Source organism: Pinus tabuliformis, chromosome 7 (assembly GCF_031772625.1).
Source record: "Pinus tabuliformis cultivar Carrire ecotype Pingquan chromosome 7, CPIR1, whole genome shotgun sequence".
In the NCBI taxonomy this organism is placed as follows: domain Eukaryota; kingdom Viridiplantae; phylum Streptophyta; class Pinopsida; order Pinales; family Pinaceae; genus Pinus; species Pinus tabuliformis.
In genome coordinates, this window is record NC_142293.1 from 366,754,580 (window position 1) to 366,898,758 (window position 144,179).

Sequence of the window (144,179 nt, forward strand, 5' to 3'; positions counted from 1 at the left end):
TGAATTCGCTTTATGACTCCTATCGAGTCCACCTTTGTAGCGATATCACATCTCCACCATTGATCTGGGAGATCCAAATCCAATGGTTGAGATCCATTTCGGGCGGCTCTTTCATTCGGGAGTTAACCACTCGATGAGGGTGGTTTTCTCTCTCCACAGCTTGGACATGTGGTGGCTGTTGTATGGGATCGGGCAGAGCCCGGCCCAAACCACTTATCGCCCTTGGCCCACCCGAAATCCCGCACATATCGTGATTTTTCTTCGTATTGAGAATACATTAAAAAACATTGAAATTCCCACTTATCAGACTTGAAATCATATGTAATAGCATTAATAAAACCTTTTGGGTCCATAATATCACATCGATGCATTTTCTTTGGTTTCTTGTTTATTCAACGAAAATGTGATTTACAAAGGAAAACTCTGTTTCCTGGATCTCAAATCATATCAAACATCATTTATAATTTTTATCAGGTCTGGAAATCGCATCGCATACATGTGTATGCATATAGCCCTGCTCCATTGTATTTTCCAATAGTGATATTGTGATGCATTGTTGGTCGTCGATCTACGCACTTGATCGACGGTCCTCATTGACCCTGCTCATCGTAGTCGCATATGTCATGGGGTCTCCACTGATAGCCTCCCTTTTCCACCGTTGATTGCGATTCGCCGACCAGATCTGGACCGTTGATCGGCCAGATCTGACGGCCCCTGTGCATTCACTGTTGCCACTGTCGATAGCTCTATTTTTGATGTTTTCTATGTATTTTTGCCTCCTGGTAATGTTTTTCCGCCATTCTAAGGGTTCTTCCCATGCATTTGTTTTAAACTTTTAAGCAATTTGAAGACTTAGAGAGTATTCTAGGATCCATTTGGATCAGTCTCAGATTAGACAATGGAGGTGAATATTGCAACAAAGAGTTTCATAGGTATTTCTCAGAGAATGGAATTCATAGAGAGAAGATAGTTCCATGAACACCACAAGGAAATGGTGTGTCACAAAGGATGAACATGACAATCATGGAGCATGCAAGGTGCCTGAGATTTCATGCAAGATTTCCTTTACAATTTTGGGTAGATGATGTAGATACTACTGTTTATCTAATAAAGAGAGGGCCTTTAAGTTCCTTTGATGGTGGTATTCCAGAGGAGGCATGGACAGGTAAAAATGTAAACTAATCATTTTTAAAGACTTTTGGTTGTGAAGCCTTTATCCACATTAATAAATAAAATAAAACAAAGCTTGAGGCAAAATCAAAGAAATGTACCTTTATTAGATATGGTGTTAATGATTTTGGTTATTGCTTTTATGATTATGAAAAACACAAAATCATTAGAAGAAGAGATATCATATTCAATGAAAAGGTTTTGTATAAGGATCATATGTAGGAAAAGAAATAGGAAATTAAAACAGAGAATACAAAGTGCTTGATGAGATTACAAAAAAAGTGAAGGTGCCTGAAAATCATAATGATCAACAGCCAAAACAACAACAACAACCACAACAACAACAAGCACATCAAACACCTCAAAGTGGTGTTAGAAGATCTACCAGGATAAGTAGACCCCCTGAATGATACTCTCCTTCATTATATTATGTATTGTTTACTGATTCTGGTGAACCAAAGTGTTTTGAAGAAGCAGTGCAGGTAGAAACTAGGAAGAAGTGGGAGCAAGCCATGAAAGAAGAGATGGACTCCTTAGTACATAACCAGACTTGGGACTTAGTCAAGTTGCCTGCAAGTAAATCAACATTGTAGAATAAATGGGTTTATAGGTTGAAGGAAGAAGATGGAGATAGAAAAAGGTATAAAGCTAGACTTGTGGTGAAGGGGTTTGCACAAAAAAAGGGTATAGACTTTGATGAGATATTTTCTCCTGTTGTTAAAATGACTTCAATTAGAACTATTTTAAGTCTAGTAGCAGCTGAATATTTTCATCTTGAGCAATTAGATGTAAAGATAGCCTTTCTCCATGGGGATTTGGAGGAATATATATATATGAAGCAACCAAAAGGATATGAGGTCAAAGGGAAGGAGAAAATAGTGTGCCGGTTGAAGAAGAGCTTGTATGGCTTAAAACAGGGTTCAAGGCAGTGGTATCTAGACAGGTTTATGTCTGAACAAGGTTATACGAGATGTCACTCTAATCATTGTGTTTATCTCAAAAGGAAAAATGATGGAATCTATATTATATTGTTATTGTATGTAGATGACATGCTTGTTACAGGTTATAACATGCAGGAAATAAATGTTCTCAAAAGAAAATTGGCAAACTCATTTGCAATGAAGGATTTGGGTGTTGCAAAACAAAACCTTGGTATGAGAATAATTAGAGACAAGAAGAATCACAAATTGACATTGTCTCATAGTGAGTACATACAAAGGGTGTTGAAAAGATTTAACATGCAAAATGCAAAACTAGTTAGTATACCTTTGGCTAGCCATTTCAAACTAAGTAAGGAGGTGTGTCCCAAGACTTAGGAAGAAATGGCTTATATGTCTAAAATTCCATATGCATCAGTAGTTGGAAGCTTACTGTATGCAATGGTCTGCACAAGGCATGATATTGCACATGTAGTGGGAGTTGTAATCAAGTACATGAACAATCCAGGAAAAGAACATTGGATGGCGGTGAAGTGGATTCTCAGGTATTTGAGAGGTACCACAAATCAAGAATTATGATTTGGTGTTTCAAACATTTCTCTACAGGGATATGTTGGCGTAGATATGGCGGGTGATAGAGATAACAGGAGGAGCACCATAGGGTATGTGTTTACTGTAGGTGGAACAACTGTCAGTTGGGTTTCAAAATTGCAAAGTGTTGTTTCACTCTCAATGTTGGAAGATGAGTATGTTACCGCTACTGAGGTTAGTAAAGAAATGATTTGATTGCAAAGGTTTTTGGATGAATTGGGTAAGAAGAAGGAGTTGGGCAGGTTATACAGTGACAGTCAGAGTGCCATACATCTTGCATGTTCTTACCTACCAAGTTTTCCACTTCAGCTTTGAATTCTTGAAACTTGGTGAAGACTTCATCCTTGGTATTCATTAGATATATCCACGTCTTACACGAGAAATCATCAATGGACGTCACATAGTATAATGAACCCCCAAGTGATATTAAAGGCATAGTACCACATACATTAGAATGAATCAAATCCAAAACTTCTTTAGATCTATTTTCATTTCTTAGAAATGGCTTCCTAATATTCTTTGCAAGTGCACAACCTTTACATACACTTTTATGATCTATCTATAATTCAGGAACACCTAAAACTATTTGATTCAACTTAGCTAATGATCTATAATGAAGGTGACCATATATCCTATGCCATAGTTAACTTGGATTAATTTCATCATGTACTAAAGCTTGATTTGGTTGACCCATGAGCCTATACAATCTCCCTTCATGAATTCCACTAACTCTAACATCATCTATACTAGAGCCTTTGGACCAAACAAGTGATTTTTCATCCACAAATGCTATCATATCTCCATTATCTTCCCAACATGAAATAGAGACTTTATTTTATAAACTTGGTGCATATAGAAAATTGTTGAGATGGACATTGTTATAAGATTCCATCTCAATGGATGCCTTTCAAACTCCTTTGACTGCATAACTATGGTTGTCTCCAAGCTCTACCTTTTGAGATAGTCTTATTTCCAACATGCTAGTAATATTTCCACAATCTCCTATCATATTTATTGAAGCACCACTATCTACCAGCGACATATCATCATTATCTATAATAAAACCTATTATAATGGAAAAGTAAAAGAAATCTCTGTCAACCTTAGACTTATTTGGATGCTCATCATTAATATCTGCTACAGAATCATGTTTTTTCCTTTCTTCCTTTTGTTGTTATCCATTTCAGGATGATCCATTTTATAATTTCCAAATTTGTGACAACAATAATGTTGATTTTTTTTTACATATCCTTCTTCCTTTGGGGAGGAGGTGATATTCTTCCCGACTTCTTGTTTCAAAATCAAGCTTCTTCTTTCCTCTAGCCTTCTTGAAGAAAGATGAAAATGCTTGAGAAGCTTGTTCCTTTCTATCTCTTGATACAGGCCTTAATTCTTCTTGATATTAATAGGTCCATAGTTTTTCAAAAGAGTAGACATCCTTCCCACTAATTATACCTACTGCAAATGCATCCCATGATCTAGGTAGTCCATTGAGTGCTACAGTCACAAGTTATTTCTCATAGATGACTTCATAAATTTCTTGAAGTTGGTCCTATTGTCACTACTATAACACCCTCCAAATTTTTCCTACCTTCAAATTTTGGAGCCTCTTTATGATCATGCCATCTAGCCATTAACATCACGCTCGTCATGTGGTGTACGTGTTCAAGTATTCCTTTAGGGGTCCTAAGTCTCTATCTACTTATTTTCACATGCCCAACTCTTGATGCCTTCATAAGATAACACATGCCTTGGTGATTACGTAGTCTCTAGCAATAATGATTGCATAGTCCCTAAAGATAGTGACTACACAACCCTTGCCAACAATAATTGCGTAGTTGCTAGTGATATCCATTGCAACCCTTTCTTACAATCACTGCATAAACCTTGTTCACATTCACTGCATAATCCTTGCTCATAGTCACTACACAATCCTTGCTCATAGTGATTGCACAATGATTACCATCAGTGATTCTGTAGTCCCCACCCATAGTGATTTCACATTTCTCACTCCCAGTGATTGCATAATTCCCAGTTACAGTGTAAGGGTATCCTCTCCAGATAGTGATTACACACTCTTTGTTGAAATTAAGAATTTACTTCTTCAAGTCAATACTATCACACATCTTAGTGAAAATCAATTCACTCTTGACTCCTAGTTTCATGGCATACACTAAGTTCCCTAAAAAATCCTAACCCAAATTGCATGTATTCTCTCCCCATATAAAGAGTCTAGTCTAGAGCTAATTTTCACATTCATCTTTTGGTTTTTAGCTTTGTGGACTTTTGGAGTACAAAGAGAATTCTCTCACTCATGGTTGTAAATGCCCCATCTTTCAGATAATTTTCTCAATTGCTGCTTTTGCTTTTGCAAATGTCACTTTTTCTTGTTTTCATTCTTACATGTGTCACTTCTGTCTTTTTTGTTTTTGCGTTTCTCTTTCACTCTTGCATGTGTCTCTTTTGCATATCCTAAGAGAACCTCAACAAACTTTTTAGAGGAAGCTCCAACACACTATCTTTCACTATTTGATGCTATCTCTCATTATAACATATGTTGGACACTCTCCCATAGCATAACATAACTTTTGGTTACAACTAACACTTGTGTCATAAATATATACATCTTAAGTGTCAAAATTAGAGATAAGTGTCATTTTACTATTGTTTAATTGTGTGTATCTATTGTAGTAGCTACAACCACCCTCCAAAATTTTACCTTAGCTTCGTTTTGGAGCCTCCCTACCAACATTTCACAACAACATGTATTTCCTTGCCAAGTACACGAGCTCCAGTGTTTTTCTCGCAAAATGACAGCCTATCCATGAGAGCTTGATGCATCCTCCTCACAGACTGTTTCAACAGACTTGGTCCAGCTACAAGCTGAGCAACTCCCTCAAGAAATTGTGTAATTCTGGAGGGAAATCAAAATTCCCTCCAGAAATTGCACAATTTTGTCTCGCAGCCTGTTGGGCTCCAGAAGTGCGCAAATCTGCCTGTCATTGTTCACTGAGAAAATTGCGCAATTACTCCCAGCAGGTCTGCTCAACCCAGAAATTGCACAATTCTGGGTAGCAAACAACTACTCTACCCAGAAATTGCACAATCCCTTTGGGTAGCCAGCCTAGGTCCCTCTCAGAAATATACATTTTTTCCTCCTAGCTGAGCAGACTGTTGCATCTGTAGTTGAGTTGACCAGTGCCCTCTGGGACTGAGAAAAACTGATTTTCATTCATGAGCTGCTCCTCCCAAGGCAACATGCAAGGGCATCCCTTGATTCAGGGATCTATTTTTAGCAGCTGGAGGTTACGTGCAAGGATCATCTCAGAAACCTCCAGCCAAGTGTCGATTTTCCTAGATTTGTGTCATGCATGTCACAACCTGAAACTTACCAAAACTCATCAATTGGATCCTACAGACCTCATTCCTCACATCAACCTTGTAGCTCTAGCATCCCACATTACCTCTAGGAGTCGTCATCAGATTCAAGTCAGCTATCTTGGGGTAAGCCTGCTGCTCATGACTTGCATCGCATTTCTATCGCTTTTTGTGTTTCACTTTGTGTGAGCATTGTTTGCTTGATTTCAGTGAGTTCTTGCTATTGTTTTCATGCATACTAGCTTGTACTAGCACAAATTTAGTTTTCGTTTGCATCTCACTGCTGTCACATGCATGACACTGTTTTGCATGGACGATCGTCGTTGTGGTGACTCACTTCACACACATGCATGATTTCCTGTTTTATGAATCCTGCACTTTATGTTTTCATGAACGATCATTCACTCTTGTTTGCACTCATCTCACCATGCATTTAGACTTCTCATGTTTTCACTCGCTTGTCAACCAGACTAGGCTACCTTGGCCTAGACCGTGCCTTGCCCAGCTAGCACTGCAAATTTATGGAAATGAAGGCTCTGCCTTCCCTCCAGAAATTGTGTAATTCTAGTTAGGCATTGACCTTCAGGTTTGCATTGCGCAATTCTTGGAGGCAATGCCCCATTGGCCCCAGAAATTGCGCAATGCAGTTTTCTAGTTGCATGTCACTATTGACTGAAATTGCACATTCTGCAGTTTCAGTCCTCAGCAGGCCACGCTAGAGTGTGAATTATGTAGTTCCAGTAGTCATTCAACCTCCTGACATCCCGGACTATGCCTTGCGTAGCTTTGGCAGTCAGTCTCCTGACCTCCCGATAGAAATTGCGTAACCTTCATGATGAGTCACACAGGTATGTTGCAAGTCAGTTCTCAAGTTCATTTTGGTTTTCGACTAATAGATTGCTTGCCATGAGTGTTGCCATGTCTCTAGGTATCGCAGGTGTTCATCTGCCTCTCAGCAGCACAAGTACAATGGCCTTCAAGAGAGCAGAGTCAAAGGACACCGTTGAGAGCACAACGTGGGTTGCAGCCAAGCAAGTGTCTATGAGCTTGCCTACCTATGAAGACATCAAGTTGTTCGTAGACAAGGACATCAAGATAAGATGGCAGAAACATCATAGCGATCAACATCACAATGAGCAACACCATTAGCAATAGCAGAAGGTATCACACCTACATGCAAGGAACATAAGAGGAAGGTTGTTGACAACACAGAGGCGAAACAAAGTTTCAAGCTCAAGTAGATCCACTTGTGATGAAAGAAACTTTGGAGATTGAGGCTATGAGGTGACATCGTGACAAGATGATTGTGTGAGAGCAGAGAAAAGAATAGAGAAGGAGTTGTAGGTGATGAAGTAGAAACTCAAGGAAGAACAAGAGCTGCATAGACAAGAGAATCAGTTGCAATAGGAATAGGTACAGTAGAGGGTGCAACATACACTCACAGATGAAATTTCTCCCATACAAGTTATAGATCCATCCCAGTAGTTGGCACGGAGCAGACAAGGTGAGCAGTGTTGTTGATCGCATGCAAGGGAATACAACATCATTCATGTCATTGTGCACATGCATGTGATCCCACCCATTTGACACACTCACCGAGGCGAAAACAAGAAGAAAGTTTGACTAGAGCTGAACATGTACTCCGACAAGTTGATGTGCACAACCACTAGCACATGCTTGGAGAGCAGTGTAGACACTATGCATCAACATGTTGACGGTCCAGCCACACCAGGATGACCATGCGCATGCTATCAGACGAGTTGGACAAAGGAGCCATATCAGTGCACCTAGATGCAACAAAGGCAAGAGTTCGCTTCAGCAAGATGTCACCATGGAGCGCATGCACACCATCAAGGATGACCAAGCTTGGAATCAACTCACCACCTTCACCATCGCCACGGTCCGAGTGTCAATGATGTCTTTGTTAGGCCAGGAGGTAACTCCTCAAATGACATTGTCTTATTCACTTAGGTTGTTCATTATTATATACAAGAGGGAGTGACTATTCAGTTTCATCTCCCGATGAATCTCCATTTCCTCTGTTATTTATTTACACTAATTATAGTTGTTCACCCAATCCCTATGATTATGTGTCAACATTCCCCCCCTTAATCTGAAGGGATGTTGGTGAGTCCAAGCATCGTTCTGAATCTTTCAAGCTTTTCTCTTCCAAGCGCTTTGGTGAAGATGTCTGCAATCTTCTCATTAGTGGAACAATGGCGAAGATGGAATTTTTTGGCCTCAACATGATGTCGAAACAGATGATATTTTGTATTGATGTGCTTCATTCCATGGAACTTTTGGTTCTTGACCAACTTTATTGCAAGTTATTGTCAATCATGAGTGGAGTTGATTGTACTTGTTTTACCTGCAAATATTCTAGAACTTTCCTGAGCCACACAATTTCTTTTGTTGCCTCATCTGTTGCCACATATTCTGCCTCTGTTGTGGAATATGCTGGAACTGATTGTTTGCGTGATCTCCAGGAGACAACTCCTGATCCAATACTCATAGCATAACCCGAAGTAGATACCCCAGTTTCTTTGTCTCCATCAAAGTCTGAATCAGAGTATCCAGTCAAGCTGAAGTCGCCCACCTGTGTATACTTGAGTCCAAATTCTTGAGTTCCCTTCAAGTAATTTAGAACTCTTTTTGCAGTAGATCAATGCCCCTCACAAGGCTTTTGCATAAGCCTGGAGAGGATTCCAACAGAAAACGAAATGTCTGGTCTGGTAGTAGTAAGGTAGTTGAGACTTCCTATAAGTTGTCTATACTTTGTTGCATCCTCAAATTATTTTCCTTCAATGGATGTGAGATTTAAGTTTTGTTCCATTGGAATAGTCATAGGATTGCATTTAGTCATGCCAGATCTATTCAACAGATCTCCAATGTACTTCTTTTGAAAAAGGAATATGGACTTTGGATGTTGAGTTACTTCAATACTAAGATAGTAATGAACATAGCCCAAATCAGTCATTTCAAAACCTTTCATCAATTCCTTCTTTATGGATGCAATGTAGTTCTCATTGTTCCTTGTCATCAAAAGATCATCTACATATACCACAAGATATACAACTTTTTTTCCAACCTTCTTGACAAACAAAGTTGGATCATCAAGATCATAATGGTTGAAATTGAGTTTCAGAAGATGCTCAGTTATTTTTTCATACCAGGCTCGCGGTGCTTGTTTGAGGCCATACAAGGATTTCACAAGTTTGCATACTTAATGTTCATGTCCTTTCATAGCAAATCCTTCAGGCTAGGACATAAAAACATTCTCTTTTAGATCTCCATTCAAGAAAGTAGTTTTTACATCCATTTGATGGACTTTCCAACCGTTTTGAGCTGCTAGGGAAAAGAGTGTCTGGATGGTAGCCCATTTTAATATGGGGGCAAAAGTCTCCTCATAATCAACCCCTTCCTTCTATGCAAAACCTTTTTCCACAAGCCTGGATTTGTGCTTGTCAAGTGAGCCATCAGCTTTATACTTATTCTTGTAGACCCACTTGTAGCCAATTGGTTTGGCTCCCAATGGAGGATCAACTAGCTTCCAAGTTCCATTCTTTATCAAGGCATCATACTCCTTTTGCATTACTTATTTCCATTCATCATGAGAAGCAACTTATTTGAAGGAAGTTGGTTCAAAATCTGTATACAAATTCAATTCACAATCATAAGAAACATCCATATCAACAGGTGAATTAGAGTCATCTACATCACCTCCATTTTGTTGGGTTGAATTTCTAGTTCCTATTTTTCCAACCTCATTAGGATGAACAATTTCAAGTGTCTTTGTCAGCCACTTTGGGGGACCTTTCTGAGATAGTCCAGGCTGCTCTGTTGATTGAGTTGGGATTGAATCAAGATTGAGTCTCCCAATTCTATCAATCACATCACTCAAAGTATCATCCGTCGTTGGAGTTTCATGCGGGGGAGAGAGTGCTTCAGAAGAAGACTCCATAGGTTGATATAGTATAGGAATCCCCCCTTTGAGATGTGGAATCTAATTATTAAATTCTTGAAATGATTTTGCATTTGTGAATCTATCCAAGCGATCAAGTTTCTGCTTAACAACATTTTCAGTTTTGGATGATTCAAGAAAGATTACATCTCTAGATACAACAAACTTTTTATTGACTTCATCATAGAGACAATATGATTTGGAGGTGTTTGAATACCCCAGGAAGATACACTTACGACTTCTTGCACCAAGTTTGTTTCTATGTACCTTTGGTATCAAGGCATAACATGTGGAACCAAAGACCTTGAGATGCTTTACCAAAGGAATGTGTCCATACCACATTTCATAAGGAATCTTGTTTCTAATATCATTAGATGGACATCTATTCTTTACATATATAGCACATAGAACTGCATCAGCCCAAAACATCAATTTTACATTTTTGAAAAACATCATGGAGCGCACCATATTTAAGATTGTCCTATTCATTCTTTCAACTACTCCGTTATGTTGGGGATTATAAGGTACAATTGTTTGATGTTTGATCCATTATCAATGCGAATAGAGCCAATATGATATTGTGCATCATTTTAAATCCATGTATGAAAGTTCTTGAATGTTTGAAAAGCATCAGATTTGTTCTTTAATAAATAAATCCAACGCATTCTAGTGTAGTCATCAATAAATGCCATCATATATTATTTCCATTTGTAGAAGGAACAGGAATTGGACCACATAAATCTGAATGAATGAGTTCAAGTTTTCTATGTTCTCTGGAATGTGAATCATGAAAAGACTATTTGCTATGCTTTCCTAGAATGCAAGCATCACATTGCTTAAGTTTCCTAGGAATTGTAGGCAAACCAGTAACACCATTTTTCTTCAACAAGTGGAGGTTGCCATGGTTCAAGTGTCCAAATATAGCATGCCATAATAAACTTGATGGAAATGTACCTTCTTCATAATGAGAATTGTATAAGAAATTTTGTGCACAAGAAGAGGTGCCTTGCAGCTTGAGAAGCCTTTCTTATTCTATCCCCGTCATGACAAGTGAGTGGTCTGATGCTTTTCTCACCTCAAGCTTGCCATCAAAGATATGAATGGAGTGTCCTTGATAGTGGATGTGGACCAAGGAAAACAAGTTTCTCCTCAGTTGTGGGAGATATAAAACATGATATAAAAGAAAGTCTGGAAGACCAGGAAATTTAAGCCTGATTGTACCAAGCCCTGATGGCTTGAGTTTTGATTTGTCTACAAAGTATACTACTCCATCAACATTGTCAATAAATTCTTCAAGAAAATCTCTTCTAAAAGTCTTGTGGCAAGTTTCTCCTAAATCGAGCAACCAATAATTTTTCCAAGAAGCAAGTGAAGCATTAAATAAGTCTTCATTTACTCTAATATTACAGTGTGCCACAACATAATGAGTGGATTCAGGTGCTTTACCTTTCTCTCTGTCATTAGTTTTACCTTTGGGTTGGTTTCTTTGCTGCTCAATTCTATCCCAAGGAAACTTGCATGTGGATGCATCATGTGATCCATCTCTTTTGCAGCATATGCAGTGCAAATATGACTTTTCTCCTTGAGAGTGTCTTCCCCCCCTTCCTCTAAAATTTCTTCCTCTTCCTCTTCGACCACCTCTTCCTCTGGAAGAATCTTGAGCAAGATTAGTCTCTCTATGTGCAAGACACACAACCTCTTCAGAAGATTGAGGAGCTGTCTTCTTCCCAAAATCTCTCTCTTTCAACAAATTTTTTCACAACGGAGTCAAAGGTAATATCTTTGAGGTTTCCATTTGCTTGCAACGACTCAAGATAATTTGAGTAAGTGGGATGAAGTGCCTTTAGAAAAGCTATTAGAAGAATGTCCAGTTCAATATTAGTGACTTTGATATCATGCATAATAGATTTTACTTCTGATGCAAGATCAAGAGGATCATCATTTTGTAATTCAAGGGTGAACAATTCAATCATGAGTTGAACAACTTCAAGTGCAGAGTGTGAGTCATAGAGTTCATTCAGTTTTTATAAGACTTCGAAAGCATTTGAAAATAGCGAAATATGGTGACTCACCTCTTCATTTACTGATGCTGAAATCAATGCATAAGCCTTGCTGTTCTTATTTTCCCAAATGGCGAATTCTTTGTCTGAGGTAGGCTGTTCTGGCTCTTTGTCTCCATTTCCAACACACACTCCTTTCCACAACTCATTAAAAATGAGAGTGTGTTTGATTTTCTGCGACCATTTTGGATACTTCTCCTTCCCGATGAGAACCACTCCCACAATATATATCAATGAATGTATTTAAAAAAAAAAGTACCCTGCTTCCAATATGTAAAAAATGAACTTCTGGTGGTTAAGAAATTGCACTATGATATATTAAAAATAGAGCTATTATTTTAGGGAGGTAATATATGGGGAGGGAATATTTAGGGAAGGTGGTATATGGGGAAGGGAGAATTTGGGGGATGTGGTATATGGGTGACAGCGTGGGAGCCAAACGCAACAATGAAACAATGTTATATATGAAACAATTGGGAGCCAAATGCAGGAGCGTTAATATATGAAAACAAAAGAATATATGAAAACAATGTTATATATGAGCTTTCATGACATAACAAATTATTTGCAACATCTCGAATTTACAATATTTAAAACTACTCTATGACCAATCAATGAGTATAGAGACATCAACATTGTATCAACTACCAATCAATGCACTCATCGAGGTATGGAACAACCAGATATATGTGCAGAGAAGAGGCCGAGCCGAGCAACTTCTAGTGTGGGAGGAGCAATGCATATGTGAGGGAGCAACAATATGTATGAAGGAGCAGTGTATGTAATGGAGAGCCAAATACTGGCTACGTATATGGAGCAGTGTAATATGTAGCGTGGAGAGGTATGGTCAACCAGTGGTTTGGAAAGGGAGGGAGGGAGCGCTTAATGGAGTAGCGCATGTAACTACTGGCTTCGTATATGGAGCAACACTTTGATACCATACACTAGAGAGCAGTGCTTTAATACCTATAGGAAATTCCAAGCAGCAGGGTGGAGGAGCTCAAGCGCTTATATACCACACCAATGCATTATTCAAATTACATTTACTGGGATTTGGATGTGGGCGGTGAGAACATTGAAGTAGAACCGACTGTTGCCACCATGGAAAAAACGCGGCAGAGCATGAAAATGGAGGAGCGTGGGAGACGAGTCGTTCATTTAGGAATAGAAACACATATGACAGTGCAGTATTTAGGCCTCTGGAGCATGACAAAGGTGTCAATTCTACAAAATAGGCAGAACATAGGCAAAGAGGGAGTTACAAGGGCAAACTATGATGCAAAAGATAGCGCTGGCTCTAATACCATGTCAGGCCAGGAGGTAACTCCTCAAATGACATTGTATTATTCACTTAGGTTGTTCATTATTATATACAAGAGGGAGTGACTGTTCATTTTCATCTCCCGATGACTCTCTATTTCCTCTATTATTTATTTACACTAATTACAGTTGTTCACCCAATCCCTATGATTAGGTGTCAATAGTCTTGCATGGCTTGCTCAAGCCATTTTGTCTCACATGGGCACATGTGCATTGTAATGTAATGTCTTGTCAAGTGGAAGTTCAAATGTTGATAGTTGGATGTAACAATCATAGAGTAGATGAAGAGTCATGAGGGTAGATGAACTGTCTGAAAGGGGAATGTCAAGGGTCACCCCACCCTTTGCTATAAATAGTCCCTCATAACTCATTGTATAGGCTTTTGGTCAGCCAAGCTTTCAATAAGTCTATCTTGGAGAGAGCTTGGACAATATTGTAATGAGCCTTGGCTTCTCCATTATTGTTGTAGGGAAAAGTATCCAATACGGAATGACCCTATCCCACTCTAAGGGTGATAGTACCTCAGCAACAACTGAATACAAAGCTATTCAAGATTACTTCTTTATGAGATGTAAGAGAGAGGAGAAAGGGATCCACTAACCGTTGTCTTCCGCTAATGGTTGATCCAATCTTCCCTCTTTGCTGCTTGCTCCCAGCTCCTTGCTCTTTCACTGGCCCAGCTACACAAAGATCCTGCAAAAGCACAAGAAAGGGAAACTACAAGAAGCATACATCCATAATTGATTCAAGGATTAGAATAAATCAAATATACAAGCATCAATACACCATTAAGACACATGCATATAGAAGAACCTCAAATGCTTTATTAATGGAAGAAGTAAAGTTCTGAGAGTGTTACAACCATAAGAGGCCCAATCCAACAACACCTCCCAGCAGAAAGAAATCTCCTCTTCACCTCCTTCAAAGCAATCACCCAATAGTTCTATGCACAAACCAACAACACTTCCTTACATTCACAAAATTCCAGCCTCCTCAGACCTCATGAGAGAGCTCTATATATAGGAGATTTGGAGAAAGGATGAGTCAGCTTGAGGCTGGCATGAAGCTGACTAGTGTCCTCTCCCACTTCAGTTATACTTCAGTTCTTGAGTCCACTTGGAGATTCTTGCTTCCACTTGGAGATCAAGACCCTCTTACTCATCACAAGGCGAATTCCTTGACCCAAGTGTCATTTTGGAAGCTTCCTGGGCATTTGACACCTTGCAGAATGACTGTGCCACTTGGCCAATCTCGCCTAGCGCAGGTAGCCTTCATTAGATTTGACATTCAACGCAGGTACAGAGTGGAGCAGTTGACATTCAGCGCAGATGCTCAGTGGAGCAGTTGACATGATCCAGAAATAGCTTGTTTTTGAGTGTTTTCAGGTGGAGAACTGATTTTCAGTGTTGTGGTTTGCTGACCTTGTTCCTCTAGGGGTAGGAACAACATGTTTAGGGACTTTGGATCCCTTAGATTATTGACATTTCATGCTTCATGCTGTAAGGCACAAAAATGTCTATAACAGTTGCCCCCTAAAGTATGAGGTCGTTTATCGGGTGAAATGCTTTATCAGGAGGATCCGAAGTTCATTCAATTGCTAAGAGGTGCCCTGTAACAAAGTACAATACAATACATTATTTTTCATTCTGCTTTCATGATCTAGTTGAGGCGGGCATTCCCATGCTCAGCTTTATAAATTCATTTTGGTACATAGAACAGACGATCGTCTGATGGTAGACTGATAATTCTCTGCTGAAATTATCATCCTTTGAGTAGGATGATCATCTGCTGCAATGATGTACATAACAAATGTCTTTACATTTCCTGAATATATATCGCAGCCTGGATGGATGAAACTAGATCCGGGGTCTTCAAACTCGTTCGATCTTCACTCTAAGTAAAGTCGATCCATGTGAGAATTGCGCTGAAGTCGAACATGGAAAGACATCGCTTGATTACCGGTCAATAATGTAAACCGTTAACAAGCGCGAGAGGAATCACCAATAATGACAATGACCCTCAAGGTACTGCAGTACAATTCACGTGGTGTGAATAAAGGACTTGGCGTCGAACACCACGCAAAATCTTCTGGTCGAAGGTCATTGATGTATACCTGTCGCCGGAAGTGAGAAACTTGCCATTGAGGCATGCAAGCTTCAAAGTACTGAGGGGTTGTTCCTAGATCAACTTCTTGGATAATGAGCTGAAGTCGACAAGAAGCGATCCGTCAAAGGAGGGCCTTAATGAATCCCACATCAATGACACGGAACGGAGCTAATGATTTTAGTGGAGGTGAAAACAATCTGTGAAATATGATTCAGGGTGGCGATCATGGGTGGATGAAGGATAATGTATGGCAGTGGATGGGACACGGTTGACTCTTTCTGAACAACATCTCTTGAACATATAACGACACTGATGTGATGGATCGGTAGCATTACCCCAGATGTGGATGGTTTGGCGAGGACCATGGTGATGAGACCGGTGAATGAGACAACCCAACCCGATGTGATACGGAGGACAAAGTGTCATGTTCAAGAGCGACTTGCTACCATTAAAGCTTTGAGATTCTCCCAATTTTTCCCCAGTCATTTCTGACCAGTACCTCTTTATTTTTGTCAAGCTTGAGGAGGATAACATATGCTTGTTCTATAACCTGCCCTTCGGGCAAGCCCATCGCTATGTTTTAACGAGCTTAGCGATAGGGAAACTCGTTCTCGTCTAAAGACAAGTTTGTCGCTATTTAATCATTTTAACGAGTCTAACGACAAGGAAAACTCGGTCCTTTTCATTTTTAGAGAGTCTGAAAAGGTACAGAAAGTTAACTCCAAAATTCCTTTTTCGTCATCTAATCCCTTAAGTCCGAAAAAGTATAAAACAATACAGAAGGGATGAGTTTTCGATTACTTTAACGAGCCAAATAAAACAAGCGCTCGACCTTTTTGTGCAATAATCCCTCAGGTCCAAAAAGATTAAAATCTAGAGGAGGGATAGCTCTTCCGGTCACTTTAACGAGCTGGAAGGCCAAAACTCGGCAAACTTTTCATATTTTACGAGTCAGGAGAAAAGAGCTCAAAGAAGACTCGTCTTTTGAGGAACGAGTGATAAACAGGGATAGCAACAGATTCCAGGTACAGGTTGGAATTTTCCAATCACGGCAGTGTCACAAGGATGGCTAAGTGAAATCACTCTTCGCAGCTGTTCCTCAAAATGGGTAAACAATCATATGGAGGTGAACGATTGGCCAAATGAAATGGAGGTGGCGGGTGCAAACACGACCAAGGCTTTTATGGCTAATAAATTTACGATCACAATGGTTATTTACCGGTACTGGGTTCATTTTTTAAAGAGCTTGAATGCGCCAAAACACTGCTCAAAAGCTTATGTTTATTTTTTAACGAGCATGAACTATGACGCTAAAACTGCTCGGATCTCGCTTTTCTATTTTTTAACGAGCATAAATTCCGCGGTAAAACTGCTCGATTGTATGGTCAAATTTTGATTTTTTACCATTACTAGCTTTTCTCTTTTCAAATATAGTACTGCTTTTCAATTGCTGCAACAAACTTTGTTAGAAATGAATAATATTTGCATGAAAATGAGATTATAACCCTAATATTTCACTTTAAACGGTGTAAAAAGCCATAAAAAGGTGTTTTTACCTCTCATTTACCATTTCATTTGCATTTGGTTTGTTGGAGCTCTGGAGGTGCCTCTTCCCCCTTGATTTTCACCAGCTGATTCCGGGAGATTCTGCAGACGATTTTCGGTGCCGTCTGGACCAGGTAGGAGCTAAACCCTAGCTCTTTCTTTTCATGGTTTCCTTTTCCTGTTTTTTGCCTGTTTTCTGGTCTTTCTGAGCCCCTGGGGTTTTGCCAGGGCGCCCTAGGATCAGCGCAGGTTTCCCTTTAGAAACCTGCTCTGAAGGTCAAGCTGCCTTAAGGCAGCCTGACCCTCAGCGCAAGTGGGAGACTTCCTGCCTGCGCTGGGCTCAAAAGAACTGAGTTTTAAGGTTATTTTTGATGATTTTTTCGCCAGTTTTTCATCAAATCAGGAATTCACTCCTTCTCTTGTATTAACGAGCCCGAAGTGACAAATGCTCGGTTGGACTTTTTTAGTTATAGAGTTTGAAAAAGGCCAAAAGAAACTGCTCTGGAGATCTAGGCAGAGGGTGTGCCAAACCTTTCGCAAAACCACAGAATACGTTTTACGGTACGGGTGGTCGATCTTCGTGAATGCTGTGTTCACTGCATTGCAATCAGTAGGGCGGCCGACACGGTTTCCTATTGGATAAAGGCTTTATTCCTATAGGGGTCTCCCAATATATACGCGACGGTACGTGGGAGCACAAGTCCGTATTAGTGCCACCGACTCTCAGGAGGAATCACCCACCTTCATCGAGATCGACAGTCACTAAGTTTAACGACGCCGGAACACGTCTCTAGCTTAGACCTCTAGATGTTTGCGTTATGTTTCAAAGCGTTGTTAGGTTCATTCAGTATATTTTAAGTTGATCTTTTTAAAGTTTGCCTTTCAAGGTTCACCACGAGATGTTTTGATACAAATTCCTAAATGCAGTCTAAGATGAGAAGCAAGCTTTTTCAATCTTTTCGACTTATGAAAATCTTAACTACTGAGGGAAAAGAGAGACAAAAATCTTTCCACACAGATCAAAGAGCACTCGCTAATGCACTTTCTCCCTAAATCAACATACAAACTTATATGCAAAATGCAAAAATGCAAGTATTTCTTTTCTCTTTCTTAATGTTGGCATAATGCAAAAAGAAAGCTGTTGTATAATTTTGAATTCAACTTCAAGTGAAAGCAAACAAGCTTGTCCAAAATCAAAAGACACCTTAAGATTTACTTGTTTCGACACTAGAAATATATAAACTCAAACCAAATGACGAAAGCAAAAGCTCAATCAGCTATGAACAGCAAACAAACTAACTCTTAAGATCAATACGACACTTTATCACAGGTCTAGAACTAAGAGGCCACAGCAAGACTGGTTCACTTTCATTATGGGAAACTGTAAATGATACAAGAAATACACAAAGAACAAACACAGTTTCTGTATACAACCGAGGTGGAATAGTGACAAGGAAAGTTGGTTTCAGATAGGCCTACTGACTGGTAACAAACAGCAAAAAACAAGAGTGAAAACAAGGCAAGACACAACAGGAAACCCCAGCAGCACTAGGCAGGACTGGTCCAGCGCAGGTGGAACACTGCCTGTTTGACCTTCAGCGCAGGTAGCCCCTTCGGGAATTGCGCTGAAATGCAAACAGCCTTTGTACAGCCTGCACTGAAGAACGAAACTTTCGTTTCTAGTGGTTTCCGGGTCACAGATTGCTCAAAAATTCATAGTTTTTGCTCAAATCAGAAGCTATCAGTCAAGGACACACTAAGGAATGATAAGGAGGATGAAAAGATATCACTAAGAGCTTATTAGAGTCCTTGTGGATCAGCTCTTCAAATTATAAACTTGCCCAGAAACTGAGCTAGAGTGGCTGCCCTCTACTTTGTATTTGAAAGATTCAAATACAGTTCGATTCAGTACTCCCTTTGTTTATAAAATGAATAGAAAAAAACACAAGTAACCAACAAGATACGATCCCCAGCGGAGTCACCAATTTGTTGTAGGGAAAAGTATCCAATACGGAATGACCCTATCCCACTCTAAGGGTGATAGTACCTCAGCAACAACTGAATACAAAGCTATTCAAGATTACTTCTTTATGAGATGTAAGAGAGAGGAGAAAGGGATCCACTAACCGTTGTCTTCCGCTAATGGTTGATCCAAGCTTCCCTCTTTGCTGCTTACTCCTAGCTCCTTGCTCTTTCACTGGCCCAGCTACACAAAGATCCTGCAAAAGCACAAGAAAGGGAAACTACAAGAAGCATACATCCATAATTGATTCAAGGATTAGAATAAATCAAATATACAAGCATCAATACACCATTAAGACACATGCATATAGAAGAACCTCAAATGCTTTATTAATGGAAGAAGTAAAGTTCTGAGAGTGTTACAACCATAAGAGGCCCAATCCAGCAACACCTCCCAGCAGAAAGAAATCTCCTCTTCACCTCCTTCAAAGCAATCACCCAATAGTTCTATGCACAAACCAATAGCACTTCCTTACATTCACAAAATTCCAGCCTCCTCAGACCTCATGAGAGAGCTCTATATATAGGAGATTTGGAGAAAGGATGAGTCAGCTTGAGGCTGGCATGAAGCTGACTAGTGTCCTCTCCCACTTCAGTTATACTTCAGTTCTTGAGTCCACTTGGAGATTCTTGCTTCCACTTGGAGATCAAGACCCTCTTACTCATCACAAGGCGAATTCCTTGACCCAAGTGTCATTTTGGAAGCTTCCCGGGCATTTGACACCTTGCAGAATGACTGTGCCACTTGGCCAATCTTGCCCAGCGCAGGTAGCCTTCATTAGATTTGACATTCAGCGCAGGTACAGAGTGGAGCAGTTGACATTCAGCGCAGATGCTCAGTGGAGCAGTTGACATGATCCAGAAATAGCTTGTTTTTGAGTGTTTTCAGGTGGAGAACTGATTTTCAGTGCTGTGGTTTGCTGACCTTGTTCCTCTAGGGGTAGGAACAACATGTTTAGGGACTTTGGATCCCTTAGATTATTGACATTTCATGCTTCATGCTGTAAGGCACAAAAATGTCTATAACAATTATGTAGAGCTAGTATATCTCTTTGGAGGAGCAGGTGGTTGTGGCTATAATGTTCCGCTGTTGGAACTAGTGGTTAGACATGGATGTATTGTATGACTGGAACTTACACTTCTTAATATAACAGAGCCAACACGTTTCATGCATATGTTTTATTTTATTCTATGCTATCTGGTTTACTCTAAATGATATATGTATTTGTTTGCTCACACATGCATGTATGGACTATTCTGTATAAGTATGTATGAATCTTTCTAAAATGTGCTATTGGTTTAACCATCACTTTGGATTTCTCTCTAACTTGATTTCTAGCTTGTGATGCATCTTCACTCATGTGTTCCCTTCCAAGCCACGTACTATTATAGGCTTCCAAGGGGCGCATTCACCTCACCCTCAATGTGTTAGAACTTATCATGCACCTTCCTTGACTTACTACAACTTTCGCACCCTTGCTACCAACAGGGACATCTTACATTCCTCTGTGCGAAATCGCGGTCAAGGCATTACCGTACGACCCACTACTGGGACTCCTACACCAAATGGTCTGAGGTCTAATTGGGGCTTCTTACTAGGGAGATCCCCTTACATGTTGGCGAGTACAGCACCATCAACATTTTTGTGCTAGAAGGACGGCCAAATGACAAGATGAGTCCTCACATCTATTTTGAATCTCTAGATATCTATCATAACTAACTATAGAGTTGCTCTTCCGAAGTGTATGTCTTATGGAAACGACTCCATTATCTCGGAAAAGATCTCAGATAACTTGTCACATTAAACATATGATGGTGGAGGCCACACATCCTTGGTTAGGCATGCGGTTGCGTTGTAGGCTCATGCGAAAGACATGGAATCTTTGAAGAATACATGAGCTATGCATTGTTCATCTACACGCTTCGAGGGAACCCAATGCACTGGTGTGTCACACTGCTTGAAAAATCTATTCATTCTCTTGCTCATTTGGTCATAGAGATAGACCGTGCTTTCAATCACTTTAACAATAAAGCACTCGATCAAGAAATTCTGAAATTACGAAAAGCACCCGATGAATCGGTTGATTAGTTTTACACACACTTTTGTAATCTTGCATACCGATTTCCTGAAGATGAAATTGATTTGGAATTTATTTATGGAAGATTTGAGCATCTTATTCGCATATCCAAACCCCACTCAGCACACTTCGGTGATGGAGTTGCACAATCACAGGTAGGCATAATTGTTGTCACAAGTGACTATCTACCTTCACCTCATCAAACAACTCCACCACCGTAGAGTGATGTCGGATATCATGCACACACATCTCTTGAACTATCACATCCTCCCACCCCACCTGCTCTTGATATATGCAAAGATTTGGCTTGCTAGCCTGTTGGTTGTCACGTGGATTCATTCCCTCAACCTCTGTCCCCATGTTATGTTGATCCTCCGGATTGTCCTGTATTGTTCTTCCATTCCAGACTCCTCACCTACTGTGAACAAGGATAAAGCTGTTGATGAAGTTGGTGTTATGTAGCCAACATACGCCATCATTCATGATGAGTGTGTGTGGGAATCTAAAGAATAACCTGTGATGAAGGATAAATCCCTTCCAGCCGCACCTCATCCGCTTTATCCTGACATCCCTTGTGATTCTGCCACTGCTGATTTCCCCTGTGAAAACCCAATTCCGGATGTTTCTACTTATGATCGTTCATAGGACGTGTCGGGTGTCATTTTGTCATCATAGTGAGGAGAGGACACATCTTCCTCCAAAAATCCGTCTGATATGTCATCTGTCATTTTTGAAAACACAGAGGGTGAACATCTTTGCTTCTCATCTACCCCTCTGCCTGATTCATCAAATCATGAGGATGCCGACAAACATCCTGAATTTTCTAATCTTGTTTGTCGTGATCTCTATACTTCTTCATCTTATCACGATGTTGATTCAATCATTATTAATTTATCTAAGACACTAGTCTATGATGATCTATTTGTCAACAAAGTAGAAACCTCGCACACTGTAGAGGAACTTCAACCCGAGTTAATGGTTATGTCAGGCCCTCGCTATCCTGAGGTTGGTTTCACTTCTGGTCAGGAAATTGTTGAAACACTCAGGGCTCCTCATCACTCTTTGCTTTGCTTTCAAGATCAACAAAACTCCCAAATTTCACTTCCTCCACTCAAACTACATGATCCCATTGGTCATGCACTAGAGGAATCTTACACAGCAAGCACACTTTCACAACGTAAGTGGTCTACCTTTCTCATGTATGCTTGCATACCACAGACAAGAGAATGCATATACTCAACATCTACACATAGTGTAGCAAAACACCATGGCAAGTCCACAGAATGCATGTCATGCGCTTTCACTCATTTTTGTTCTATGGACGCTTGTAAACTAGGAGTGTGCTTTTCTTCACTGTTATATCTTTCTTGTTTGTTGGTTCACATAGTTGTCTTGGTTGACCCATGCCTTCACCAACATGGGTCAACCAATGCACCGATGGCTGCATTGGAAATATCACTTCACGTCATTAGGCCCATTCACCATTAGCTTAGGAGTAGGAGTAGTGTTTGCTTTCAGTTTGCTTGCTTGCATGCTTGTTTGTTTTTTTTGCTTTACTTGTTTGTTTGCTTACTCACTTTTATTTCACATTTACTTCTACTTCTGCTTCTGCTTTGTTGTTTGTTTGCCTGTTTTCATTCGTAGGCTAGTTTCGCATGAAACCATGCATGAGTCTTGGAACAAGATGGGTAAAGTACAAGAGACCTTGTGAAGCTATCACTACTTGGTTAGCTTTCATCCTGCATCTGTATGAAGAACTTATTACTTTTAGTCCATGATACATCCATGGAAAATACGTATTGTTCAAAGTGAACCTTGGTGAAAACACCACGCTTGCACGCTAACTAGTGTCACCTACTCTAGTCAGTTGTTTTTGGGTTAACCCTTGTCATCTCAGTAAAGTAGAGTAAGGTGAGGGGTAAAAGCTTAACATGCACGTCAGAGGTATACAATAAACTGCTTCTTTGAAGGAACAACCTCTTCTACTCTCAATAAGTCAGGATTCCTCTTCTGCCTTTGAAATGAATAAATGCTATGCACAGTTATGAAAAAAAGAAAAAGAAATGAAAAGTGGAAAACGAAAAAAAAAAAAATGAATAAGGTGAGAGCAGAGAAAGGCTTCTTGCATAGAGAGGTGATGTAAGTAACTCTGCTGGGGTGCTGACCAGGCTCGCTGATAGTGGAGCAATTCTTGTGTTCCTGCGTGACTCCACTTGGGTACTGTCTAGGCCTGCTGGCAACAGAGCAACACTAGAGATGAAACTAAGACTCTGACAACTATACTACTTGTGCATCATATACTCCTCAGCCCCAAACTAAACAACTATGTTGGCTTGGCCTGGAATGTGTGTCAACTGACCAAGCGATTGGCAGATGCTACATCTTATAATCAAGCTAGTGTGGAAACCAAGATGAATTGAGAACTGAAAAATACCTCCAGAGGTGTTAGGCTTGTTTTTCATGAACAAGCTCCATTCAGAGAGCTGGAGTTCTACCAATGTGTCACCAAGTGTTGTAGCGGCTACAACCACCCTCCAAAATTTTACCTTAGCTTCATTTTGGAGCCTCCCTACCAACCTTTCGCAGAAACATGTATTGCCTTGCCAAGTACACAAGCCCCAATGTTTTTATCGCAGAATGACAGCCTGTCCATGAGAGCTTGATGCATCCCCATCGCAGGATGTTTCGTCGGACTTGGTCTCGCTACATCAACCTTCCCTCCAGAAATTGCGCAATTCTGTCTCGCATCCTGCTCAGCTCCAGAATTGTGCAAATATGCTTGTCATTGTTCACTGAGAAAATTGCACAATTCCTCCCAGCATGGCTGCTCGGCCTAGAAATTGCACAATTCTGGGCAATAGTCAATTGCTCTGCCCAGAAATTTCGCAATTCCCCTGGGCAGCCAACCCAACTCCCTCTTAGAAATGCAAATTTTTTCCTTCTAGCTGAGCAAATTGTTGCATGTGCAATTGAGTTGACCGGTTCACTCCGGGACCAAGAAAAACTAATTTTCATGCATGGGCTTCTTTTCCTAATGTATCATGTAAAGGCATCCCTTGATTTAGGGATCTATTTTTAGCAACTGGAGGTTACATGCAAGGACCATCTCAAAAATCTCCCACCAAGTGTCACTTTTCCTATATTTGTGGCATGCGTGTCACAACCTTGATCTTATTAAAACTTATCAGTTGGACACTGCAGAGCTCATTCCTCACATCGGCCTTGCAACTTTGGCATCCTACATTGCATCTAGGAGTTGTCAACACATTCAGCTCAGTTGTCTTGGGGTAAGCTTGCTACTGATGAGTTGCATGGCATTTTTGTCACTTTTTGTGTTTCTCTTTGTGTGAGTGTTGTCTTCCTGATTTCAGTGAGTTCTTTTTGTCATTTGCATGCGTAATATCTTGTACTAGAACCATTTCAGTTGTCATTTGCATATCACTATTGTCGCACACATGGCACTATCTTTCATGGATAGTCGTCGTTGTAGTGACTCGCTTCACAGACATGCATGCTTTCCCATTTTCCGAATCCTGCACTTGTTGTTTGCATGAATGATCATTCACTCTCATTTGCACTCATCTCACCATGCATTCAAACTTCTCATGTTTTCACTTGTCCTTTGCCTGGACTAGGCTTCCTTGGATCAGATCATGCCTTGCCCGGCTAGCACTATGCATTTCTGGAAGCGAAGGCTCTGCCTTCCCTCCAAAAATTATGCAAGTATATCCAGGCATTGACCTCCAGTATTGCATTGCACAACTCTTGGAGGTAGTGTCCCGCTGGCCCTAGAAACTGCATAATCCAGTTTGTTGGTTGCATGTCACTCCTGATTGAAATTGCGCATTGCAAAGTTTTAGTCCTTAGCAGGCTAGGATGGATTGTGCATTACATAGTTCCAGTAGTCAATCAGCTTCCTGACAGTCCAAACTGTGCCTTGCGCAGTTTTGGCAGTCAGTGTCTCAACCTCCCGGCAGAAATTGCACAATCTTCATGATCAGTCACACACATATGTTGCAAGTCAGTTCTCAAGTTATTTTTGGTTTTCGACTGACATATTTCTTTCCAAGAATGTTTCCATGTCTCTAGGTATCACAGGTGTTCATTTGCCTCTCAGCAACACAAGTACAATGGCGTTTAGGAGAGCAGAGTGAAATGACATCGTTGAGAGCACAACGTGGGTTGCAGCCATGCAAGTGTCTATGAACTTGCCTACCTATAAAGACATCAAGTTGTTCATAGACAAGGACATCAATATAAGATGGTAGTAGCATAACAACGATCAGCATCACAATGAGCAATAGTAGAAGGTAGCACACCTGCATGTGGTGAACGCAAGAGGAAGGTTGTTGATAACACAGAGGTGGAACAAAGTTGCAAGCTCGAGCATATCCACTTGTGATGAAAGCAACTTTGGAGATTAAGGCAATGAGGTGACGGCACGATAAGACGATTGTGCAAGAGAAAAGAAAAGAATAGAGAAGGAGTTGTAGGTAATGAAGAAGCAACTCAAGGAAGAACAGGTGTTGCATATACAAGAGAATGAGTTGCAGAAGGAACAGGTACAAGTTATAGATCCATACCAATAGCTGACACATAGCAGACAAGGTGAGCAATGTTGGTGATCTCATGCAAGGGAATGCAACATCATGCATGTCATTATGCGCATGCATGCGATCCCACCCATTCGACACACTCACTGAGGTGAAGACAAGAAGCAATTCTAACTGGAGCTGAACATGTACTCCGATAAGTCAATGCTCATGGTCATGAGCACATGCTTGGAGAGCAGCGTAGACACTATGAATCAAATTTTTTTTGGTCCGGTTGCAGCAGGATGACCATGTGCATGCTATCAGACAAGTTGGAGAAAGGAGCCATATCAGTGCACCCGAATGCAGTAGAGGCAAGAGTTCGCTTCAGAAAGATGTCACCATGGAGTGCATGCACACCATCACAGATGACCAAGCTTAGCATCAACTCATCACCTTCACCATCACAAGCATGTTAAAGAGTTGGTCTCACCACAATGGTCTGAGTATTAGTGATGCCTTTCATGGCTTTCTCAAGCCATTTTGTCTCACATGGACACATGCACATTGTAACATTACATCTTGTCTAGTGGAAGTTCAAGTGTCAATAGTTGGATGTAATAGTCATAAAGTAGATGAAGAGTCATGAGGGTAGATGAATTGTCTCAAAGGGGAATGTCAAGGGTCACCAGACCCTTTGCTATAAATAGTCCCTCATAACTCATTGTATAGGCTTTTGGTCAGCCAATCTTTCGATAAGTCTATCTTGGAGAAAGCTTGGACAATATTGTAACAAGCCTTGGCTTCTCCATTGTGCAGAGCTAGTATATCTCTTTGGAGGAGCAAGCGGTTGTGGCTATAATGTTCTACTGTCAGAACTAGTGGTTAGACATGGATGTAGTGTATGACTAGAACTTACACTTCTTACTATAACAGAGCCAACACGTTTCATGCATATGTTGTATTGTATTCTATGTTATCTCGTTAATTTTTTTTTTCGATTAGCTTAGGAATAGTTTAAATTTCTTTTTGTTTTATAGCTTGAATAAAAGATGGTTTGTAAAAGATACATGGAAGAAAACAAACATCTATGAGGTAAATCATTTCTTGAATTCTTTCAGTTATGTATCATTATTATCATCTGCTTGTTTTTATTCCAGTTTATTCCCATTTTGTTTTTCTTTCTTATATTTGGTGTCCTTTTCGCAGGTTTGTATTTGCTCAACTTTGTGAATGAGACGACTGTGATGAAAAAAAAATGCTTAAAGGAGAAATATTTAAAGACTTGTTCAGGGAGTTTTTCTTAATCTGATATTTCCTTTATTGATATGTTTTTAAAGTAAGTCATTATTAAGGAAAATTATCCTTCTTAAAACTCATAAAAGAAATTGTTAATCACAATTCGTCATTAGTTCATTTTTAATAAACGTAGGAACACGATAACTCTTTAAACAAGACAATAATTCAACTTGATGAATATTTATAAATGCAATCTTTAATGCTTTTATGTCAAGTCATCATCATCTTGTTTGAGTCATTTTGATTCCATGCTTTTGTTTTTATCAACTTGTTTGTTTTGATTCTCATTTGGTTTGTTGTTGTTGTTGTTGTTTTTTTTTTTGCCCCTTTTCATGGAGTTGATTTCACGATGTATCTTTTTCGATACCTTTGAAAATCCTTGTGCATATTATTTTATTAATATTATTAACTTTTAGTTAGAGAAATTTTCAATCCAACTCTGCTTTCATACATGGGAAATCTCTTAACTCTATCTATTCCAGTGAATTTCATTTATCATTAAAGGCATATCCTTATGGAATCATAAGACTATCTTGCTTCAAATATTTTTCACGAGGAAACACACATCCTTACTAAGTGATTGAGTTTAATTTTACAAGGAAAGAATTGATTTGAGTTTAACACAATGAATCCCGCCCACCCCTCCACATAAAAACCTCTAATTGATAGTTCTAGGGAAAGAATTTGGAGTAAACATTATGAAAGTATTATGTCCATTAAACATAAATCTCTATTACCATCCCACCTCTTTCACTCCAATAGATCATAAACTAAAATCTTGTAAATGCACTTATCAAAAGAGTGATTAAAGAGGAAGCATGGGAAATACAAGTGAACCTGTCGGGGCTATGGACACTCGCTAGTAGTGGGTATAAAAGACAACTTTGCCGGGGTGCTGTTCAGGCTCGCTGGCAGCGAAGCGTTGTTAGAGACAATCATAAAATGGATATATGCTTTATAAAAAACTCCTATCTCTACCTTCTTCTATTTTTATATGAGGTAATTTTAAAATAGATTTTCCCAAATTTGGATTCATGACTTTTACTCAAATCTGTTTTGAGTACTTATCTTTACAAACTCATATTACTTAATCTATTTATGTGTGACCTATGGAGATGTTTTACTGTTAGAAGGTTTCATGAACTCCATTATTTTTAACCTTTGGGTAAATTAATGTTCATTGCCTTCAATCAAAGATTACTGGTTCTTCTCCAGTGTGTCGCCATTGTTGTGGTAAAACACAACCCCCCCATTTTTCACTTTCAAATCTCACATGGGGACCCTTTTAACTGATTGTTTGGTAATATTATTATTGGATTTGTAGAATGTGGATGACCTAAGTGAGTTCAATGTGTCTTTATCTGTCTAGCTAAATATGTTTGAGCTCATTTGAATTAGATGATTGTGAATATTGCTTGTTTGAAGATTGGATGTGTTCTAATTGCTTGAATGCTTGACTTTGTGGCTTTTGCATGGGTTGTTGCAATAGGCTCCTTGTATGATTGATGATTAACTTTTACGATCATTCCAACATTCTCTTACCGGTCACAAGAAAGCAATGTGGCACCTTTGTTTGCCACATTCCCTTACATTTCATATTGAGAATCATGGGTTGTTTATCTTTTATACTTGATTTAACCCCTGCATAGGTAAAAAGATGGATCATTAATTAATTTTTCTTTAACCATATTGTAAATAAATTTTGATATACATTGTAAATACATGGTAAATAATAAACAAATTCAGCCAAAATTTTTAAAAACTAAATTAAAACACTCATATTACAACACATCATAAAATACATATGTATTATATTGTAAATATATTTAATAATACAAAACCACTCTTCTATATGTAACACATATTGTATAATTAAAATATTTTGTAAATATTTAAAATGAATATAATAAAACAAAAGAAAAAACATGTAAATATGTGTAAAGAGTTATTAACATAACTATATATCATATCCATCTAAATTACCATGGCCCTTTTTATTAAAACGTGGAGAATATCTAAAATACAAACATTATACCTTTTTTAGTTTTGTTGAAAAGAGTAAATGAATTTTTGTTACGTTTGAACTCCAAAAACGCATGCATATATACATATGAGGGCACAACATAACAAAATTTAAACCACTAAAGAATTATGCCCTGAACCTGGTAAAAGAAGCATATTTCTTTTGTACAGAAAAAAAAAAGGAAAATCAAAATATGATATTCTTGCCACGAATATATGGATAAGCTTTGATGGACCAACGTGACACATTATGCACAGCGATTCAAGCTCGATGGTAGCTAAATTCATATGAATCCCAGATATGACTCCATATAACGTAAATCAAGCAATTACCAACACATTTCTCATCATGCCAAGATTTAACTACGAAAAGCGATATCTTGTTGAGATTTCTTTTGGCCGAATAATAATGATTTAATTATTTTTGTTGTAGGAATGAGGCACGACAACTTCACAACAGAAAAATCGAACTTGTATTGTTTCCATTATTCGCTCGCTTCTGTTGGCATTTTATCCATTGTATGGCGTGATCATTGGTGGGAATCCTGAAAGATCTAACAAGAACTGAATATTTGTGCCACTTAGTGCCTCTAATTGGGGACAATTTCGATTTTGGTTGATTTTTCTATGCACAAAATATTTGCAGCATTACTGTGATCAGGCAAGGATCCTCTCCACTCTTTTCTCAGAATGAATAGCTCGCAACCACTTGCAATTGGCTATTGGTTATTGAAGGTAACAGTTTCAGTGTTCGCAAGGCAAGGAGTAACAAATATTAGACAATCTATTTCAAGCAACTCCCTTAGCAATCTCTTTCTATACGATACCCTTGTTATTTCAACCGAAGAGAATTACTACTAAGATGTTAGCCAATGAGCTACACATTAGATTTTCCAAGTCAGCAACTCAAGTTAAATATTTCTTTTTTTTGTTGAAGCAAGAGTCGGTCCTTCTTTTTCATTACGTAAGAAAATAATTTACATAAAATACAAACGTCCACAAAGATCTGTGGACCCCTGAAAAAGTAATATCTAACTGCCAAAGGCATGAACGCTCAACTTAACACCTAGAAAACTAAACCCTTGGAATACCCAAAAATTCGGGCCAAAGACAAAGTTATATGCCAAAATCCCCAGAATGTTCCGCGCATCTGCTCACCCAACTAGCCTCTGTTAATCTTGACCGTCCAATCTCCTCTCTGCATCCAATGGTTGAGGACAAAATAGCACCGCACAATCATTCGGTGGTTAACGACCCGGCCCCACCAAACTGCACGATCGTTCCCTACTGTTGATCTACCCCACGAGATCCGACGGTTGGGATTGATATCGCACGGTGCTAAAGCACCGAACAATAGCGTGTGATAATGGTTGTATTTGATTCGGTCCTCTTGCCACGTGTAATTAGCTGAGTGGAATCGCACCAAAATAGCGAAAACCACATCCTGCTTGAGAGCTGTGCGATCACCCGAAAACTGCTAGGGGAGCGGTTTTGCGTCCCGAAAAGGTGAATCTAGGGATTTCCGGCTACCGGAAACACTGGAATCTCTCGCAATGATACCCTTCCGCCTTAACCTGAAACAATGAACTGTGCTAGTCCTTCCCCCTGTTTGACCTACCGAAAAACTGAGCTCACCTAGCCAACTACTCCAGGAGATTCTCCGGTAGTTTCTGAAACTCCCAAGCAACTGGACATTGCGAAGGCCGAAAAATGTCTGCAACCCACACAGAACCCGATAATGAAGACAATATCTACCCATAAAGAAACTAAATCAACAGAAATTTGCCTCCCTAGCCTGTCCTCTTCCGCTTGCTCATAGTAGAGAGTTTTTAATTTGCCCTGAGGTAGCTCCTGCCATTCCATCGTGACCCTACCTTTAGTACAACTTACACCTTGGTTGGGCAGAAGATCCTCCAGTTTATTGGCCTTTCTATGAACATGGATGAAGCTTACTATACGAAGACCTTGAAGGTGACCCTGAATTCTTTGGAAAACCCAAATTAACCTCCAATGTTTAGAGACTTTCTCCGGCCCTGATCCATGGCAAATTCTTTTCACCACGTTGATGATTAACTCGGAATCTGCTTCTATAATCACATTCAAGTGGTTGTCCTGCTTCAGAAACTCTAAGCATTGCTCCAAAGCCATTAGTTCAGCCATGTTGTTGGTGGCTTTTCCTAAGTGGCAGTGGAAGATGGAGATAATACCTCCTTTTTCATCCCTTAAAACCCCTCCATAACCAGCAGTTCCCGGGTTGCCCTTTGAAGCCCTGTCAATGTTGTATTTCAAATAACCTTCCAGGGGAGGATGCCAGTAATCCTTCTCTGTATCCATTGAGATTCATTTCCTATCCAGGCTTTGAGGAATGAGCCCCTTCATATCAAGCTGCCTGAGAATTCTCAATTCAGACTTTGAGGGAGGATTTTTAGGGAAATTATGAACAATGAATCCCACTATCTCCTTAAGCTGTTTCAGGATCAGCTCAAATAGGAGATGAGGGGGATTCTTTTCATCTTTGAAAATTCTCTTATTCCTCTCTTTCCAAACATTCCATATAATGAAGCTTGGAGTTAGGGCCCAGGCCGAACTAAGAAATTCATAATCCGAAAAGTTGCTTCTCCAATTATTGAGGGTGTTAATGATACTCCCTTTGTCCCTGTCAGTTTGTTGAAAAATGGTAGCAAATGTATCCCATAGCCAGGAGGTGAAAATGCAGCTATTGAGTAAATGCTCCATTGTCTCCTCTTGAGCCTCATAGAGCTGGCATCTAGAAGGCCCCAGAACACCCCTCTTCCTAATATTATCCCAGGTCAAGATTTTCTTGTGATGTACCAACCACATGAAGAGTTTGATCTTCATCCACCCTTGGTGCCTCCATAGGTTCTGCCAGATCTTATTCGGAATATTAGAATCCAGCTCAAGTAAAATTCCTTTTTCTTCCTTAAGATTAAAGGTGCCCTCTTTATTATTGCCCCATCTTAATTGGTCTTGCCCCTCTGTTACCAAGATCTTCCTTTGATCCAACATTCTCATGAGTGTCTCTGCTTTTGTTTTCAAGGGGCTATCCTCTCTGCAATCAATGTTTCTCCAGATTCTCCACTTTCCAGTATGCTGAGTATGATCCCAAAAGTCCTTTACCTGAATTAATCCTTGGGAGTTTGTCCTGTGCTTAAGGCCTAAAAAGTCCTCTTTTAACAATATTGGTTCTTGTTGCCATTTATCCTCCCAGAATAGAGCTAAGTCTCCATCTCTGATTTCCCAGAAACTATTTTCTTGTACCAAGCTTCTGTTCTCCTAGGCTTTGTTCCAGATGTATGAGCCCTTTATATTTCCAGACATTCTTATGAGTTCATTGGTTTGCCAGGAGCTAGCATATTTTTCCTTCCAGATTTTTTCCCATTGGGCCTTTGGATCTTGAACCCAATGCCACCAAAGTTTAGCCCCTAAAATGTTGCTAAGAATTTCCGGATCATCCAAGCCTAGGCCTCCGTGATTCTTGGGTCTACAGATTTTGTCCCAAGAAACTAAGGCCCATTTTTTCCTTGTCTCCTCTTTCCCCCAAAGAAAGTTTCTTTGGATGTTTCTGAATTGCTGTAAGACCCCTTTTGGAGCTAGGAGAGCTGATAACATAAAAACCAGAATTGATTGCAGTACTGCCTTTGTAAGTACCAATCTACCTGCTAGGTTTAAAGATCTGAATGTCCATTTTCTGACTTTATCCTGTAACTTATTGATCGTCGGTTCCCAGATGCTCTTATGCATCGGTTTAGCAGTTAGAGGAATACCCAAATATTTAGAGGGGAGGGAATCTCTTTGAAAGCCTAGAATTCTGGAGATATTTCTCTGAATAGCAATATTGGTATTAAAGAAAAAGATTTTTGATTTGGAGAGATTAACTTCCATACCTGTAGCCATGGCAAAGTCATTTAGGATTTGTTTGTAGGCTGTAGCTTCTTTGACTGTGGGGATTCCCTGTAACATGGTGTCATCTACAAATTGTTGATGAGTCAGAGCCTGACCATTCTCAGTTAGTTGAAGGCCCTTAATCTTACCTGTTACTTTAGCATGCTTGATAGACCTACCCAGTCCTTCCATCATGAGGATGAAAAGAAAGGGAGAGAGCGGGTCTCCCTGTCTGAGGCCTCTAGAAGGACTAAAGATCTCAGAGGGTGAGCCATTCACCAAAATTGAAAAGCTGGAGGAGGTCACCAGGGCCATAACCCATCTAACCCAGTTATGGTCAAATCCAAAAGCCATAAGAACTTTCTTGATATAAGTCCAGTTTACCTTATCATAAGCTTTGGCTATGTCTAATTGCATGATCATTCCAGCCTGCCTTTTGCTACTTAACGAGTGAACCACCTCTTGAGCTTGAATGATGTTGTTGAGAATTTGCCTACCTTCCACATAACCGGATTGTTCCCCTGAAACTAGAGTAGGAAGCAGAGGTTTGAGTCTGTTAGCCACTACCTTGGATATTATCTTGTAAACCACATTGCATAAAGCTATAGGTCTATACTTATCCGGAGTTTGAGCGATGTCCTGTTTAGGGATTAGAGAGATGAAGGAGGTATTGAGCACTTTCAGAATAGTTCTGTTCAACCTGGAATCCTCCACAACATTCACAATATCCTGTTTGACTATGTTCCAGCAAGCTTTAAAAAAATCCACATTGAAACCATCCGGGCCTGGTGCTTTACCATTCTGCATTTCTTTGAGGACTTCACTTACCTCTTCTTCAGATACTGGCCTGTTAAGGTTGAAATTGTCCTCTCTAGACACCAGCTTAGGTATGTTACTAGTAACATCTCTTATGAACTGATCTCTGTCTGAATTGTTTTCCTGAGTTATGCCTCGGAAGTACTTTACTAACACAACTTCAATGTCCTCATGGGAGGTGTTAAGCTCCCCGACCTCATTCTTAATTGAAGTGATTCTGTTGTGAGCTCTATTAGCCATGGTGGATCTGTGAAAAAATTTGGTGTTACGCTCTCCTTCTTTTAGCCATTGCACTCGAGACTTTTGTCTCCAAAAAATTTCCTCTTGTTTACACAGATTATCCCATTCTTGCTGATGTTTAGCAACTTGAATACTTTTAACTTTATCAAATCCTTCCGTGATCAGAGCTTGGTTGAGAACCTTCATTTTGTTTTCAATAGATTTTTTTTCCACAAAAATATTGCCAAAATAATTCCTGTTCCAATCTTTGAGCCTGAGTTTGATGTGTTTTAGTCTTTTATGTAGAAGAAACATTCTTGTTCCCTGAATCTGCAAATCTTTTGACCACCATTTTTAATATTATTGAAGAATTCTGGGTGGGAAAGCCAGATATTTTCAAATCTGAAAGGTTTGTTTCTGGGAGTACCTATGCCTTTGATTTCCAATTGAACTGGCCAGTGATTTGAGCCTCCAAAAGGGAGAACTCTCGCTATTACTTCCTTATCTATTAGCATAAGATCCTCTGAGATAATGAATCTGTCTAATTTTGAGGCTACCTGAGACTCTCCTCCTCTTCTATTATTCCAAGTAAAGTGGCCATTGTTTGTATCAGTATCAACAAGATTCATATTATCTGTAAAGGTTTGAAACACTAAAGAATCTTTACTTAGAGCTTTGGTTCCTCCTTTTTTCTTCAAAAGGGATTTAATCATGTTGAATTCCCCTCCCATGATCCAAGGTATTCCTGTATGTCTGTCCCTGAGATCTACCAGTGAATCTAGAAACCTAATTTTGTCATCTATTCTTTGAGGGCCATAAAAATTCGTGACCAGATAGGTATCCCTGTCTCCTACAGGTTAAATAACTACTGATAAATAATTCCTAGAAGCTTCAGCATCTATTATACCAATTTTTTTAGGGTTCCAAAGAGTAAGGATGCCCACCACTGTGTTATCTGCTTTGACTTCTAGAAACTCAAATCTATTGCGTCATTTTCTATGAATTTGTCTTAGTTTTTGAATGGAACATTTCGTTTCTTGGATGAATATTATATCCAACGTTTCTTGTTTCATTCTATTACTAAACATTCTCTACTTTCTCTTACTACCTAGACCTCTGATGTTCCAAGATGTAAACTTCATAATTAAAGATTTGTAAAGGAGTAGCTGGCTAGATCTTTCATCTTACCTGAGTCTATCATCAACTTTCCACACTCCATCAAGAGTTCATTCTGCTTTTTTCTTCCTCTTTTCTTTCCAGGGTTTCGAGTAGCTAATCCCAGAGTTGTTTTCATCATTTTCACACCTTTGTTATCCTGCTTGTCAATATTTTTTCCTTTCTCCAACCCCTTAGCCTGAGTTTTCCATAGAAACAACTGTTGTATTCTGTTGAGCTCTTCTTGTGGTAACGAATCTACCCCTCCCATGGTTCCCTGAATCAAGAACCCTTCCAGATCTAGGTGTTCATTGTCAAGAATCTCCTGAAGCTCATGATCCTCCAGGTCCATTTCGCTCTGGGTCATTTCCTGATCCATCTCCAGTTCAACATCACTCATCATAGTCTCTTTCTGATAATCAATATCCTGTGTTTGTTCCCATTTTTCTTCTTTCTCCTTTTCTCTAGGACTTCCTTCCATTGCTTGATTCTCTTTTGTGATCTCTTCCTCTTCCTCAAGAACCTTGAACTTGTTCTGACTGACCTGTTGTCCTTCATCTTGATGTTGCTTTGGCCCTCTTTTGCTGCTTTTTCCTCTGTTTACCACTTTCTGAAAGCTCTCAGTGTCCTTCATTGTGTTAGCTTTGTTCTTGTTTACTACTTTACTGAGCGGACAATCTCTAAATAGGTGCCCATGTTCATGACATCTACGGCATCTGAACGGAATATGCTCATAGTCTACTATTTGCACCCATTCTTCATCAAAAACTTCCAAGATCACCTCATCCGAAAGAGCTCCTGATAGATCCATTTCCACACATATCCTTGCAAAGGAAGTATATTTTCCCCTTCTTGTGGCTTCAGAAGCTTTGACAAAACGACCTAATTTGTTGCCTATGGCAGCTAACGATTCAGTTTGCCAGTAATCAAGAGGTAGAGAATAGAGTCTTACCTAGACCGGTACCGAAGTAAAAGTCTCACATTCTGGGACAAAATTCATCATCCAAAGCCTCGTGTAGAGTCCAGCTGCTACAAAGAAGTAGGGCTCTTCTTCAAACACTCTGTCTTTGTCTTCAATATTTGTGAACACTACAGTGAAGAATCCTTTTGATCCAAGATGTAGGTCAATGCTCCCTTTAGGTTTCCAGTGGTATTTGATCCATGTCTGTAAAGCTTTTTTAGTGGGCCATAAACCCATGAATTTATAGATGATAGCATAAGTACTCATGTGTTCCCTGTGCGCTTGCAGAGCAAGATCATTTAAAATTACTCTGGGAGTGATCTCAGCTTTGGGTTTACAGGGTCCCTTTTGCTTTTTGTCTTTAGTTCCCTGTTTTTTGTCTTCTTCCTCGTTGTCTTTTGTGCCATTGTTTTCCTTGGTTTTGGCCCCTACTATCTCCTCTTCCATATTTTCCCCTCCTTCACAATGTCGCAAGCATTTTCCAGAGGTTTCTTGCCTCTACTGACTGCGGCCTCCTTATAGGAGGGAGTGGAGCTCCCTCCTCTGTGACCCTCCATATGGATCAACCTCTGCAATTATCTTGAAACCCTCATTGTTCGCCCTCTGCAATTATCTTCCCAAATATCATTTGCTATCAAAACGTAAATATAATCAACTCAAGTTAAATATTTCACAGTCCACAACAGGCGGGGTTTTGAGCAGCTTAGCAGATGATGAAGTTGGTGAATTGTTGTGCGCATTGGAAAATGAAAAGAAACGATGGAGCAGAACATTCCACTCTCAAATAACCATCTCAATGTTTTTATTTCCATTTTCATTTTTAAATGATAGAAACCAATTACTTTTTAGCTCAAATTGTTTTTCACTTTATTTTTAATTATTTAATTTAGTTTTATGTATCAGATTTGGATTCAATTTTATTAAATTATTTTCATTAAAAATAAAAAAATAAAAGATTTTTTGGTTTGAATTATAGGTGGAATGGAGGATTTTAAGCCTCAGCTCAAGGAGAAGGAAACAAACTTATATGGTTATATAAGCAGCATGGGTACAACAGCATAGGGGATCCAGAGACACAGGAATTTTTACACTACACGAAGGATCGCGATTCAGGAGAGGGGAATTTCTACTATGATTCAATTTGTGCTCATGCACTTCTGTTTTGCACAGAGAGAGTGATTGTAGAGATTGAAAGAGGGTTTTTGGCCCTGTTTTATTGCTTAGCACTATTGCAGGTAGTAAGAGCATAGGTCTCAAATTCTCAAGGACTGCATATTTTGTAAAAAGCTTTGGCATTGTTTAAATGAATTTCCATTCATGTGTACTATTACCGGAATGCTGAATTTTTATTTTTATTTTTGTCCAAGTTTTGTAATTGATTTCGATCTTTATTCTAAATAGTATTTCTTGTTGATATATAACACTATTTTTGGTTCAATTTTGATATGTTATTGAAGCTTTACAGGAGCTATCTCCAAGAGGCAGAACGAGATCGAATCTATAATGAATTCATTGAAGTATATATGAGATAAATGATAACTATTTATCATTTAATCGCAAATGTATTTTGATTTTTATTCCATTAATTAATATGAACTATTTCTTTTGGTTAATGGAAATCACATGGTGAATTTGCTCATAAACCAGTCCTTCCCCCTATTTTATTTCATTTGCTCTCGGATTAGGAGAGGGCTATCCCATTCTAGTTCGAGATAGGATTTTCGTTTTAAATTAGTTTTGCATTTGTAAATTAATTCTACATAAAGTCCTCTTTCTTTAGAGGCAAACATCCTAGTCCTTAGTGACATGATTGAGCCCTTATAGCAATCAAACTTCTTGACTAATTTTAATCTTTATTCAAAACATTAAAAAAATCAATCATAAGGATTAATGTAATATATTGTATATTAATTAATTTATTTTTAATCAATAACACTTAAAATTTGAAATTACTTTTCTTTTCTTTTTTAGAGTTAACTTTAGCATACTAATTATTAATTAGTTTTCTAATATTAACTTTGAATAAATAATATTAACCTAAAAGAATTAGAATGATCTTAATTTTATTTCGGTAGTGTATTTAATTAGATCTTATCAAATATTTCCTTATAATAATAATAACATTATTTAGTTTAATTAACATTTATTTTATATTTTATCATAGATATATTATAATCTTGTAATAAACTAGATTAAATATCTAGTTTTATTGTTAGAACTATATTAGTAATATTTAGGATATATTATAGTATAATGATTTTATTTTAAAGTAGTATTATTATAGTATAAGATATATTTATTTATATAGTATAGTTAGTTAATTAGTATAATATCATATGATATCTTAGTTTAGATTTGGCATATGAGATAAATAGGAGTACTTTAGTACTTAACAAGACGTTAATGATAGTGTAGTATTAATATAGAGTTACTCTAGGATTAATAAATAGTATTAAACTAACAAGTTTCATAGGGATAAAATTATCGTAGTATCATATAGGATTAGCAATTAATACTAACTTAATACCATAAAGTTAGTTAGGTCAGAATAAGTTAGGCTAATTTTAAGTCATAACTTAGTCGTGGCTTGGATGAGCCCCAGATCAGCTTAAAGATCACTTTCTTACCTAATTAGCAAGAGGGCTGATCTGATGTCTCTTCTCCATTGATGAATGAAAGTCATATTTTAAGTCATCGGAGATTGAGAGAAGGTAGCTGAACCTAGTTAAACTAGTCAAAATCACTAATCCAAACGGATAAGGGACAATATTCAAGTCCCTGACTAGGTGGTTATCCCCCAATGTTGAGGCAGACATTTTTGGCCCTCAACATTTTTGGCACTAGAAGGAGGGCCTCCACAAATTGTATTTGTTGTGTCTTGAATAATAAAGTATGATTTTTCTAGATGACTCATACTAAACATTTTGTTTGGAGTTGTATCCCTCAACCCTTGAATTCTAACATTCCAATCGAAATCACAAAATGCTTGATGAAGGTAAAATTCGACGGTGAAGGTAATACCTTTGCATTTGAACATATTCTTCAATTTTCTTTAGATTTTTCTCATTCAAATATTGATCTTGATGAACTTGTCTTATGTAGGATTTTTACCGTGACTCTTACAGGAGTTGCTAAACATTGGTGTGAATCACTTCCGGTTGCCTCGATCCACAGTTGGGATGAGTACGCATCAATATTCCTTCATACATTTGCAAATTGTAATCATGATCAGGTATGCGAAGAAATTGAAAATTTGAGAAAGTTAGAAAACAAAGACTTAGTTGATTTCATTCTCAGATTCAAATTGGTATGTTTAAAATTTGATTATGAAGATCAACCTGCGAATGACGAATTTATAGAATGGTTAGAAGAAGCCCTTTCTCTTCCTTCTCCTTGTGAGGAAAAGGTATTGGTAATTGAAGATCCATCCATTTTAAATAGCATGTCCAAATTAAATCAAATTAACAATGCACAATCTATAAATGATAAATCTCAGCAATGCATAGATCTACATCCTACTGTTGATCTTAATCTTCCTCTTGATAATATTGTTGACGATTTAAATGAATCCACTATTACTATTAATCAAGCAAATCAACAAGTGGAAATTATTAATGAAAATGATGTGCATTGTACAAATGATACTTTTGATTTATCTCATGCTATTGACCAGACTCAATTACAAATTCATTCTCAGAAAAATGAAAATGTTTTACAAAAGCATGAATCTCGAAGTTGTTTAGATGAGTATGAAACATGTTCAAATAAAGAATATTTTAAGTTCATCTCCTCAAACAATTATTTCTACCTTTACTCAGATTTGTTTTGCAAAGACGTTTCTTTTGCTAAATCATTATTGATTCCTTTTGACACATATGATTTTAAAGAAGACACAGGAATTAATTTACAAATCATTAGTAATGAACTGTCACACAAATTTAATCAGGGTATTGAATTATCAAGAGACTACAATTTTCATGATTTTAAGAATTCTCTTAAATTTGAATTTAATCATTTTGATGGATCAAAATGTTTTCCAAAGGAGAATTTCAGTCAATTTATTTGTCATAGTTATGCAAAAGATGAAATAATTAAATCAATTTTTCATCTCTCTCCAAACTCTTGTATGTTTCAAAATGAATATTTTCCTTTTACCAATGTTACCAATGGAGAATTTCATTTTGAAACTGCATCAAATCGTAATGACCTTTCCCATCCCATTTTCGATTCTAAACTTCCTATCTTTGATCTTGATTTTCAACCTTTATAATTTCCACAAGTTGATGTTTACATTGTTAATGATTATATCATTCAAATCGAAAATCGTGGGAAGGAAATTTTTGTGAATCAGTCTCAATTGTCGTTTCACCATAGGGAAAATACTAATGGTTGGCAGTCCGAAGAACCGAACATCAAATACTTATCGAGTGTATCATTAAAAGTGCATAGACTTCAAAATCCAATTAATCAACACTTATTTTTTCAAACACTTGATAATATAAATTCATCATTCTTCCAATCACCTCACTCATCCAATGATCCCCTTAAGAATTCATTTCAAGTTCATTTGGATGACTCAGTTCATAATTTCACTTATGTACATAACATTAACATTTGTTCATCCATTCTTCCATTTAATCTCCTTCACTCTCTAATGAATATTCACCCATACTTTTACGATCCTTTAGGAATTTGGTCGAAGGACATTTTTCAAGAAAGAGTGATTGCAAATAAAATTCTTTTTGTAAATATATTAACAATATTTGCACATAACTCTTCTTTTAATATTTTGATATTTGTTGAATTGTTGTTACTAATGTACATAATGTATATTTTTGCAGATAATAAGGAATTCGCTTGGTTACATTGGAAGTTTGATCTTACGTAACCATAATTTTTTTTCAATTAGCTTAGGAATAGTTTAAATTTCTTTTTGTTTTATAGCTTGAATAAAAGATGATTTGTAAAAGATACATGGAAGAAAACGAACATCTATGAGGTAAATCATTTCTCGAATTCTTTCAGGTATGTATCATTATTATCATCTGCTTGTTTTTATTTCAGTTTATTCCCATTTTGTTTTTCTTTCTTATATTTGGTGTCCTTTTCGTAGGTTTGTATTAGCTCAACTTTGTAAATGAGATCACTGTGATGAAAACAAAATGCTTAAAGGAGAAATATTTAAAGACTTGTTCAGGGAGTTTTTCTTAATCTGATATTTCCTTTATCATTGTTATGATATGTTTTTAAAGTAAGTCATGATTAAGGAAAATTATCCTTGTTAAAACTCATAAAAGAAATTGTTAATCACAATTCGTCATTAGTTCATTTTTAATAAATGTAGGAACATGATGACTCTTTAAAGAAGAAAATAATTCAACTTGATGAATATTTGTAAATGCAATCTTTAATGCTTTTATGTCAAGTCATCATCATCTTGTTTGAGTCATTTTGATTCCATGCTTTTGATTTTATCAACTTGTTTGTTTTGATTCTCATTTGGTTTGATGTTGTTGTTGTTGGTTTTTTTTGCCCCTTTTCATGGAGTTGATTTCACGTTATATCTTTTTTGATACCTTTGAAAATCCTTGTCCATATTCTTTTAGTAATATTATTAACTTTCAGTTAGAGGAATTTTCAATCCAACTCTGGTTTCATACATGGGAAATCTCTTAACTCTATCTATTCCAGTGAATTTCATTTATCATTAAAGGCATATCCTTATGGAATCATAATACTATTTTGCTTCAAATATTTTTCATGAGGAAATACACATCCTTACTAAGTGATTGAGTTTACTTTTACAAGGAAAGAATTGATTTGAGTTTAACACAATGAATCCCTCCTACCCCTCCACATAAACACCTCTAATTGATAGTTCTAGGGAAAGAATTTGGAGTAAACATTATGAAAGTATTATGTCCATTAAACATAAATCTCTATTACCATCCCACCTCTTTCACTCAAATACATCATAAACTAAAAGCTTGCAAATGCGCTTATCAAATGAGTGATTAAAGAGGAAGCATGGGAAATACAAGTAAACCCATCGGGGCTATGCTGGTAGCGATACTAGGCTTGTATGGCATAAAAGACAACTTTGTCAGGGTACTGTTCAGTCTCGTTGGTAGCGAAGCGATGTCAGAGACAATCATAAAATGGATATATGCTTAATAAAAAACTCCTATCTCTACCTTCTTCTATTTTTATATGAGGTAATTTTAAAACAGATTTTCCCAAATTTGGATTCATGACTTATACTCAAATTTGTTTTGAGTACTTACCTTTACAAACTCATATTACTTAATCTATTTATGTGTGACCTATGGAGATGTTTTACTGTTAGACAGTTTCATGAACTCCATTATTTTTAACCTTTGGGTAAATTAAAGTTCATTGCCTTCAATCATAGATAATTGGTTCTTCTCCCACGTGTCGCCATTGTTGTGGTAAAACACAACCCCCCAATTTTTCACTTTCAAATCTCACATGGGGACCCTTTTAACTAATCGTTTGGTAATATTATTATTGGATTTGTAGAATGTGGATGACCTAAGTGAGTTCAACATGTCTTTATGTGTCCAGCTAAATATGTTTGAGCTCATTTGAATTAGATGATTGTGAATATTGCTTGTTTGAAGATTAGATGTGTTCTAACTGCTTGACTTTGTGGCTTTTGCATGGGTTGTTGCAATAGGCTCCTTGTATGATTGATGATTAACTTTTACGATCATGACAACATTCTCTTACTGGTCACAAGAAAGCAATGTGGCACCTTTGTTTGCCACATTCCCTTACATTTCATATTGAGAATCATGGGTTGTTTATCTTTTATACTTGATTTGACACCTGCATAGGTAAAAAGATGGATCATTAATTAATTTTTCTTTAACCATATTGTAAATAAATTTTGATATACATTGTAAATACATGGTAAATAATAAACAAATTCAGCCAAAATTTTTAAAACTAAATTAAAACACCCATATTACAACACATCATAAAATACATATGTATTATATTGTAAATATATTTAATAATACAAAACCACTCTTTTGTATGTAACACATATTGTATAATTAAAATATTTTGTAAATATTTAAAATGTATATAATAAAACAAAATAAGAAACATGTACATATGTGTAAAGAGTTATTAACATAACTATATATCATATCCATCTAAATTACCATGGCCCTTTTTATTAAAACGTGGAGAATATCTAAAATACAAACATTATACCCTTTTTAGTTTTGTTGAAAAGAGTAAATGAATTTTTGTTACGTTTGAACTCCAAAAACGCATGCATATATACATATGAGGGCACAACATAACAAAATTTAAACCATTAATGAATTATGCCTTGAACCTGGTAATATTTCTTTTGTACCAAAAAAAAGGAAAATCAAAATATGATATTCTTGCCATGGATATATGGATAAGCTTTGATTGACCAAACGTGACACATTATGCACAGCGATTCAAGTTCGAGGGTAGCTAAATTCATATGAATCCCAGATATAACTCCATATCACGTAAATCAAGCAATTACCAACACATTTCTCATCATGTCGAGATTTAACTACGAAAAGCAATATCTTGTTGAGATTTCTTTTGGCCGAATAATAATAATTTTATTATTTTTGTTGCAGGAATGAGGCACCACAACTTCACAACAGAAAAATCGAACTTGTATTGTTTCCATTATCCGCTTGCTTCTGTTGGCATTTTCTCCATTGTATGGCGTGATCATTGGTGGGAATCCTGAAAGATCTAAAGAATATTTGTGCCACTTAGTGGCTCTAATTGGGGACAATTTCGATTTTGCTTGATTTTTCTATGCACAAAATATTTGCAGCATTACTGTATAATGTGATTAGGCAGGGATCCTCTCCACTCTTTTCTCAGAATGAATAGCTCGCAACCACTTGCAATTGGCTATTGGTTATTGAAGGTAACAGTTTCAGTGTTCGCAAGGCAAGGAGTAACAAATATTCGACAATCTATTTCAAGCAACTCCCTTAGCAATCTTCTTCTATACGATACCCTTGTTATTCCAACCGAAGAGAATTACTACTAAGATGTTAGCCAATGAGCTACGCATTAGATTTTCCAAGTCAGCAACTCAAGTTAAATATTTCACAGTCCACAACAGGCGGGGTTTTGAGCAGCTTAGCAGATGATGAAGTTGGTGAATTGTTGTGCGCATTGGAAAATGAAAAGAAACGATGGAGCAGAACATTCCACTCTCGAATAACCATTTCAATGGTTTTTTTTTCATTTTCATTTTTAATCGATAGAAACCAATTACTTTTTAGCTTAAATTGTTTTTAACTTTATTTTTAATTATTTAATTCAGTTTTATGTATCAGATTTGGATTCTATTTTATTGAATTATTTTCATTAAAAATAAAAAATAAAAGATTTTTTTAGTTTCAATTAGAGGTGGAATGGAGGATTTTAAGCCTTAGCTCAAGGAAAAGGAAACAAACTTATATGGTTATATAAGTAGCATGGGTACAACAACACAGGGGATCCAGAGACACAGAAATTCTTACACTACAAGAAGGATCACATTCAGGAGAGGGGAATTTCTACTATGATTCAATTTGTGCTCATGCACTTATGTTTTGCACAGAAAGAGTGATTGTAGATATTGAAAGAGGGTTTTTGGCCCTGTTTTATTGCTTAGCACTATTGCAGGCAATAAGAGCATAGGTCTCAAATTCTCAAGGACTGCGTATTTTGTAAAAAGCTTTGGCATTGTTTAAATGAATTTCCATTCATGTGTACTATTACCGGAATGCTGAATTTTTATTTTTATTTTTGTCCAAGTTTTGTAATTGATTTCGATCTTTATTTTAAATAGTATTTCTTGTTGATATCTAACACTATTGTTGGTTCAATTTTGATATGTTATTGAAGCTTTACAGGAGCTATCTCCAAGAGGCAGAACGAGATCGAATCTATAATGAATTCATTGAAGTATATATGAGATAAATGATAACTATTTATCATTTAATCGCAAATGTATTTTGCTTTTTATTCCATTAATTAATATGAACTATTTCTTTTGGTTAATGGAAATCACATGGTGAATTCGCTCATAAACCAGTGTTTCCCCTTGTTTTATTTCATTTGCTCTCGGATTAGGAGAGGGCTATCCCGTTCTAGTTCGAGATAGGATTTTCGTTTTAAATTAGTTTTGCATTTGTAAATTAATTCTACATAAAGTCCTCTTTCTTTAGAGGCAAACATCCTAGTCCTTAGTGGCATGATTGAGCCCTTATATCAATCAAACTTCTTGACTGATTTTAATCTTTATTCAAAACATTAAAAAAATCAATCATGAGGATTAATGTAATATATTGTATATTAATTTATTTATTTTTAATCAATAACACTTAAAATTTGAAATTACTTTTCTTTTCTTTTTTAGAGTTAACTTTAGCATACTAATTATTAATTAGTTTTCTAATATTAACTTTGAATAAATAATATTAACCTAAAAGAATTAGAATGATCTTAATTTTACTTAGGTAGTGTATTTAATTAGATCTTATTAAATGTTTCCTTACAATAATAATAACATTATTTAGTTTAATTAACATTTATTTTATATTTTATCATAGATATATTATAATCTTGTAATAAACTAGATTAAATATTTAGTTTTATTGTTAGAGCTATATTAGTAATATTTAGGATATATTATAGTATAATGATGTTATTTTAAAGTAGTATTATTATAGTATAAGATATATTTATTTATATAGTATAGTTAGTTAATTAGTATAATATCATATGATATCTTAGTTTAGATTTGGCATATGAGATAAATAGGAGTACTTTAGTACCTAACAAGACGTCAATGATAGTGTAGTATTAATATAGCATTATTCTAGGATTAATAAATAGTATTAAACTAACAAGTTTCATAGTGATAACATTATCATAGTATCATATAGGATTAACAATTAATACTAACGTAATACCATAAAGTTAGTTAGGTCAGAATAAGTTAGGCTAATTTTAAGTCATAACTTAGTCGTGGCTTGGCTGAGCCCCAGATCAGCTTAAAGATCACTTTCTTGCCTAATTATGTTATGAAACTAGCTCACAAAAAGATAGAAAAGGTAGATCAACACCTTAGAATTCAACTTCATTGCGGGGGCAACCTCCTTTACATTACACAAATGAATGATTATTTGATGATTCAAATGACAAAACCTCCTTTTTATATATAGGAGTCTAAGGAGTCACAATATAACCCAGCCAACCTAACAATAATAATATAAAGGCACAAAAATAACAATAGAGGGATTCTATGGGGCACATTAATAACAATATGGGGACAATAGGGGCACAACAATATTAATAAGGGATACAACTACAATAGTAATGGGGTAATCAATAGTATTATAGGGACCTAACATACCCCTCTCCTTCAAAAAAGTGTTGTCCTCAACGCTTGAGTAGTTCTAGATGCTTATGTATAAAATTCTCATCCTCCTATGTGGAATCTTCAGTGGATAAGTTCTTCCACTTGATGAGATACTCCGAAATTGATCGATTTCGTAGCTTTCGAGTTCTTGTTTCTGTGATTGCTTCCGGTTCCAATATAATTTTTCCTTCCTCGTCAAGTTATGGCAATATTGTTTGAACTGGGAGCTTGTCGCCTATAACCTTCTTTAAACATGAAACATGGAAAACTGAGTGCACTCGAGAATCTGCATGAAGCTCCAATTTGTATGCCATAGTACCAATCTTTTGCAACACCTTGTACGGACCATAATACTTTGGTGATAATTTATTATCCTTCTTAGCTTGCTTCAGGGACATTTGTTTATATGGTTGTAGCTGTAGGAATACCCAATCACCTACATCAAAAATTCTTTTGCTGCGATGTTGATCTGCCTATTGTTTCATTCTATTCTGCGCCAACACGAGGTTATCCTTTAAGAGTTGGAGGACTTGTTGTTGATGCTCGATGTGATGTTCCACTGCTTGAACCTTAGAATTTTCTCTTAAATATGATGTGATGGATGGTGGTTGATATCCATAAAGTGCCATAAATGGAGTCATTTTTGTTGCTGTATGGAAGGAGTGTTATACCACCATTCAGCCAGAGGCAACCATTTGACCCATTGTGTCTGTTTATCAGATACAAAGCACGAAGATATCCTTCCAAACATTTGTTTACTATCTCAGTTTGCCCATCAGATTGAGGATGATAAGATGAGTTATGAGCTAACTGAGTACTGAGACAAGAAAATAATTCTGTCCAAAAATTTCCAGTGAAAATGGGATCTCTGTCAGTTACAATAATCTTTGGGTTTCCATGTAGCTTTTGAATTGTTTCCATAAATGCAGTAGAAACTGTACTGGCTTTAAATGGATGTGATAATGCACAAAAGTGTGCATACTTGGTAAGTCTTTCAACTACCACCATGATGACACTCTCTCCCTCAGACTTGGGTAAACCTGTGATAAAATCCATTGAAACCTCCTCCCAACGTTGGCTTGGAATGGATAAAGGTTGTAATAGACCCGGGGTCTTAATTGTTTCAAATTTATTTTGTTGGCAAACCAAACATTCCGCCACAAACTTTTGAATATTCGATTTAAAGCCATCCCAAAAAAATTCATTTTTAACCCCATGGTAAGTTTTTAAAAATCCTGAGTGCCCTCCTAAGGGAGAAGTGTGCAATTCCATAAGAATCTTTTGTTTGAGTTGGGAATTCTTACAGAGGTATATAAACAATCTTTATACCATAATGAATCATTTTGCCAGCTAAATGTATCAAATGTACTGGAATCTTGTTGTAACTATCGAATAAGTGCCCACACTTCTTCATCATTCTTCCATTCCTCCCTTGCTTCGTTTATCCAATCTAGTTGGATAATAGAAATGGCGCACAACAATGCTTCCACATCCTCATCCTTTCTTAAGAGTGCATCTGCCTTCACATTTTGCTTCCCTTTTTTGTATATGATTTCAAAGTCATAACCCAACATCTTTGTGACCCACTTTGGTTGCTATTCAGAGGATAATCTTTGTTCTAAAAAGTATTTAAGGATATCATGATCCGTTTTTACCTTGAAGTGTCTTCCCATTAGGTAGGGTCACCATTTCTTAAGTGCATGTAGTATTGCCAACATTTCCTTCTCATAAATAGCTTTGTGTAAAAATTTTCCCTTGATTGGACGACTTTCAAAAGCAATGGGTCATTCATATTCTATTAAAATAGCACCAATTCCATTTCCTGAAGCATCACATTCCACAATAAAGGTTTTTGTGAAGTCCGGTGTAGCTAATACCGGTGCTTGGCACATTGCCTCTTTAAGATGTTTGAAGGCCTTTGTTGCTTCTGGAGTCCATGAAAATGCATCTTTCTTCAATAATGTTGTTAGGGGTGCTACTATTCTCCCATAATTCTTAACAAACTTGCGATAATACCCTGTCAACCAGAGAAATCCTCGCAGATGCTTTATGGATGTGGGGATTTTCCATTCCTTAATAGCTTTAATTTTGCTAGGGTCTATCTTAACTCCTTCATGAGATACAATATGACCTAGATATTCCACCTCTTGTACTCCAAAGAAACATTTGGATCTTTTTGCATATAATTGTTTCTCCTCCAATAGTTGTAGCACCCTGTCAACATGTTCAACATGTTCCTTCCAAGATTTGCTGTAGATTAGTATATCATCAAAAAATACTAACACAAATTTTCTAAGGAAGGGTTCGAAAATGGAATTCATTAAACCTTGAAATGTAGAAGGTGCATTGGTAAGGCCAAAAGGCATGACCAAAAATTCATAATGACCCTCATGAGTTCTAAATGCTGTTTTCGGTATGTCTTCAGTCTTCATTCTGATTTGATGATATCCTGAACGAAGATCCAACTTGGTGAAGTAAATTGATCCATGCAATTCATCCAGTAATTCATCAATGACAGGAATGGGAAACTTATCTTTAATAGTGAACTTGTTGAGTTCCCTATAATCCAGACACATGCGCCATGATCCATCCTTCTTGTGCACCAATACTACTAGAGCAGAGAAAGAACTTTGACTAGGTTGAATTATACCAGCCTCTAGCATTTCTGCAACCACACGTTCAATTTCACTCTTTTGGGCATAGGGATATCTATACGGCCTGATGTTTGGAGGAACACTTCCTGGAATCATATGAATAGCATGATCATGATCACGAATAGGTGGGAGATCTTTGGGAGTCTCAAATACCTTGGAATGATTGTCCAAGAATTTTTGGAGATATGGAGAAATAGATGATTTCAATGTGGAAACATCTAGGGAACATAATTGTGCAATTAAACCTCTTTGTTCCTTTTTTAGAAGCTTTGTCATACCATTAGAGCTGATTATCTTTCCCGGTTTCCCTGCAATACCCTTAATTCAACTTCCTTTCCTTCCGCAAAAAAGTTAATGAAAAGTTCTTGAAAATTAAAATCTATTGTACCCAAGGATTGTAGCCATTGGACTCCTAGTACAACATCAGCACCTCCCATTGGAATGGAAAGCATTGGGCTAGTAAATACATATTCTCCCATGGATAGCTTGATATTATGGCACTTTCTAGAGCAATTTATTGTTCCTCCATTTGCAACCATCACTTGACACTCTGGTGCTAGATATAGGAAGCAATTCAATTCTTTTGCTACCTTACAATGAATAAAATTGTGTGTACTCCCTGAATCAATCAACACTATTACCTTTTTTTCTTGATTTGTCCTTCTATCTTGATAGTTTGAGGAGTGGTAATTCCAGCCAATGCATTACAAGATATGGTCGGATTCATTTCTTCTTTATCTAGGCTTTGTTCCTGGAGTATATCCTCTTCTTTTGACCTTTCTTGCTCCTTTTCTTCTTACTCTTCACAATCTATGTAGAATAATTTCTTCTCAGTACACTTATGACCTTTAGTGTATTTGCTATCACAACTGTAACAAAGCCCTTTTGCTCTTTTTTCTTCCAATTGTTGTGGTATCAACCTTATATGTTGTAGAAGACTAGGGGCAACAACACTTCCATCCTTATAATTGTGAGTGGTATGCTTCCTGGTTGCCATAATTTTGCTTTCCATTTTTCTTGCTAACCTAAATGCCCTCTCTAATGAATTAGGTTCCTAAAGGCGAACATGATGTTGGATATTATCCTTTAAATTCCCTATGAACACATCAATCATATGCTCCTCTAGAATATTTTTTACCCTTATGTTCAATTTTTGGAACTCCTCAATGTGATCCATTATTGAACCCTTTTGTTTGATACTTATCAATTGGCTAGAAAAAGTGTTGCTTTCTGTATCCTCATAATGTGCTGTCAATTCTTCTGTAAAAATTGTCCAAGTGATAATTTGTTTACAAGAGCAAAGCCATTGATACCATGCAAAATGATTTGGTTCCAAATATAAAGTTGCAATATGTACCTTTTGTGTGTTTTGCACATTATTGAGATCAAAAAATTGCTCCATCTATAATATCTATGTTGCGGGATTCTTGCCATCAAACTTCCTCATATCGATTTTTGGAATATGGTGGGTCTTCGATCCAACATTAGAGTCTATGAAATCATGATTAACATTTTTTTTGCTCGCATCATGAGTTTCCTTTACTACCCTTTTACCATTAGTAAGTATTTCTTGTAGAAAATTTGTCAAATCTGTCTTCAAATCTATCTTCAAATCTATCTTCAAATCGTCAATCTTAGCTTCTATGCCCTTTATCTAGATTCCATGCCATTTATCTTAGCTTCTATTAGCTTTTGTGAGAGTGAAATTTGTTGCACTTGGTCTTGTAACTTTGATATATCATGTAGCATTTCTTCCTCTTCTTCATGAGTGATGCTAGAGCTTTCAGGTTGCTTACTAGGTGTTTGCATTTTCTTTCCTTGGGGCATCAGTTACCAATAATAATGCTCTACTATGCTCTTTGAATTCCTTCAAAATAATTTTTCAAACCAAGCTTAAGAAAAAATTTAAAAAAATCTACACACCTTTTTTCACTTTGTAGGAGCTCGATATTGCCTCTGATGTATCTCTGTAATTTCGGATCATCTAGTTCTGAAATTGCGACTTGCAGTATCCCTCTATGTCCTCTTTCCAATGCCACTAGTCTGATCCCAATTGGATTCTCCAAGCAAGAGTTATGTCAAATCTCCCACAGTGACCTGATTATAGACTAGTTCAGTAGAGCAAACTTGTGCGACGTGCCACATGTCCCTGTTTCGACCTTTGGCTCTGAAAAATATCTACAAGAAACTACAATTTGTCCTATTTGTATACCTTCTTATGAAATTTCAATCCGATGCTCAGAGAGAAAGTTATGACGATTTTCCTCAGGTCATCTGTTTGGAATGTAATTTAGGAGTTTGCAAAAAGACCAACTTCCTCATATCATATCTCCGCAAATATAGCTCAAAAAGCTCTGAAATTCGGACTTGAGGTTCTGTGCGATTTCATCTCAAATGGGTTATTTTTTTCTTATGAAATGTCGCAGAAAAAAAGTTATAGAGAAAATGCCATGATGACCTATTTGGAGCAGCGAAACCCTAGAATCTAAAGCTCTGATACCAAATGTTATGAAACCAGCTCACAAAAAGATAGAAAAGATAGATCAACGCCTTAGAATTTAGCCTATTTGAGGGGGAAACCTCATTTACATTAAAAAAATGAATGATTCTTTGATGATTCAAATGACAAAACCTCCTTTCTATATATAGGAGTCTAAGGAGTCACAATATAACCCAGTTGACCTAACAATAATAATATAAAGGCACAAAAATAACAATAGAGGGATTCTTTGGGGCACATTAATAACAATATGGGGACAATAGGGGCACAACAATATTAATAAGGGATACAACTACAATAGTAATGGGGTAATCACTAGTATTATAGGGACCTAACAAATTAGCAAGAGGGCTGATCTGATGTCTCTTCTCCATTGATGAATGAAAGTCATATTTTAAGTCATTGGAGATTGAGAGAAGGTAACTGGACCTAGTTAAACCAGTTGGAGCCACTAATCCAAATGGATAAGGTACGGTATTCAAGTCCCTGACCTAGTGGTTATCCCCCAATGTTGAGGCATTGGCCCTCAACAGGGCTGTCACTGGTCTGTCCATACCTTATTAGGTGTGTACCTTAGCTCTTTATTGCTCATCAAGCTTGATGTAGAAATGTTTTTCTTGCATTTTATATGAGACTTTCAGTGCTATATTTTCATTGATTGAATGGGGCGCAGTCATGGATCATGCCATATTTTTAAACCGCTTAAGTAAGGTTGGGCTTGTTGTGTCAACCGGTACTCTGAGCCCAGCAATAGTCCTTACTCTAACCGGCTTCCCAAACAACCTGTCCTTCTAGATTGGCACAAGGACTTGACATTTCATGTCTTTTTAGATAATTCCTTCCAATTTCAGGCAAAAGGACTAGAGCACAATTAGATTTTCCACAAGGCATGAGACAGTGAGCTTAGCCCATGAAAGGAGGTTTACTTGTGAGTAATAGGTATTAGACCATTTAGTGTGTTGGATGGGACCAATGGAGAATGACTGTAAATCTTACAAGCAAGTATAGGCTAGGTCTGAGTGGGATTTATTTAAATGAAGCGTTCCTCCATGCCAGTCCAATTGTAGTTACACATTTTTGTTTTATAAATATGCCCTTACATGCTCCAGATATCCAAGTTATCAAAAGATCTCACATAGTTCCCAACAGATTCCCATGAGGGGTTTTGGTTTGCATTCCACTGTTAATTCTCAAGTGCTTGTGGGCTGATAGAAAGTTTTTTTGATTTGTAGGGAAATGATGGATTTAGGAACATCAGAATCATCAGTAAGTTAATGAGGAAGGGAAAGGCCGAGAGTGGTGAATGAGGGCAATTCTAAAAGGTATAACGAGATTGGAGGACCACCATTAGCTGGCTGAAAAGGAATATGATTAAAAAGAACAGGAAAATGGACTTTGCAGAAAACAAAGGAAAAGACAAGAATACAACTACATTAACAGAAAAATGAAATGAACTCTAACCTACTCAGGGGGTAACCACCATGTGGTGGCTACTATAAGTATCTCTTGAGATGCTGGCCATTAATAGGGATTTTTTTAGTTTCTTCCTGTAAGGTTTTCAATCTGTAAATTCCACGACCAATTTTTTCCACAAATTGGCATGGGCTCAGCCGTGAGTGTTGTAATTTTGTGTGCTTACCTGTTGGCTCACTCATGAGAGATGAAAAGTAAATAAATTTCTCGATGAAAGATATCACCTCGTCTTCACTTCCATTTATAAGTTTTTCATGCTTCCTTTTGTTAATGGCTGTGTTTCTGAGTGTTCTCTCGCAATGCAAGAACTCACGGATTTGATTATCACCTTCGATCACATGCCAATTTGAGATGTTATTAGTTACGGATGATCTGAAAATCAATTCAACATGAAATTTATTCTTGTTTAATCTAATATTAGGCAAAAGTTTCACAGCCATAGCAGCCATCAGATCAACATCGTGGTTATACTTTCGAGGTATGTATGTGACATTGAAAGAATTGAAATTGCCAATTAAACTTCGTACCTCATGTTGGTACCTCACCAGGTGTGGCGGATTGTAGTGTATCTTTTTATTTACTTGGTTCACCATTATCTATGGGTCATCAAAAACTCTGAGATTTTTTATATTCCTTTCAAGGGCTCTTCTCAGGCCTTTCAACAAGCCTTCATGTTCTGCTATGTTATTGGTCCACGTGCATTCCAACTGGCTGGCCATCAGGCGTTGGTTCCCCAGTGGACCAATGAAAATGCTCCTAGTGCCTGTACTTTTAAGACAATTAGAGTCATCAAAGTGGAAGGTCCCGAAAATAAACTCTAAAGTTGTGCTAAAAGAACTATTTCCTATGAAATTAGTCCTATCATCTACTATAATACAAGGTAATTCATCAGTTGGATTGTGGGGGTGTTTAATTCTTTCTTCCAACTGTGTGTTTGTCAAAGTCTCCTTGACTGTTTCTGCATGGCACTCCCCAAAACAGGTTTCCGTGGCATAAACATCGGAACTATAATTCCCAAGGATAGAGTTATAGAACATTACAAGTTCATTGGGGTTGTTTGGTTCTGTTACCACGTACTTCATGTACCTCTCTTGATCCACTCTCAACATATCACTTTTTCCCCTCTGAGGCAAAAAAATATGGGACCAATCAGTTGAGAAATATCCATTTAGATTTGATGACTAGTCCCTATTGAGCAGTGTCCCATAAGCCTCAGGTATATCCACTACCACTATATCAATGACTTGAGTGTATTGAGGCTTGGAAGCCATCCGAATCAACACATCTTTTAGCTCCCCAATAACTCTCACATTCGTTCTGTCCAACTGCATAATTCGAGTTTCAGTTTTATCAGGCATTTCTTGAAGTCTCTTAGCAACATCATGAGGCATAACATTGGATGAGGTGCCAGAGTCTACTAAGAAATTATGCACATTCATGTTGAATATTTCAAATGTGATAAGGAAGGGTGGAGTCATAGATTTTGATTTCTTCCCTATCATGGCTGCACTGACGTCTTGGGGCTTTCGATTCATTTTAGACAATGTGTTCTCCATAGCTGATGCTATTTGGGTTGCGTTAGTCGTACTAACAAGTTTGGACATTGGCTTCTTGGTTTGGGTGCTTGAGGTGATGGGGGTTTTGTAGTTCCACTCATTCATAGATTTCAACAGAAAATCTCTTTGCTGTGTTAATTTCAACAAGTCAAAATATGTGATATTAGCCCTAGACTTCTTGAGATCATCCACAATATTGTAATCAATGTTATAAAAAGGATATGGCAGAGTAAACATACATGTTTTTCCATTCTTAGATGGGAGTTTACCATCTTGGGTAGCCTTTGTTGCAGCGGGAGATGCATTTTCTTTCTTTGGGTGGCTTGAAATAGGGGCATTCTTGGATTGACTGCCAGGTCTACTATTATCGACAGGAACTCTAGGAGCAGATGCCTTTACAGGGCAAACATCTTGCTTTGTTCGGTCTAAGGGCTTTGTCACATTTGGGAGTGGCCCTTTACTTCGCGTGTGGATTTCGTTAGCGTTGATTTCTGTAATGTTATCTCATTTGTCATCATTCTCATCACTATGGAAATCCCACAACACATTAATCTGGGTTTCCTCATCCGAGGGTTTTTCTACTTGGTATTCCTCCTCTTCTCCTTGTTCTGGTTTGAGCTCCAGTATAGGTTCTTCTTTGTTAAGGAGCGATCCAATAAGAGCCAACTCTTCTATGTTTAAAGCCCCTTCATTAGGTGGAGTAGGAAATGCAAGCTGGCCATGACCACCTTCTATTTTCTTACGATAGAAAGCCTTGAAGGGCTTTCTATTGTTACAGTCTCCTCTATTACCACTAGTACTCTCTCGACGATTCCTTTTCATATCAATAATGCGTTCGTAAGTTTCTTAATGATTCGATGCAGCCCTTCCAAATCCATGGTGTCCTCTTCTTTAGTTTCAGCCCATTTGTTATCATTTCCATTATTCTTCTTAGATGTCTGAGAGGCTTTATTTTCTCCAGTTGTAGGGTGGCATGCTGTGAGGCTAATCATTTCATTTTCAACTTTCACCGCTTCATTGATAACACCTTGTAAGGTTTGCACATTACTTCTTTTAATCCACGTCGTTGTAGGGATAGGGAGAGTAGAGATATAGAATTCCATTAGCACCTCTTTAGTAGGTCTAGCGGTGGCTGGGATCCTGTTGAACAAGGTGTTGAACCAGATGTTAAAATCCTTAACCTTCTCCTTGGTTTCCATTTTCAGATAGGATAGTTCTAAAACTAAGGCCGCAGGTGTTTTGTCATCACCAAACTTGTCTAAAAAGGCCTGCTGAAAAGCATCCCAAGAGGTGATTGACCCTACTCTCAAACTGAAATACCACATGGAGGCTGCACTAGCCAAATTAAAAGAGAATAGGTAGCACACCACATCTTCATCAGCGACCCCCAACCTATGCAATACTAGGAAGAAAGAGCGAATATGGTTATCAGAGGTATCTCCCTGTTCAGGGTCAAAATTGGGTAACACTCTTTCTGTATTTATGGGTAAGGGATGTTGTTGCCCAGGTACTGCTACAACATCTTATGCAAGCCAGGGAGGGAGTGCTCCTAGAGGAGGTGGGGGTTGATTCCCACCTGGAGGAGGAGGTGGACGCTGATTCCCACATGGAGGGGGAATGTTAGCCATACTATGGTCAGGGAAGTTTTGGTTGGAGGAATCCTCGGGAATTTCTTCCCAAGGGGTGTTGATACTTTGCAAGGATTCTAGCACAATATCTTTGAGGGAAGTGACTGCAGATGTATCATCGCTTAGGGTAAAGATCCTTGGCCTTATATTAGTTGTCGGAGGTAAGGAGTGAAAGATGGGAAGCTGAGAGAGGGAACAAGCGTAAGCTCGAGTAAGTGCTCTGACAGCTTGCTCCTGAGTGATAGGATATTCCCACAGTCTCTCTTCCTTGGGTGACTCGGAAACGGGACTTAGAGGGGTCTCTGTTTGTTCAAAATGAGGCTCTTTCAAATGCGTGGCAAGATCTCTCCGACATTTACAATCCATACATTAATCCTTTTGAATCCATGGGTGGCACTTATAGATGAAATCTTGAAAAGCTAGAGAGGGCGGTTCAGGCCCTCCTTCTAGCGCCAATTTGTTGACATGGCGAATGTGCACAATACCAACAAGGGGAAATAACCTGATCACAAGTCCCAATTAGACTGGCTTTCGTTTAGAATGACTAACTTCAACGAGTTTAAAGGGACCCTGTAAACTATTTGAACATGTCGAAAGATTGCTTCTGGGAGGAAGACTTCAATTAAATTAATAAAATGAAACAGGTAACCTCTATGTATTAAATCCTATCTATACTACTTCTAACTACTCTAATCTAGTCCTAGCTACTCTAATCTATCCTGCAAGAGCATGATACAAAGGTTTAAACATCATATATATGTTCAGCAAGAGCGTGATAAAGAAGGTTAAACATCATGCATAGATTCAAGTCCAAATGAATCAATCACTGAATTCATAGCTGGACAAGACTGTATTAAAGCTAAATTGCAATCCAATCACTCATATAGGAATCCACATTCTTCTATGGAATTAAAACTGCAACTGATTTTTAATTTAGTTTCAAATCAGAGACCATTCAAAAGTTAACCATGAAACTGAATCACATTCAATTTAAAAAGACTAATAGTGAACTGTAAGTCATCAATATGCATAAATATAAATCATATTTACATTCATGCTAGTAACAACACTCTGATCCAAAACAATACAATGAGTCTGAAACTAATGGCTCCTTCTTCCCTAAAAAATAATCCTCCTCATTCACAATAAAGAAACACTGTTCTTCTCGAAAATCAAAAGCCCCTTCTCCTCTTCAGAGGTAATATTTATGCTAAAAGCCTCTCACTCTCGGTCTTCCCTGCCTCTTCGCCTTCCCTCTCCTTCCTTCATTATGTCAATCAGAAGAAACAAGTGAAAACAGTCGGTGTCACTGCTGACATGTAAAGGGAATTTCTTATCATTAGGGCGCTTCATTTCCTGGGAACTGAATGGTTATTGATTAGAGAGTATGATTGTGTGTTCTATTCATGATGTGATCTAGAGTGGGTTCGTTTTTGTAACACTCAAGCAACGCCTGGAAACCAACTGAAAATGTCAAAGGTCGGCTCTTTCGACAGAACACCTCTGCATATAAAGGTTTTTTGGATCCTCTTGTGCATTCGTTACTCCTGGCCTGCAGAAATAAGTGACCTCAGTCACGCTTATAAAAATACAACAAAAATGCTTTAAAACATGAATATTGCCTCTATTGAATGTTTATCGCATCGAACGCGAAAGAATCAACCCCTGGTTTTTAGCTTTATGCATAGATTAAGCCTAGAAAGCCAAACTTGGTTTATACTAAAAACTATCGCAAAACACACAACAAAATCCAAATTGTGGACTTGAAAATTTATATGCTAGGCTTTGTAATCATTGGTGGGTTCGGGAGGTTATGGTGCGCTATATATGAAACTTTGGGCCAGGCCGATTGCGATATGCAAAATGCTCCGAACCCGATATATGTATATTGTGGTTGATAAAACCATCAGGTCCGGTAGATGGTAGCACACCATATATATAAGCCATGTGCCTCTCGATAGCGATAAGCGATTAACCCTGGACCAGATATATTATATGATATGCTTAATAGGATCAGTGGGTCCACCACATCGTTGCGCACCTTATGTTCAAGCCTTGGGACCCTGCCGATTGTGATATGTGAAATGCTCTGGACCCGGAAATATATGTATTCCAGTTGATAAGGCCATCGGGTCTGAAGGGTAGTGATTCGCCATGTATGCATAGGACTTAGGCCGATTGCGATATGCAACAAGGTTTTCAGACCTGAAAATATATATATTGTGGTTTATAACACCATCGGGTCCAGAGCCTTATGGCATGCATTATGTTAATTGAAATAAGCCTCAAAAAAGGGATTTATGCATGATTTGTGAGGGATTTTCATTATAAAGAGTTAGAATGAAAATAAGGTGCAATAGAAGTGAGGGTGGAGGTGATTATGTGAGTGAGCATAGAAGTACCATGAATGCATATGAATATTGAAAAGTTTGATGAAGGGAATGAATGAAGGGCTGAGTTGGGTCAAGAATGAACTATGCAATGGAGATTTATCAAAAGGTGGGTCTTGACCATTACGAATTAAAGATTTGACTTGGCAACGAGTTAAAGTCTTTGGGATAAAATGGATCATTCAGAGAGGTGGAAGATCAAACTTCTAGGGGGACCCATGAAAAATTGCTATCAGGGAAAGTTTTCATTAGGGTGGCGGTTGTGGCCACAACAAACTGATGGTAGTTGTCCACTTAGAATTCACGATCTGACTCAACCCTCAAAATATAATTATCCAACATTTAAAAGTTTTGAGACTTGTTAGGGAGTTAAGGCACTTCAAATATCGTTGATGGTTATGTCAGGTTCTCACGATCCTGATGAGACCCCTGAACTAGGGAAGATATGGATTTTCTCGCATAATTATTTTCTCCACATTGTTTCACGAGATGAAAACTCATTTTTGAAATATTTTCAGCATTTATAAGTTAGTTTTCCTAATTTTTAAGATTGGGCTTTTGATCAGATAGAAGACTCTGTTTCGGTTAATTCATCTTCATGCAAACCTCTTGTATCAAAGCCATGATTGGAATGTATATCTTTCATAGATGCATGAGCCATAAATCCTATCACTTTGATTATTGAAATAAATATTATCACTTACCCAAAGGATTCATATCTATTAATTTATTTTGTGAACAATCAACTCCTAATCTCTCTTGTGAATGTTATGAAGCTAATCATTTGTTTTGGCATAATTTTCCCTCTTCAAAATTAGTGAATGATTGATTTATTTGGTGAATTGAAATCCTCATCTTGACAAATTAATTTCCCAAGCTGATATAAATATTAAATATGATTCAACACATGTTAATCCATTGTCAACCTTTTCTCATTATTCTTTGTATCCTGACTAGTTTCTTGGATTTGTTATACCAACATTCATTTTTAATCCTTTTGATTTTCATGTCGTTGGTTTAGTTTGTAATCAGATACAAGGTAATGATTTTTTGTACTTAGAATGCAAGGAGAATGATTATGTTATTCAAATATTTGTAAATTTTCTCAAATTGACATATCTCTATTTTTGAATAAGGGAGAATATTATGCCTTAATTGATCCATCTAATCATAATACTGGCCTTAAAAAATATCTTTCAATTAATCATTTTCCCACTGCTGTATCTGATGATAGTTGTTTTACATTTTTTGATCCCATCAAGGCCATAAATTCTTAGAGTTCATCATTTCATTGGTCATATGCTTGTCAAGAAGTTGAGGTGATTCAACTTTTGCTAATGGTTATGTTAGGACCTCACAATATTGACAAGGATTCTGAATAGGATAAAATCAAATTTCCCTCACAAGAATATCTTTACAATATGATTTAGTTGATTAAAAGTTCATTTTGTCGAGGGTTTCAAGCTTCTCAAATGGGTTGTTTCAAATTCAATGATTGAATTGCAGATTCGATGGAAAAATATCACTTAGTAAGCTCTGTTGTTAATAATAAGTTTCAATATTACCTGATGTTTGCTAAGAATGAAAACAACAATGAATGTACAATTGAAAGCTGGTTAAAAGAAGCATGTATGACACACTTTTCTACCAGTAGGCAAGACCTTCAAAATTTTGTGCAGACTATTCAGGTAAATCTTTTTTTTTTTGCACATTATTTCATCATGGTGATAATTTCTCATATATTTTTGCTTGCAGGTTGGGATAAACTCTCATGGCTACATTGAAAATTTGATTTCACATGATTCTTAACTTCTAGTTAGATAGATAAGGGGTTAATTTTAGTTGCATTCTAGTTATTTTCACATCACATTACAATACTTTTGGGCACCCTCTTTCTCTTTTGAGTTTTGTTCCTCGCATGTCTTTACAAGTATTTACGTTTGAAAATGCTCACTTGTTCTCTTTCATTTGATGTCATGTTACTTTTATTTTGCCTCTTTTTACACGTTATTTTTTAATATGATCATGTATGAAATCCACTTTGTTTTTCTCTTACGTAATGTGGTGAAAGCCTAAAAGGGCATTGTGACATCTAACAACACTTGGTTAACTTTAGTACTCTTCTTTGTTTGGGCTTAAATATCTTTTAAGGTCAATTATGCATGCAAAAAAAATATGTTCCATCTTAAACAAAAGTCTTAATAGATATATAATGCTGGTATCTATAATCAGATTTTCGTTCCTTGAATCAACCATTTATATTGATTGGTTTTAAACATGTCAACTCAGTCGAGTAGAAAAGAGAAAGGAGAAACTTAAACAAGTAAATTTATTTCAAAGGTACATATAGGAGTCTATGTAAAACAACGAACAACCTCTCTTTCTCATTAAATAAGTTGGTATCCCTATTCCACCCTTGGTGAAATAAACATTTATTAAATTCCAATGACCGTAAAGTAATTAAACAAATAAGGGTGAAAGAAGAGAAAGGCTTCCTGCACAGAGAGGTGAAGCAAGCAACTTCGCTGAAGTATTGAACATGCACAATGACAACAAATAAATGGTTGTGATTCCTTAAAGTGACTCCACCAGAGTAATAAAAAGCCTTCTGGAAGTGGAGAAACACTAGAGATGATACTAAAACTTTGAACATCATAAAATCACGAAACTCACATACTCCTAATCCCTAATTTAAACCACTGAAGTTTGAGTAGTCTTATGAAATGTGCTAATAAAAAAAGACGAATAGAAGTGACTATATATGTAACAAGGCTAAGTAAGGAAGCTAGGGTGGTCAATAAGGTGAGACAATTCTTCTAGAAGGCTAGACATTGTGCTTAATGTTAGACCTAAACAGAGAAGTTGGGTTTTTTTCCAGTATGTCACTAAGTGTTGTCACTGCTACAACACCCTCCAAATTTTTCCTAGCTTCAAATTTTGGAGCCTCCTTATGATCATGCCATCATGCCATTAAGGTCATGCCCGATCAGGTGGTCTAAGTGTTTAATTCTTCCTTTAGGGGCCCTAAGTCTCGATCTAATTTCTTTCACATGCCCATCTCTTGATGTCTTCACATGTTATCACATGCCTTGGTGATTGTGTAGCCTCTAGTAATAATGATTGTGTAGTCCCTAGAGATAGTGATTGCACAATCCTTGCCAACAGTTATTGCTCAATTGCTAGTGACAGTCATTGCGAAACCCTTGCACATAGTCATTGCACAAGCTTGCTCATGGTCACTGTGAATTCCTTTCTCACAATCATTGCACAATCCTTGCTCACATTGATTGTACAATCCTTACCATTAATGATTGTCGAATCCCTGCTGATAATGATTATCCGTTTCTCACTCCTAGTGATTTTGCAGTTCCTAGTGATAGTGTAAGGGAATCCTCTACAAATAGTTATTGCACACTCTTTGTTGACAGTAAGAGTGTACTTCTTCAAATAAGCATTGTCACACCTCTTAGTGGTAGCCAATTCACTTGTGACTCCTTGTTTCCTAGCATGCACTAAGCACCCTCACAAATCCTAATCCTAACTACATGGATGTTATCCCCATATAAAGATTCCATTCTAGAGATCATTTTCACATTCATATTTCACATTTGAGATCTATGAAATTTTGGAGTACAGTGATCATTCTTTCACTCATGGTTACAAATGCCTCTCTTGCTAGGTGAGTTTCTCAATTATTTCTTTTGCTTTTGTAAGTGTCACTTTTTCTTTATTTTCCCCTTGCAGGAATCACTTTTTCTTGTTTTCTTTCTTGCATGTGTCTCTTGTGTTTTATTTTGTTTTCACATGTGTCTATTTCACTCTTTCATGTGTCGCTTTTGCATATCTTAAGAGCACCTTGACACACCTTTCAAAGGCAGATCCAATGCACTCTCCTACAATAGTTGATGTTATCTATCATAAGAGCATGTGCTAAACACTCTCCCATAGCATAGTGCACCTTTTGGTTATAGTCGACACGTGTCATAAATATATACATCTTAAGTTTTTCACTTGGAGATAAGTTTTGTTTCACTATATACATGTTGGTTTTAGGTATTGTGTATCTTATTTTCATGTGTTTGGGTGTATATGTGTGTATGATCATGCTCAAGACCTGGTATACACTCTTAATCTCTTGTCTCATTGATATCACACTCAATTGATGTTGGATTTATTCCCTATTTTCACATCTTTCACAATCCATGAGCACATTCAACGTCCATCCAAATGATGAGCACATTGTGCATTCCTAAGCCTCAATGATGGGACCCTTACCTATAGGACTTGTGCAGTATGCCCATATTGAGGATAACATCCTTCAGTTGTGCATTGTGCAACCTTAGAGAATAGACCCTCAATCTTGCTACTTAGACTTTCCCACTGCGTAGTCCTTGATCAATATTTCCTTGTATTGTGCATTATGTAGTCTCAGTGGAAAATGGGTTCATATCTTGACCCCGATAGTAGAAACCTACGCAATCCTTAAAGCCTCTTCCTCAGCCACTATGCACTGTGTAGTCATAGTGCCCAAGATTTCCACCCCTTTCTCTGTAACTTGCCCTTTATGTAATGCCTTGAAAAGAATTTCCTTCATTGTGCATTGTGCACTCTCAATGAGAAGTAGGGTCATATTTCATCCATTGAAATGTTCAACTCTGCAACACCTAGACTCTTCTCCTCAAGCACTACGCATTGCACATTCTCAGTGGGAAGGATTTCCTTCTTTACCTATATGACCTACAAAATGCACACAAGCATGTCTCTTCCTCCATTATGACTATGCACCATGCACTCATAATTCCTATTCCTCCACTCCTTGCCTCCTGACCCTGCACACTACACCCAAGAAGGACTCTCCCTTAGCCCTTGCACATTCTCCCATCATAGTCAACATCTCACATGAGAAAACAAAGATAGAGTAATTGATTTGATACTGATATCATCTTATCATGAGTGAATTTAATTTGCGATTAATATCATCCTATTATGGAAAGATGATGCTCTAGGAGGACATAAAGGAGTAGCTGCAAAAAGACACTTGTGGAGGTGAGATACAAAGGGACCATTGTTTGGTCAATTTAGTGTGTCATAAATTGCTACATTAATTATCAATCCGGGAGTCATAAACTGATGAAGTGTGGTGCACTATATGTGCAAGATAGCCTCTTTCTTACCTTTTTGTCATTTTCAATTTTTATTTTGTTTTGGGGGTTTTTATCTTTGTTTATCTCCAATATGAATGGAAAGCCTATTCCTGAGTTTTAAGAATACTCTAGAAGGCAAGTATGGATATATATTTTAAGGCAATTATGTCCTCTATAATGATTTCCGGAACTTAACACTTGAAAGGGTCTTAGAACATACTAATGATGAAATTAATACTTGAACAAAAATGTACTGCTATTCAAATCAAGCAAGTAATGAACTACTGATCATGAAACCATTATCTCTGCTGCTGTTTAAATACAGAAAATGAATTAAGCTACTACACTCAAATAAATCAAAAATTACATTCTAGTAAAATCAATTTACATCATTCATAGTCTGATTCTTCCCCAGTTAGTCTAAGCTATGGCTTTCGGAGATAATCATCAATGATATGAGCAAGTTGATGTCTAATTGAAAAAAAATAAAACTAGAATCAAATCACAACATTCATAATCCGATTCCTCGCCAGTTAGTCTAGCTATGGCTTTCGGAGATAATCGTCAATGACATGAGCAATCTGATATCTAATTGCAGAAAAGTAAAACTAAAATCAAATCACAACATTCATAATCCGATTCCTCGCCATTTAGTCTAGCTATGGCTTTTGGAGATAATCGTCAATGACATGAGCAATATGATATCTAAACTAACTACTAAAGCAAGTGAACAAGGCTGGAATCAAAGCATAACTGGAATTAAAAAAAAACTAAGAAAAGCAAAGTCAACGGAGAGGTTAATCCCATGTCACTAGTTATTACAAAAATTGCATGAAAAATGCCCAAGCCTACTATGTCCTGAAACATACACACACTGATCAGTGTTAACAACAATATACAAAGCTTGTAAAATCATAAACAGGAAGGAAATGTTAGAAATATATACACAGGTGAATAACTATAAAACATGTGCAGTGAAAATAAGGAAACGATACATAAAGACTGTACAACAACAATGAAAACGAAACCTCAGCGTACAGGGCCCCTCTGCACAGCCTCGGTCAATAGGCTATCAATCCAAAATTATGTTCACGCAATCATGTAGAAACAGAGTCTTCTCGTATATTTCAAAACACAGTTACAACAATAAGACTAGTGTCACGACACAATGAACTTTGAACAACAAAATTACATTCCAAAAAGACTAACTCTATGCGTATAGAAACGTGTTATTTATAACAAAGGTTACATAACTATTTTCCTGTAAAACTACGTGAACATAGGACACGTAAAAGACAACATCCATGGATTTAGCATAATGGTTGCCGAGATTATTAAATCTATCAACTGTGGCTGTTGGATTCGCATCGTGGGGCAGTCTACAACTGTTGACATGACCCCAAGGATCTAGGAACAGCCATGAATCCTTCACGTGCTTGAATACGGAGTCCTGTTGCTGTAGGATTCCTTTGTTTGACCACCGCTTGACCATCGTTGACCACAACTTTCCTTGATGAATTCGGCTGAACTAATAGGACCTGATCCATGTCCAGGTCATTCCTGACCTACCCACGTGTCCCGTTTTTCCTGATGACACCTGCAACCTGGAGTTTAACAAAAACAGTTGCGGAAAGTTGAATCAGCTGCGGAAAGTGGCTGCATTCTGCAGCTTATGAGCAAAATCTAAGTCAAACAGCAAACACAAGAACATAGTTAGAAAACCACTTAAATGCTCTTTTAGAATCAATATGCAATGATTTCTGATAGCTTATGGAGTACTGGTGAGGGAAAAAGTCTAGGAAAATGTGTAGGAGAGGTGTAATTTCAAAGCTCAACATACCCCCACTGTGAAGGTGTTGCATGTCCCCATGCAACCAAAACTTTGATCATCCTCCTTTCAGTTCATGTGTTCTGAGACCTCTGCCAATACATCCAGCCTTCTTTTCTTCTTTCTTGGGACCACTACCATCCTCAGCTTCCTCATTAAACACCTGAATTTGAGGTTGATGAGAGCCCTGTTCAACCTCCTGTTCTTTTTCTTTAATTTTCTAGTTTTCTTCTGCCATAGCCCAAGATGCAACATGTTGTTGTCGTGAATAATCTTATCTAACCTACCCTATTCTTTCAATGTTTCATTTTCTCTTTTGATGTGTCTATTTAAGACCTCGAGATAAAAAACTTCCCGTTTTAGTGATTGGATTTGAGCTTCTTGAGCTATATTAGGCTGGGCAGATGAAGTGCCTGTATTTGTGGCTGTTTTCTCCAAGGTCTCAATATAATCATACATTTCTTGCTGGACTGGATCTATCTCAGGTGTAGTCTTCCTTGGGTTGTCCCCAAAATCTGGTTGAGAAGGACTGATCTCAAACTCTGGCCGAGAAGGACTATTTTCAAAATTTGGCTGAGGAATAGGAGTATGGTGTGGGCCACGGCCAGGAGGGATTGCTGAAGGTTGTTCTGGTGTTTCCCCTCCTAAATCAATAAAGTGGGGCCCCTTAATTTATATTTTCCTCAATTTCCCTTTTAGTTTAGAACTTCTCCTCAAATTTTGTGGACTAATGTTTTCTTTCTTCATACTCTATTTTTCTTTCCCTTTTCTCTTTGCTGCAGCTGACTACTCCTAAAGGTAAACTAGTCTTTCAGACAGTATTTGGTGGTCCTCTTTTGAGGAAGGTTCTGGGGTTTGATAGATAGCCTCAATACTTCTTTTCCCTTTTGATTTTCTTGGCTTCTTACCCTCAGTTCTTTCCTTCCTACCTTCAGACAGTTTTTCTTCCCTACTAGTTTCTTTGACTATGTTAGTAGGAGTATCCTGAATTTTATCACTTGTTTTCTTTCTTCTGCTTCTCCTTGATGTGCTGCTTTCAGGGGTTTCTTGTGGATCTTTAAAGAAATTTCTAACCAAAAACTGCTCCCATGTGTCCTTCTTTTCTTTTAATTGTTTTTCTATCAAAATCTTCACAAGGCCATGATGATACAAATGGGGTTCTACATCCCCCAGATTCTTTTGGACGGTGGTGGACATTTTCTTCAAGCTATTTAGCAAGAGGTAGGGAAAATTAATAGTTTGGTTCTTTAGAAAATTCATCAGCAACCGGGTGTGGTACATGTTCCATGATTAAAGATGGTTACATCCATACCTGGATTTCGTAGGATAACCCTCCATGCTCTCTCGTCAAAGCTCTTATTTTTGAACCACCGCTCTCCCTCCTGTGGGAGTTTGGTTACAGCTGCTATGGACGCCTTTGTGATTGAGAATTTAAGGTCTTCAACCTCAGCATCCACTCCATCAAAATACCTCGCAAAAGTCTTCGTAACTTCCTTGTTGTAGCCTCTGAATTTCTAAATAAATTGTAGCCATCGGGCCTTCCTTAGCATGTTTTTCACTTGCAGATACCCTTCCATAAATTTGGGCCCTTCCAGTTTTGCTCTCAACAGAGGACCCATTCCTTCCCCTACTTTAAAGTACATCTGCGTGAATGATAGACTGACGGAGGTGAGATGGTTGTGCTCGCGGGGAATGTGGAAGGACTGTGCAGAAAAGAAAACCAGTAGTTGTGAATGGCGGGACAGAGATTAGGTAGCGAGGATGAGTTCACAGAACGGAGGCTAGAATGGGTTTACAAAATGAAGGCTTATGTGAGCAGACCAACAATACAAATGCAACTTCGATGGGCAGTATGGAAATAGAGTGAACCCGACAAAGTTTTGAACTAGACGGCTACGGAATAGACGTTAGCTTGCTCACAAAATGGCTGCGGAATTTGTGTGGTAGGAAAGGAGCTATGACCAAATCGATCACATCCTCATAATTACCCAACTTAACAGATGGAATGTCAAAGTACGATTGAACACAAGTTAAAATCGGAGATGGATCATAAAGCCGTTAGGAATTAATGCAAGGTTCGTGGTGGAATTATGAAAAGGTTATGGAGCAGTTATGGAAGCTATCAAGGTGAAATCATTACATATAATGGAGCTGGTGGTTTCATAACTATGTAAAATGTGTTTTAAAATGCTATTTGAAACGAACTTTGCTCATACCTTGGAACTTACCACTTCCGTCCACTGACCTTTGATTGGCTGCTTATTGCATGCTCCTAAGTGCTTTATATCTTCAGAATATCTTCCTTTTTCCATACCTGCATTTGATTTTCATGATCATTTAACTAACATCTGACTGTCAATGTTGAAAAACAGAGTGGTGGCTGCGGAATCAGCCTCTGGCTGCGGAAACTGGGTTCAGCTGCGAAAACTGACACAGTAATCATATGACTGAATGGAGATGGATAAATGATGACTGAATGAATGAAAATGGTCATAAAAGGAATTTTATTGGCGGAATGAGATGATGAAATGAAAATGAAATGAAGTGAAGTGAAATGAGGTGAAATGAAGTGAAGTGAGATGTCATGAAACTATGGATACAATGAGAGAAGATTTTTTTTTTTTGGAAAATATAGAGCGTCAGGAGTTCCTGATTTTTGCCCTGTATTTTCTGTATAAGCCTGCCAATCAGTGATTGGTTTTCAGGATTATACACTTTTTTCTTTTCTTTTCTTTTTGTAGAAACAGAAAAGAACAAAGGCTAGGCTGGTGGAGAAGAAGGATTCTTCTTCACCAACCTTATTGCAGAACTATCTTGAAAGATTTTGACAAATTCCTCTTTTGAGAGTGGCTTATGATATATCTTTAATCTATGGCCATTCACAATAAGAGGAGTTTGATGTTCATCAATGGTTTTGATTCTTACCACACCATTGCTAAAGATTTTGTCAATCTCATATGGCCCAAGCCAATGAGTTTGAAATTTTCCTTTAAAATCTTTAAACTTGGAATCAAATAGCAATGCCCAATCTCCCTCTTGAAACTTTTTATCCTTTATGTATTTGTCATGCCACTTAGCTCTTTGATATTGAACTAGATCAGTTCTTTGGATTGCCTCTTGTATGATCTCATCTATCTCATTCAACTGCTCCATTCTATGCTTTTGGGCTTCTGATAGATCCATTCCCAACTGAACTGCCATCTTGAAAGTTTTGACTTGGAGCACAATGGGGAGCAGGACTTCTTTCCCATAAATGAGTTCATAGGGAGAATGTCCTATTGTATTTCTCCATGTAGTTCTGTAGACCCACAAGGCTTCAGGAAGCCTTTCTGCCTAATCTCTTCTATGTAGATGAACAGTTTTGGTGATGATGCCTTCAATAACTTTGTTTGTAGACTCCACTTGACCATTTGCTTGCGGATGGTAGGAGTAGATTTTCTGTGCTTGATTTTGTATTCTTCCATCAGCTTCTCCACCAGGTTGGATGTGAATTGACTTCCCTGATCTCTCATAATTTCTCTTGGAACACCAAAGCGAGTAAAAATATCCTCATAAAGAAAACTAACAACTGAATTTTCAGTAGCAGAAAATAATGCTTTGGCTTCTACCCAGTTAGTGACATAATTAGTACATACCAATATATACTTTCTTTGTTTAGATGGTGGGTTAATAGGTCTAATGAAATCTAAAGCCCATTTTTCAAAGGGTTCGATGAGTACCTGTGGTTGCAATGGCATTTCATTTGAAAGGGTAGGTTTCCCTACTCTTTGGCAGCTGTCACACCTTTTGACATATTGTTTTGCATCTTTGAAGAGGGATGGCCAATGATATCCTAAAGAGAGGATTTTATAGGTTGTCCTTTTGTCAGCAAAGTGTTCGCCGCATGGTTCATCATGACATGCTTTGAGAATATCAAGCATTTCATCTTCCCTAACACATCTTCTGATCACAAGATCTGGCCCTGTTTTAAATAATTCGATAGAAATCCATGAATATTTTGAACTCTCCTGAATAATCTTTCTTCGTTCACCAGGAAATAAATGTGGAGGTAGTTTCCCTGTAACCAAATAGTTAGCTATATCTGCACACCAAGCGGTCTTAGTAGTTACTACAAATAAATATTCATCAGGAAACTTATCCTCTACATGAGAATCTTCTTTAGTATTCTGGATCCTAGACAAGAAATCAGCTACTGTATTTTGTTTCCCTGGTCTATCCAACACAGTAATATTGAATTCTTGTAAAAGTAGGAGCCACCTTGTAACTCTTCCATTAGTAATAGGTTTGTTCATTAGATATCTAATTGCAGAATGATCAGTATGAATAAAAGTTTCATAGCCTGTTACATAATGTCTAAACTTATTGATTGTATGAACAATGGCTAAGAACTCTTTTTCAATTACAATATAGTTCAACTCAGTGGGAGTCAAATTTTTACTGGTATAGTAAATGGCATAAAGAACTAAATCTTTTTGACCCAGCACAGCTCCTAAAGCTGTATCTGAAGCATCTGTAGAAATATGGAAAGGGAGTTTCAAATTTGGTCCTCTCAAGATAGGCGCTTAAGATATTCTTGTTTTCAAAGTTTCAAATGCTGATTGACAATCAGGATCCCATTTGAATTCACAGTCTTTTGTAAGCAGTTTGAAGAGTGGAGATGCTATTTTAGTGAAGTTTTCTATAAATCTTCTATAGTATCCAGTAAATCCTAGAAAACTTCTAACATCTTTTCGACAATTTGGAATAGGCAATTTGGAGATGAATTCAACTTTTGATCTATCAACTTTAATCCCATCCCCTAAAATATGATGTCCTAAAACAATACCTTCAGTAAACATCATAAAGCATTTTTCATGGCTTAATGAAAGGTTTGTCTCTTTACATATTATAAGGACTTTTTCCAAATTTTCTAATGCCTCTTCAAACGAATCACCATAAACTGTAAAATCATCCATATAAACCTCTACACAATCATGGATTAGATCAGAAAAAATTCCTAGCACTGCTCTTTGGAATGTCGCGGGTGCATTACATAATCCAAAAGGAAGCACTTGATAAGCAAAAGTTCCCCATGGACAGGTAAATGTGGTCTTATCCTGATCCTCAGGTGCTACTCGAATTTGATTATAACCACTAAAACCATCCAGAAATGAAAAGTACTTTTTTTTCTGCTAATGTATCTAATACTTGATCGATAAAGGGCAAAGGAAAGTGATCCTTCAAAGTTGCTTTGTTCAATTCCCTGTAATCAATGCATACCCTTCATTTACCATTCTTTTTAGGTACTATAACCAAAGGAGAAACCCATCGGCTATTGGAAACTCGATAAATGAAGTTTACATTGAGTAGTTTTTGGAGCTCTTCTTTCACTATCTCCCTAAGATTTGGATTCATCCTTCTCTGAGGTTGTCTGATTGGTCTACTGTTTTCCTCAATATAGATATGATGGATGCAAGTCTTAGGGTCAATACCTTTCATATCAGTATACTCCCATGCAAATGTAGTAGAATGTTTTTTGCATGATTTTGGTTAGCTCTCCCTGTTGTGATTTTTCCAAATTTTTGTTGATATTCAATGTTTTACCTAGAAAAATATCAATGGTAGAACTACCAAACTCTTCCATAGAGTAAAGAGACATTTTTCTTGATGATAAATACTCAATGTCAGAATCTAACTGAAATTGTGTGTGGTCATATTCTGAAGATGTTCCAAAATTTTCTAATGTGTTCAGAATTTGACTATCTTCACTAATTTCAGAAATGGTAAAGACAGGTTGTATATTTTCCTCATCATCGACCCATTCATTGTCTCCTACTTCTATAACTGCTTTTGCTGGAGGATACAAATTGAATTTCTTTGTCGAACTACCATCAGAAATGTACATATCTCCAGATCTACAACTAATGAAAGCATCAGCTGTGGCTAGCCAAGGTCTTCCTAAGATGAGTGGGTGCCCTCCTAAATTACTCTTGGGAGTCAAAATCATGAAATCTACTGGATATTCCCAAGAATCTAAGGAGACTGAAATGTCTTCTAATACACCATCTGGTTTGATTATCGATCTATCTGCAAGTTGCAGTAAGGTAGGTGTAAAAAGAAGATTAGGAAGTTTAAGCTGTTCCATAGTCTGTCTACTCATAATGTTGATAGCAGCCCCTAAGTCAATCAAAGCATTTAGAATTTCTATCCCATTTATATGTGTCTTGACAATTGGACTTCCTGGATCTACATATTTCTGCATGGTAATTTTTCCCATCATGATATCTGCAATTTTTCCTACCAGGTGGATTCTTCTTGTATCTCTTGGTTTCCTTTCGGTCTTTTGAGACTCAACTCCTTTATTGTTTTTGCTAGAATAGGAATCTCTCTAATGGCTTGTAGCAAGGGAATCTTGATATAGACATTTTTTAATTCATCTAGGAAATCATAGTCAGGCAACAAGATTTGTTTTTCCACCCCTTTGTCAATTTGTAATATTTTAGGGAAAGGAGGTGTGGATGAAGATGCAGGTTGCTCAACTATAGGAGTTGTGGGGGTTGACTCTTTTTCTTTTTCTTTTCGAATGTTTGGGTTTTGAAGAGATGCTTCCTCAGAACCTTTATTGGCTTTAAGAGAATCCTCCTCAGAGGTATCTTGCTTTTGAACATCTATAGAAGGTTTTTCTAAAACTCTACCAGACCTGAGTTGTACATCGTTGAGAGGAACAATCATATAGGTAGTAAATTGTTGTCCTTCTACCATGTAAGCATTTTGAGGATTTTTGTTATTGGGATTTGGCAATGCCTGGGCTGGTAGTTGATTTGTCTTTTGTTGAAATGGAAGCAAGAGTTGAGAATTTGGATTTTGTTGAGAAGGTTGTTCTTGCGGAAATGGTAATGAGAGCTGTGGGTTTTGATATGGAATTTGTGGATTTTGTTGATTTTTAAAAGATGGAGGATATTGATAAAATTGAGCAAATCTCCCATAAGGATTTTGCATCCCTTGTGCCCATGATTGGTATGGATTTTTAGATTGGGGCCAAGGTTGTTGCCAAGAATTTCAATTTGGTGGGAGCTGAAAGTTCATAGGATTGTTAAATCCTTGATTTTGTGGCCCTTGCCATGGTCTTCTTGAAACAAAACAAAGGGACTCTACTGAATTTGGATCCTCCTGAAACACAGCTTTGAGCCCAAGAATTGAAGGACAATCCTTGGTCTCATGGATTTCTTAGCAAATCACACACGTCTCTACAACTTTTGCATCCAAGGGAAATTCCCTTAAAGAATGTTTCTTTCTACATTTTGGACAAAAGATAGCTAAGGCTTCAGCTTCTGCTTTCTGTTTGTTTTGTATTTTAAGGGTGTCTAGTTGTTCACTAAGGCTCCCTAGAATATCAGTTTTGAACTCATCAAGCATATTGCCAATCTCTGCCCTACTTACTGATCCAGTTGCAGATTTGTTTGCTCTAAGAAGAGAAGGATCTCTAGGTCCTTTTCCAGTTTTAGATTTTCCCCTTGAGATATGGACACATAGTTCTGCTATGTCATGGAGTGGAAGTTGAGAAATATCTCCCTTCCCCATCATGTTTAAAATATCTATCCATTCATCTCTAATGGATTTCAATAGAAGGGCTTTCAAGGTTTCCTCATCTAAATTACTCATTTTTTCTCTCTTTAAGTTGTATTGAAATCTTTCAAGTAAATCCTCCAAGTTTTCATCTTCTTTTTGCATCATCTTGAATACCTCATCCTTATGATTGGTGGGCATACAATAATCCAAGTATCTATCCAAAAATGTTTGTTTCATATCATTCCAAGTCCTAATAGATTGAGTGACTAATCCCATGAACCATTTCAAAGCAGCTCCTTTCAATGTTGAAGGAAACAATTTGAGTTTTTGAGAGTCTTCCATATAGTCATAAGTTCGACACAAGACTTCAAACTCAAATAGAAATGTTTCAGGATCCTCACTTCACAACCCATAAAAGTTTGGGAGGACAGATGGTGAAATGTTTTTCATTGTTGTATGGGTCTCCTCATCGGCTATAGGGAATCCAAATGAGTTATCTCCATCCCTATTTCCCCCATTGTTACCTCTACCTCCTCCATTGTTTCCTCCTCCTCTACCTCTACCTCGACCCCCTCCTCCAAATCCATTCACTACTTCCTCTATCATGATAGTTTCCTCAGAGTTCTCAAAGTCCTCTGGTTCTTCTATTAATGGCGAATGAGGAAGAATTTCTCCCTCCTCTTCTTTAGGTGATTCTACTTCTTTGATTACAATGTGTTCCCCTGTAGAAGTGAAGAAAGGTTCTTCTCCTAGGTCAAATTTGATGGATAGTGTGGGAGAGTCTCCTAATTCAGCCACTACCCCTTGAATTCTAGGAATCCTAAGGCTGGGAGTATGAGTCGGAGATGATGGAGGTGTATCTTGTCTATGCCTTGAAGTAGCTGGAGTTGTGAAAATTGATTTGGCCCTAGCTATAAACCTTCCCCTAGAATCTCTTGCTCTATGCATGTAATTTTTTATTTTTTATTTTTTTTAAGTCGGGCTAATAATTCTCTTTCTGATCTGCCAGGTCACACTAGGTGCAAGAAGAGAGCATAATCAAGAAATTATTGAACTAGCAACTCTCTTTTCTGATCCTCCAGATCACACTAGGTTCAAGAGGAGAGCATACTTCAAGAAGTTATCAATTTTTCCCTTCTTTTTTTTTTTAACAGATTGGCTACCTAGTTACACTTCCCCAGCAACAGCGCCAAAATGTTTAGGCAATTTAGTGTGTCCTAAATTGCTACATTAATTATCAATCCGGGAGTCGTAAATTGATGAAGTGTGGCGCACTATATGTGCAAGACAACCTCTTTCTTACCTTTTTGTCGTTTTCAATTTTTATTTTGTTTTGGGGGTTTTTATCTTTGTTTATCTCCAATATGAATGGAGAGCCTATTCCTAAGTTTTAAGAATAATCTAGAAGGCAAGTATGGATATAGATTTTAAGGCAATTATGTCCTCTATAATGATTTCTGGAACTTAACACTTCCGAGGGTCTTAGAACATACTAATGATGAAATTAATACTTGAACAAAAATGTACTGCTATTCAAATCAAGAAAGTAATGAACTATTGATCATGAAACCATTATCTCTGCTGCTGTCTAAATACATAAAATGAATTAAGCTACTGCACTCAAATAAATAAAAAATTACATTCTAGTAAAATCAATTTACATCATTCATAGTCTGATTCCTCGCCAGTTAGTCTAAGCTATGGCTTTCAGAGATAATCGTCAATGATATGAGCAAGTTGATGTCTAATTGAAAAAATTAAAACTAAAATCAAATCACAACATTCATAATCCGATTCCTCGCCAGTTAGTCTAGCTATGGCTTTCGGAGATAATCGTCAATGACATGAGCAATCTGATATCTAATTGCAGAAAAGTAAAACTAAAATCAAATCACAACATTCATAATCCGATTCCTCGCCAGTTAGTCTAGCTATGGCTTTCAGAGATAATTGTCAATGACATGAGCAATCTGATATCTAAACTAACTACTAAAGCAAGTGAACAAGACTGGAATCAAAGCATAATTGGAATTAAAAAAAAACTAAGAAAAGCAAAGTCAGCAGAGAGGTTAATTCCATGTCACTAGTTATTATAAAAATTGCATGAAAAATGCCCAGGCCTACTCTATCCTGAAACATACACACACTGATCAGTGTTAACAGCAATATACAAAGCTTGTAAAATCAAAAATAGGAAGGAAATGTTAGAAATATATACACATGTGAATAACTATAAAACATGTGTAGTGAAAATAAGGAAACGATACATAAATACTGTACAACAACAACGAAAACGAAACCTCAACGTACAGGGGCCCTCTGCATAGCCTCGGTCAACAGGCTATCAATCCAAAATTATGTTCACGCAATCATGTAGAAACATAGTCTTCTTGTATATTTCAGTACATAATTACAACAATAAGACTAGTGTCACGGCACAGTGAACTTTGAATAGCAAAATTACATTCCAAAAAGACTAACTCTATGCATATAGAAACGCGTTATTTATAACAAAGGTTACATAATTGTTTTCCTGTAAAACTACGTGAACATAGGACACGTAAAAGATAGCATCCATGGATTTAGCATAATGGTTGCCGAGATTATTAAATCTATCAACTGTGGCTATTGGATTCACATCGTGGGGTAGTCTACAGCTGTCGACATGACCCCAAGGATCTAGGAACGACCACGAATCCTTCACGTGCTTGAAGACGGAGTCCTGTTGCTATAGGATTCCTCTGTTTGTCCACCGCTTGACCACCGTTGACCACAGCTTTCCTTGATGAATTCGGCTAAACCAATAGGACCTGATCCATGTGCAGGTCATTCCTGACCTACCCACGTGTCTTGTTTTGCCTGATGACACCTGCAACCTGGAGTTTAACAAAAACAGATGCGGAAAGTTGAATCAGCTGCGGAAGGTGGCTACATTCCACATCTTATGAGAAAAATCTAAGTCAAACAGCAAACACAAGAACATAGTTAGAAAACCACTTAAATGCTCTTTTAGAATCAATATGCAATGATTTCTGATAGCTTATGGAGTATTGGTGAGGTAAAAAGTCTAGGAAAATGTTTAGGAGAGGTGTAGTTTCAAAGCTCAACAACCATCAAATAAGGAGATAAATCAATTCTAAACTAAGATAGATGAATGCAGATTGAGATGAAATGGAAGACTCTGATACTTATGTAAACCCTTTGGAGGGTGAAGATGAAGAAAATCACATATCAATAATGAGCTAAAGACATAGAAGCTAGGAGAAGAACTTGACATTAATACTATTGGGTGTGTGTTTTCGCCACCATTGGGTCACCTCAAGAGGTTTTCAACCCAACAGTGGGACTTAGGTGCCTCATGGAGGTTTTCACCTAAGCCTCTTTATTATTTTTTCTTTTTTCAAGGACTTGATGGGGTAGAAGCTGAGACTTGCTCCACCACCATCACTGTCTTGTTGCTTCCATTGATGAATTCTTCCTTTGATAAGGGCTTCTTGTAGACCTTCAATTTGTACCCATTGACAAGTAAAGAAATAGCCTCTGGATAAATGGTTCTTATCTGTACTGGACCATTATCATGACATTTTTCTATGACATAAGGCCCTAACCATCTAGTCCTTAACTTGCCTTTAAAATATTTGTATCTTGAATCATAAAAAAAAATTTGAATCACCTTCTTCAAACTATTTGTCCTTTATATTCTTTGCATGCCAGATATTCCTTTGAACTTGAGTCACCTCTATGTGCAGGAGGGCCTGCATTCTAAGCTCATCTAACCCATTTAGCTAGAGCAACCTCTCTTGTTGTGCCCTGGTGAGATCTATATCTAGTTGTGCTGCAATTATTAAGGTGCTATATTAAAATTCAATGGACAACAAGGCCTTCTTCCCATAGACCAGCTCATAAGGAGTGAATCTAGTGGTGGTCTTCCATGTGGTATTGTAGGCCCAAGTGGCATCAACTAACCTGTTTGTCCAGTCCTTTCTACTACTGCTAATCACCTTGGTCAAAATTCCTTCCAGCGCTCTGTTGGTTACCTCCACTTGCCCAATAGCTTGTGGGTGGTAAGGAGTGGAATTTCTATGCTTGATCTTGTGCTGGATTAACAAATTTTCAATCACGTGAGATGTAAATTGACTGCCTTGATCAGTGACTAGTTCTCTAGGGTACCCAAACTTATAAAATACATTTTCCCTGAAGAACTCAGCCACTTTCTCTTATGTTGCTGCTTTGATGGCCTTGGCTTCAACCCACTTGGTCAAATAGTCAATGCACACAATGATGTATTGCTTTTGCCTGGATGGGGGGTCAATGGGTCCAATGAAATCCATGCCCCACTTGTCAAATGGCTCGAAAGTCACTTGAGGTTGTAGAGGCATTTCATCCTTTGGGGTAGGTTTCCCCATCCTTTGGCATTGATCACACTGACTAGTATACCTCCTCACATCCTGGTGAAGAGTGGGCCAGTAATAACCAGCTTGTAGCACCTTGAATGTTATCCTTTTGGCTAAAAAGTGACCTCCACAAGGCCCACCATGACAGGTGAGAAGGATGTCAAAGACTTCCTCCTCCCTGACACATCTTCTCAGAATTTGATCTGAGCGTAGTTTGAAGAGGTTGCCCCCAATCCAAGTGAATGGGGCGCTCTTCCACACAAGCTTGCTTTTTTTTTTGTAAGACAAATTTGGTGGAAACTATACAGACACCAAGTAATTTTCTATGTCAACAAACCATGGAGAGAGATGAAATGGAAAATAAGTGTTCATCCGGTAACCAATCATCAACCATTCCTTTCTCCCCTGCATGAAAAGTCAATCTGGATAAAAATTTGCAACAAAATTCTCCTTGCGAGGCTTATCAATAATAGTTAGATCAAATTGTTGTAATAAAAGTAACCATCTAATAATATAGGCATTTACATTAGGTTCATTCATCAATTATTTAGTTGTAGCATGGTCAGTATGCACAAATGTTTCGTAACCTATAATGTAATGCCTAAATTTGTTCAATAAATGTACAATAGCTAGGAGCTCCTTTTCAGTCATTGTGTAGTTCAGTCTGGCTTTTGACATATTCTTATTGATCAAGTAAATGGCATAAGGTAACTTGTCATCTATCTGGCCTAGAGCTGCTCCTATGGCATTGTGAGAGGCATCAGCATGTATATGGAAAGGAAGGGCCCAATTTAGGCCTCGCAGAATAGGTATGTCAACTTGTCCTTTAGGGTGTCCAAGTCCTCTTGATATCTTTCTAACCATACAAATTCAGAGTCTTTGGCCAATAACCCAAACAAAGGAGAAGCTAACTTGCTGGAGTCTTTTATAAATCTCTTATAGTATCTAGCTAAACCTAAAAGACATCTAACATCCCTCTATTTTTGCAGAGGTGGGACCCTTTGGATGATGGTTATCCTATTTGGGTCCACCTATAGTCCTTCCTGGGATATTGAATGACTGAGAATAGTCCCTGCAGTCATCAAGAACTCACATTTTTTGGAACTAAGGGACAAGTTCATTTCAATGAATTTGTTCAATACCTTACCCAAGTTGGATAGAGCCTCCTGGAAATCACACCCATAGGGTGTAAAATCATCCATATAAATTTCTACTACACCATGGACTAGCTCGGCAAAGATACTCAGGACTATCCTCTGGAAAGTGGCAGGGGTATTGCATATGCCAAAAGGAAGGACCCTATAAGTGAAAGTACCTCAAGGATAGGTGAAGGTCGTTTTATCTTAGTCTTCTAGGCTAATATGGATTTGATGGTACTCGTTGAACCCATCTAGGAAACAGAAAAACTTCTTCCCTACTAGGCCATCTAGCACTTGGTCAATGAAAGGTAGAGGTAAACGATCTTTCTTTGTTGCTTTGTTTAACTCTCTGTAATCAAAAAAAAATTCTCCACTCCCCATTTTTCTTTGGAACCAACACCAAAGGAGAAAGCCACTCATTGTTTGAGATAGGGTAAATGAATCTTGCATCCAACAACTTTTGCAGTTCTTCTTTAACTATATCCTTGAGAGATGGATTCATTCTCCTTTTGGGTTGTCGGATTGGTATGCAACCTTCTTTAATATAAATGTTGTGAGTACACACTGAGGGGTGAACTCCCTTCATTTCCTTGTAACTCCAAGAAAAGGCACCTAGATGTTCCCTTAGCATGTTGCACAACTTTTCTTCTTGGTGTAAAGAAAGAGAGGGGTTGATTTTTAAAGTTCTTTCAAGGCCGAATTCTATTGTTTTGACACAGGTAGGGTTTGAATCAGCTAATCATAGATCGATATGATGGTTTCTCTTGGTTTCCTTTACTACTTATTCTAAGGACAAGGTGTTGGGAGTTGGACTTTAGAGTATGTGTTTAATCAAATCATCTTCATCCAGTTGTCCTCCTCCCATAGCAGTTTCTAGGGTATAGAGTTGGGCTGAGTAGATTTCATCTTCTTCCTCCTCTTCTAGCCATAAAGGTAAGTCATGTTCTAGAGATGGCTGAGCAGGAGGGTACAAGACCAACTGCTTGGACAAATGCCCATTTTTTATAGTCATGCTTCTAGCCCTGCAGCTGATGTAAGCATCGGCAGTGGCTAACCAGGGCCACCCAAGTATGAGAGGATAACTAGTAAGCTTGGCCTTTGATCAAATAATCACCCTATGAGTGACCTCAGTTGAAGATTTATTAAACAAAAAGGTATTACAGACCCATGTGCTGGTGTGTGTGTTTTGTGTTATTGAAACAACGGATCGATCAGATTTCCAATACACAGAAAATAAGTGGAAAGACAGCAGAGAAATACAGTAAGCAACACAAAGACGCAAACAAATTTTAATAAGGAGTTCACCCTATTCTCCAAGGCTACGTCTCTGTGGAGTACTAAAAAGGTATGTTTTTTATGATCATTTCAATGGCTTTTCAGTGGGATTTGTGAATATTTTTGCATCATGAACGTGGAAAACAATAAAGAATTATAACAAAACATGTGGGATTAGTACGCAAGACTTAACCACTGATAGTTGTCATTCTCCTGTGCAGGAAGGGGTAAAAACGAGGAGCTGCTATTCCAAAGAAAAAGACAAGAACAGGGTAACTGCTGTCCCTTTCTGCTGTTCCTTTTGAAAAGGAACAACACTCTTGATTTTTTTTGCTGTTCCTTTTCCAAAAGAATGACATTTGCTTGTTTTGCTGTTCCTTTTCTAAAAGGAACAGCATTTTGATTTTTGCTGTTCCTTTTTCAAAAGGAACGACACTGCGATGTGTTTGTTGTCCCTTTTCCAAAGGCGCAACATATTTTTGATTTCTGTTGTTCCTTTTTCAAAGGAACAACACTTTTGCGTCTTTTGCTGTTCCTTTTTCAAAAGGAACAACATTTTTCATGGTTGCTGTTCCTTTTTCAAAAGGAATGTCATTTTGAGTGTTTTGTTGTCCTTTTTTTCAAGAAAGATAGCATATTTTTTTATTTTTATTTTTATTTTCTGTTGTTCCTTTTTCAAAAGGAACGGCATTGGTGTGTTCTGCTGTCCCTTTTTCAAAAGGAACGGCATTTGCACTTTTGAGACCTATGCTCCTCTGTTGTTCCTCTTTCCAAAAGGAACACTTCTAGCATACTTTTTCTTTCCTTGTGAAACAACTTATCCCTTTTGCTGATCTAAATTGAGGATGCTTCTTGCTCCTGTTCTTTCAAAGTCTTTTAGAGATAGCTATGCACTTATGCAATGAACACAAAATCGCAACATACTGAAATCAGAAAATTATAAATCGCTATCTTTATAAGGCTCTGTATCGGTAAGAGGACAGAAGGAAGGACATACTTATTCATCATCTTTTGTTGTCATTGTCTTACTAATTTTGCCTTGATTGGTTACCTTTATCATGACATTCTCTTTAATCCTCTTTGATTTTTGTTTAGGAATAAGAGCAAAGGGTTTATATCTTCTTATTGAGATAATAAGACTTCTTCCACCATTTCTACTCTTAAGGAGTGTTGAACCACCCTTTGTGTATAAATAAGGAAAAGTGCTTTATGAAAAAAAGGAAGTAAAAAAAATGAATTATAAGTTGTCAAATGCAGGATAGGGGGTCTCATCAAGAGCCAGCCTACCATGATCATGAGGATGGAAGTGAAGTGGCATTCCCACTATGGCCACCACACCAGGGATATGGTCCAAAAGGTATATCAAATAAACAAGCCTTGGAACAGGAGGTCTCATCACGAGCCGGCCTGCCCACTCTTCGCTCCCTCCTCGTGAATGGCATTATGGCTAACTGGTTACCAAGCCAGCATAATGGCCTACACTTTGACATTACATTCCTTAATATGCACATAAAGGATCATGGTTCCAGGGGTGAAATAAACAACTCTGCCAAGGTTATGGACACCTGCCGGCAGTAGAGCACTGTTAATGGTATTGAAGTCACATTGATTACACCAATAGGTAGGATACTAATACTCTTTTGTTTCTTATATCCTAGGCACTAATCATACATTATTTCCTGACTTATATATCGCATGAACGTTTATTACCACCAATCATGGCAAAGGAGGTGACAATGACCACTTGAAATTTGGCAAGTACGACAGACGTCCTATCCCCCACCCTCGCACCATATCACAGCAGCCTCTTACATAATACGCGATCCAACTTTATGCCTCGATTTCGGTAATTCATTGTTTTTCTAAACATGGCATATTTTCATACGTTGTTCGTTTATGACTTGGTTGCAGATCGGGTGCTGCTCCTTTCTTTGACGGCTGGGACAACCTATCACATTGAGGGGGGGGGGAGGTTAACCTCATTATTCCCCGGGTTATGTGTCAGCTCACTATTCGGGAAAGATAGTGTACTAGGGAATGGCACGGCTTAACAGCATGATATTTCTATTTTTTACACAAGTTGCTGTTCATAAAACATTTCTGTTGCATACTCTGTGTTTTTTCAAAATCTTGCGATTATTACCCCCTCTGTGTTTCAAACAGCACAAGCAGTTGTTGTTCCATTAAAAATCCACAGTGAAACCATGGGAGGTAGGGCAATTCGAAGCGAACCTCAGGAGTTGACAGTCTCCGCTGCTGCCCGGGAGATCCTGGAAAGAGCAGGGTGGCTGACTTATCTCAGTCGCTTGTAGGAGTCTAATGAAACAGTGGCGATGGAATTCCTGCAGAACCTACAGGAGAATCACTCCACGGTAAGGGGGAAGCAGATAGCGGTCACCGACGATATAATCACAGAAGTCTCGGGACTACCAGCCACTGGACCTGTATGGACACTAAAGAAGGAAATATTACAGAAGATCATGGAAATTTTCCAGGATGAAGGCCAGAGCTTGACGATTAAGGGGAAGGGAGTTCTGCTAGCAACGCTACGAGAACCCTGGGCAGAATTAGCAAGAACAGTGCAAAGCTACATCACCTGCGAGGGGAGAAAAGATGTGGTAAGACCACGACATCTTAAACTCTTAGATGTTCCAAAGCAGAAATTCTCTGTAAATCTGCCTGCACTTTTTAATTCATTACTTCATGACATTGCACGAAGCCTAAAAAAGGCACAGCATGTAGAGTCAGTTGTCAGCCACCATGGGTTAATTTGATTAATAGTTAGTCATAGCCTCACCCAGCAGCAAAGCAGCTGGGAAGAGATAATTGCAATAATTGAGGGGAGGGCGACAACACCATCCCCAAAACGCAAACATACTACAAGCACACCAGAATGTCTAGAAAAATGCAGAGAATTAGTAAAACAAAAACATGTTGCGAGCACATCTGAACGACCAGAAACACGCCAGGAATCAGCAAAGTGTAAGCATGACACTGGTACACCTGAACAGCCAGAGAAACGTAGAAAATCAGTCTGGTTAGCCCGGATAAGAGGAAGGCTGGAAAAGCTCTAGGAAAGCACCAGCCAGCCAGTGGTAATTGAGGACGATCGATCCTCACGGCCAGAAGTAGAAGAAGAACAAGCTGAAGGAGAAAAGAAAGGAGAGGCCGAGGAGGCCGAGCAATCCGAAGAGGAAAATGAGGAAGAAGCTGAGCATTCAGAAACAGAAGCTGAGCATCCTGAAACAGAAGTTGAGCATCCTGAAACAGAAGCTGAGCATCCTGAAACAGAAGCTGAGCATCCTGAAACAGAAGTTGAGCATTCTGAGGCAGAAGCTGGACAATCCAAGCAGGAGGATGGAATGGGACAGCAGGTAGGTAGCCCACCATAGGACCCAGTGGGAGAAGATGAATTGGCCGCAGTCTTGGCCAATATGGGTGAGTATGGCCAACCTTCCACTCCATCATACCTCCACGAAAAACCCCAGGAAGAAGATGCATCTGAAAAACCACATGCAGAAGAGGCAGAAGAAGGAAATCTGCCTGTTCATGATGAAGAGGAGATAGGAGACACTGAACGGGAACAATCTATTCTCAAGGCACCAGAGGAAATTTCGGAGGAAGTAGGAATAGAAAAAGAAGTCGCCCAAGAAGTGACGGAACCAGTTAGGGTTCCTACCCCAGAACAGCCAGCACAAAACAATGAAGAAGCACCCCAGGAGAAAGATCCAGGGACTAGTCACGGCCCAAAACGCAGCAGAAAGCTTGCTGTTCCTTCTAATAAAACGCTGGAAATTAGGGAATTACGAAAGGAACAGTGGAGATTATTGAGCATAATAGCCCAGCTCCACCAGCAGATCAGGATCCTGAAAGCGAGGCAGAGGGTAAGGAAGACCGCAGGGAACAAAAGGATGACCACTGCAGTAAAAATCCGTAAGATAAAAAGGCGGAGGACCAAAAATCGCCCTGCTGTTCAAAACCCTGCTGAAGATCCAGCTGCTGTTCCAAATGATACTGAGGAATAGACCGCTGTTCCATTTGAAAAGGAACAGCAGCAAGCTGATATTCGTGTTAAAAAAGAAACAAACAACAAGAAAATTCAGATGGAGGCACCACCTTCAGGGGTGATAAGGGTTATGAACTCGAAACAACGCAATAAGAAAGTTTAGGTAAAACTCCCGGCCTCCGCTGCTGCATGGGGAAGAGATCCAAAGACAGTGACCTTGTGCAAGGGATTGAAATAGGCTCAGCAAGAAGCAGAAAGGCTTAGAGAGCAAATGGTCCCTCGCGAGAAGTATGAAGAACTACAACAACAACTAAGGAACGTCAATCAATCCGAAAGCCAGGCCTTTGAAGGGTGGCGAAAGGAACAAGAGAAAGTTGCAAAGGTAACTCGTAGGCTAGATACTGTTATCAAGCAGATGGATACCTTGTGTTATTTATACAATGACGTTTTAGCATGTAGGGCCCCTGCCAAAAACTATGCTCTGTTTTTACTGGAACGGTACTTACAATTAAAAATAAAAGTTGTTAAAGCAGGCGCCCCGATACAAATTAACACGGTCAATGACTTTATAGACTGTTGTAAAAATTATGGGGTGAAGGTCCAGAGATTGCTGTGTGAATTCTATTTGCATAACCTCGTGCTAGACTAAGAGACTGAACTGAACCCTGGCCCTTTTGTTGGAGACATCCAATTGCAAGCATTCATCTCATTCGGGGTCAATCAGATTAAATGGCTCAAAGCCTATAATACTTTGCAGAGGCAGGAAAATGGCCTAGACTTGTGGGTAAGGGCTGAGCCTAGGGACCCAGTACGGTTGTGGAAAGCACATAGAAACCTCATGAGAACTCCGAGTGTCATCGACACGTTAGGACCCATGCACAAGGAACTCATTTGACAAAGTTTAGAATATTTTCTTTCTATCAAAGACCTCGCCATTGATGCAGCCAAATTTCGGTACCGAATCTCTAATCCAAACATCCAGCTCAGGGAGCCATTTAAGTATGAGAATTTTCAATTAGCTACCAACCGTTTGAACCTCTATGGCGAAAGCATTTTGAGGGCAGGGCCATCCTGGTTAGGATATAGATTCTGCAGTCCAATTATCTGGCACCCTACACCCGGATATCAAGCCCTATATGAGATGCCTGAGGGTCAAACAGGCCAATTCTTTGACTACCTAGTCACTCACCATGGTTGTAGGCCTCCACATGAGATTCCTTCTCCAGCCTATTCTCTCACTGCTTTGCATGTCAACTACAATGTTTTCATGAGGGCATGAAACAGGGTAAGCAGGGGGGTGTGTGGAGTACTAAAAAGGTATGTTTTTGATGATCATTTCAATGGCTTTTCAGTGGGATTTGTGAATCTTTTTGCATCATGAATGTGGAAAACAATAAAGAATTATAACAAAACATGTGGGATTAGTACGCAAGACTTAACCACTGATAGTTGTCATTCTCCTGTGCAGGAAGGGGTAAAAACGAGTAGCTGTTGTTCCAAAGAAAAAGACAAGAATAGGGTAGCTGTTGTCCCTTTGACGAAGGACTGAGTGCAAACGAGGCTAAGCAGGTTGAAGCAAACCGGTCCGGAAAAGGAGGAGAAGACACCAGCTCGGTGGAGGAGAAAAGAAGTGATTAAGGATTAACAGTTTGGCGAATCCCTCAGGATCTCTGATCCTGAGGGATCGCTGCTTTATTTATCTTATTGCTTAGACATCTCTGCCATCACCCTTATGTAAAGGGACGACACTGTTATCTTTGGGGGATTGTGCTTTTATGTAACTTTCTGTTAAAGATTGAACTTTGATCATCGAGTCTCGTTGAACTTGGCTCATTGTACTTTCTGTTTTATGCATTAATATAAACTTGGTGATTATCTTATCTCTGCGTCTGGATTAACTTAAAGCGGTGTACCCTTGAGGCTAAGGGCCCGGCCCCGGAGGACACTTGCTTCTGTATCACTACGATTTGATTTCTACGTGGTTTGCTTATCGTCATTATTTGGTAATCTGATATGCTTTATAAGTTACATCATATGCTCTGTTAAGATTCGTTCATTAAGGTTTTTACAGACAATAACTGTTGTATTGACTCTGCGTTATATCACTAATCCTTTCAGAGTTGATTGAATATCATTAGAATTAACTGAACATTGTTACTATTTTGTTACAGAGCTCTTATGTTGTATATTCGTGTTGTGGAATTTATCTGAAAGTTGTGTTCTTTATGATTCAGGAGTAATGTTGTTCCATTTTGAAACGTAGTTGTATTCTTGTTGATGACGATTGGTGCTAAATCAGATTACTCTTCAAGTGTGTTGTGTGTGTGTATGACTTCCAAAAATTGTTCCATAACTTATTAGTAATTAATGTTGTTCCATTAGTGCGTGCTGCTTGATTTGCCTAGAGAGTGAAAGATTGATGCTTAATTACAACGAGTGCATTTGAGTTGGTAGAATAAAGCTTGATTACTGCTCGCGAGATCTAGTTGTTCGATTGCTATTCCATTTCAGAATTGCTGTTCCATTTTAGCATTGCTGTTCCATTCTAGATTTGCTGTTCGATTTCTTATTCGTTGTTCCATTTTTCTACTTGCTGTTTCATTTACTCGCATTTGTTATTTTGGTGTGAGAGACGATCTGTGGCTGTAGTGAGCCTCGGTATTTACTGCCTAGCTCACAGATCCGTGGTCCATGCTCTAATTTCCTTTCCATCAGTTTCCAAAGGGATGGGATATTGCTATCGAACCCTTGACTGATAAAGTTGCCTAGTTTTAGAGTGTGTGATTTATCCATTTGAAGTAACTTAGTTATAGACAAGCATCCGTTTACTCTTGTATTTTTGTTAAACGCTGTACTACTAGCATTACTCTGACAAGTGATAGCCTCAGACTGAGTCACTCTTTGAAATAACAAAACGCTCCCGGATTGACATATTAACGTGAGATAATTAGAGGTGAAAGAGACCCTTTTTATAGCTCTATAGTCTCTGGTCCAGCTTTAGTGGTGACCTTGCTTTATTGTGTCTTACAGCAGAGAAATTACAATACAGGGACTCAATATGAGTTTTCCGAAGCAGATTTTACCTGGAAGGGTGGTTCTTGGATTCCCCAAGCCACTTAGAATTCACAGACTCCTTTTATTCCTACCAGCTCTGTGACCCTTGGTCTACAGTGGAAAGAGCCAAATGTGATGCTCAATCCAAACAGTTTCCTCTATGGGAAGGCTTGAATCTTCAAGCTCTCTGGTGCTCAACGCTGCCTGTGGTCAGCTCGGCCCTCTGTCTCCTCTGCTTGGCTTTACTGCTCTCTGTGTTCACTATCTCTCTTAGTTGCTTGGACTCCTCTCAATTCGGGTTTCCAATTAACTCTTCTCTTCTCTCTGTCTCTCTCTTTCTGTCTCCGTTCCGACTGTCTCTATTCATGGCTTTAGTCATTCGATCCATATGCCTGTTCGGTTCCTCTCTTGCCTGCTTTGATTCACCTTTTGTAGTTGTGCTTGGAATTCCCTGTTTGGCATCAGCACGATCGCTCAGGAAGTGACCACGTGTCTACATCTAACTGGTGCCAACATGCTTCATCGGTTCGTTTCTTTCGTTACGTCGTGTATGCATTCTTTCTCCACCATGGCAGTCAAACGAACTCCAAATCTCTTTAGAACTCGGCTTAATCCCTGTCGATTCCGCTTCCTTCATCGGGCGCAATCTCAACCGTCTGATCTGAGCTCCTCCTGATCCAACGTCATATGCATGTCGAGCGCGGTTGGCTTGCTCAACCAATAGCGCGCGATCAACAATGGTTTTTCTCTCACCTCCGCTACCATGCATCGATTGTTGAGTGGGATCGCTCCGCTCTCCTCCAAAACCTCTTACCGTTCAAGGGCACCCCGATCAATACTGCCGGTTTTCCAGAGCACGGGTCCCGCCTTTGTCCTTTAGCACTTTTTGGTTTCTCCGCCCACGGTTCTCCGGCTCCCAACGCGACTGAGTGCTTAAGGCTCTTCCACTTTGGCCCTGTTTGCCCAGCGATGTGCAATTTCACACATCAAAATCGCCTCCTTTTCCCGATCCGGGGCTCTCAGGGCCTGCTTTGACCTCCTGCGTAGTCTCCATGGGCCTCAGTCAGTGTGCTTTGACCGAGTTCCTCGTTGTTCTACGTTAGCGGCCATTGCCACTGGTTCAAGGCATCTTTGATCGCTATTTTGGAATTTTCAAGGATTTGTTCAACTTGATACAGTCAAGGTTCTTGACAGTCTTTTGTGGATCTGTTCGGATCACGGCCTCCCTACTAAAAAAGCTTTTGGACCACCAAAAGTTGGCTTTCTTCAAGCGTCGACTAAGTGAGGAAATTTTTGTCTCACTTGTCCAATCTCAATCCACTTTGCACTGCTCGGCTTCAAACCTTTAAGCCCAATCCTGAGGTATTCCACCTGTCCACTATGCATCGTCCTTACCTTTCTGTCCAGCACTGTATCTTCCTGCAATTCATTAAGATATTTAGGTAGCAGGTTGTCAACAGAAGGGAATTGACTCTGCTCTTCGAGGTCCTCAATCATTGAAGGTTCAAACAACCTCAAACAGTCTGCATTTACGACTGAGTAGATGTGCATGTAAGCTGGCAGCTCAAAGCGGAAGACATTTTCACCAACCTTCTCAAGTATCCTGAAGGGTCCATACCTGATAGGTTTTAGCTTTTTACCTTCACCTTGCATCCTGTCCTTGTTGATATACAGCCAGGCTTGGTCTCTAACTTGAAAATTATGCTCCATCCGATGCTTATCATGCCTAGCCTTGTACTTGGCCTGGCTCTTTTCCAGCTGTTCCTGTACTGCCTGGTGGATCTCCTGGATCTGTTCAATGAACCTAGTTTCCTTGTCCACATCACTGTGTCCATCAACCATGGTATCTTTACCAAAGACAAAATCCAAAGGAGACCTCGGTATGAAACCAAAGCAGGTCTCAAAAGGAGATTTCTGTGTAGAAGAGTGTTTGGCTCTATTGTAAGCATGCTGCACATAAAAAAAGTGTTCATCCCAAAGCTTAGGGTGTTTGTTGCAATATCCTCTTATTAACTGGATCACTGTCCTGTTAACTACTTCTGTCTAGCCATCTGTTTGTGGATGAAAAGTTCTGCTTTTCTTTAACTTAGTGTCCATTAGTTCCCACAGACTTGACCAAAACTTCCCCACAAATCGGGTGTCTCAATCAGATACAATAGAAGTGGGTAATCCGAAATTAACCCATACATGTTCAAAGAATAATTTTGCAGTTTGTTCAGTTGTAATCTGTTTACTACAGGGTATCAAAATACGCATTTTGCTGAATCTATCCACAACAACATACAGATAATCATGACCTTTCTTAGATTTTGGTAGTCCTCCAACAAAATCCATGGAAATGCTTTCCCAAGGGTGAGAAGGAACTGGAAATGGAGTGTATAAGCCTAGTTTTCTATTGTTGGGCTTGATTTTAGCACACATAGCACATCCCTTCACATATCTAGAAACTATTTCATTCATTTTTGACCAATAGCAGAACCTTTGCAGCTGTGCAACTGTTTTAGTTACCCCAAAGTGACCTGATATCAGAGAAGTGTGTGCTTCCCTAATTATCTTTACTCTCTCAGTTTGTGGAATGCAGAGTTTCCCATAATGATATAAGAGTCAGTCCTTCACATGATAGTCCAATTCTTCTACTCTTTTGCCTTGACTCAAAGTTGCATATATATCTTGAAAGTCCATGTCCTGAGCATACTGTTCTATGTAGCTTTCATGCAGCACAGAATTATGCTTAAGTATGGTAGATGCATTTATAATGGGTCTCGATAACATATCTGCAACCTTGTTATGTATGCCCTTTTTATATCTGATGACTAAATGAAACTGTTGTAGAAAACCCATCCATCTGTAATGTCTTGATTGTTGCAACTTAGTTTGGAAGTGTAGATATTGAAGTGGCTGATGATCAGTGTGTATTACGGTTTCTTTCCCTATTAAGTAATGTTTCCACTTTTTCACACACTGAACTAATGCATACAATTCTTTATCATAGGTAGGATAGTTAACTACTGCAGGATTAAAAGTCTCAAAATGATAACATATGGGTTTACCATGTTGTGTCAACACTGCTCCCATGGCATAGTCACTGGCATCAATTTGGATCTCAAATGGTCTTTGTAGATCTGGCAGTGCTAGTACAGGTGTTGTACTAATCTTTTCTTTCAAGGTGTCGAAGGCTTTTTGCTATTTGCCTCCCCACTAAAACACCTTGTTCAATCATGTCAAAGCATGTAAGGGAGCTACAATTGAGGAAAAATTGGAAGTGAACTTCCTCCAATATTGTGCTGCTCCTAAGAAGCTTCTCACTTCTGTAGCAGACTGGGGTTTAGGCCAGTTTACAATGACTGCCACTTTAGAGGGATCTATTTTCAATTTACCTCCCTCTACTATGTGACCCAAATAATTTAGAGAGGTTTTTCCAGATTCACATTTGGAGAGTTTAACATAAAGTTTTTCTCTTCTCAAAACATCTAATGTCTGCTTAACATGTTTTAAATGTTCTTCCCACGTTTTACTAAAAATCAAAATGTCATCAGATACACAATAACAAAATCATCAAGAAAAGGTCTGTGTACATCATTCATTAATCTCATGAAAGTAGCAGGAGCATTAGTTAGGCCAAAAGGCATAACCAGCGATTCATACAATCCTTGCTTTGTTTTGAAAGCAGTCTTCCATGCATCTTGCTTTGCAACTCTGACCTGATGGTATCCACTGTGCAAATCTAGCTTGGTGAAATAAACAACTTCCTTCAATTGATCTAAAAGATCATCTATGCGAGGAAGAGGATAACGATTTTTTATTGTTATCTTATTTAGTGCTCGGTAGTCAATGCACATTCTCCACTAGCCATCTTTCTTTCTCACCAAAACGATTGGTGACCCACATGGTGATGTGCTAGGCCTGATGAACCCTTTCTCGAGCAACTCCTGCACCTGCTTCTTGATTTCAGCATTCTTTAAAGCAGATAACCTGTACATCCCAATGTTAGGCAAAGGAACATCTTGCTGCAAAATAATATCATGTACTATTCCCTTTTTGGGTGGCAGACCTTTAGGTTCTTGAAATAAGACATCATACTCTGAAACAATCTTTTCTATATCAGCTTGCTGATCAGCATTACAGCCCTCAAATACATTGGTTTTTTCAGGTGTCCTTTCCTTTACAACCATTAGCAAGAACTGTTTGCATGAATTTATAATTATTTTCATCTGTCCTGAGTTGATGAGAGTATAGTTATTTTTGAGCTTATGAGCCCTTACAAAGTATTCGATTCCATCTTTAACAAGTAGATACTTGTTCTTAGCTCTATAGAAAATAGTTTTTCTATCATACAAGTAGGGACTTCCTAAAACAATTCCACATATATCTAAAGGAATTACATCTAACTCAACCTCATCTACAAATGTTGACCCAAAAGAAAACTTGACTTTGCACTGTCTAGTCACTTGTAGTTGCGCTTTATCATTCAACCATCCTAATGGGTATGGCTTCTTATGAGGTGTAGTTGCTAATCCCAATTTCTTTACAATTGCTTCAGAAATCAGATTTACTTGTGAGCCACTATCAAACAAAGTATCAATCTTTTGATTTTTGGAAACAACTCGAATATGGAAAAGCTCATGTCTTTTTCTCTCATGTTCTTCATCAATAACAGATTGAGCAGAATTACTAGTAGATGCTTCAGAATTCTTACCTTTTATACCTGTGGCTGCAATGATTGTTTCATCTCCTGAGTCTGACCCCAAATCTTTCTGAATAGCTGCAGCAGTCTTCTTCTTCTTGCCCTCAGACTTCTTAGGTCTTAGCTCTAGATGCAGAATCCAACAGTGCTCATCATCATGCCCCTCCTTTTTACAATGAGTGCATGAAGCTTTGCCTTTTTGTGCGGTGTTAGCCTTCCTTGCTTTCCACTTCTACTTTCTTTTCTCCTTGCTCTTGCTTACAGTGGGTTGGGATGGTCCCCCAACTTCTGGATTTCCATTCTTTCCTCTGGCTTCTAGATGAGTAGCTTGTACAGATACCTCATCTATACTAGTGGGATTAAACATGAGGATGGTATGCTTCATGTAGCTGTGTAGACCACCAATGTACTTCAGAAGAGTCTCTGGTGAGTCTAATGAGATACCCAACATCAAGGCTCTCTTTCTGAACTCTTGAGTATACCCTTGCACGCTTTGCCCTTTCAACTGCCGAAGAGTTTGCCAACTCATCATGGCTTGTTGCATGTAGGCCAATGGATAGAACTGCTTTTTGATTGCAGCAACAAATTCACTCCAGACATAGATGGTCTTACCATGCTTCTACATATCAACTTGGGTTCTGCCTTCCCACCAAACCAACGTAGTGCCTCCTAGGCGTAGGCTTGCCAGCTGAATCTTACTCTTGTCTGAGTCTATGTTTTGTACCCTGCAATACACATCAATTTGTCTTATTCAATTTTCCAACTTTTCAACATTTAGCTCTCCATCATATATAGGCAAATCAAATTTAACATCTAACTTAATCAAAGATGCTTTCTTATTATGCACAGGGCTATTAGGAGGTGTGAGAAAGCTTTCCTCTTTCCCCTTTCCTTTGGAGTGGTCATGGAAATGAGACTCATCTTTTTCTTTATCTTGTTTAGAGCCTGATGAATCTTCATCCCTATGCTTTCTAAAGTCCCTATACATTTCTTCTATCATAAAATTTATAGCTAGGAAACTCTCTATGAATTGAGGGTCTAGCCCTATAGAACCTTCCTCTGACAATGTCTTCCGAGAATAGACTCTCCCAATTTCAGGATTAGTTTCCACCAACTCTCCTTTCTCCTAATTTTAGCTTTGATCTAGTGAGCATTTAGAGCTAAACCAACACAAGCTTGTCTAACCTTACAGCCTAGAGCTCTGATACCACTTGATCTGATAATCACCCTATGAGTGACCTCAGTTGAATATTTATTAAACAAAAAGGTATTACAGACCCATGTGCTGGTGTGTGTGTTCTGTGTTATTGAAACAACGGATCGATCATATTGCCAAAACACAGAAAATAAGTGGAAAGACAGCAGAGAAATACAGTAAGCAACACAAAGACATAAACAATTTTTAATCAGGAGTTCACCCTTTTCTCCAGGGCTACGTCTTCGGTCCAGCTTCAGTGGTGGCCTTGTTTTATTGTGTCTTACAGCAGAGAAATTACAATACAAGGACTTAATATGAGTTCTCCCGAAGTAGATTTTGCTTGGCAGGGTGGTTCTTGGATTCCCCAAGCCACTCAGAGTTCACAGACTCTTTCTCTTCCTACCAGCTCTATGACCCTTGGTCTACAATGGAAAGAGCCAAATGTGATGCTCAGTTCAGATAGTTTCCTCTATGGGAAGGCTTGAATCTTCAAGCTCTCTGGTGCTCAATGCTGCCTGTGGTTAGCTCGGCCCTCTGTCTCCTCTTCTTGGCTTTACTGCTCTCTGTGTTAACTGTCTCTCTTAGTTGCTTGGACTCCTCTCAATTCGGGTTTCCAATTAACTCTTCTCTTCTCTCTGTCTCTCTCTTTCTGTCTCCATTCCGACTGTCTCTATTCATGGCTTTAGTCATTCGATTCGTATGCCTGTTTGGTTCCTCTCTCGCCTACGACGATTCACCTTCTGCAGCTGTGTTTGGAATTCCCTGTTTGGCGTCAGCACAATTTCTCAGGAAATGGCCACGTGTCTCCATCTAACTGGTGCCAGCATGCTTCGTCGGTTCGTTTCTTTCATCACGTCGTGTATGCATTCTTTCTCCACCGTGGCAGTCAAACGGACTCCAAATCTCTTTAGAACTCGGCTTAATCCCTGTCGATTCCGCTTCCTTCATCGGGTGCAATCTCAGTCGTCTGATCTGGTCTCCTCTAGATCCAACGTCATATGCACATCGAGTGTGTTTGACTTGCTCGACCGATAGTGTGTGATCAACGGCGGTTTTTCTCTCACCTCCACTGCCATGCATCGATCGATGAGTGGGATCACTCCGGTCTCCTCCAAGACCTCTTACCGTTCAAGGGTGCCCTGATCAATGCCACTGGTTTTCTAGAGTGCAGGCCCCGCCTTTGTCCTTTAGCACTTTTTTGTTTCTCTGCCCGTGGTTCTCTGGCTCTCAATGCAACCGAGCGCTTTAGGCTCTTCCACTTTGGCCCTGTTTTCCTAGCGATGCACTAATCGTGCATCAAAATCGCCTCCTTTTCCTGATTCGGGGCTCACAAGGGCTTCTTTGACCTCCTGCGTAGTCTCCATGGGCCTCGGTCAATGCGCTTTGACCGAGGTCCTCGTCGTTCTACGTTGGCGGCCATTGCCACTAGTTCAAGGCGTCTTTGATTGCTGTTTTGGAATTTTCAAGGATTTGTTCAACTTGCTACAGTCAAGGTTCTTGACAGTCTTTTGTGGATCCGATTCGGATCAGCCTTAGGCTAGAGAACTAGGAAGTCTACAGGGTACTCACAGGAGTCAATGGATACCATCACATCCTCAACAATCTCCTCAGGGTTTACTATGGAACAGTCTGCAAATTGCAAGACTGTTGTGGTTTTTCTTAATGAACCCTGGAGATTGAGTTTGAGCATGGTGTCCTTACTAATTACGTTAATGGCAGCCCCAAGATCAATCAGAGTGTGTGGGACAATGGTGCCATTGAAGTGCACATCTACTATAGGGCTTCCAAGGTCCAAATACTTTGGGCAAACTACATTCCCCAGCATTAAGTCAGACAACTGTCCAATGACATTAATGGTAGGGGTGTCTCTTTTTCGCCTCCCTGGATGTTTGAAGCACTTCTCTTTAATCAATTTGTTGTAAATAGGTATATTTTTGATGGCTTGGAGAAGTGGAATTTTGACACATGGATTTTTCAGTTCACCCAAAAGTTCATTCTCTTCTGGGGTAGGCTGGACTGGATGAATTAATCTTTCAAGAAAGGGTGGTGGATTCACTCTAGGCTTGTTTTCCTCTCTTTTCTAGTCACTCTCCCTAGGTGGAGGTGGAGGTTGGTTGTCCCGGAGTACTCTCCCAAATCTTAGGTTGATTTCCTAAATCTCCATGGCGTAAGTAGGATAGGATGTCTCTCTACTGTACACTTGTTGTGCATGTCTGTTGTTCGAGTTCAGATTTGGTTGGGTAGGCATCTGAGGTTGTTTAGGTGGAGCAGGGTCTAAAAGTTGTGGTTGAGTAGGTGGTGAAGGTAATAAAGCTGGAGCATTGTTGTTTGGGGGCCTCCACCCTTGGGGTGGTGCATTCCACTGAGGCTGTGGCAAAGTATATGGCTAAAATTACTAGCTGGTCAGCTGGGAATGGTACTAAGGTGCAAAAGACCAAGGAGGAGGTGTAGACAAGGAGGGATGAGTAGGGGGGGCCCAAGAGGGAATGGATGTGTTCTATTTAGGGTTGTAATATGCATGGGATGACACTTTCATGCCCTGCTGGATGGCCGAGGCCCATGGGGTCTCCTTTGATTTATGTAGTAGAGTTGTTTAGTCGACCCTTCAGTTCTCTAATACATAAGTTTTAGTCTAGGTAGAGAAGGGCACTTGTCTGTGGAGTGGTTTTCTTCACAAACCGAGTAGATTTCAATAAGGTTTTGTTAGCTACCTATACCAATAGGTTTCATATTTCATGATTGGCAAAGAAAGTTCCAAATATGCTCTGCTTTGATGATGCAAAGATCCCATATTTCCCAGAGAAGACAATGTGTGTATATAGTTTGATGTGGACTCAATTTTGATGGATGGTCCAACAGCCTAATCTAGATCATGCCATGCTTCAATTTTTTGTTGTAGAATAGAGAAAGAAGTCTGTCCAAACTGTTTAATCTTGGTAGACCAGTAGCTTAGGTAGAGAATTAAGGTTCCCAACTACTTAATCTGGGACCTTGGAAGCAATAAGGGTAGTTCTAGATAGAAAATCAAAAGAAAAAGCCAAGAGAAAAGAAAAGGCACATAAGGGTCTGCAAGTCTAAGTGCACCCTCCATGGAGAAATAAAAAAATGCTAGGCAAATAGATGGGTAGGCAGATGGGGTTGCAGAAGTGTCATTCCTTACAATTGAATGTGGGCCAACCTATTCACAAAGGAAAATCAATGGTTTGAGAGCGACCTCTTCTCCATCCTGTTGCAGCAAAGCAAAGGAGCATGTCTAACTTCCCATTTTCCCCTTTCCCATTCATCACTAATATCCCTTCATTAATTGAGATTTATGGAAGAATTGGTGGTTTTATGGTGGTTCTTATTCCTTTAAAAGCCACATTTCTTGTCTAAAATTCTTTTCATTTTGATCTACTCCCTAAGCTAAGTGATTTTCAAATAAACTTAGTGATTTCACTCCTCATTCACCTTTTCCATCCATATTAACCCCTAACTTCTATTACCTAAATCCCCTATGTTACCCTTTCCCTACTATTATAACACTATGGTGTATAAACCCTAAGCATTGTATAAATATCCCTCCCCTTGGCATTATAGCCATATGTTCACAGTCAGGGATTAAATTGGCACCAGGCCAGTTTAAGAACCCTAAACCCTACCCCTCTTCCCCCCTTCAAGAAGTCATTTGACCCATTTAACCCCTTCATATGCTAAAACCTTATAAGAACCCCATTGATGTCCCCTAACCCGCTTCGTTTGCGAAATATCCACCAAAAACCCACTTTTTCATTTTATCCAAAGTTCTGGCGCAATGCGCATTTTTACAAAATACATTGAAAAAACCATAAAAATCCGCCATATTCCAAAGTTTCCGCCAGGCACAAATCTCAAAACAAATATTATTTTATTTGCCGCCCTCCGCCCATATCGTTCGGCCATCTCAACGTCCCGTCGACTGTCGGATCGGGCCCTTTTGATCCGACGGCCCTCGTGCATATCGGACCGGCCCCGACGTCCGAGAGTTACATTCCGATATCTATCAGAGGGTGACGTCAGGCCTCTGCCACGTGCCACCCCCACAACGTATCGGAGCTACATCTGACATTTCTGCCTCCGTATCAAAAGCGGTGCGATATGAAACCGTTAACCACTTCCGGTTTCGGTTGATCTGCCCTGCCAGCGTCACCGCCAGCGTCACCTCCAGGGTCACCGCTGTGTCAGCGCCCCGTCCTCCAGTTGCCCCACCTGTCTGCCACTTCACCATCCCCGTGGACCTCTTGTATACCGCCACGTCACCCGATGACGTCATGCTGACGTCATCCGACCTCGACCCCCCCTGATGACGTCATCCAAAAAAGGCGCCAAAGTCCCAAAAAAACCATATTTTGGCCGAAATGTCGCATTTTTCGCACTTTTTGCAAAAGACGCTGTTATATCCTCTGCATGAATTTTACGTCCGAGCATTCGCCAACCTGCTGAATTCAACCTTGAGACCGCCGGTGCGCCATTTCACCTGCATCCTTGACCATTGCTGACTGTATATCAGGTATTTATCCGTGCAAATCTTTTCTGCGCCCGGTTCTGTCTGCAAATTGCCATAATAACTTAAAACAGTGAAAAAATAGATAATTCACCGGCAAATCCCCTCTGCCTGGTTCCCATTTGCACCTAGAACGTCGAAATTCACCAGCTAAGCCTCGTTTACCTGAAATTTTATAAAAACTGCATTATGTTCGCGCAATCGCGAACTGGTAACCCACACTATACCAATTTGCTGTAAAAGAGACAGTAAGGCCAGACATTTGCTTTATTCGTGTTCTAAGTAGTATTTCAATTGCTGCAACTCACCTTTTGTCCTCTATTCCTGAGCAATTCACCTTCATGTTCATAGAAAACTATTTGGTGTTGTTCTACTCAGCAACATTAGTCCATAAACAACAGAATCCTAAAGGAAATCATGGATCCTCCAGTAGCCCTGGTGGCATTAAACGTTGCTCCATTGAATGCCCCTCAGAGACAATTGGAGTGGCAGCCTCTAGCAGACCTGGACTATCAAATTTCAGAGGAAATGCTGATGAGGACCAAGTTCCACATCCACCTGCTAAATGAATTAAAGGCTAAACATGAGAATGGGACAGATGTGCTGGGCATATGGGACTCTTTTCTCCCTATATTCAAGCTCCCTCAGGTCAATCAGTTCCCTAATTTGATCCACCTATGTGCTGAAAACTATGACCCTACTCAGAGGGCAGTGCTTGACCCTTCAGGCTCAGCTGTGTTCTATATCACCCCAGAAGCTATCAAAGAGATGGTCTGCTTCAACACTGAGAAGAAATTGGTCCCTCTATCACTCATAGACTTGATAAATCAAGGAGCCAGATTGACAGATGCTCAGGTCACCAAATTAAATCAGCTGTACATTGACTCTGACTCTGTGAAGTATCCTCCTATCAATCAAGTATACCTCAACCAATTGGGCAGAGATCTTGCAGACATGATTAGTCCCACTTTGGGCTACAATTCAATTGAGTTTGTTGATGAAGCTATGCTGGTAATGATGCTTATGTTTGCCCCTGGCAAGTCTCCAATCTGCTATGACTATGCCACCTATATATCAGACAAAATACATGAGCAATTGATGAACTTGGCAAGAGAAAGGGTGTTCAGATACACCTCCTACATCTACCATTTGATTTTGTACTATCAGCACGAGAGATTTCATTTTGCTATGAAAAGAGTGGATGCCCAAGGCAATCCAAGGTCAGTGGTCTATTGGTCCTCTGCCTTCCACTATAGATCTCATTCTCCATACACTTACTGTGAGTTCATAGATCTCTTCATCCACCCAGCCATGTCTATGCTGATGAGCTCACCTCCTCCAAGGCTCACTGATGAGATGCAAAGGATCCTTCAGTTATCCAAATCATACAGCATTGGGGACTGGTACTTCTACCAGAACCACACAGTCATCAGGATCTATGGGTGTCAACTGCCTCCCTACAGATTGCCCAAGTATGTGCCCATGAGATTGTTTGCCCTGGAATACTTCAGGCAATTTGGAAATGCCGATGTGCTGCACTTTTCAGGCAGAGGCAAGAAAGCACAACTGAAGGTCAGGAACCAACTTGGCCACTTTATCTACAACAAAAGGGAAGAAGGTTGGAAAGAGGTGGATAGCATGTTAGAATCCCTGGGCTTGCAAACCAGTTTCCTATGGAAACCATATGACCCCAATCACTTCGTAACTTTAAGAAGGGTCAAGTATAGGTTGTCAGGTTATGACCATGTAAGGATTCCTCATATATAAAAATATGCAAATCAAGTAAAATGGAGGAGAGGAACCCTAGAGGAGCCTGTTACACAAGAAGAGTTGAATCAAAGAGCAGTGAGAAATCTGAAAAAGATGGCTGACCTTGAACTTTGTTCACAGGTACTCACTCTTCCAAGCACACAAGTGGGAGCAGTTGCCTCATCCTCAACTGCAAATCAGCAAGCAGTCAAAGCTAGTGAGAAAACCTCTAGCAAAGGCAAGGAAAAAGAGATGGAAACAGAACAGCCACCTCAGCAGCAGGTAGAGCAGCCACAACAGCAGGAACAACAGCAAGAAGAGGGGCAGCATGACAAAGAGCAGCCATTACATCAAGAAAGGGCAGCTGAGGCCCCAATTTTCACTGAGCAGCAGGCTCAGAACACTGTGCCTCCTAGGCAAGAGACTACTACTGAAGCTTCAGTCCTCCAAACTCCACAAAAGGAGGATATAAGTAGGAAAAGGGACAGAGAGACTCCCCTCACATCATCCATAGATCAGGGAGGAAAAAGGCATAGAATGAATCCCTTCTCTGAGGAGGAAATGCCAATAGGGCAGTCTCTGGGCATGGGCCCACCTAGTAGAGAAGCATCTGCTAGCTCCTTCTAGTAGGGACAAGACAGAACAATGGGAGGAGAAGTTAGCTCCTCAAGCCACCAAAGAGAAGCTGAAGGAGGAATCAAACAGTAGTTTATTGACATTAAAAGGAAAAATGAGCCACTTAAAATACAGCTCTATAATCATCTGCTGAAAATGGCTCCTACCAACCAGCAAAGACTGATGTCCGCCTATGATGTTCAGGAGGGCAAGATGATAATGAGTCATTTTATGCCAGCTGTAGCACAGCCACAGTCCCCGGCAGATTATATAAGGACCAATATTGAGGTCCTTGCCAAGGACATCCACCCAGTGGACAAAATTGAATTGCACAAACAAACGGGTGAGATGGTGTATGCCTCCTTGGCAGACAAAACACTGGATAACTACAGGCTAGAAAATAGCATAAATAACACCACTGCCCAGCTTGAATTGGAAAGGGCCTCCTCTCAAGCAAAGGATAATAGAATCAGGGCCTTAGAAGATATAATTATAGAACTTGGGCATGATCCCAAGGATATTAAGGTTGTGCAAGCATTGTTGAAATTAAGGGATGCAGACATGGCAGCCCTTAGAAAAATGGTCAAAGTCCCAGCAACAATTCACCCACAAACTGAAGAAGTTGCTCAGCTGAGACATGATCAAGATGCCACAGCTTTGCTGGTATCCCTGTACAAATAGCTAATCCAGACCCAAGAGAAGTTGGGAGAGTCAAAGGCTGCCCAGGCAGCATTGCAGGCAGCATTGCAGCAAAAGGAAGGAGGTCAAACCTCTCAGCCTCCTCCTGAAATAATTAACCTTGAGGAAGCTCCTCAAACCACTGCTCCCCTTACTCAACAAACAGAACAGGCAGCACCATCCACCTCAGCACCAGCGCCAACAACAGACCAGGCTTCAAGCCTGGACATGCAGAAGTTAAAGAATGAAATCCAAGCCCTGGAAGCCCAAATGGCAGAGTTAAAAGAGGCCAGGGAAAATTTGGTCAAGTTGAATGAAAGATATGACAAATCCAAGCAGACTGTAGCAGAAAAGGGCAGGGAAATAAAGGCCCTTAAAGACAGGATAAAGGAGCTGGAGAAGGAGCTCACATTAGATAAAGTGACAGCCGAGCTCAAGACAGTGCTATGGGCAAATATTGGCCAGTCCATCACTGACCAATGGCAATATATTGAGACAATTCATGAGCAGATTGAGCTCATAGCAAAAGCACAAAGGGAAATCCAGAGATCAAGGGCATCTCTAGGCAATATGCCTGAGGTTGCCAATAGAATGATCAATGTGCTTAACAACCGAACAAGTGCTCAGTTAGCTACTATGGGAATCTCCAACAGAACTGAGACCATCCAGCTAATAAAGAGGGTCCTAACACTGAGAAGCCTAGTGCAGACACTAGAAAGAAGGACCCAGGATATGCAGACCGAGGTTAATAGATTCACGGAAAAATTTGTGGCATTGCAGAACAGAGGTCTTCCAAGCTTACTGAATCGCGCAGGAAGACTACTTTCCCATGAAAACTATGCCAAGAGGGTGAACACCTTTGCCACAAATCAGATCACAGAGAAGGCCAGCACCTCAGAGGAAACAGGGCCAGCAACAGGGCAAAGTCTCTACAACAGAGTAGAGAACTTATTTTTTATCATGGATGAGATCAAACATCTGTTTGAAGTACCTCCCACTTTTTATAAATATACAGAGGCAGATGAGACACTAGAGGCAATTCTGAGGCACCAATTGCCCACACAGGAATACTGGACCAAAATGATACAGCTGATATTATAAGCCAGAGCCTGTAAATCAAGTTTTGTTATTTGTTATTCAAATTTACAAGTGATCATGCACAGGAAAACTTGGAAAGATCAGCATGCATGAAAAGGGAAGGGCTGAGCCAACTCAGCAGAACTATTTGGCCAACAAAGCACAATTGACAGCTAACAGGTAGCAGGGCCGAAAGTTACAGCACGACAACCATAAAGACGCATTTTCCAGCATTAAAGCAGAAAGGTCAGACCGACTCAGTGGCCTCCAAAGGCCAAAATATCTTCTGACAGACACAAAGAGCATTTATGTTGTATTAAAAGCAGTAGTAACTTCTTATCTACTGTTCTGTACAAGTTGGTGAAAACATTAATTTCTCAGATGACTCAATGCCTTAGATATTTTGTATGATCGTTTGTATATATTTCCCCCTCGCATAAGCTTGCAGGGGTTGTTGTTGATTACTCTTCAAGAGTTCTTTTGCTGTAAATTTTCAGAGTTTAATACAAAGGCCGATGGAATTTCCAAAGTCTATGTTGTCTGAGGGATTGTGATGCGATTTGCTGAGTGCTACAGGATTCCTGCATGTTGTCATGGCTCAATAAGTTTCCTTTAAACTTTCGTTATGTTTCTTTCTGTCATTTTCTCATAACTCATCCATGTTCTAGAGTTCACAATTAATGGCAGAGAAAAAGACTAATTCCAAGATTTATTCATAGAATACCCTGAATTCAATCTATGCTATTACAAATGTTTTCTTCACTTATGGTTATAAAGGTGTGATTCTTAATTGCTGCACCTATACACTGTATCTTTCACAGAAATTATTGTTTAGGAATTCAAGTCTGCTCCTTTACAATACATCTCTTTCTCACAACCCAGCTTAGTGGAAAATTCTTAATTGCTTTTCACTGGTTGCACACATTTCATCACTATAATATCAAGTTTGTTTCATGAGATATTCAAAAGGCTCTGCAGTTTCAGCAATCCTAATCTCCCTCTCAAACAACCAGTAACCAAAGACTCCATTGCCCAATGGACTAGAATTATCTGAAGGTTTACACCTTAGGTACAAAAGACATCCCTCAACCAAAACATAATACCAAACCCTGAACATCACAGCTAGCCTAAAATACTATCAAAACAGAGACAAATCATAAAGAGAGAGCCCTCTCTGATTACAGTTTGGCTAGAAACTGTAATCCAAAGATTGGTTAGTGGTTACCCCGGCCGTATTCCCTTGGGAGTCATAGGGAACAACCTGGGTGTTAACATAATTGGCGACTCCACTGAGGACGCCTTAAGATTTTCTAATTACTGTATATCTCCTAAATCTACAGATGAAGTCTGAATACCAGCCAGGAAGCCTTCAGGACTGTTTCTGTTTTACATTAACAGGTTCAGATAAATGCTGCTTCAGTCAATCTTCATGTTAGCTTTGAGAAATATACAGCCATTCCAAAATCTTGCCTAGTCCTTATAGATATAAAAATATTCCAAAAAACAAACTCAAAAAGAAGTTCAAAAGCTGGCTCCTAAAAGGGAAACCAGACACACTAGGTCAAACCCTGACCCAAATCCACCAGTAGTCTTTGATAATCCTAATACAATCCCCAAAATAATTAGGAAACAGCAAAGGCAGGAAAATCCTAGTGATTTGAGTCCTAAGATAGCTCACCCTGAACCAGTTCCAACTCCTATCAAGGTTCTATTTCGGTCTACTCCTGTTTCCCCCAGTTCACCATCTACATCTCAAAGCCCTCCTTTCACACCTTCATCCACTGCACATATTCCCTTGACCAACACTCTAGTTTCTACCAGTCTCATCAACCCTGTAGTACCCATCATCCCTGTTATCCCTATTAATCCCATAAACGCTGCAAATATGGCCAATAGGTATGCACCCTTGCAGTTACCTGCTAATGCTGCAGCTTTACCCCAAGATTACCAAACCAAAATTTCATATTTTGACTCCACTGGCCCTTTCACAGCTATTCAGCATGCCAAAAGGATGCAAGACCATTTTGAGACCTATGAAATAGATGATGACAGTGTGAGAATGAGGATGTTTGTTCAAAGTCTGACTGGGGATGTAAGAACTTGGTTTAGATCCCTGAATGCAAATTCCATCACAACTCCTGATGAACTTTATCAAGCCTTTACTAACAGATGGGAGAAAAAGAAAGATCCTCTGCACATACTTGGTGAATATGACACTATCAAAAGAGGTACCCAAGAGACTGTTTTGGAGTATTGTGCAAGATTCAACAATGTATATAACGCAATCCCACAAAATTTAAGACCTCCTCCTGATTTGGCTTTGTACAAATTTCCTGATGGTTTTGACCCTGATATGGCCTATCAGTTGAATGAGAGAGCTCCTGGAACCCTTGCAGATGCCCAAAAGGTTGCTGTCACAGTGGAAGCTAACCTGATTGCCAAACGAAACAGAGCAAGGTTGGAAAAGAGAACCACCTTCAAAGAAGAACCCTCAGCTTTTGATCAAAAACTGGATGCAATACTCACTGGTATGAAGAGATTGGGAGATAGAGTGGAATCAGTTGAGAGAAAGTCATCATGGGAAGCACCACAAAACAACCCTCCTAGGAATCCAAATTTTAGGAGAACTCAAAATCCAAACGTTGGCAAGGCCAGTTCTGACCCAGACATAAGACCCCCTTTCCAAGAGAATTATGCTGAGACTTCCACATCAAGCGAACCCAATGAAGATCCCCACATTAATTTAATGGGTTTGGATGGTGAAAGTCAAGTCTTTTTAACACAAGAAGATCATGAGGATGAGGAAATCAAGCTGTTCCAAACCAAATCAGGTGAGTCATTTGACTTTAAGCAAGGCTATGACACAGCTGTTTATGAAGTCCATAAACAATACAAGTTAAGGAGTAGAACTGTAAATGTAACACAGCCTGAAAAGATAAAGGATAGCCAGCAGCCCAAAAGAGCCATAGTCACAGAGCCAAATGACACAATGGAATCACTTGCAAAGGAAATAACCATTGAAGAAGTCACTGAACCGTTTTCTTCAAAACAACAGCCCATGGCTACATCATCCTTCCACCCTAACCCAAGTGTCACTCCTCAAGAGATGAACAAGAAGGGCAAGCCTCAAGATCAAGATAAGAATCAAGAAGAAGAGTTAGTGAACAAGGAAAGAACTGTCATCCACAGCCAAAAGACCCAATCTGAAAAACCCTTTGACTTAGAAACTGAAATTAGTAAATTGAAGGTAGCTATTCCTCTTTCAGAACTAGCCAAGCATGACATTTATAAACAACAAATCAAGAAGTCCCTTCAACTTACTAACAACAAAGATGATGTCAATGTGCTGGATGATACCCCAGAATTGCTGTTCGGTCCAAAAGTTGATGGAAAAACAGTGGTCACAGGGATCTTACCTTTTTATGTCAGTTTACATGTTCATGATAAGATATTACACAATGCAATGTTTGACTCAGGTGCTTCTCACAACCTCATGCCAAAAGCAGTCATGGAAAGATTGAATCTAGATATTACAAGACCATATAAGGACCTATTCTCCTTTGACTCCAGCCAAGTCAAATGCTTAGGTCTAATAAAAGATCTATGTGTGTCCCTTGTTCAGTACCCAAATAAAACAATTCTAATGGATGTTGTAGTTGCTGATATCCCACCCAAGTATGGGATGCTGTTATCAAGGTCATGGGGGGCTAAACTTCAAGGTTCCCTACAACTGGACATGTCATACGCCACCATCTCTGTTTTTGGGCAACCAAAGAGACTATACAGAGAAACACTAATGAAATACATGGTCAGCAGTGAAGAAAAGCCCCAAAACTTTCCCATATATGTTGTCCATTCAGACATAGACTCATACATACTCTTCAATAATAATACAACTCCCTCAAACAATGATGTTGAAACCAATACACTCATACAAGAGGAGGACACTGATGAAAAAACTGCTACCCAAGAAATAATGGTTAAACCATCACTAAGCAAAGCTGCTGTTCTAGAAATCAAGCTAATTCAATCAAGTGATCAGACTGTCATAGAAGACAAACCAGGTGAAAAATCAGAACTTCAACTTATGATCCCAGATCACAGAGGGGTTATTAAACCCCCCCTAGAAAGAGAGAACCTATGGTTTCTTGAATTTGATGGGTCAGTCAACAAATTAGGGGCAGGGGTTGGAGTTTGGATACACAATAAACAAAACAGTCATGCAGAAGGCCGAGCCTACAGACTAAATTTCAGATGCACCAATAACATGGCAGAATATGAAGCTCTTTTACTAGGCCTTAAACTAGTAAAGTCCCTACAAGCCATAAAAGTGTCAATTCTAGGGGACTCAGACCTAGTTATCCAACAAGTAAAGGGAAATTTTGTCACCAATGACAAAAGACTGAGATCTTATAGATCCGCTGCTGCTGAACTACTACAGTCCTTCACTGAATTTCAAATTACCAAGATTCCCAGAATCCATAACTTGCATGCCCACAGTTTAGCCACATTTGCAAGTACCTGCAAGCTACCTTTTGAGCCCCACCACTGCTTTACAGCTGAGGTAAAACACAGACCTTCTGTCCCAAACAATGTCAAGGACTGGCAGGTATTTGAAGATGATACACAAATAAATAATTTCTTGACCTTGCAACAAGAATTTGCAGGATTAAATATTGACACTGAAAGAGCAAGTCAATCACAAATACCTGAAAGAGCAAGTCAATCACAAATACAGTTTGAACAGAATGACCACCCAATATCACCCAGAACAGCAAAACAAATGCTACATCCAACCATTTTCGACAAAGAAAACATACAACAAATTCAACAAAACAGTTATGAAGAAGTGCCTGTTACAGAGGCTGAGATCATAGAGCTGAAAGACAATTTTCTTCCAACAGGCCTAACTCCATTAGAGGACATCTTTGACTCAAATGACATCCCTAGAAAACCAAAGATGCAGCCCCTTAATGCTGCCATTGAGGAATGCAACATTGGAACCATTGAGAAACCCAAGATAATCAAATTGTCTGCATCCTTACCTCCTGATCAAAAGCCCAAATACATTGACCTTTTCAAAGAGTTTCAGGACGTATTTGCATGGGGCTATGAGGATCTAAAATCCTATGATACCTCTGTTATCCAGCACACTATCCCTCTCAAGCCTAATCAAAAGCCATTCAAACAGAAATTGAGAAGAATTAATCCCATGCTGCTCCCCTCAATTGAAAAGGAGCTACAAAAAATGTTTAAAGCTGGTATCATAGCACCAATCAGGTTTTCTGATTGGATTTCAAATTTGGTACCCACAAGAAAGAAAACTGGTGAAATAAGGCTTTGTGTTGATCTTAGAAACTTAAATCAAGTGTCCCTCAAGGACAATTATCCCTTGCCCAAGATGGATCACATTCTCCAAAGAGTGGTAGGGGCCTCAAGGATTTCATTACTTGATGGATTCTCAGGCTTTAATCAGATCCTAGTACACCCTGATGATCAAGACAAAACTGCATTCACAACCCCATGGGGAACTTTCAAATATGTAAAAATGCCTTTTGGATTGAAGAATGCAGGGGCAACATTTCAAAGAGCAATGGATATTGCTTTTGCCAAAGAGATTCATGACTTCCTTGTCATTTATTTGGATGATCTCACACCTTTCTCAAAATCAGACCAAGAACATTTGAAACATTTGAGACAGATCTTCCTAATTGCAAGCATTCTTGGGAAAAATCAATTTCTTGAGAAGGTTTATCCCAAACTTAGCAGAACTAATCAGATTACTAAATAACATGCTAAAGAAGGATTCAAAAGTGAAATGGACCGTTGAAGCAAATCAAGCCTTTGAAGGTATAAAATTGGCCCTTACCCAAACTCCAGTCCTAACAAATCCTCAATTTGATAAAGAATTCATCATTTTCTCTTTTGCCTCTCAGCATACCATTGCTGCTGTTTTATTACAGAAAGATGACCAGGGAAATGAAAAGCCCATTGCTTTCTTTAGCAGAGCTCTTAGAGATGCACCTCTGAAATACCAAATCATGGAAAAACAAGCTTATGCTTTGGTCAAGGCCATTAAGGACTTTAGGATTTACATCCTTTATTCCCATGTTATAGCTTATGTGCCAAGTCCTATTGTAAAAGATATACTCACTCAAGAAAACTTAGAGGGTAGAAGAGGAAAATGGATTGCCAGCATCTTGGAATTTGACATTGAAATAAAACCTACAAAGCTGATAAAAGGGCAAGGCTTGGCCAAATTAATGACAGAATCAAACTTCCAAGCCTTAGACATAAACCAACTGGACAATGAACCGAAGCTGGCGACTCCAAAGATCAACGTAGACTTTGAACAATCCCCTTGGTACTCTGATATATGTTATGTGTTACAAAACCTGTGTGCTCCCCCAGGATTGTCCAGAACTAAATGTAGGTTCTTAAAAATGAAAGCCTCAAGATTTTGTGTTATGGATGGTAATTTGCTTTGGAAAAACCATGAAGGGATATTGCTAAACTGCTTAATTGAGAATGAGACTAACAATATCATGAAAGAACTTCATGCAGGTGACTGTGGTGGACACTTGTACTGGAAGTCCACCGTGGAAAAAATACTGAGGGCTGGTTACTATTGGCCCACTGTTTTCTCTGATGTTAAAAAGTTTACCACATCATGTCATAAATGTCAAGTGTTTGAGGGAAAGAGAAAGTTACTACCACTTCCCTTGAGGCCTATTGCCACAGAGAGACCTTTTCAACAATGGGGCTTGGATTTTATTGGGGAAATTCATCCCTCATCTTCAGGCCAACATAGATGGATTTTAACAGCTACAGACTACTTCACTAAGTGGATTGAAGCTGTTCCATGCAGACAAGCAAATGATTCAACAATCATTCAGTTTTTGGAGAATAACATATTGGCTAGATTTGGTTGTCCTGACAAAATAATAACAGACAATGCTGCTGCTTTCAGATCCAAGAAGATGGTGAATTTCTGCCACAAATTTCACATTACCTTGGGCCATTCTACTGCATACTATCCCCAAGGAAATGGCCTTGCTGAATCATCAAATAAAAGCCTGGTAAACATCATAAAGAAAGTGCTGGAAGAAAATAAGAAGAATTGGCATAAGAAGCTTGTGAATGCCTTATGGGCAGATAGACTAACAACCAAGAGATCAATTGGGACCAGCCCATATGAGTTAGTCTATGGATTAGAAGCCAAATTCCCCTCAGCACTAGGGATTCCTGTTATGAAACTTCTTCAAGAAAGTCAAGCTGAACCAAATGATATGCAGAGAAGGATAAATCAAATAATATGTTTGCAGCAAACTAGAGATCAAGTGTACAGCAGAGTTCAAGTTTTACAAGAAAAGCTAAAGAAAGCTTTTGACAGAAGAACTAAGGCAGAAGATTTTAATGTTGGAGACAAAGTCCTCAAGTGGGACTCAAGAAGAGAGGATAAGGGAAAACATGGAAAATTTGATTCCCTTTGGACAGGACCATTTGTTGTCCAAGCAGTGCAAGGAAACAATACTTATTTCCTCAGAAGTCTTGATGAAGCTGATTTAAATGAAGGTCCTGTGAATGGCCGGATGCTGAAGCACTATTTTGACTACCATCCATGAGTGCAACCATGATTTCCCATTGTACATATTTAGGTGTATATATTACTTTTTGTTGACATGTAACAGTGCAGTTTCTCAAAGTTTTACAGATTATCAGCAAAGGGAAAATAAGTTTCAAGCTTTATCAAGATAGGGAGAACACAATTTTGGATTTTCAAAGAACAATACTCCAAATTTTGGTAAAAGTAGTCAAGGGCTAAGGCATTCTGACCTGCTATTCTTGGTCTTTCAAATGAAAAACCATCCCCATGTGGAGCCACTGTTAGCTACCTATACCAATAGGTTTCATATTTCATGATTGGCAAAGAAAGTTCCAAATATGCTCTGCTTTGATGATGCAAAGATCCCATATTTCCCAGAGAAGACAATGTGTGTATATAGTTTGATGTGGACTCAATTTTGATGGATGGTCCAACAACCTAATCTGGATCATGCCATGTTTCAATTTTCTGTTGTAGAATAGAGAAAGAAGTCTGTCCAAACTGTTTAATCTTGGCAGACCAGTAGCTTAGGTAGAGAATTAAGGTTCCCAACTGCTTAATCTGGGACCTTGGAAGCAATAAGGGTAGTTCTAGATAGAAAATCAAAAGAAAAATCCAAGAGAAAAGAAAAGGCACATAAGGGTCTGCAAGTCTAAGTGCACCCTCCATGGAGAAATAAAAAAATGCTAGGCAAATAGATGGGTAGGCAGATGGGGTTGCAGAAGTGTCATTCCTTACAATTGAATGTGGGCCAACCTATTCACAAAGGAAAATCAATGGTTTGAGAGCAACCTCTTCTCCATCCTGTTGCAACAAAGCAAAGGAGCATGTCTAACTTCCCATTTTCCCCTTTTCCATTCATCACTAATATCCCTTCATTAATTGAGATTTATGGAAGAATTGGTGGTTTTATGGTGGTTCTTATTCCTTTAAAAGCCACATTTCTTGTCTAAAATTCTTTTTATTTTGATCTACTCCCTAAGCTAAGTGATTTTCAAATAAACTTAGTGATTTCACTCCTCATTCACCTTTTCCATCCATATTAACCCCTAACTTCTATTACCTAAATCCCCTATGTTACCCTTTCCCTACTATTATAACACTATGGTGTATAAACCCTAAGCATTGTATAAATATCCCTCCCCTTGGCATTATAGCCATATGTTCACAGTCAGGGATTAAATTGGCACCAGGCCAGTTTAAGAACCCTAAACCCTACCCCTCTTCCCCCCTTCAAGAAGTCATTTGACCCATTTAACCCCTTCATATGCTAAAACCTTATAAGAACCCCATTGTTGTACCCCTAACCCGCTTCGTTTGCGAAATATCCACCAAAAACCCACTTTTTCATTTTATCCAAAGTTCTGGTGCAATGCGCATTTTTACAAAATCCATTGAAAAAACCATAAAAATCCGCCATATTCCAAAGTTTCCGCCGGGCGCAAATCTCAAAAAAAATATTATTTTATTTGCCGCCCTCCGCCCGTATCGTTCGGCCATCTCAACGTCCCGTCGACCGTCGGATCGGGCCCTTTTGATCCGACGGCCCTCGTGCATATCGGACCGGCCCCGACGTCCGAGAGTTACCTTCCGATATCTGTCAGAGGGTGACGTCAGGCCTCTGCCATGCGCCACCCCCACAGTGTATCAGAGGTACATCTGAAATTTCTGCCTCCGTATCAAAAGCGGTGCGATATGAAACCGCTAACCACTTTCGGTTTCAGTTGATCCGCCCTGCCAGCGTCACCGCCAGCGTCACCTCCAGCGTCACCGCCGTGTCAGCGCCCCGTCCTCCAGTTGCCCCACCTGTCTGCCACTTCACCATCCCCGTGGACCTCTTGTATACCGCCACGTCACCTGATGACGTCATGCTGACGTCATCCGACCTCGACCCCACCTGATGACGCCATGCTGACGTCATCCAAAAAAGGCGCCAAAGTCCCAAAAAAACCATATTTTGGCCGAAATGTCGCATTTTTCGCACTTTTTGCAAAAGACGCTGTTATATCCTCTGCATGAATTTTACGTCCGAGCTTTCGCCAACCTGCTGAATTCAACCTCGAGACCGCCGGCGCGCCATTTCACCTGCATCCTTGACCATTGCTGACTGTATATCAGGTATTTATCCGTGCAAATCTTTTCTACGCCCGGTTCTGTCTGTAAATTGCCATAATAACTTAAAACAGTGAAAAAATAGATAATTCACCGGCAAATCCCCTCTGCCTGGTTCCCATTTGCACCTAGAACGTCGAAATTCACCAGCTAAGCCTCGTTTACCTGAAATTTTATAAAAACTGCATTCTGTTCGCGCAATCGCGAACTGGTAACACACACTATACCAATTTGCTGTAAAAGAGACAGTAAGGCCAGACATTTACCTTATTCGTGTTCTAAGCAGTATTTCAATTGCTGCAACTCACCTTTTGTCCTCTGTTCCTGAGCAATTCACCTTCCTGTTCATAGAAAACTATTTGGTGTTGTTCTACACAGCAACATTAGTCCATAAACAACAGAATCCTAAAGGAAAATATGGATCCTCCAGTAGCCCCGGTGGCATTAAACGTTGCTCCATTGAATGCCCCTCAGAGACAATTGGAGTGGCAGCCTCTAGCAGACCTGGACTATCAAATTTCAGAGGAAATGTTGATGAGGACCAAGTTCCACATCCACCTGCTAAATGTATTAAAGGCTAAACATGAGAATGGGACAAATGTGTTGGGCATATGGGACTCTTTTCTCCCTATATTCAAGCTCCCTCAGGTCAATCAGTTCCCTGATTTGATCCACCTATGTGCTGAAAACTATGACCCTACTCAGAGGGCAGTGCTTGACCCTTCAGGCTCAGCTGTGTTCTATATCACCCTAGAAGCTATCAAAGATATGCTCTGCTTCAACACTGAGAAGAGATTGGTCCCTCTATCACTCATAGACTTGATAAATCAAGGAGCCAGATTGACAGATGCCCAGGTCACCAAATTAAATCAGCTGTACATTGACTCTGACTCTGTGAAGTATCCTCCTATCAATCAAGTATACCTCAACCAATTGGGAAGAGATCTTGTAGACATGATTAGTCCCACTTTGGGCTACAATTCAATTGAGTTTGTTGATGAAACTATGCTAGTAATGATGCTTATGTTTGCCCCTGGCAAGTCTCCAATCTGCTATGACTATGCCACCTATATATCAGAAAAAATACATGAGCAATTGATGAACTTGGCAAGAGAAAGGGTGTTCAGATACACCTCCTACATGTACCATTTGATTTTGTACTATCAGCACGAGAGATTTCATTTTGCTATGAAAAGAGTGGATGCCCAAGGCAATCCAAGGTCAGTGGTCTATTGGTCCTCTGCCTTCCACTACATATCTCATTCTCCATACACTTACTATGAGTTCATAGATCTCTTCATCCACCCAGCCATGTCTATGCTGATGAGCTCACCTCCTCCAAGGCTCACTGATGAGATGCAAAGGATCCTTCAGTTATCCAAATCATACAGCATTGGGGACTGGTACTTCTACCAGAACCACACAGTCATCAGGATCTATGGGTGTGAACTGCCTCCCTACAGATTGCCCAAGTATGTGCCCATGATATTGTTTGCCCTGGAATACTTCAGGCAATTTGGAAATGCCGATGTGCTGCACTTTTTAGGCAGAGGCAAGAAAGCACAACTGAAGGTCAGGAACCAACTTGGCCACTTTATCTACAACAAAAGGGAAGAAGGTTGGAAAGAGGCAGATAGCATGTTAGAATCCCTGGGCCTGCAAACCAGTTTCCTGTGGAAACCATATGACCCCAATCACTTTGTAACTTTAAGAAGGATCAAGTATAGGTTGTCAGGTTATGACCATGTAAGGATTCCTCATATAGAAAAATATGCAAATCAAGTAAAATGGAGGAGAGGAACCCTAGAGGAGCCTGTTACACAAGAAGAGTTGAATCAAAGAGAAGTGAGAAATCTAAAAAAGATGGCTGACCTTGAACTTTGTTCACAGGTACTCACTCTTCCAAGCACACAAGTGGGAGCAGTTGCCTCATCCTCAACTGCAAATCAGCAAGTAGTCAAAGCTAGTGAGCAAACCTCTAGCAAAGGCAAGGAAAAAGAGATGGAAACAGAACAGCCACCTCAGCAGCAGGTAGAGCAGCCACAACAGCAGGAAAAACAGCAAGAAGAGGGGCAGCATGACAAAGAGCAGCCATTACATCAAGAAAGGGCAGCTGAGGCCCCAATTTTCACTGAGCAACAGGCTCAGAACACTGTGCCTCCTAGGCAAGAGACTACTACTGAAGCTTCAGTCCTCCAAACTCCACAAAAGGAGGATATAAGTAGGAAAAGGGACAGAGAGACTCCCCTCACATCATCCATAGATCAGGGAGGAAAAAGGCATAGAATGAATCCCTTCTCTGAGGAGGAAATACCAATAGGGCAGTCTCTGGGCATGGACCCACCTAGTAGAGAAGCATCTGCTAGCTCCTTCTAACAGGGACAAGACAAAACAATGGGAGGAGAAGTTAGCTCCTCAAGCCACCAAAGAGAAGCTGAAGGAGGAATCAAACAGCAGTTTATTGACATTAAAAGGAAAAATGAGCCACTTAAAATACAGCTCTATAATCATCTGCTGAAAATGGCTCCTACCAACCAGCAAAGACTGATGTCCGCCTATGATGTTCAGGAGGGCAAGATGATAATGAGTCATTTTATGCCAGCTGTAGCACAGCCACAGTCCCCGACAGATTATATAAGGACCAATCTTGAGGTCCTTGCCAAGGACATCCACCCAATGGACAAAATTGAATTGCACAAACAAACGGGTGAGATGGTGTATGCCTCCTTGGCAGACAAAACACTGGATAACTATAGGCTAGAAAATAGCCTAAATAACACCACTGCCCAGCTTGAATTGGAAAGGGCCTCCTCTCAAGCAAAGGATAACAGAATCAGGGCCTTAGAAGATATAATTATAGAACTTGGGCATGATCCCAAGGATATTAAGGCTGTGCAAGCATTGTTGAAATTAAGGGATGTAGACATGGCAGCCCTTAGAAAAATGGTCAAAGTCCTAGCAACAATCCACCCACAAAATGAAGAAGTTGCTCAGCTGAGACATGATCAAGATGCCATAGCTTTGCTGGTATCCCTGTACAAATAGCTAATCCAGACCCAAGAGAAGTTGGGAGAGTCAGAGGCTGCCCAGGCAACATTGCAGCAAAAGGAAGGAGGTCAAACCTCTCAGCCTCCTCCTAAAATAATTAACCTTGAGGAAGCTCCTCAAACCACTGCTCCCCCTACTCAACAAACAGAACAGGCAGCACCATCCACCTCAGCACCAGCGCCAACAACAGACCAGGCTTCAAGCCTGGACATGTAGAAGTTAAAGAATGAAATCCAAGCCCTGGAAGCCCAAATGGCAGAGTTAAAAGAGGCCAGGGAAAATTTGGTCAAGTTGAATGAAAGATATGACAAATCCAAGCAGACTGTAGTAGAAAAGGGTAGGGAAATAAAGGCCCTTAAAGACAGGATAAAGGAGCTAGAGAAGGAGCTCACATTAGATAAAGTGACAACCGAGCTCAAGACAGTGCTATGGGCAAATATTGGCCAGTCCATCACTGACCAATGGCAATATATTGAGACAATTCATGAGCAGATTGAGCTCATAGCAAAAGAACAAAGGGAAATCCAGAGATCAAGGGCATCTCTAGGCAATATGCCTGAGGTTGCCAATAGAATGATCAATGTGCTTAACAACCGAACAAGTGCTCAGTTAGCTACTATGGGAATCTCCAACAGAACTGAGACCATCCAGCTAATAAAGAGGGTACTAACACTGAGAAGCCTAGTGCAGACACTAGAAAGATGGACCCAGGATATGCAGACCGAGGTTAATAGATTCACGGAAAAATTTGTGGCATTGCAGAACAGAGGTCTTCCAAGCTTACTGAATAGCGCAGGAAGACTACTTTCCCATGAAAACTATGCCAAGAGGGTGAACACCTTTGCCACAAATCAGATCACAGAGAAGGCCAGCACCTCAGAGGAAACAGGGCCAGCAACAGGGCAAAGTCTCTACAACAGAGTAGAGAACTTATTTTTTATCATGGATGAGATCAAACATCTGTTTGAAGTACCTCCCACTTTTTATAAATATACAGAGGCAGATGAGACACTAGAGGCAATTCTGAGACACCAATTGCCCACACAGGAATACTGGACCAAAATGATACAGCTGATATTATAAGCCAGAGCCTGTAAATCAAGTTTTGTTATTTGTTATTCAAATTTACAAGTGATCATGCACAGGAAAACTTGGAAAGATCAGCATGCATGAAAAGGGAAGGGCTGAGCCAACTCAGCAGAACTATTTGGCCAACAAAGCACAATTGACAGCTAACAGGTAGCAGGGCCGAAAGTTACAGCACGACAACCATAAAGACGCATTTTCCAGCATTAAAGTAGAAAGGTCAGACCGACTCAGTGGCCTCCAAAGGCCAAAATATCTTCTGACAGACACAAAGAGCATTTATGTTGTATTAAAAGCAGTAGTAACTTCTTATCTACTATTCTGTACAAGTTGGTGAAAAAATTAATTTCTTAGATGACTCAACGCCTTAGATATTTTGTATGATTGTTTGTATATATTTCCCCCTCGCATAAGCTTGCAGGGGTTGTTGTTGATTACTCTTCAAGAGTTCTTTTGCTGTAAATTTTCAGAGTTTAATACAAAGGCCGATGGAATTTCCAAAGTCTGTGTTGTCTGAGGGATTGTGATGCGATTTGCTGAGTGCTACAGGATTCCTGCATGTTGTCATGGCTCAATAAGTTTCCTTTAAACTTTCGTTATGTTTCTTTCTGTCATTTTCTCATAACTCATCCATGTTCTAGAGTTCACAATTAATGGCAGAGAAAAAGACAAATTCCAAGATTTATTCATAGAATACCCTGAATTCAATCTATGCTATTACAAATGTTTTCTTCAGTTATGGTTATAAAGGTGTGATTCTTAATTGCTGCACCTCTACACTGTATCTTTCACAGAAATTATTGTTTAGGAATTCAAGTCTGCTCCTTTACAATACATCTCTTTCTCACAACCCAGCTTAGTGGAAAATTCTTAATTGCTTTTCACTGGTTGCACACATTTCATCACTATAATATCAAGTTTGTTTCATGAGATATTCAAAAGGCCCTGCAGTTTCAGCAATCCTAATCTACCTCTCAAACAACCAGTAACCAAAGACTCCATTGCCCAATGGACTAGAATTATCTGAAGGTTTACACCTTAGGTACAGAAGACATCCCTCAACCAAAACATAAAACCAAACCCTGAACATCACAGCTAGCCTAAAATACTATCAAAACAGAGACAAATCATAAAGAGAGAGCCCTCTCTGATTACAGTTTGGCTAGAAACTGTAATCCAAAGATTGGTTAGTGGTTACCCCGGCCGTATTCCCTTGGGAGTCATAGGGAACAACCTGGGTGTTAACAGGTTTAATGGACATTCATTCCTAGGGTGCCTACTTATGCATCTAGGATAGAAGATGGCTAATGCTCTCTCCACTTCCTCCTACTTTCTCTTGATGTGCATAGTTTCCATCTGTAGGGCAAGGGTTTGCAACATTTCACTCTTGAAGTCTTCCAGCATATTTCCAATTTCACCTTTTAAGGATGTGTTGGAAGAGGATGATTTGGCCATTGGTTGAATTCCCCTACCCTTTTTCCTAGCTTCCCTAGAATGGTTCCTAAAGGCAATATTGATATCTTTATAGCGTAGCTGGTAGATGTCCCCCGCTAAAAGGTTTAGGATATCCAGAAGATATTCCTTTACCCCTCAAATCAGCACTAGCTTCAGTGACTTAGGATCAAGTGTGCACCTGGCCCTCTTGTAGATAAGTTGGAATCTTTCTTCATAATCCTCTAGGGATTCATCATGCCCCAAGGTCATCCTAAAAATTTCCTCTTTAGTGTCTTTGGACCTGCAGTAGTCTTGGTACTTGTTGTTGAAGGCTTGCTGCATCTGAGCCCAGGTTGTGATGTTATCCCCAGGTAAACCCATGAACCAGTGCAAAGCTGCATCCTTGAGAGTAGATGGGAATAATTTCAACTTCTTCTCATCAGTGGTGTAATCATAAGTTCTGCATATGACAGCGAACTCAAACAAGAAAGTATCTGGATCTTCTGAGGTCAGGCCATGGAAATGAGGAAGAGAAGAGGGGCTTATGTTTTTCATCTTGGTATCCCCATTAGTTTCTCTGATGGGAAAGGCACCCTCAATTCTTTCTCTATATCCTCTGTCATTTATATTTTCAACCATTAGGTTAGTTAGAATGGGTTCTCCTTCTTCTTCTCCCCTTGTAGGCTCTTCAAAAATCTTTGGTTGTTCGCCTAAGGGGTCCTCCAATTCACAACTACCGAAGAAGAGGGAAGGTTGGCTATTTGAAGTGGTAGGGGTTTTTGGTAGAAATTTTCCTAAGTTACCCCTATTCCTATGAGGCATGAAAGAAGTGTTTTTGCTTTGTTTTGCGGATTTTTCAAGCTTTGAGACTAATGCAGAATTGAAATATCAAACTAAATGCAAACTAACTGCTAAATGAAATATTACTTGCATAATGGAGAAGAAAGAAAACTAAATTACAATTAATTTTGCAGAAATGAAGCTAATAGTAGAATGTTAGAGATAAGAAATGGAAAAAAAGAAAGCAAAATCACATCTTACTCAGACACTTCCCCGGCAATGATGCCAAAAAGTGATGAGCACCAGTGTTGCAGCAAGAATGTTGCAACTCCTCGGGCTACCAACTTTACTTTATCAACCTGGGGTTCAAACAAACTTGGAGGTGACAGTGTTATATACCATAGTGTTATAGACCACTATGGTTTCTCAAACCAGCCTTCTGTTGATTTAGAAGAATCTTGATTACCAATGAGGAAAAGGGGAATTTGCACTGGCTGAAACTATGTCTACTGTAGTAAGGAAATACTGAAATCAAATGCTTAAACACACCATTCATCTAACTAACTACTAAGAGTATTTTCTTCAAAATAATGTTAAATTAACATTTGTGTAATCCTATTGTCCTAGGCATGCAATCTAAAATAACCAAACACTCTACTATTGTGCATGTAAATGAACACAATAACTCTTTTTTCCTTTTTGTCTATTTTTGTGTGAAAAATATGAATGCTAAATCCTCTTAGTGATGTGGCAGGTGGGTTAGAGATGGTGGTGAAAGGTCAGGTGACTTGGGAGGCAAGTATGGGTCTTATCCTATCTTCCTAGATGCTTCTTCCATAATTTGGCCTCAAAACAGGCCACTATAGGTCATCCTAGACCATGTCCTAATGCTTCCTACATTATGTCCTAATGCTCCTACAAGATCCTCTATATTGCTATAGGATCCAGCCGAGAGTAATAGGAGTGATTTGGAAGGTGGTGTAGGGCTTAGGGAGGGTTAATGGTGGGAGAAATAATTCAAGGGAGTGGCTAGGACTTCTTCAGAGATAAAAACAGAGTTTGTAAGATGGTTGGATTTGCTCAACAAGCCTGGAAAGTTGTTCTTATGGAATGATGAATTGGGTGAGGGACTTAGTGGATTTGGATGATCATGTATGGATGAGGTTAGGTTGGGGTTGATTTTCATGATATCTAATCCAAAAATGTATCCTGGATAAACCTCTAAACCTAAAATACTTCATGCAAGAGATAAAATGTGCCAAATGGCACAAATCCTTTGTAAATCAGAGGAAAATGAAAGTCACAGGATGCTCTCAAAAATAATCTCATTGCAGAGATCTCCTCATTCTGAATCGAACACAACTTGAATGGGTGAAAACAAACTTCAGATGAAGGAGCTATTGTAAAATGAAAATTACCCAATGTCCTTAGGACATGAGGCAATTTCATTAAATTCTGAACTATATCAAAAATTTTGATTTTAGTATAGGGTCATGGGCCAATCCACAGCTGACACGTGGTAGGCCAGGATCGGACCATGTGGCCTTGTTTGATTAGGCTAAGAGAAAATATCGCATCGCAAGTATTTATAAGGGAAGGACCTTAGGTCATTGACGATTGCGAAAAGCAATTGCCGCTTTATTGCATTGCACTGATTCATGGGAGGACTTCACAAAAGCTAAGGTTGATGCAACATGCGAACCCGTCATCGATGATATGTATCGGATCGACGTATGTCATAAGGGATGGACCCCGAGCTAATGCAACTTGCGACTGCGATTGCCGATATCGGCGGATCGCTGTCAGCGATCCCAAAAGGGAAGGACCCCAGGCCTAGTGACATGCGATATGCAATCAGTCAGACCTGATGGGACGATAAGCCAAATTTTTATATATTTTCAAATCCATCGAAAGGAAGTTTTATATGTATTTCCGCATGTTTTATTGTATTGCAAAATATAGGCAAATTGCGATATGCAATGGTGATCTCCAAGCGGACCCGATGGCGCTATAAAGCAGGATTATGAATGTTTGAAGTCTAATATATTGGGTTTTATGAGAATTTCCCATGTTTTCACAGTGTTCTCTGTGTAAATAGAGAATGACTGTTACTAAGGAATTTAAAGCGTCGATTACCCTTCCATGCAAAACAAACTGCCATCATACCTTGGGACATTATCAATGATGAAAACGTAGACAGGTAGGCGAACAGCTGGATAGAGAGGAATAGCCAGAGGCATGACCAGAGAGGTACGGTAAAAGGAAGGCATTTTGGCGAACCAAAGAGACTTTGGTAACAATCCACGAGAGCTGAAAGCGTTATTCTCGGTGGACTCAAGGAGTTCGAGCCATCTCGAGGGATAAATCCCATTGTTGTAGAGCCAGCGAGAGAGAGCTCAAAAAAAACAATAATGATTCCAAAGAACCCGAGGAACAAAGAGCCCGAGAGAAAAAGAGTCGAGGGACAGAGAGCTGAGAAACAAAGATCCTTAATCCCAAGAGGGACAGAGAGCCACAATCCCATAGAGAAGCAGGAGGTGGAGCGAAAGAGGCTAAGAGACCCACAGAGAGCATGAGAGCCAGAGAGTCAGGGCTGGTTTGAATTTGATCATGCTGTTAGCTTCAAAAGTTGAGGAAAACAATTTTTAGGGAGTCAGAGAAGCCGGAAGCTCAAAGGAGCTTGCAGCACTGACTAAAAGAATTAGTCCATAGAAGCCTAGATCTGTTTTGCAGCTAAAGAATAGCCAGTGGTAAGATGGTATTCTGAGCCCATTGGTTCATTAGTAAACCATATGGAGTTGAGTCATGGACTTGTAAAAGAATTCAACCATAATCCCAAAGAGCCTAATCAAGTTGATTAGAGCTCAAGGAGACGTATCCCAAGATATCAAAGTGAACTCCATATTAATTTGTTGTCTTATGTGTATTGTTTTATTGCTGCCTTATTCACTGTTATATGCATTTATTTATATGTTCAAGCACATTTAAATATCAGAATACACAACATATTTTAAAGAACATCAGAACCAACAATAAAAACAAGCATATGCCTATATTTTCAAGCATTTCTTAATTCCGCTTTGGTTAATCAAATAGACTTGGGAAAATTCAAGCTTTGGAAGTGGGAGAGGTTCTTGTAAGCTAGACAAGAAGCCTATGTTCCCCATTTTCAAATCAGGTGGTATCAGAGCTTAAGATTGATTAACCACAGCTTTAAGAAGGTTCTATTAGAATGCTTGATTGATAGAGCAAAGACTGCTTGTCTGAAAGGTGTTTGAACAACAAGAGGCTGATTGTATGCTTGTTTGCAGACTGACTATTTTCTGAGTTGCGGAGGTGAAGGGAAAGCTATTGATAGCTTAGTCTAGGAAGGACAAGAAGGAAGAAGAGCTGAAGGCATTCTTCTATCTCAAGACCTCAAGGCAATATTTGGAGCACAAGAGGTTTGTTGCAAAAGGTTGTTGAATAAGCTCTTTAATTATCTTGTTGAAATGTTTTTGTTCATTGGCATAACGACAACTTCTACAAGTGGGTCCTCAAATTCTACTCTCTTCACAAGAATCCTTGATGAAGATATGAAGCAAGAATTTTCCACCATGATGGATATGGTGAGAGAAATGTGTGAGGATGGCAGGAAGAGTAGCATGCTTAGAAAGCAGCTGAATTCCATGAAGGAAGAGAAGCAATTGCTTGCTGACAAATTGCAGGAAATGGAGAGGCAACTTCATATTGCAAATATGAACCTGAAGAGGATGCATGAGTTGGAGTCATAGCTCTTTATTGCCCAACAAGCCTTAGTCAAGTTTCAACTTGAAGAAGAGGTAAGCCATTCCAGTTTGTCTTCAAATTCTTTTGAGAATTCTTGTATGGGTTCTTTTGAAAACATACTAGAGGCATAAGTTCCAAGCTAATGTCCAAGATGGGCTATGAAGGAAAGGGCTTGGGAAAGCATGCACAAGGTATCATTGAACCAATAATGGTTGAGGAAAGGCCTAAATATTTGGGTCTTGGCTATGGACAACCTTATGGAGAGAGTTCCAAAGTTTCCATGAAAGCCATTAAAACCATTCCAAGAAGGAGTTCCATTGTAGGTCCTCTATCTCAAGAGTGTGAAGATTGTGTTCAAGAGGAATGCAATAGCTTGAAACATCATTTGCAGGGTGTAAGTGTTCAGAAGCACACCCTTGAACTAGAGAGTTGTGGAAATTCTAACAGCCTTGAAGAGATTGATGCGATTCCAAAGGGAGCCATTTCTTCATTTTCTTGACCTCCTCATGAAGGCAATAAAGGTGAAAGAGGCAGGTATAAACTAGTTCCGAACATTTTCCTTTTGATTGTGCAAAGCATGATAAATTTCCACATAGATATGGGAAAATAATTACATGTTCCTTTTGTGGTTTGGATAACCATCATGTTTCTAGATGTTGGAAGAGAATGGCAACATACAGGAAACTTTTGAAGAAAAATAAGCAAGCAGCCAAAGGTCCATTGGACAAGGCAAATCACGCTTTCAAGAGGATGCATATGTGTTGCACTTATTTCCATAAGCAAGAGCATCTTGTTGAAAGGTGTTGGACTCTGAATCCAATAATGCTTCCACAAAAGCTGAAGGAGAAAGTGGAAAGAGAAGATAGAAGAAATGGAAAGGAAGATTCCATGAATGATGTGTCTCAAGATGATTCACATATTGATGCTGATGTACAGACAAAGGAAGGACCTTTGAAATGGATTGGTAAGAAATGGTTAGAATTCTTATCCAATTAAGATTGCATGTCTATTAATGCATCTATTTGCATTTCCTTGTTAATGGAATACAAGTTGCAGGATTTTACCAAGAAGGTGAATGGAAAAAGTTGAGTAGGAGGCTCACTTTGTTGTTGCAACATTATGTTCATTTCAGCTTCGAAAGTATAGTGTACTTAAGCGAAAGTTGAAAGATGAAATGCATGCATGAGCATGAGATGCATGAACACAGGGATGTTGAGGCTTTCTTTGTATTTGGACATGTATGTGTGATTAACTTACAGGGTTGATTGCTTTGACATACATATGATGTTGACTTGAGAGAAGTTAGCTTGGTCTCCAAATGGAGATAGTGATGAAGTATTTCATCCTTTGGAAAAAGAGTCCTAATGGTCTTTTTCTACATGCTTGACTTGAAGGGTCATTGTTTAAAGGAATGTTTTGTGGGTTGGTTATCTAGTCCATCATTTGTATGCAGATGTAAGACATGGAGGTGTTCACAAGATGTGAAATTTGTTTCTTTTGTTGAAGCAGGAGTTTAAGCCATCCAGTTGTTGTTTGTATGCCTATTGTTGTTGTTAGCAGCTTGTCAAACAAGTGCAAATGAAAGTTTTTATGAAACCAACTCACAAAAAGATAGAAAAGATAGATCAACGCCTTATAATTCAACCTCTTCGAGGGGGTAACCTTCTTTACATTACACAAATGAACAATTCTTGGATGATACAAATGACAAGACCTCCTTTATATATATAGGAGTCTAAGGGGTCATAATATAATCAGAACCGACTTAACAATAATAATGTAAGGACACACTAATAACAATAGTGAACTTCTATGGGGCACAATAATAACAATATGGGGACTACATGGGTACAAAAATATAATAATGGGGTTGGACTAATAACAATAAGGGGTGACACTAGTAGTATAGGGGCCTAACATACCCCTCTCCTTCAAAAAGTGTTGTCCTCAACACTTGAGTAGTTCTTGACGCTTCTGTATAAAATTATTGTCCTCCCATGTGGAATATTCAGCGGGTAAGTTCTTCCACTTGATGAGATACTCTGAAATTGATCGATTTCGTAGCTGTGAGGTTCTTGTTTCTATGACTGCTCCAGGTTCCAATTTGATTTTTCCTTCCTCTTCAAGTTCTGGAAATATTGTTTGAATTGGAATATTCTGCAACTTTTGAGTGAGTGGCCACACTTCTTTGTCCTTCTTCCATTCATCCCTTGTTTTGTTTATCCAATCTAGTTGGATAATAGAAATAGCACAAAACAATGCTTCCACATCCTCATTCTTTCTTGAGAGTGCATCTGCAACAAAAACTTTCTTCCCTTTTCTATAGATGATGTCAAATTCATAACCCAACATATTTGTGACCCATTTTTTCTGTTATTCTAAAGATAATATTTGTTCTAAAAAGTATTTAAGACTATCATGATCCATTTTTACCTTGAAGTGTGTTCCCATTGGGTAAGGTCGCCATTTCTTAAGTGCATGTAGTATGGCCAACATTTCCTTCTCATAAATAGCTTTCTTGAGATGTCGCCATAAAAATACCCAATCACCTACATCAAAATTTTTTTCACTTCGATGTTGATCTACCTGTTGTTTCATTCGATTCTGCACCAAAGTGGCATTATCCTTTAAAAGTTGGAGAACTTGTTGTTGATGTTCGATGTGATCTTTCACTGCTTGAACCTTTTTCTTCTTGATATGTCCTATCTTAAGAGTTTGAGGAGTGGTAATTTCTTCCAATGCTCTACAAGATATGGTCAGATTCATTTCTTGATGCTTGATGTGATCTTCCACTTCTTGAACATTTTTCTTCTGGATATGTCCTTCTATATTGATAGTTTTGAGGAGTGGTAATTCTAGCCAATTCATTACAAGATATGATTGGATTACTTTATTCTTTCTCGATATGATCTTTCACTTCTTGAACCTTTTTCTTCTTGATATGTCCTTCTATCTTAAGAGTTTAAGGAGTAGTAATTCTGGCCAATGCATTAAAATATATGGTTGGATTCATTTCTTCTTTCTTGATGTGATCTTTCACTTCTTGAACCTTTTTCTTCTTGATATGTCCTTCTATCTTGAGAGTTTGAGTGGTAATTCTTGCCAATGCTTTACAAGATATGGTCGGATTCATTTCTTCTTTCTCAGGGATTGGATACTGGCATACATCCTCTTCTTTTGATGTTTCTTGATCCTTTTCTTCCTCCTCTTCATACTCTATGTAAAATAATTTCTTCTCAACACACTTATGACCTTTAGTGCATTTTCTATCACAATTGTAACAAAGCCCTTTTTCTCTTTTTTCTTCCAATTGTTGTGGTGTAAGCCTTGTAGGTTGTGGAAGGCTAGGAGAAGAAACACTTCCATAATTATAGTCATGAGTGGTGGGATTCCTTGTTTCCATAATTTCGCTTTCAATTTTTCTTGCCAACTCGAATGCCTCCTCCAATGAATCAGGTTCCCAAAAACGAACCTCATGTTGAACGTTATCCTTTAAAGTCCCTATGAAGACATCAATCCTTTACTTCTCTGGAATATAATTTACCCTTCTATTCAATTTTTGAAAGTCCTAAATGTTCTCTTCCATTGAATCCTTTTGTTTGAGATTTATCAATTTGCTAAAGAAGGAGTTTCTCTTTGTATCCTCATAATGTGCTATCATTTCCTCCGTGAAAATTGACCACGTGACAAGTGGTTTATGAGAACAAAGCCCTTTATACCATAAAAAATGATTCGGTTCTAAATAATTAGATGCAATACATACCTTTTGTAACAATGGTACACCATGTAGATCAAAATATTTCTCCATCTGTAGTATCCAATTTACCGGATCCTTTCCATCAAACCTCCTCATCTTGCTTTTTCTTGATTTTAGGAGCTCGATCTTGAAACGACTGTAACTTTGTAATTTCAGATCTTCCAGTTCTAAAATCATGACCTACAGTATCCCTCCACGTCCTCTTTCCAATTCTACTAGTCTGATCCAAATTGGATTCTCCAAGGAAGAGTTATGTCAAATCTCCCACGGTGACCTGATTATAGACTAGTTCAGTAGAGCAAACTTGTATGATGTGCCACGTGTCACTATTTCAACCTTTGGATCTGAAAAATGTACACAAGAAACTACAGTCCGTCCTCTTCTGTAATGTTTGACAAAATTTCAATCTGATGCTCAGAGAGAAAGTTATGATGAGTTTCCCCAGGTCACCTATTTGGAATGTAATTCAGGACTCTGCAAAAAGACCAACTTCCCCAGAACATATCTCCACAAATATTGTGCAAAAAGATCTGAAATTCAGACCCGAGGTTTAGTGCAATTTTGTATCAAATGGGTTTTTTTTTTCGCTTCTGAAACATCGTAGAAGAAAGTTATAGAGAAAATTCCATGATGACCTATTTGGAGCAGTGAAACCCTAAAATCTAAAGCTTTGATTTCAAATGTTATGAAACTAGCTCACAAAAAGATAAAAGAGATAGATCAACACCTTATAATTCAGCCTCTTCAAGAGGGAAACCTCCTTTACATTACACAAATGAACAATTCTTGGATGATACAAATGACAAAACCTCCTTTCTATATATAGGAGTTTAAGGGGTCATAATATAATCAGAGCTGACATAACAATAATAATGTAAGCGCACACTAATAACAATAGTGAGCTTCTATGGCGCACAATAATAACAATATGGGGACTACATGGGTACAACAATATAATAAGGGGGTTTTACTAATAACAATAAGGGGTTACACTAGTAGTATAGGGGCCTAACAAATTTTTTGTGGAACGGATGTACTTCACATTTGTTTGAGCCACCTTGGATCAATGGCAAAGAAGATCAAACCACCTTCTATGACCAGTATAGCAGAATTTTTGCTGGAAGGCAAGGAGGAAGACAACTCTTCTCAGGAAGACCAGCCCATCCAAGAGAAGGGAAGTGGTCAAAAACTTTGGTTCAAAGGCATTGTGCAAAGGAAAGTGTATGGGAGGCTGAAAGAAGAGGGTGAGTCACTATAATTTATTGTTCAGATTAGTATATCAGTCTTTTGGAGACCAGAAGTTCTTTTAGTGGGAAGGCATGATCCAAAAAGGATCCTGGATAAACCTCTAAGTCTAAAAGACTTCATGCAAGAGGTAAAAGATGCCAAATGGCACAAATCCTTTATAAATAAGAGGAAAATGAAAGTCATAGGCTACTATCAAAAATAGTCTCATTGTAGATATCAACTCATTCTGAATCCAACGCAACTTGAATGGGAAAAAACAAACTCCAAATGAAAGAGATATTGTAAAATGAAAATTTCCCAATGTCCTTAGGAAAGGAGGAAATTTCATTAAATTCTGAACTCTATCGAATATTTTGATTTTAGTATAGGCTCATGGGCCAATCCACAGCTGACACATGGTAGGCTGGGATTATGCCACGTGGCCTTGTCTGATTGGGCTAAGAGAAAATATTGCATCGCAAGTATTTATAAGGGAAGGATGTTAGGTCATCGATGATTGCGATAAGTGATTGCCGCTTTATCGCATCGCATAGATTCATGGGAGGACTTAACAAAAGCTGAGGTCGATGCGACATGCAATCGATTATCGGCATCATGGACCAGGCATCAGCGATATGTATCAGATCGGCGTATGTCATAAGGGATGGACCCCGGGCCGATGTGACTTGCGACTGCGATCGCCGATATCGGCAGATCGCTGTCGACAATCCCAAAAGGGAAGGACCCCAGGCCTAGCAACATGCGATATGCAATCAGCCAGACCCGATGGGATGATAAGCTAGATTTTATATATTTTCAAATGTGTCGAAAGGCATTTTTATATGTATTTCTGCATGTTTTATTGTATTGCGAAATACATGCGAATTGCGATATGCGATGGCGCTATCAAGTGGGATTATGAATGTTTGAAGTCTGATATATTAGGTTTTATGCAGATTTCCCATGTTTTCATAACGTTCTCTGTGTAAACAGAGAACAACTGTTACTAAGGAATTTAAAGCGCCGATTGCCCTTCTGTGCAAAACAAATGGCCACCATACCTTGGGACATTATCAATGATGAAAACACAGATAGGGAGGTGAACAGACGAACAGAGAGGAATAGACAGAGGCATGAACAGAGAGGTCTAGCAAAAGGAAGGTGTTTTTGGGAACCAAAGAGGATTTGGTAACCATCCACGAGAGCTGGAAGCGTTATTCTTGGTGGACTCGAGGAGTTCGAGCCATCTCGGGGGATAAATCCCATTGTTGTAGAGCCAGCGAGAGAGAGCTCAAAAAAATGAAAATGATTCAAAAGAACCCGAGGAACAAAGAGCCCGAGAGAAAAAGAGCCGAGGGACAAAGAGCTGAGAAATAAAGAGCCTTAATCCCAAGAGGGACAGAGAGCCACAATCCCACAGAGAAGCGGGAGGTGGAGTGAAAGAGGCCAAGAGACCCACAGAGAGCCCAAGAGCCAGAGAGTCAGGGCCGGTTTGAATTCGAGCGTGCTGTTAGCTTCAACAGTTGAGGAAAATGATTATGAGGGAGTCAGAGAAGCTAGAAGCTCAAAGGAGCTTGGAGCACTGACTGAAAGAATTAGTCCAAAGAAGCCTAGATTTGTTTTGCAGCTAAAGAATAGCCAAGGGTAGGATGGTATTCTGAGCCCATTGGTTCATTAGTAAACCATATGGAGTTGAGTCACAAACTTGTAAAATATGTTAGCCATAATCCCAAAGAGCCTAATCGAGTTGATTAGAGCTCAAGGAGACGTAGCCCAAGATATCAGGGTGAACTCCATATTAATTTGTTGTCTTATGTGTATTGTTTTACTGCTGCCTTATTCACTGTTATATGCATTTATGTATATGTTCAAGCACATTTAAATATCAACATACACAATAGATTTTAAAGCACATCACAGCCAACAATAAAAACAAGCATATGCCTATATTTTCAAGCATTTCTTAATTCTGCATTGGTTAATCAAATAGACTTGGGAAAATTCAAGCTTTGGAAGTGGGAGAGGTTCTTGTAAGCTAGACAAGAAGCCTAAGTGCCCCATTTTCAGATCAAGATCTCTTTGCACTATTTAAACTCCTGCACTACATCAATCACTAGCATTTATCCATGAATCATGTCAAACAAGAAAGATTTTCAATCAACTAAAGAAAACAAAATTTTATTATCTAGTTGCCTAGTTCATGCATGGAAAAACTTGTAGAATAATGGGAAACACTATGAGATCTAATACAAGGCGGAAGCTATCAGAAATGAAAATTGAATCTTATTCTTAAAAACTGAAAAGATGCTGGCTGAAGTAGCAGAAAACCCTAAATTCCATAAGAAATCAGAATTCTATCTTTTCGGGGTTGCACGGGAGTTCATTCCTCAAACCATCGTCCTTGAAGGGAGGAGTGAGGCCAAAGATACCTACTATCATATTTTTGGTATTCATTGATCTTTCTAAGCTACTGCTAAAGAAATGCACAAATGGAAGAAAACTAATCAAATCCATAACTACTTGCAATGAAATAATGCTAAAACCAGTTCAACCATTAAGCTATGAAATCAGCTAAGCATACAAATACAAGAAGAGGAGCCTTTGCTACTAGGGTTGGGCCCTAACCCAAGAGATTCATCCCTCTGAGTCAACTCAATTTTGGATCAAGGAAATGCTCATTCTCATTATCATATCAGAAAAATTACATAACAATGTCTTCCACAAGTCTTGAACTCGAAAATGCTTAGTGCTCTTACATAAAAAATCGGAATCCTAATGAAGCTCTAGGCCTCCATATTTATACAACTAAAGTCTCCAATGACTTCCTTAAAGCTAGGGATGTTTGGCTCCCAAACTCAAGATTAACTGTCTCTTTAACTGTCACTCGCTCGCTTTTCCTTTTGATCTTCATGACTCGGCTGCTTGCAACTCCGAGCTAGTGTGATTTGATGGAGGAATATTCAAATGAGTGAGGATTAAATGAGGAGGATCTATCTCCTACAATCTCTCCTCCTTGTCTCATTCAAGTTTCTACCCTTAATTAGCCAAAATTGCCATGATTTTCTCTCAAAAACCTACAATTAATGCACATTAGTCCACTAGACATAACATCTTAGTTTTACTCATCTCATTAAGCAAAATATGATTAAAATATGTAAGGAATTATGAGAAGATTTGATTTAAATAAGCTTGGAGGCGTATTAAGGTCCATATAGTTACCCAATGATGATGCTCATCACAATGATACATCACTAGCTCTAATAGTGGAACTTTAAGCCACCACTTTCTCCTCCAAATAATGATCTTCTCTCATATGCCAAGCTTTAGAAGCCAAGGTGAAAAGTATTTTTCTTTAGCTATGAAGATTTATTTATAAAAAATGAGGTGACTCTCCACCTCCCATGTGACTCTTAATCTCCCCCATGACTCTTGATCTCCCATATGACTTTTGAGCTTCTATGTGACCTTCGAGATCCTAAATGACTCTAGGACTTCCTGGTGACTTTCAACATTCCATGTGTGACGCTTGGGATTCCACACATTTTACATTTTCTCCTTTTCTTGGAAATACAAAATTACATTCCATAAATTGTGGAAAAATCCATTAACAATATAAGACTTTTGTGATGACACTTTGAGAAACCATAATTTTGTGATTGTGAAATAAGACTTCATTGTAATTTATTCGTAGGTTTTAACCCGATACATAAATTACCTGCATACGAATTCTAAAAACATAAAATAAACAATGGCGAGAACATAAAACATAAAACAGATATACACAGAGAGTTTCTCATGGATCCCAAAATCGGGACTACCAAATTGATTTTTCATTATATTCCTTTCAATCTTACAATACATATATATACATGTCGAAGAATTCATAACACCCAATCCATTAACCGTGGATTAGAACATAATTGTATTTCCCTTGACCGGATCTACAAAATACCATTGGCATAAAACCATCATGCACAAAACCATCTAGAAAACCCATGCACAAAACCATAGATGGCTCCACCTACATAATATAGGGTACAAAAAAAAAATTTCTAGGGTGTTGCCCTGAACCCCATGTAGGGGGTCTACTGCCCCCCCAAAATCCCCCAACAGGATGGGGCTGCACTCCGTTGTGACCACCCTACTACACCCGACACAACAAACAAGGGGGGCCATCGCCCCCCCAACATTCTCCCACTTTTTGTTTTCTTTTCCACACAAGGGGTCAAAGGAGAGCTTAGTCATTGGTCCAGCCCTGCAACACCCACTATTCCACTATTTTTATACACCAAGAAAATTTCATAGTGCTAAAAAACTTCATCAATGCATCTGCAACATTCTTCAAAGTCTCCACCTTTACCAGCAACACCCTTTTGTCCTCAAACATATCCCTCACAAAGTGTTACTGAACATCAATTTTCTTTATATTTGAATGATAAGCAGGGTTCTTTGCCAAGAAAATTGCACTTTGGCTGTCACAGACTATCCTTATAGCTCTTTGTACTAGCCACATACTTGAAAACAATATCTACAACTAAAATGCCTCCTTTCTTGCATGAGTGGTTTTCATGTATTCTGCCTTTGTAGTTGAAAGTGCCACTATAGATTATCTCTTTCTTGTCCAACTGACTCCTCCTCCAAATAGGTTAAACACATACCCACTTGTAGATCTTCTCTATTATGAATCCCCAGCCTAGTCTGCATCAACAAAGACATGCATGTCCAAAACTCTGTCCAATCCTGATATTTCTTGGTAGCACAAACCATAATCAATAGTGCCACACGAATACCTAAAATCTCGCTTCATTGTTGCCTAATTCTCCTTCCCTAGTTTTGAAATAAACCTACTCAATACTCCCACTACATGTGCAATGTATGGTTTGGTATAGAACATTGCATACATCAGGCTATCGACTGCACTTGCATATGGAACATGGGACATGTCCTCTTCCTCTTCTTGTGTCTTGGCACACTATTCAACAGATAAATTTACACCTACAAGAATAGGAACCTTCACTGGTTTACTATCCTGCATATTAAACCTCTGCAATATTGTCTCGAAATACTTTCTCCAGTTTAACCAGAGCCTCTTATTTTCTTGATCTCGTTTAACTTCCATGCCCAAAATATAGTTTGCAACACAAATATCCTTCATGTACAATTTGGAGGACAATTGGGTCTACAAATCCTAGATAATTTCTTTGTTATTTCCAATCAGCAACATATCATCCACATACAAGACTAAATAAATAACACGGTCAGTAATTAATTTAAAATACACACAATGATCTTCTTTGCTTCTAGTGAAGCCAAGTCCCTGTATATATGTATCAAATTTTTGATACCACATCCTTGGTGACTGTTTTAGCCCATACAAAGTGTTTTTTAACCTACATACCAGTTCTTTCTTACCCTTCACCACAAAGCCTTCAGGTTGCTTCATGTAGATCTCTTCCTCCATATCCCTGTGAAGAAATTATGTCTTCACATCCATCTGTTCTACCTCAAGTGGATTGTAACCCTTCATGAGTTCGATTGGAGTTTTTGGTTCCTAAGACTAAGCAATACCTGGAATTCGCTAATTTAATGTATGATTTACCTCAATTTGATGAAGAAACTATGGTTGAGGACCTACTACTTAATGATTCCTTACTCCTAGATATCTCCACTAATCCATGGTATGGATATGTATTCTTATATCTCCAAACTCAATGATTTTATTATAAACTATTTTGCAATTTGTGTCGCCATATATGCCACTAGTCTAGGCATTATGTGATTATCATTGATACCCTTTACAACTGTGGATTTGATATGAAATTACATTAATTTTTCATCTATAATGAGGCCAAATGATTTCTAAATGATTATCATGTTGGAGCCTATGCTAGCCATTTGAATGGGCTTGTCACTACTCATAAAATCTTGTGTGCCAAGGATTTTTGGCCATTAATCTTTAAATATTATATTATTATTGTCTAGAAGTGAAACACATGTCAAATCTTCTCTAGGGAGATATGTACTCACCTTCCTCTACTTCACCCTATTGTTGTTGTTAGTCTTTTTTCCAAATGGGCCATTGGATTAATGCAATGTTACCCTACCTAATCTTGTAGACATATTTAAATCATTGTTGTCATCAATTATTTCACTAAGTGAGTTGAGGCTATGCCAACCTTTTCAAATGAAAATGTAATTGTGGTGTTATTTTTATTCAACCATGTCATTTCTAGGTTTGTTGTGCCCAAAATGATTGTCACTGATTATGGTGCACATTTCCAAAATCATATGATGCAAGAGTTAGCTGCCAAGTTGAGTTTATTTCATGAAAAATCAACCACCTATGATCCCCAAGCCAATGAACAAGTAGAGGTTTTTAACTAACTCTTGAAAACCATGTTGTGTAGGGTGTTAGGGAATCACAAGTCAAATTGGAAAATTATGCTTTTGTCTTCACTTTGGGAATATTGAACCTTAGTGCAACACTTTATAGGTTTCACTCCTTTCCACTTGGTTTATGGAGTGGAGGTTGTGCTTCATATTGAATGTGAGGTCTTGTCCTTAACTAGTTGTTGAATTGTTACCTGACACTTCAACTAAATAACAATGTCTATTACACCTAGCCAATCTTAAGAAACTTATTTACATTGTGATTGTAAAATGAAACTCATAAGAAACATGCCAAGGATCAATATGATAAGTTTGTTCGGCCTTGGATTTTTCCATAAGGTGATCTAGTTTTGGTCTATGGTCCAGATCACAATAAGTCGGCGGCTATAAAAATTGAACCTCTTTTCTCGGGCCCTATATTTTGAAACAAGTTCTCAATAGGGGATACTATTATCTTGTTGATTATGATTGGATTCCATTATCAGAGCCACGTAATGGGATCTACCTAAAATGATACTATGCATAGTTATATGCATGGTGTCTTGTACATATTGTACATAGGACTGTGTGTGATGTTTTTCTCTCTTTTTGGTTTGCATGTTTTGACAATTTCCTTATGAAAAAAAATTTCTTGGTTCTTGATTGACAGATGTCAAGATCCTCTCCAATTTATGTAGGATTTTTAGATAGTGAAATTTGTAGCACTCAAAACATAGCTTTCACCACTTGGGTCCTCTTTTCACCCACCAATGACCTTATGAATTTAGGTGGCATTTTCCCTTGCCTAGTCACCAATAATGTGGTGTAGTATATCACCGCCATTGACATCTTAACCAAGGCCATTTCCCTTGGGATCTTCACTTGGTTGTCTATCCTAACTTGCAACTTGTAGTCTCTCAGCTGAATCATGTTTACTATGTGATGAATCCTACATCACTTTGTTACAATTTAAGGGTACATCACTTGAAACAAAATTTTGATTATCATATTTATTTCTTGGTCCCTATAATACTAGTGTAACCCCCATATTGTTATTGTTGTGCCCCATAGAAGCCAACTATTGTTGTTGTTGTTCTCTTAAAGTGCTATTGTTGTGTAGTCTCTAGTTATATTGTGACCCCTTAGACTCTTATATATACCAAGGAGGTCTTGCCATTTGAATCATCATATAATTACTCATTCATGTGATGTAAAATGAGGTTTCCCCTTTAAGAGGCCTATTTTCAAGTAATTGATCTATCTTTTCTTCTATTTTTGTGATATGGTTGCATAAAATTTGGTATCAGATCCTAAAGCAATCATATAAACAATAATTTGATAGCTACGAAACGGATCAATTTCAGACTATCTCATTAAGGGAAGAACTTACCTGTGGAAGACTCCACAAGGGAGGATGAGGGTTTTATTCAGAAGCATCCAAAACTACTCAAGCATTGAGGACAACACTTGTATGAAGTAGAGGACAATGTTAGGTCCCTATAATACTGGTGTAGCCCCCACATTGTTATTTTTGTGCCCCATTGAAACCCACTAATATTATTGTTGTGCCCCATAGAAACCCACTATTGTTATTGTTGTTTCCTTACATTATTATGGTTATGTAGGCTCTAGTTTTTTTGTGATACGTTAGACTCCTATATATATCAAGGAGGTTTTGTCAATTGAATCATCCAAGAATTTTTCATTTATGTGATGCAAAAGGAGGTTTTCCCCCCGAAGAGGCTTATTTTCAATTTGTTGATCTATCTTTTCTTCTTTTTTGTGATATGGTTGCATAAAATTTATTCACATATTCCTGGAGATTATAATGCACTTGATGATTATTTAGATAACTATGTGTTGAATTGAAATTTATCACATTGATAATTAAAACCACATACATAAAATGAAAATCATTGAACATATCATAAAAAAACACCATTGGAACCATTAGATATATATATATATATATATATATATATATATATATATATATATAAAGTAAAAATATAGAGTTTTTACATCAAAACACTATGGGTACATAAGTCAAAATAGGGAATATGAGGCCAAATCTATGAAGCTAGTACATATGTTAAATAAGAAACTCTAAACCTAGGAGTACTACTCTATGAAGCCAATCATGCTCGTATTGACAATAACTTAGCATGCCATGTAAAGGAGGTCACGATGGCGAGAAGAGTGAATCTCCATGATATTTCATTGTAGGGGTGGAGGAATATCATCCATGGGAGTTAACTAAACCCCAAGTATTAGGTGCTCCAAGTTGCAGGTGAAGTCTTGCAACTTATCATGCTCCCTTCCCTTGTCCTCCTCCTCGAACACTTCATGGACTACTTGTGCAACTACTCCTCTATGATCATATGGTGACTAGCCTAGGGATCAAATTGGTCCCACATCTACAAATCACACATTTTCACTTTTAGTACTCATGAAAAAATACCAAAAAATAATATAAAAAACTCAAAAATACAAAAACATCAAAATTTTTGAAAAAAATAAAAAAAACTTCTTACCAAGTGCACTCCACTATGTGTCATGAGGCAAGATTAGGTTTGGATCATATCTAAAGTCCATTCCCTCATATTTAGAGTTATCTATCACCATAATGACATTCTTCATCCATTTGAAGTATGTCAAGTAAAACAAATGCTTTGAGGGTGGACCATCGTACCTTGCCATTAAATATATCCATCTTGAAATACAAGGATCCTTGGAATCATTATAGTCAATTTGATGTGTCATGTTAGGAAATCGCTCCAAAATAAAGCCACTAAGTTGCTACCATACCCAAATTGTTTCAATCATCCTCTCTTGCATTAATTTGGATGCTTTTTTATGTTTTCTAGTATACCCTCGCACCAGTTGAAAAGAGTAGGCTCTAGAAATCTGATTTCCAAGTACATATGAGGTTTGGTAGATAGATGTGGTGTGGCTTACCCAACAACATAGGTGACGGTGAGGACAATGGTCTTCAGCATCAATTCTAGTATGTATCAAATAAGCACTTTGTTGTGAAGGAAAATCCCCTCTGTGGATAGAGGTGGTCCCTCTAGCCCAATGAGTGGGTCTAGCAACAAACCAAACAATCTAATAGTCACTTTCGTAGCTTATACTTGACAAATCCGAAAAGAAAGAGGAACCTAGCTCGTTCTAATGCTAATCGCTCGTTCTTCATAGATGGCTTTGAATCTTTCACTACAGGCCTTGCTCCTAATTCGTTCTTCACGTCTGGAAACCTGCAAGGAAGATCAAAGTACTATACAAGACACGAGAGCATATATAACATATATCAAGCATAAAATACTTAACAGATAAGGGAACATTAAGCTAATCACATAAATATTTATACAATTATGGAAAGTGAACATCAGATGTATATATTAAGAAACTAAAAAGGGAAGCATACAACCTCTGCCTTGATGTTGAGGCCTTCCTTTGGGTGGATGTCCAAGTTGAAGTAAGGACTCTTCAAACCCTCCTTCTCCAAGCTAGAATGGGAAGCATGTAAGAATAATCTTAGTATAGGCATGCAACAATCAATGACCAACCATTTGGGAATGGAAGGGGGTGAATTTATAGGAAGGGAGAGGTAGTTAGGGATCCACAAATGATGGAGGAAGGTCCACATCTAAAGGGGAAAGCCCACGATGATAAGATCAAGAGGCCCAAATGAGAGAGCTTGACCATATAAAAAAAACCAATATCCATCTCGTTTTTCCTAAAGGTTCTAGTGAGTGAAGCTTCTCCTCCAGATTGGGAAAGCCTGCCAAAAGGAGTTCAGCGTGAGTTTTCCTATGAAAACCCACGCTAGCACTGCAAGTGTCTAAATAAGCAACTTGCCATGAGCACAGGAAGGCATTGGATAAAAATATGCTGATGCCAAAAATTAGGTTTTAAGGAAACTTTCTCCAAAGTGATTTCAGGGCATATGTCCTTTGATTCTTCAGGGAGTTTTTTGGTCTATATATCATGATGGACATTCTGCACAGTAGTCAATGTTTTGGCACTCTGGGATATGGCATGGGAAGTGAACCAGAGACATGAAAAATTGCTATGTAACATATGCCCCCTAAAGCATGAATGCAGAACAGGGAGTCGTCGCTAAGGTGATTTACAAGTCAGTGCAAGGACGACGGCAACACTATTAGGAGACCTACAAATCAAGCATATACATATACATATCTGAAATCTCTTATGCTCATGCCTAATAATATAGGAATAGACATTTAATAATACATGAATCTATGGTATGGATGCATCCATCCATATAAAATGGATCATGTGCAAAGATCCTTGGTATGGTCGCAACCATCCATCCAGAAGAAACATGTATAAAATATTGAATGACTCATAACTCCATGGAACCTGGATTCTATCAGACAAAATCTAGGGTCTTGCGCTCAGTCTCAACCAGATCAATGTACAAATTGTACATGTGAGTAGATGTGTCGAAGTCAAGCATGATAGAAAACCACTAGATTACCAGTCAATGATGTAAACCATTAATAGGAAAGAGATAAACCACTAGTAATGACAATTCATCTCATGGTACAATCAACACAATCCACAAATGTGAATAATAGAACTGAAGTCGAACACCCATGAAATCATTCGATCGATGGGAAATGATGTAAACATGTTGTCCAATGCGAAGAACTTCCCATTGAGCCATGCAAGCTCTAAGGTACTAGAAGGGAGTTTCTAGATCATCTTCTAGTATAATGAGCTGAAGTCGACGAGAAGTGATTTGACGAAGGAGGTCCATAATGAATCCCACATCATCGACATGAAACAAAGGATGTAGTAGAGTAAATATGTATGATTCAGGATTGTAGCACAAAGTCAGATAGTGTATAGGCAATAGAGAACTACAAATAGAACTTCTCTTGAACATATTAGTGACATGACTCTGGAGTTGGTAGCATTTGACATAACATAGGATCAGAGCTCATGGTTACGGAATGGTATGATCAGATGAGAGGAAAAATGGATTTCCAATACCCAATAAGGCAAGTGACGAAGTGAGGATATCTCGAACCGGACATGAATAATAGATGAGAATCATGTTCAAGAGACATACTCCCTTTACAAGAAACAAAATATGGACACTTTCACTTTTTCCCCCACCATTTCTGGCGAGTACCCCATATATTTTTTATCTCAAGCTTGAAGGGGATAGCATATGCTTTCCATATAAGTTCACCCTTCGGATGAATCCATCCTAGTAAGTCTTACAAGCCATAGGAAGGAGGAACTCGGTGTCTAGTCAATTTAACGTCTTAAATTGCTCTACATAAATTATCAATCCGGGTATCGTAAACTGATGAAGTGTGGTGCACTATATGTGCTTAGTTAACCTTTCTCTTACTTCGTTGTTTTATAGTTTATGTTGTTTTTTGGGGTTTTGTTCTAACATGCAATAATCAAATAATGAGAAAATGACTATGAGACCAAGTATCCTTGCTGCAGCAAAAGGACAAGATGATTCTATCACGTCATTAGTTCATTAGAAGGCTATGTGCATCACTAATCTACAATCAACTTGAAAGCATGCAGTAATTCAAACTGTACATTAAACTGCAAAGAAAAATCTTGAAAGAAATAACTTGAAATGAAACTGAAAGCAAAGCATAAAAACCACTTTCTAATGGCACTAGTCACTACTCATGCTGCTGCAATAAAAAGGTAAGAAAATCACTTTAAAGACCAATTATAATGTTCATCTCTTCCTAACACTCTGCTTCCAACATATAGTACTATGTAAAACACGATTAGGAATTAGCTAGATGTAAGTCTAAAAAGTAATCAAGCTCTAAGATGACAAATTATAACACCACTTTGCCTTTCTCCAACATTCTGCTTCCAACATACATTGTAATGTGTAACAAGTGAAGAAAGAGTTAGTGATATAAGTCAAAAACTACTCAAAGCAAGCTATAATTCATTAGTATTCTGATCTCTTAAAGATGAACAACTTATGATAAGGAGACCATCAATATGTTATCAGACAACTTGAGAAACTAAACTTAGAAATCAAGCTAGAAAAATAAAATAAAGGCAGCAACTTATGAATATGACAACTGAAAATACCATTAGAGATAAAGCAAATACAACAAAGACACACAATCCCGGGAGAAAATAAAATGCATAAATTAAAATTGCATGAATGAAAATCTAAACTACCTTACATTTTACAAAGCAATATTTACAAAATGAAATCTACTCTACTTACATCCTAATATGCTCCATGACATCTACTTCACATCTCCTTCCATGTTGAGAACATCAAAGCTTTATTCAATTTCTTCAAAAGTACAAAGTACAAAAGCTTTCAAAAGCCATGGGACTAACAAGCTAAAAGGACTAAGAAAAGACTAAAGGAAAGACTAGCAAATGAAGGAGATAGATCTCCTATTTATACAAAAAGATGAGAGCCATCTCATTAATGATAGTCCATGAATCTCTCCCTCTACCTCTAGAGTCCTAATCAAAATAGGAACTGATAAGACACATGTCTTTTTAGAGTTACAATACAATTAGGAGATGTGACACATATCCTCATGATCCCATGATTCTTTTCAACCAAATTCGAATTTGGCCTTAGAGTGCCACATAAGGGTCTTCTAGAAGCCTCCTTTCAACCTACACATGTCAACAAACTCAACCCATTTGTTAGGTATAAGCATATGCACATTATTTTCTAATGTTTAACCACAAATTCACTTAAAAGGCTTAGAAATAATAAAGATTGGAAAAACATAAAGGTGGCCCAATGATAATGAAAGTGGGATGAATGTGGTGACATAGTAGTGAAATGGAGGTGAAATGGAAGTGATATAATGGACATAATAGTGAAAGTGTAATGCAAATGAATGACATTTTCAAGACTCAACATACCCCCCAACTGAAGCTATTGCATGTCCTCATGCAATATATATTACATTAACTCTTTTGATTCTTGAGCTTTGGCTTAACTTTGCATGATATCATTTGATAACTTCATATTTCTGCAAAGTGTTTCACTTGAATTGCAACATGGTTGGTTCTTGTGTTACAACCATTTTTTTTCTTTTGTTGCCTTCTATTTTGATCTTTGAACTTTGCATAATGATATTTTGATTATTGTTGCAAAGTATATCTTTATTGGATTGCATGATGGTTGGTTCTTGTGTGAGAACCATGATTTTGTTTGTATCCAATTTATCCTTTAAGCACTTTTTCAAAAGCCATTGTATGCTCATAATAGCAATGTAATAATTAATATATGTTGGAAGTATGTGAGCTCTTGAATATGATATGGACATGGAAAGATATGAATATGAATGTATTCCCCCCCCCAACTGATGGTATTGGCAATTTTATGAAATGAGGAAGAGAAATGTTTTTCCAACAATTATCATTCTAGCTTTTTATGGAATTCTATGGTTAAAAGTTAGAAAATGCCGTACCTTCACTTACCCTTTGGAATGGATGAGTTGTATGTGTGGTGGCTGAAAACTTCTGATCATATTCTTCTTCAAGTGGCTGAACAAGAGGAGTCATGGATAGAGAGATAAGATGGCTTTTTATTGCTTCTACTAAAACTTGCTGAATCTGCTCCAAAATGCTGAAAATAATAGTCTTCATGTCTTCAAAACTCATTGGCACAATTCCTACTATGTGAAAAGATGTTCTGATGTCGAACATAGTAGGAAATTGTTGGATTAGTGGCCATTAATGGATGCCACTAGTCAACACGAGAACTCTCACCATTGATGACAATGAGAGTCAAGATGCCCAAACACATCTTGCTAGGTACGAATGAATTTGCTGATGTCGAGTCACCTAGAAGATCTAACGAACAAGGGACATTAATGTATTCCCATTGTTTGTCAGCATGAGGACTTGCCATTAAGGCATGCAAGTCTCAAGGTGTTTTTACAAAGAACTTAGACTCAAAGGACTATGGACTCAATAATTTGCATTGAAGCAGGGCTTATTTGCGGAATGAAAATGACAAGAAATGGAAAATGAAAATGGAAAATGGCAATGGAGAACAGAAATGACAATGGCAATAAGCATATGAATGAGCCTTTTGCTTTTATTGGTGGGTTATGAATGGACAAAAAGAGATGGAAAGTGTATGTGAATGAAAATGGAAAATATGGAGTGGAATGAGGTGAACGGTTTATTATGAAGTATGGATGTGATGGATGGATGTGATGGAGACAATATTATCTAAAAGTTTTTCAAGTGTTTGGATTTGATTTTACATCAGCATATTTCCTCTTTGTTGCTGATCATCCTCTTATGAAACAAATTGGTCTCTTAGAGAGACACCATTCTCTTGTAGTCATTTGTCCTTCCTCCTGAAACCTGCAAAAAAACTAATACTTCTTCTGCAATGGAATGTAAGATTATCAAAGGAGAGAGGTGATCAATCTCTCTAGTTATGATATTTACACACAAAACAAAGAATTTGTATTAATGAAACAAGTTCTCAAAGGAAAAATCAAAAGAATTTATACCTGCTTGGAATTAGTGCCTCAAGTTGATGTTGCTTCTTTTCAGCAATTTATTTCATTATTTTCCATTTCAAACTCTAATGATATATTTCTCATTGTATAGATCTTGTTGAGATCTTTCCAATGGTACTTAAATCATCAAAATCTGATTTTGTATGAGAAAGATAGGCTGATTTGAACAATGAGGTTTTTCTGGCTGCGGAATTGAGGAACAGCTCTGTAGCTAAAAATCTTGAATGAAAAGTTAGCCATTCATCTTTCATTATCAGTCCAAAATTAATCAATACCTTCAGAAAAGTGAGAAAATAACTTGTTCATTTCATTGATTCAAAATTATTATTTTTTCTTGACATGCAACGACTTAGTGTGGCGACTCAGTGTGGCGACTTTGTGATAACACCCAATTTGACTTCCCTTTGACCGGGGTCTTTTTCATCAAATTTGACCGAATGAATAGGACACCATCCATGTACTGACATTTTCCTAGCTACCCATGTGACCTGTTTTGCCTGATGACACCTGCAACCTAGAGTTTAACAAAACAGCTGCGGAATTGTCAGCTAGCTGCGGAAACGCTGTATTGGCTGCGGAAACGCTGTATTGGTTGCGGAAAGTGGCTAAAAAAGTTTATCATCAATTTTGAAAAAATTTCATTGTCTGCAAGTAGGAACTCTGCCAACACTGCATTCTAGTTATTTCCCAAACGATTTCTTCATTCACTTCATCCCACAAAACTTCAACCTTGGTACCGTATGAAAGAATACGGAAATCTCTGCCTTTACGCACTGCCTTATGATACTGAATGTTTGAAGGTGTTGTGAGTCAAGATACGTCCACATGAAAACCAATTTCATATCTAGGAGTTTCAATCGCTGATCAGAAAGATTGAATTTATAAATTGCTCCACTTCAGTTCCATTTCTTCCCAACATTTAACCGACAACGATTTCATGGAATTAATGGCAGAGAGTCGTGTTCAATTGGAACACGTCTCCAAACAGGTTGAGTTTAATGAGAGGGAAGGTGTGTAATCGGATTTCAGATGCCAGCAATATACAATGATTCCTAATTAGAATTCCCTTCCTCAGGCACGCAAAACACATTCAATCTATCAGTTAATCAATTCAATTTTTTTCACGCGCGGCAGTCAAAAATGGGCTCCAAAGAACCGAAAATTTCTCCCAGACCGCCATGAATTTCCTCAAATGGTTTCCAGGTTATCTAATTAACCCACCTGGCAAAAAAACCCATGTTTTAGTTTTTTTAAATTCGTCTCCATTTGGGCAAATCGAACGTTTGAAGTTTGACATTTTTTCCTGTGTTTACGTTTTTCTGAGTTAACAGTTCTGCATTCGGCCTTTTATGAATTTGCATTCGTTTTTCTTGTGGTTTTATTTGTTGTTTTGCAGGTATGTTACACAAGTTCAATTCAATGTAGTCAACCATTTAGAACCTTCCGGCTCTGCTCTTAATAACTTGCCCATTTTGGTTATCAGCTCACTCTGCAGCTCTGACAGTGGTGTTTGCACGCTGAAGGAGAAAACTATGCAGAAAAACAGTGCTCAACAGTGGGTATTACGGCTATAACAGAGTGGCTGTGATGAAATTGCAGGACTGGTGATCGGGGTTTTGAGTGGATAGGTGAGGAAAATGGAACAGAGAGGTTTACGATGAAACAGAGAGTGAAAAAAACGGTGGAGTGAGGGAGTAATCATCAATACGAAATTGTTTCCTTCAAGTCTGTCTTTAAAAGAATCAAAGGCACATATAATTTCTTTGCTTTATTATGCACAATATTCTAGTAGAGGTTTTACCCAAGGAATACCACTTTTATTTTGAAAAGAGTGGTTCACTGTTAAACGCTTACTTCTCTAGATTTCTCCTTCTGAACATCAGGAAGAAAACCTTGATGACATTGAGGGATGGTATGCAGGGGCAAATGGATACACAGAGGGACTTATATGAGCCTATACTGAGGTAAGCACAAGCTGGTCAGGGTCCTAGTACATTTTTCTTTTTGAAAACAGAGTTTTTATTTTAACACAGCAGTCCATGCATTTTGACCTTCTTTTTTTTTCCTCTCAGCCATAATGGAAGCTAGGAATGGAGATAGCTATAGATTGCTTTTCTTTTTCTTTTCTGAAATTGTAAAATTTTATAAAAAGGATTAATGATTTTCAATTTCAGGCAGCAAATACTTCAAGAAAAACATGTTAAAAACAAGACTTTGACTGAGGTTTTAGGCTGGTTTTTCATCGATCTGAGCTGGGTGACTAGGATAGGATCCATGTCGGGACAATTCTGGAGATGCCCATGTGGTCGGTTTTTTCATTGGATGCCTGTAACCTGCTAAACCTTGAAACAGCTGCGGAATTGTCAGCTAGCTGCGGAATCAGGGCAGTTTCCGCAGCTAAGTTGCAAAACCTTATTTGAACAAGATACAGTGTTTTGAAGACCACTACAAAGCATAACCAGACAATTTTGGACAATTTGAACCTATCAAAGCACTTGAGTTTCATTTTTTTATCATCATTTTTTTTTTATTGAATCAATTGAAATGTTGAAGTTTATTTTGTTTCCTATTTTTTCTTAACAATTCTTTTTCTGATCCTCCAGATCACACAAAGTGCAGGAGGAGAGCATACTCAAGAATTATTAATTTTTTCTTTCAGATGTAAGAAATAAGGTCTCCTAATTACACTTCCCCGGCAACGGCGCCAAAAATGTCTAGTCAATTTAACGTCTTAAATTGCTCTACATAAATTATCAATCCGGGTATCGTAAACTGATGAAGTGTGGTGCACTATATGTGCTTAGTTAACCTTTCTCTTACTTC